Source organism: Lontra canadensis, unplaced genomic scaffold, assembly GCF_010015895.1.
Source record: "Lontra canadensis isolate GAN:19392208 unplaced genomic scaffold, GSC_riverotter_1.0 scaffold84, whole genome shotgun sequence".
Taxonomy (NCBI): domain Eukaryota; kingdom Metazoa; phylum Chordata; class Mammalia; order Carnivora; family Mustelidae; genus Lontra; species Lontra canadensis.
In genome coordinates, this window is record NW_022631078.1 from 6,433,494 (window position 1) to 6,573,753 (window position 140,260).

Here is a 140,260-nt window from a genome sequence, read left to right on the forward strand (position 1 = left end):
AAGGCAATGCAGGGGCTCTGTGGTCTGACCTGCCTGTGTCAATTCCAACTCTGCCCCTTCCTGGCTGCTCTGTGCCTCAGTTTCCTTATCTGCAAAACAAGGTAATTGCATCCACACGGGAGGGCTGTTGTAAGGATTAGGCGAGTTAATGTGGGTGAAGTGCTTAGAACGTGCGTGTGTCACTGCTGTTGCCAGACCGTTTCATCTCGAACTCTTTGGAGCGCTGGCAGGGACTCAGTGGGGCCCTGGAGCCCAAAACCTGGGTTCAGATTCCAGCTCTGCTATTTTCTAGCTGTGTGATCTCAGACAAATCTCTTAGCACCTCTGTGCATCCATTTCCTGCTCTGTATGATGGAGATGACAGTCCCTGCCTTGTAAGGTTGTTTGGAGGAGTGAATGGGGTTGCCCAGGGAAGGGGCCCAACTCCCTGGAGGCAGGCAGACCACTCAGCCCCTCCTCCCACCCCGATGGAGACACTGAGACTAGAGCCATTGGAGGACATACGTAGCTGAGAGCAGGCTGGGCCCCTAGTTTAGTGACCTGCGCTAGGCCATCATGCCAGGGCCTGAGAGTCAAGCCATTAGGGACAGGAGTGCCAAGTGTGCTGAGGGGTGATCTGCCCTGCGGCCAGGCTGTGGGGGGCCTCCAGCTGCTCAGTGTCTCCTCTAGTGTTTTCTCTCTGCTCGCCTGTGGGAAGAGTGAGCCGCCGCAACAGCAGCTGCCACTTGGGCAGGCCACAGTCTTCTGGGGGCAGGGTCTGAGAGCCCATCGCCTGCAAGCTGCCCAGTCTCCGGGGCTTGGACATGTCCCTAGTGGGGAAGGGCTGGTGCTGACCCCGCAGACCCTCTCCTATCTCATGCCTGATCTGCCTGCAGACTTTGTGACCCGCCAACTGTCTGCATCCATCCATCCTTCCATTGTTTACTGAGTGCTGGGAAGCGTGGTGGTTAAGAGTGCAGCCTGTAAAGACCCGGGTTCCAGTCCCAGCATGGCCTCTTCCAAGCCGTGTGACTTGGGACAAGTTAAATTCTCGGTGCCTCTCTGTAATGGCGGGGGTGGTTAACAGTCTCAGCCAACCTCATCAGGTTGCCACAAACCCACAGTGCCCATTCCCAGTAAGCTTGGATCCCTCGGGTCTGTATCGGGATTCCTACTGTTATCATTTTTATGGATAGGATGCCCTGCCCTGCTCAGGATGTCTCTGCCCTGCGGATACTCACAGCCCCGCGGGAGAGGAGGATACAGTCCCGCACAGCCCTGTGTCACCACTGGGAGCTGAGGAGGGAGCCACAGTTTTGATCCTGGAAGGGTGGGGTGGAGGGCAGGGTGGGCCTCCTAAGCAGCGGTCCCTGTGAGACCCTGTGAAACAAATTCATGTGAAGAAGCATGTCAGTGTAGCATCCCACCCCGCCCCCCTCTGCAACCTCAGCTCTCCTTCCCCTGTGTGTGTGTGCTGGGCACAGCCTTCCTGAGAACAGCAGGCAGCTGCATGCACACACGAGTGTTGATATCCCTGACTCCCTCTAGAGCCTTCCCTATTCCCTTAACCTTAGAGCCTGCCCTGCTGTTGCCCCGAAAGGACTTATTGTGAGCCCCTGTGCTCCCTCCATCAGGACTCACGGCCTAGCCCACAGCTAAGTGCTCTGTGTGGAAGGAAGGCATGTCCACAAAGGATCTGGCCACCCCTGCTGTTTGTGCCTGGCCTGGGACAGGCCTCACAGGAGGCTGTGGTGGGGGTTCCTCACTCTGTTAACCAGAGGCTTTTGTAAGTGGTCTCCTGGAGGACGGCGAGCAGGCATTCCAGGCCTCCCTCTTGGTGTGTTAGAGTTAGCAGGAGGCAACTCCAGAGAGGAAGGGGAGCTGGGACCCGGTGAAGGATAAAGGTGAGGGCTGTGCACGTGCTTCTGAGAGCCAGAGAGGGAGAGAAAGGCCATCCGCCTGCCACTGAAGGCACTGACACCCCGGCTCACTTCGCACAAGTCACTGATCTGCCGAGCAGGCCAGGCTCCTCAATCAATCCGTGCTGACAGATGGTAGCGGAATCAGTGACCTAGAGGCAGAAGGCTCCATTTGTAATCCTGGAGTGGCCCAGGCGCCTGGAGGAGGGCAGAGGAGTTTGTAATAAAGGGAGTGACACAGGGTTTCCAAAAGCCATCTCTGCGCCGGAGGAGGAGGGAAAGGATTAATTTTGCTTCTGGAATTGAAACCACTGATTCAGTTCAATAAGTATTTTTTCAGTAGACTAGGTTAGGAGAGGAAAAAAACCAAAAACCAAAAAACAGATCTACTGTCCCTTCCTTAAAGTGGTAGGAAAAACAAGATTCTCGCAGATGAGACAAGAGAACAATGGAGGAACTCTAATGTGATCAAAGAGGACTTCCCCAGTTGAGCTCCGGCCACTGTGGAATCTTGGGCGGTAACTTGCCCTCTCCGAGCCTCCGTCTGCTCGTGTGTCCTGTTGTGGCCATCTCGTGGAACTGTAGCTGTTGTTAATATGTGCCTGGTATTGTACTGAATTCTTTATGCAGATCTCTTTAGGCTCCCATGATACCTTATTATCCCCTTTTACTGCTCAGGAAACCAGAGCTCAGAGAGGTGAAGTGATTTGTCCGGCCACACAGCCCAAGAGTAACCCAGATCTGTCTGTTGGCCATAATGCCCACACATTCTTTTTCCAAGTGGTACTGAAAGGAAAAGTGACTCCAGGCCACCAGGGGTGAAGAGATCCAGGCTGGCCTGGCCCAGGGACTGGGGAAGTTTCCAGGTAGAGGTTGGCTGGGCAATGTCCTGGCAGGGTCCAAAGGGGTTGGGAGAGAGGGGGCTATAGAATCAGTCCCAGGACCGGAGGCAGGAGCAGATGAGATCCTGGACTCAAGTTCTCTATCTGCATTCTTTCCTTTTTGAATGAGGCTCTCTGCACAGTTTGTGACCATTCATTTCACGTTTCAGTCCCTCCGTCTGAGACCTGAGTGAACTGAGGAAGAGGGGAAAGGAAGGAAGGATGGGGCAGGAGACTACGGAAAAGGGCTTCCTTTCATGAGTTCTCTCAAGAAATTGAGGGTGCCCCCAACCACTCTGTGCTTAGAAAGCTCTCCTGCATCCTTCTAAGTTTGTCCAGAAAACATGCATGTGTGCTGAGAGTACCCCCATCCTTTCGCTCTGCAGCCCTGACCCAAGCAGAAACCAGCACTGGTCTTTTAAAAGTCTTAGTGCCAAAGAATTTGAAAATGAAACTCACAGAACAATGGAACAGTCAGAGGGCAGGGCCTAGCAGCCTCTTCAGCTCTGCCCCGGAAGAGCCCGGCACCCGGTTTGGCATGCAGGAGGTGTTGGGGAATCAAGTCTCCAAGAATAGCCCTGACCCACATTGGAGCCAGCCCCCACTTTGTGAAATTGGACAGGAGCCAGGAGAAATCACTGCCTTCCTCAACCACATCCTCCTGAGTGCCAGGACCAACTGAGGCCCTGCCTCGGATTCCTTTACTTGGGGGAGGTGTTGCCTGGCCAGGACCCTCCTTGGGTGGGCTGAGGCAAGGTAAAGCATTTCTGTCTCTGGCTAGGTGAGGCTAGAGGTGAAAGGGTAGACCCAGGCCCAGGGGAGCTTTGTACCTCAAATGGACTGAAATCGGTCCCAGGCCACACCTGGCTCCTGTCAACTTCCACCTGCTGCCCAAAGCACTCTTCCAGTTCCAAATGACTTTCAAGTTGGGTTGCTTCAGGAAAGGAAGCCACATACTCCCCTAACATCTAGGGCAGATGGGGGCCTAATTTAGAATCAGCAATGTTAGCCAACATTAGGAGCACCTAGTTCAAACTCCCCTCATTACATACCAGTCGGAAACTGAGGCCCAGACCGGGGAGAGAATTTGGCCAGATCCCTATGTGAGCCAGAATTAGGATCACAAACACTCCCAACACATCCCACCCCCACGGGCCTTCTCCCTTTTGATAGTAGTGGATCACAGGGAACAAACATCCCAGTGGTGGTTCTACAACTGAGATTTTCTCCCCCCCCCCCCCCCGCCAAAAAGCCATTCCTTTGCTCCATAAAACATACATGAGGTTTGCAAAAGAAGGCTGGGAACGGCCTGAGGCCTTGGCACTGCAAATCCTCCACCTTATCTCCAAATTAATTCTGGACCCTGGGTCCAGTCAGCCAGGCGCTGCAGCGTTTTAATGCCGCCGCGGGCCAAGGCAACTGGCTTTCGGTGAGTATCTATTTTACATGCGAGGGTGGTGGGCCTCCCAGCTCCTCGCTTTTATTGCGGAGGAAACTGAGGAAGTTATCTGTTATCTAGAGAGCCTAAGTCATTCATCCAAGGACACGCGGCTCTAAGGGGCAGAGGAGGGAAGGGAACCAGGCCCTCTGCGCCGGACGAAGGGCGCTTGGCGGTCAGAAGCTGCCCCCATGCCCGGCCCCACTCAGCAGGTTCCCCGGGGGAGGCCAGGCCCTAGCCCGCGGGTTCCCCAGGATGCCAGAGGCGCGATTCTGGCGTTGGAGGCTCCAGGGAACTCCAGAAATCCCAGGGAGAGATTCCGGGCCACCAACTCCCCAGAAAGTTGGCTCGCGGCCACTCCCAGGACGGCCCGGAGCCGCCGGCCAAAATGGCACTGTGCGGGCGGCCAGCCGCACGCGCGTCGCCGGGCAGCTGCCTAGGGGAGCCCCGCGCGACCCCGGCCGCCGGACGGAGGGTCTCCGCCGCCTCCGCCCCGCGGAGCGCAGGCCTCGGCGCCACACGCGGGTGGGCACGCGCGCCCCCGCCGGCCCCGCCCCCTGCCGCCCCGCCCCCGCCGCGCGCACCGCCCCGCCGCGCGCCCTCCCGCCCGCCCGCGCGCCGCGGCCCGGAGCCTCCCCATTGGCCGCGCGCCGTCACCTGACGCTCTGTTATTTCCTGTGTGTTGGGAGAATGGAGAGAAAAAACCCCGAGCCGAGCCGCTTTCGGCCCCTGCGAGGCGGCCGCGGCCTCCGCCGGGGGAGCCCGCCCTGAGGCGCGCCTGACCGGGGAGCGAGCGCGCGGGCCGGAGCGAGGCTCGAGGGGCCACGGCCCCGGCCCGCCCCGCCGCCGGCCGGGGCGCCGGAGCTGGAGGCGGCAGAGGCTCCCCCACCCCCACCTCGCGCCGCGCCGCCCGCGGCTGCCGCCGCCGCCGCTCCCTCCCCTCCCGCCCCCGGCCGAGGCCGAGGGACCGGGCGGGGGGCCCCTGCAGGTAACCGCCGCCCGGGCCTGAGGGGGAGGGGCAGGGGTCAGAGCTAAGCGGCTGGGGCCGGGCCGGGGTGTTCGGCCTCGGGGGCCGGGGGCAGAGGTCCTAGCCCGGCCGACCTGAAGTGCTGAGCCCCCTGGACTCCGAGGCCAGGGAACCGGGTGCTGAGGGGAAGGTCCCTGCCTGGCCCGACCCAGGAGTGCAGAGAGGAGCGGCCTGGCCTGGGGGTGCGGAGGGGAAGGGGCCCGGCCTGGCGTTAGGGCGCTGAGGGGTCTGAGGGGTCTGGCCTGGGAGTCCGGTAGGGCTTCGGCACCAGTCCTAGCCTTAGGGTGTCGGCGGAAGGTACCTGCTTGTCGCGGCCTCGGGTGCAAAGGCGGCGGGTGTGAGCGGGCGGCGCCCAGGGGTCCGCGGGGTCAGTGCCACCCACCCCGGGACCCCGGGCAGCCCCCGGCGTCCCGCGGCGCTCGCCTCTTGGTGGCGGCTGGGGGCGAGGCCGGCGGGCGAAGGCTGGGCTTGGGGCGGGAGCGGCGCTGGCAGCCGGGAGTCGGAGCGCGCCCTGCCGCGGGAGGGACGGGGGCCCGTTTATTGCCATGTGAACACCTGAAGCCATGTGGACGCGGCAGCTTCTCGCCTGTTGGGGGCGGAGGACAGGTACCGACTGGCGGGGCGCAAGGTCCTGACGCGGGGGGGCGGGGAGCGGAGCGCGGGACACACTTCCTGCGTGCGGTTTTCTCCTCTCCCCCCCCCCCCCGCCGCGGTGAGCGGGGCGGGTGTTGGATCCCGTGGTCCCGGGTGCGAGCGAGCGCCCGTTTAGGGGCCTGAGGTTGAAGCTCCTGTCTCCTTCGGGGCGGGGGGAGTGGTTGAAGGAGAGCGGCCCCTCTGGGCCAGCTCGCTTGGAAGCGGCTGGAGGTGGAATGCCTCCCGTGCGCTGCGATGGGAGTGGAATTCGGTGTGTTTTGGGGGGGAGCGCAGAGCGGTCTCTTTCCTGGGCCTGTGGGTGGGGATTATTGTCTGTTTTTGTGGTTGTGGATGCTAGAGCTGTCTGCCGGTCTGTAGGCATCCCTTTCGTTTGCCCTTAGGGGACAGATAAAAATTAGGACTTTTTCCTCCTTTTCTCTTTGCTCCCCCCCCCCCCGCCCCGAGATTAGATGACTCTGGTAACTGCTGTAAAATGGATGGAATTTTCAAGCTATTATCTAACAGGCAGATCTCTGAATGATAATTGGACCCTTATGTTAACAGCTTCAGTGAAGAATTTTATGAAACATTTTACATGGGGTGGCAGGGGTAGATCTTACGTGGGTAGAGTGGGAAACTGCTGTGAGGTCCAACCTGGGAGACCAGGAATTGACTTCCAGGTTTGCCCCCAAATAAACTGTAACCCCCGCCAAGTTACCTACCCTCTCAAGCCTCCCAGTTTCCTTTTCTATTAAATGAGGACTCCCTTCTAGGTCAAACACTGCAGGGCTTGTGGGTAGGTTTTCTCGTTTGTTTTGGTTTTTTAATGTTTGTTTGTTTGTTTTTGGTCTACTACCTTGTGCTTTTGTACAGAGGCAGACTTCTTGAGAAATGCAGGATGTTTCTCCGCTGGCTTTTAAGATCCTGTCCCACTTTTTAGTATCCAGCCTTTTCCTTCTTCAACTTGGTTAGCATAGTTTTTCCTCAAATCCCAGATACTGTTCTGTGCTTCGCAGAAAGTGTACTGTATTATAATCTGTGTTGAGTATGTCTTATGTTTTTTTGTCTTTGTACAAAAAAGTTATCAGGAGAAAGATTTCAGAGAACATTTGACTGTTTGGAAGTGTGGACAATGTAAGTGTATTGGGGTCTGTGTGTGTTGGTTGGCTGCAAAGAATTCCAAGGTCTTTTTATGCAGGGAATTGTGGAGGGACCTTATTTAAAATTCGTTGAAGGGATATTTGGCATTTGGCTAATTTTTGAAATTTCCAACTTCAGTATTCTCAAGAGTAGGGATAAAGTGGAATTCCATAATATCTCCTGTGAAATGGTATGCTGGTGGAATTAACTGTCACCTCAGGGTGCACTAATTGTTTGCATCCCCAGTTTATTCCATAATGGTGGCCAATGCTTCCTCTCAGATGCTGCAGAACCCCAATTAGTTTCACTGATTTTATGGTGTGTGAGAGCCTTAGGCCATGCTATTGACTGGTTAGTCCTTCTAGACCAGCCTCAGCTCTGGTCTTGTCTGTCTTAAATTTCTGGTCCTGTTGATGCTTGGAGGGCGTGTGCCTAATGTAGTGTAATGTGTCTTCTGCCACTTTTTTAATTCAGTCTGTACAGTTTCAGAAAGGGTCTCAGCAAGGGGATGTGTGCTCATAGTGTTGACTTTGGAGATGGATTGGTGTAATTTTTCTCATATGTTAACATGGGGCCTGTCACATAGGCAGACACTTTAATATGGCTACACAGAGTAATAATTGGGAGTTTCTCAGAATAAGTAATTTATTCTGTGTGGGTATATCGAATTATGACCTAGTGTTTGGTGTGGGATTTTAAAAATCCTGGTTATTTAAGTTGTAAGTCGTTCTCATACTCACATATGTTTGTATTTGTGTTACAACATAACGAGGAAAAGATGATTATAAAACTTAGAGGTGATTCGTGTGTGCACATGAGAGAAGGTTACTAAGGTAGTAAGATGTTAGGAGACATGGGTTTTAGGTTCCCTAATCTCTTAGTGGCATACTTTTTTCTTTAATTTCATAAAATGGAATGGAGTGTAGTTTAAATCACATCCATTTAGACCAAGAAATTAAAGTTGGACGTCTGGTGAGTCCAGCTTTTTTCTTCATATGGATAGGAAAGAATGCTAATATTTGTGCTGGCTTTTTATGGTTGTTTTTTAAATCCATTATGCTAGGTTCTGTCCCAGTTGTTTAATTTGTCTTATCGAATCTACCCAGCAGACCTGAGAGGTGTAAGTGATCTCTCCTTTTCTTGAGAGGTCCAAGAGCTAGTGAGGGTCAGAGATTGGCCATCCTTCCCGAGGCTGCAAAGCCTGACTAGATCCGTTATAGCTCACTGCCTGCGCACCGCACAGATCATCGGGTGGTAGATTGGCCTTGGAGTCTGTACTTCCTGCTGTGCCCTATTTTTTTTTTTTTTAAGTTAATAGTGAAATGGAAATCTGGACTTGGGCAAAATACTGGAAAGCATGGTTTTTGCAGCTATGCCACCAAACCAGACTCTGGTTTAGTGACCCCTGGGACCTCTATACACTTTCACTTTCCCTATAACTAGCCAGTTTTGCTAGTATACCTGAGATATAATCTAAAAAATTTCTCCTTCATTCCCAATTCTGCCATTCTGTCTTTGAGCCAGAAACTTCTTGTATCAGCTCAGAGAATGGTATCATATGAGGGGCTGTCTCTCTTCCAGTCTGTGCTGCCACACAGGTTTGCACTGCATGGTCTGTGTTTGACCAGATGGGACTGAAAAGATACATTTCCAGAAGACAGTCCCTTGTGTGGCTTAAGTTCTCTTCCTCAAGGTTGCTTGTGTTCAAGGCACCTTAGTGCTCATTAGATCTGTCTGAGGTTTCTGACTCTGCTACCTTCATTTTCTTTTTGTGGAGGTAAAAGTAACAAAATGAAGCAAAACTGTAAAACCCTGTTTATGTTGGAGTATAACTGTACATCAAAGTTACACATTTGAAATATAATGAAGTCTTGGCTTTCATAGCGCGTAATTTGGGCACATTGCACTTAGACTGGATAGCTTTTTTTATTATTAGTTAGGCTGCTTAAAAATCCTCTTAATACCTGTGATGTGTGCAGTGTGGGTGAAAAGGTTCTCATGGTGACAAACACAATCAGTACTTTTCGCGTTAGAGCTATGTTTGCTTTGTAGGTAATGCGCACAACCCAGCAGGAAGATGAACTAGAAGGTGACTTATTGGTGTATCTGTGGCTTGTTATCTGATGCTTCATTGTGGGGAAGTTAAGAAAGAGAAAACGTTAGCTGTAGGGGGAAATATCCTTATTGTAGTGTGCACGTGTAAGCTGTTCTGTAGGGAAGGGCGGAAGATCGTTGGAACACTTGAGTGCCACAGCGCCTGATGGGAAGGTGGTTTCCATGTTTGCACATCACATCCCTGAATGGGGACGGAGGCCCTCTGTGCGTGTTCTGGTTTTCATTAACAGGTGTTTATAGACGGTTTTCTAGGCATGGGTGATGCAGTTGTGGGCAAGGGAGAAAAGGAACCTGCCCTGGAGATGGGCTGTAAACAGTAAGTAAATAAGAATATCAGGTAGTGATAACTATGAGATGAGAATAGAAAGACAATATGGTAGTGACTTGGGATGCTGTGTGAGAGTAGATGTTCCATCTTCTGATGCCTTTGCTGCCAGCAGGGCAGTCAGACTTGGTCTGTGGGATGGATGAAAATGGCATTAAACAAAGTAAGTAATTTGCTTTAGCCCTGAGCATCTTGGGAAGTTAATCCAAAGAATAGAAGTAGGTTGGTTGAAGCCTTTCCTCTGTTTATATCTTCATGCTTTGTGATTGGGGACCTGGCTCAAAGGAGCTGAGAGGGTAAGAGAAAAAAACGATTACCCCCTTGTAAAGGGTAGTTCTGATTTAAAAAAAAAAAAAAAAAAGTAGAGATGTGTTATAATATTGGTGAGTGCTGGGCATTATTAGAAACATTCTTCAGTTGTGTTTGTGTGTCTTTGTTGTAATCATCGTACTTGGTTAAAGCTTCAGGTGAAACCAACAAATATTAGTAACATCTGTGTGCAGGGCGCTCTGCTAGGCATTGCGTCAAACAGAGGATCCCGAGCGACTGAGTGGAACTGTGGGGGCTGTTGCGGGAAGCAAGGATAGCTCGGGAGTCAGGGGGCTCTGGCAGGGAGAGAAACAGTGCAGGTCAGATGGGTAGTTTAATCATAGCCCGGAGGGTTCATCCTCCCAGCCTTTTCCAGCCATCCTCCTGGATCCCGCATCCCTTTACTCACCGTGTCCGTGCTCTCTGGTTATAGAGTTCTGTAGAGAGCTGAAAGAAATCTTAGAAATCAGCTAGTGTAGCTGGCCCTTTGGCTTTACAACTCAGGGGAGATGCTGAGGAAAGTGGTGACTTCCAGATTCATGCAGCTTTATGCTGACGGCGTCAAGGCCAAGACTCCGCTCTTTGCCAGCGAGGCGGGTTTTCTTTCCACCGTAGCCCATGCTGTCACCAGAAGATTGACAATTAATAGTTGCTCCTGAGTGGAAAACGAAAGGAAGTCTCTGAGTACTAATGTACCCACTCAGTTTGAAAAAGCCCATGTATTTCGAGTCTGAAGAAGTCAGGGCATGGGCATCTGGGTGGCTCAGCCGGCTAAGCGTCTGACTCATGATTTCAGCTCAGGTCATGATCTCAGGGTTGTGAGATCGAGCCCTGTGTCCAGCTCCACTCTGGGTGTGGGGCCTGCTTGAGATTCCCCCCCTCCCCCACCTCACATTCTCTCTCCTTGCTCTCTCAAAAAAAAGAAGAAGAAGAAGAAGTAGTAGTAGTAGTAGTAGTTAGAGCAGAGGCAGCACGTTAATCTGAAAATCAGAGTATGGAAAAGAATATTATACCATTGTTACTTTTCACACAGATCTGTAGTGTTGGTTTCTCAGGCCCCATGAAGACATAATCCCGTCCTGATCATGTCTGGGTCTGGAACACGTGCCGCTTTCAGCATTAGTTGTGAAGTTAGAGTAAGGCCCTTTAGGTGCAGGGGGAGATTTCTGAAATGGGGCTGAGTTCTAAAATTCAAGAGTTAAGCCCTAAGAGTCCCGTGTTTTCACCTCCAGACCTTGGTTTCGTGGAAGATTTCTCTTCTGCCTTCTGAAGCAGCCTAAGTACGAAACGTCACTTGGGGAGTCTGGAGACAGTTCATTGTGGCAAGAGCAAGGAGTCCTGGCGAGCAGAGCTGCGTCCCGGGGCTTTTCCCTGACTTAGAGCTCTGGTGGGCCACTGACCTGGGGACAGCTTTCATATGTCTTTGGCAGGACTGTGAGAGGACAGTCCTGCTGTGAAGAAGCCACATGACGGGCACTTCATGGAGGCAGCAGAGCGTGTGTGAAGGAGGATGTCTGGCCACAGTCTGGCTCTGTCACTTTGGCAGTGACATTTTGCCTGAGCCACAGTTTCCTCATCTGTAAAATGGAAGCGCACTTTCCTTGGGGCCGTTCGGAAGAGGAACTAACATAGGAAAAGTATACAGTGGGGTGCATTACCTCTAGGGGACACTCAGTAAATGGTACTTGTCCAGGACATTAGCATTCAACACTGTGTGCTCTGTACCAAGATCCTGGACTAGACCGGGGTGGGTTCCTGCCAAGTGTGTTGGTTTGAGTACACTCGGGGGTCTTACATACCTGCCCAGTAGAGAAGGGCACATAAACAGGGTGTCAGAAGTGCTCTGATGAGGGAGTACAAGGTGCTCTACCACGATGTGGAACCCTAACTGGAAAGGTCATATGGGGTACCCAGGTGGCCCAGTCAGTTCAGCGTCTGACTCTTGATTTCAGCTCAGGTCATGATCTCAGGGTGGTGAGATGGAGCCCTACGTTGGGCTCTGCACTTGGCGGGGAGTCTGCTTGAGAGTCTCTCTCTCCCTCTGCCCCTCCCCCGACTCATGCTCAGTCACCCTCTCTCTCTAATAATAAATTTTTAAAATCTTAAAAGAAAAAGGCAGGTCACAAGCGTCTTCTCAGAGGCGGATCATTTACTTTCTCTTCGACCCGCTTGTCCCCCAGCTCTCCCTTCCCACCTCTGCAGCTCACTCCACTCCGGCTGGACCGTAGGTGTTGCCTGGACCCTCGTATTGTCGTGTACTCTCTCCCCGGTGCTCTCGGATACCCCCAGGCTTTCGTGACTATCTGTGAGCTGACGAGCCCCACACTGGTAACTTCAGCCGGATCTCTCCGGCTCCCCCGGCTCCGGCGTGACACCACCGCGTGCATCCGTCACCAATAGCTTGAGCTTCGTGAGTCCAAAACTGAATAGATATTCCTTGAAAGTTCTTTCTCCTTCATCTGTCCCCTTCTCCGTGAGTGGTTTTACTAGCTAGGAAGCTTCCCAGATTAGCATCCTCCCTCTCTGTCCCCTTCCTCTACATGTCATCCATCACCAAGTCATTGTCAGTGCCGTTTCTGTGCTGTGACTGGAGTCTGCCCATTCTCCTGCCACTGCCCTCTGCGCCACCATCATCTCATACCTGGCACATGGTGATTGCCTCTCAGCATGGCCTCTCCATTTCTCCTCCTGTCTGTCTCTCCTCTGCTTCACCCGGAGTGGCCAAGGGTTGCCTGTCTCTCCTCCACTTAAAATCTTTTTCTGGTTTCTCATAGTGCTTGGAAGACAATCGTTTCTCAGGCCCTCAGGACCCTGGGCCCTGCCCGCCTCTCTGACTGCCCTTCCTGCTGCCTTTGCTTACCGTCCTCCAGCCACATTCCCTTTCTCGAAAGTCTCCTGAAGGCACCCAGCTCTTTCCCACCTCAGGGACTTCTTCTTATGCTACTTCCTCTGCCTTGAGCACTCTGGCCAGCCCAGCCTTTTTCTTATCCTTCAGGATATTTGTTGAATGAATGAGTAGCATGAGACAGGCAGCAAAGAAGATGATGGGGTAAGGAGGGAAAGTGTCCGTAGAGTCCATCTACAAAGATGCAAATGATGTAAAGTGTAAAACGATGCTACCGCTTTGGAAAACTGGAAGTTTCTTCAAGAGCTGAATGAATGGGGTGCCTGGGTGGTGCAGTTGGTTAGGGGTGTGACTGTTGGTTTCGGCTTAGGCCACGGTCTCAGGGTCATGGGATCGAGCCCTCTGTCAGGCTCCACGCTGAGAGTGGAGTCTGCTTGGATTCTGTCTCACTCTCCCACCCTCCCTCTCTCCCTCTCTCTCAAACAAATAAATAAATCTTTTTTTTTTTTAAAGATTTTATTTATTTATTTGACAGACAGAGATCACAAGTAGGCAGAGAGAGAGAGAGAGAGAGGAGGAAGCAGGCTCCCCGCCGAGCAGAGAACCCGATGTGGGGCTCGATCCCAGGACTCTGAGACCATCACCCGAGCGGAAGGCAGAGGCTTTAACCCTCTGAGCCACCCAGGCGCCCAAATAAATAAATCTTAAAAAAAAAAAAAAAAAGCTGAATGTCTGTCTACCCTGTGACCCAGCAGTTCTGTTTCTAGGTATCTGTCCAAGAGGAATGAAAATACACGTTCACAAATAAGCCTTATACCAGAATGTTCATAGCAGCTTCATTCACGGTAGCCAGAAACTCTAAATAGTCCAGATGTCCTCAGTGAGAGAATGGATAAACAGATGCATTCATGCAGCGGAAGACCGCTCAGCAATACAAAGGAGAGAACTACTGATACACGTAGTAAGATTGACTCTCCCAGGTATTAATGCCGGATGAAAAACCAGACACAAGAAAGTACATAATGGATGATCCCACTTACAAGAGCTGGAGTAGGCAAAAGTGGTCTACGATACCAGAAATTGAATCAGTGGTTGCTTCTGGAGTGGAAGGGGATTGACAGGGCGGGGACATGAGAGAACTTTCTAGAGTGAGGAAATACTCTGTCTTGATAGGCAGTCATCAAATCTGATTGCATCGTAGACTACATGTAATTTTACTGTCTGTACGTACAAATAACCTAGGAATTGTCCTAGATTCCTTTCTTTCCTCCCTCACTTTCAACTTTTAATCTCCCAGCAAGTTCACTTGATGTCCTTAACCTATCCTGAATTTGTTTCTCCCTTCTCAGGCACCGTCCCCTCTTATCCGGACTGTACTGTATTCTCCTGACTGGTGTTCCAACCCCCTATTTTTGGTCTCCTCCCAAACCATTTCTTCCACTTATCGGCTAAAGTGACCTTTAAAAATTCAGATTGGGTTATGTCAGTTGTCTTCCCACAGTCCTCGAGTAGCTTTCCATTGCTTTCATGGTGGCCGGCTAGAGCCTGCCTGCCCTGTTTTCCTCTGAGCCCATCTGCCCCGGCCTCCTCCTCATTCCACACACTTTTTAGCCTTGTTGACTGTCCCCCTGTTCTTTGAATACCTGAAGTTGAATTCTGCCTTAGGACCTTTACACTTGGCTCCTCCCGCTCCCAGGAGCACTCCACTTCCCGGATCTGTGTGAGACTTGTTTGTGGTTCAGGTTCAGTTTTAAATGCTTAGTTTTCTGGGAGGTTCTCTCTGACCCTCTGTCTAAAGTAATGCCCCATCACATCACCCAGCTTTATTTTATTCATAACTTTGATCAAATCTGAAATTGTCTTGGCCTTTTCTTTGTTTTCCTGTCTCCTCCCTCTCATATTTTTTTTTTTTTTAAGATTTTATTTATTTGACTGAGAGCGAGAGAGGAAACACAAGCAGGGGGAATGAGAGAGAGAGAGAAGCAGGCCTCCCGCTGAGCAGGGAGCCTGATGCGGGGCTCGATCACAGGACCTGAGATCATAACCTGAGCTGAAGGCAGACAGTTAATGACTGAGCCCCCCAGGCGCCCCTCCTCCCTCTCAGATTGAGCTTGACTTGTTCATTGCTGTATTCCTAGTGTCTGCAGTAGCATTTGGCCCATACGGGACCATACTTGACTGAGTGAAGGCGTCGGGCATGGTGGCGACCTGAGGAGCCTGCTCAGGAGGTCCCCCTGTGAGGCAGAAGGGGCCAAGGAGAGTAAGGACTTCGGGCTTGGGAACTAGGTCATGGTGGTGCCATTCATTGAAATAGAAAGTGGTGGAGAAAAAGTGATTGGGCTGGGGTATAAAGTGATGAATTTCATTTTGGACTAAAGTTTGGGGAAGGCATTAAGGGTTTGAGGCACAAATGTGACACTTAGGAGAAGGAACTGGGCTGTAGACTCAGACTCGGAGGTTAGCACATGTGGTCCGGCCTAGAAATAGATCAGGTTTTTCTCGGGAGTGGACAAGGATGTGCCTATGGAGAGGGAGAGAAGTGGTTGCTTTTTCCCTGCCTGAGTGCTGAGCGCCTCCCACCAGCATTGACAGTTTCAGAGTTCAGCCCTTACTGGGGAGGTTTTGTAGTTTTAAACCCTCCCCTCGTTATTGTTGCTGATAATGACAGTGACTCGGAGGGGAGGACAAGACCGAGGAATACGAACATTTGAGGGAGCAGGGCAGTGTTTCAGGAGCAGGGGTGCAGCCCAACGGGTTTGGAGGAAAACCCAGAGTGCATGGCACGAGGACAGAAAGTGTTCCAAGTCAGAGGCCATGGCCAAGTGTCCAAGTGTCCGTGGGGAGGGCAGGGGAGGGGATGGGATAGGTGAAGCCGACTTGTGGTATGTTCATGAGAAAGTGAGGTGGAGACAGTAGGTTTGGGATCAAGTCTGCCTGAAGTTTGGCTGTTAAAGGAGAGTAAAAAATAGCTGCAGGGAAAATCTGGGGTCAAGAGAAGACTATTTTTTTTATTTTATTTTTTAAAGATTTTTATTTTATGTGTTTGCAAGAGAGATCACAGAAGGAGAGGGAGAAGCAGACTCATTGCTGTGCAGGGAGCCGGACACAGGGCTTGATCCCAGGACCCTGAGATCATGACCTGAGCCAAAGGCAGATGCTTAACCGACTGAGCCACCCAGGCGCCGCGAGAAGACATTTTTTAAAATGTGTGAGAACCTTGAACATGTGTAAAGGGAAGTGGGAAGGAGCAGTAAGGGACCGTGTTGAAGTTGCAGAGCGTGCGGGCGGGGAGGCCTTCCGCTAGACCGCAGGGCCCGCTGTGATCAGGGGCGTTGGTCCAGACGGTTGAGAATACTCCTCTGGGAGGAAAGCAGGTGTGTGGGTGGAAAGCATAGGCCTGAGGGCGGGCAGGTAAGCAGTACTTTTCTGTGTGTTCTGTGAAGATCCTGCTGAGGGACAAGAGTGAGGTGGGGAGTTGGAGGCTTGAAGAACGCAAGAAAGACCCGAGGAAACTGCTGTGGCAAGCAGGTAGAGCTGCTAAGGAAACAGGAATTATGGAGGGGGTAGAAAGTGGTTAGGATGAGCTTTCCATCTCTGGGGTTTTTCAAGAAACTGATCAGACCTTTACAGTTCTTTGTCTAGTGTCTAGATTCCAGTGATTTGGACTCAGCTTTTCCTGCCTTAAGTCTGGCGATTCCACTCCTTCTCCAGATGCCTCTGCCGTTCCCATTGATTAGACCAGTAACTTTTTTTTTTTTTTCCACAGGCAGAGATCACAAGTAGGCAGAGAGGCAGGCAGAGAGAGAGAGAGGAGGAAGCAGGCTCCCCACTGAGCTGAGAGCCTGATGTGGGGCTTGATCCCAGGACCCTGGGATCATGACCTAAGCTAAAGGCAGAGGCTTTAACCCACTGAGCCACCCAGGCACCCCCTCTCATCTCTTTCTTAGCTTTTGGGTATAAGTGTAAAATTTTTGCTGGAAAAACTGCAAAATGTTTTCGAACACCACTGTACTAGGTGGTAAGATCCTTGCAGTCGAGGCTGTGTTTTGTTTTATTTTATGGCCCCGGCATCTGGCATTTTGCCTGTCAGTGCACTGCGAGTAAATGCCGGCTTTGCCTGTGAGGCTGTGCTCTGGAATGCCCATCTTCCTCCTCTGTCTTTACCCACATGTTACACAGTTACGTATGTCGTACATTGCGGTTGATAGAGCGTGTGTCTTTCTCACCACAGAATTGTGTATTTTTAGGTGGCCTGCATGTCTTGTTAATCTTAATTCTTGATCTCTTTCACGTGGTAGGTATTAAAAGTAATGTCAGATTTGGGGACGCTTGGGTGGCTCAGTCAGTTAAGCGAGACTCTTGATTTCGGCTCAGGTCGTGAAATCGAGCCCCGTGTCAGGGCTCCGTGGCTCCAGATTTCTCTCCCTCACCCTCAGCACCTCCTCCCAAGCATGCACGTATCTACACGGGCTCTCTTTCTCAAATAAGTAGATAAGTCTTTTAAAAAAGAGTAATGTTAAATTTGGATTTGTTGTAAAAACAAAAACAAAAAACATGCAGAGTGTTCCTAAGAATAATGAAAATGGTTTAAGAATGGGGAAAAATTTCAGAGAAAATATCAGCCAAAGAACTGAGTTAATTTAACCTGATGAAGTATTGTACACAGTAAGTTACCAAGGGTCTTAGCATGTGTTGGAGAGTGACGGCCAGCTCTTTCTCAACCCGGAGAAGGAAAACAACAGCAGACGAGCCGGGGGGGGGGGGGGGGGGGGGGGGGGGGGGGGGGGGGGGGGGGGGGGGTTGGGGTGGGTAGTGGCTTAGGGGAACAAACCCAGTAACCGCCTGCTGCGTGAGGACGGCCAGCAGTTTCTCCTGGGGCGTTGTAGAGCCTGGAACGGACCCGCTTGTGTTCAGTAATCCCTACTCGATGGCAGAGGCCTAAAGAACCTGCCGTCAGGATTCCCGCCAAACGACAGCGCCAAGCACAGCGCGCCCGTGTCGGTGAACCTGCCGCACGGGAGGGTCTTGCAGCCTGCGGCATTTATTCAGTGTTTGTTTTTTTATAAAAAACGCAAATATTTTTACATTGGCTAGCAAGGGGCTGTCTCTGAAGATAAGGGGCACAAGGCTAAAGGAGGCCTATAGGAATGAAGTATCAGAGAAAATGAACATTCCCATTTCACCTCAGCCGAGGTTGCGGACTTCGTGTGGCGCTAGGAACCAGAAACGCGGAACACCTAAGACCCCGCCCTTTCGCCGGAGTGCGGTGCTGTAAAAGAGTCGGACAGGGAAGATTCCCGTTCGTAAACTCTCCGTGGGGTCTGTAAGGCTAAAATAGGGGTAGCCTGAGTTCCAGGAGAGAATTGGGGGCGGGGCTTTACTTCCGCTTAAGTGTGGGAAGAGTAGTGGAGGGCACCGAGGGAGGGCCAGACACGCGAGCCCCACCGGGGAGGATGGCTGGGAGAGAGCTAAGTGGCCGAGTCGGGGAGGAGCACGCCAAGGGAAGGTCCTTCAAGAACCAAGGCCCGCAACTATGTGGCATATTAAAGGGAAAAGTTGGGGCTATTCAGGGGGCCTGGAAATGACAAGGAAGGGATGTCAGAAGGGGCTGTGGGTGAAGAGTGAGCCTTGGATCTGGGCCAGAGCACTGGATTCTCATAAACGGAACAAGATTTTGGGGAAGAGAGGCGTGATATTGAGAGACTAGTTGCGGGGAGTGGGGGGGAGGGCTGGTGAACTGATCATCTGTGCCTCTTCCTCGTCAAGACTCCAGTCTGCACGAGAAAGATCTGCAAAATTTAGCAGCTGGTTGAAATAAATGGATTTATAGGAAATTTTGGCATCAACCCACTTGATTCTAAAACAGGCGAGGATCTTTTATTTATCAAAACCTAGAATAAATAGGACTAAATAATAGGTAATAAAATTATATAAATAATAATTCTAAGTGCCAGATATTGTTCCAAACACTTGAAGAATAGTAACTTCCTTAATTCTTTTTTTTTTTTTTTTGATTTGACGGAGAGAGATCACAAGTAGACAGAGAGGCAGGCAGAGAGAGAGAGAGAGGGAAGCAGGCTCCCCGCTGAGCAGAGAGCCCGATGCGGGACTCGATCCCAGGACCCTGAGATCACGACCTGAGCCGAAGGCAGCGGCTTAACCCACTGAGCCACCCAGGCGCCCAGTAACTTCCTTAATTCTTAAAAAATCCTATGAGGTAGTACTATTATCTCCATTTTTATTTTACTTATTTATTTTTTAAGATTTTATTTATTCATTTGAGAGGGGTGGAGGGGGAGAGAGAGGGGAGAAAGCATGAGCGGAGAGGAGAGGCAGAGGGAAAAGCAGACTCTCTGCTGAGCTGGGAGCCCACCGTGGTGCTAGATCCCAGGACCTAGAGATCACAACCTGAACTGAAGGCAGATGCTTAACCCTCTGAGACCCCCAGGCAGCCCTATTTCCTCCATTTGTTTAGATGAAGACACTGTAACAGAGAGGTTGAGCAACTTACCCAAGGTCTCATCTAAAAAGCAGCAGAGCCAGGATTTGGTATCAGGCATCCTGACTGCAGACCCTGTGCCCTTAATCTGTACACAGTGCAGTTCTGGGTTTAATTTAAATGAACGGGGTGGTAACTCTTGCAGAATAAATCTGGGACCCGTCTGAAGGGAAGGAGTTTGGGTTTGGATTGTAGGAGCAGAGTGGAGCCCAGGAATTGCCTGGACCTACTCGTTAGAACACCATTGGTGTGTGAGGGCAGGGACTTTCTGTTCCTCATCATCTCCCCAGTGCCTAGAAGAGTGCGTGGCACATAGTTAGTGCTTAGCAAATAGTTTTTGTGTGTTTAATAAATGAATTTTGCTGCCAGTTCTCAAGAGAACATGCCGTGGAAGCCTTAGTTCCTTTTTTCCCTTGGACTCTGTTCATGATCCCTTTCTGAATTAATGAGTCCTGTGAGTTTATCTCTTGCTTGTTCTCATTGAACTTACCTTGCTGGGCTTTCAAAGGATGCCAGCTCAGTCTGCTGGTTTAGTGATTTAAAAAAAAAACCCAGTGACTTATTTTCAGAATCAAAATATTAGGTTTTAAGATTTCAGCAGTCTTTTAATGTAAATATGATTTCTTTTGTTGGTGCTCTTTTGGCTTTTCGTATGCCTGTGTTGAAGACATAAACCTTAAAAATGTTACTAAGGAGGGGCGCCTGGGTGGCTCAGTGGGTTAAGCCGCTGCCTTCGGCTCAGGTCATGATCTCAGAGTCCTGGGATCGAGTCCCGAATCGGGCTCTCTGCTCAGCAGGGAGCCTGCTTCCCCCCGCCCTTCCTCTCTCTCTGCCTGCCTCTCTGCCTACTTGTGATCTCTCTCTGTCAAATAAATAAATAAAAATCTAAAAAAAAAAATGTTACTAAGGAGAATTGGATGTATTGTACATGTGAAACTAATATGACACTGTGTTAACTAACTGGAATTAAAAATAAAAACTTTTAGGGACCCCCTGGGTGTCTCAGTCCGTGGAGCATCTGCCTTTGGCTCAGATTGTGATCCTAGGGTCGTGGGATCAAGCCCCCTCATGGGGTTCCCTGCTCAGCAGAGAACAGAGCCTGCTTCTCCCTCTCCTCCCACTCGTGTCCCCCCCGTCTCTCTCTCTGTCGAATGAATAAAATCTTTTAAAAACATAAAATAACTTAAAAACCAACCAAAAAAAAAAACCCACTTATCTAGAAAGAGGGAGAATTGGAAGTGACTTCCAACGATTGTAGCTGGGATTACATATTTATGGAATCCTTCTCAACAGACCAAGCATCATCTCTACTTACCTTTTTTTGCCAATATTCTTAATATTTGATACCAGTCCACATGCATCTGCTGCAGAAGCTTCCTCAGTGAGTGAGTGGTTAGGAAATCTCTTCCAGGCGCCCAGTGGTGGCACAGCTCGAGAGCTGTCTCTGCTAATGGAAAGCCACAGCATCAGCCCTGTAGAAGGCATATATCTGATTTCATTAGCAAATTACTAGGTCATATAGGCTCCTAAGGAGGAGCAGACTAATGTTTTCTCTCTGTTTTAGTTCATTCTAAATTAAATCATTTGAGAATAGGAGAATAGGAAATTTTGTCTCCGTTCATCTATAAATATTCAGACTTAGGTCCGTAAGCCAATATATTCTTTCTTTTGCTGACCTGATTCAGCTTAACATTCTATGAAAATATATACCTCATAATATTTTATTTTCTCTTAAGAATAAGGTTTGAGTCTTACCAGTTAGAAATTTGAAAAAATCCTACCACTCTTAGAGATGAAATGGTCATACGAAAATAGTTTTTTGTTTTTCTTTTTAATTTGAGAGAGAGAGAGCATGAGAGGGGAGAAGGTCAGAGGGAGAAGCAGACTCCTTGTGGAGCTGGGAGCCCAATGCGCTACTCGATCTCGGGACTCCGGCATCATGACTCAAGCCGAAGGCAGTGGCCCAACCAACTAAGCCACCCAGGCGCCTGAAAATAGTTATTTTTGTTGAAGTAGTTACACAGAGAATTATGTATGTTAGAGAAAAACAAGTCAAGAAAGTTAGCATTGTGTTTTAGTTTAACTTTTATAACTGTCTTTTATTGACATGTCTTTTTATTATGAAATTAGTATGTGCTTACTGTATAAAACAGTACAGAGGTGTATAATACCATTCTCCAGAGATAACTTTTTACAGTTCAGTACATATTTTTCTGCACTTTAAAAAAAATTGCCTTTATTTTTAAATTTTTTTTACTTTTTAAAGATATTCTGTATTTATTAGAGAGAGAGCATGGGCACAAGTGGCAGGGTGGGGGACAGAGGGAGAGGGAGACACAGACTCTCTGCTGAGCGAGGCTTCCCTACGCTGGCTCAGTGACTCAGTCCTAGAACCGGGAGATCAACACCAGAGCTGGTCAGACGCTAATCCAATCGAGCCACCCAGGCACCCCACCTTTATTTTTTTTTTTAAATTTTTTTTTTTTTTTTTTTTTTTAAGATTTTATTTATTTATTTGACAGAGAGAGATCACAAGTAGATGGAGAGGCAGGCAGAGAGAGAGAGAGAGGGAAACAGGCTCCCTGCTGAGCAGAGAGCCCGATGTGGGACTCGATCCCAGGACCCTGAGATCATGACCTGAGCTGAAGGCAGCGGCTTAACCCACTGAGCCACCCAGGTGCCCCCCCACCTTTATTTTTTAGAGTGGTTTTAGGTTTCAGCAAAATTGAGAGCAAAGGTACGGAGACGTCCCACACACCTCCTGCCTCGACACACGTGCAGCCTGTGCAGCCTCCCGACTGTCAGTATCACCCTCCAGCGAGGTGCATTGTCACAACTGATAACTCTGCATTGACACATCGTTGTCACCCAAAGCCCATAGTTTATATTACAGTTTACTTTTGAAGCTGTGTTGTTCTGTGGTTTTAGAGAATCGGAGAAAGATGTGTACCCGTTACAGTATTACAAAGAGTAGTGTCACTGCCCCAAGGCTGTCTGTGTTCACCTGCTCTTCCCCCCACCACCCTTCGCAGCCACTCATCTTTTTACTGTCTTATGGTTTTGCCTTTTTCAGAATGTCATAGAGTTGGAATCATGCAGTATGTAGTGTTGTCAGTTGGCTTTTTTGACTCAGTTATATGCATTTAAGTTTCTTTCGTGTCTTTTTGTGATTTGGTAGCTCATTTTTTGTCACTGAATAATAGAACTGCATTTTTTAAAAATAAATACCTCTTTTTTTTTAAGATTTTATTTAATTATTTATTTGGCAGAGAGAGAGAGAGAGAGAGATTGACATGGTGAGAGAGGGAACACAAGCAGGGGGAGTGAGAGTGGGAGAAGCAGGCTTCCTATTGAGGAGGGAGCCTGATGCGGGACTCGATCCCAGGAACCTGGGATCATGACCTGAGCCAAAGGCAGCCGCTTAACGACTGAGCCACCCAGGCGCCCCTAGAACTGCATTTTTATGTGTAGATGAAGGTGGTTCTTAATACTCTTTAACAAAATATTGCCAGGTGTGTTTTGTTGTTGTTGTTTTAAGATTTTGTCCATATATTTATTTTAAGAGAGAGACTTTGAGGGGGGCAGGAGGAACAGAGGGAGAGGTGACAAGCAGATGCAGCACTGAGCAGCACTAAGCATGGACCCCAACTTGGGCCAGTCCCTGGACTCTGAGATCATGACCTGAGCCCAAATCCAGAGTTGGCCACTCAACCTGCTGAGCCGCCCAGGCACCCCAGTTCCCAGGTTTCTGTTATCGCTGGTTCATCTCCCAAAAATTTACTTGTTTTAGACAGTTTATGGCAAATATAGCAGCAAGATAATTTATGTGTATAAAAACCACTGATCTAACGGCTAACATTTATATATCTTTTATTAAGTGCACAGTATTTATATTCTGTAAGGTCAGTACTTTACCTGTAAAATGGAGATAAAGAGATTCAGGAGAGATTAAGTCATTTGCAAGAGGTCACTCAGCCATTGATAGAATCCAGTCTTGAACCCAGCTCTTTGTGGCTCCAAAACCTCCTTCTCTCTTATAATGTAAAATGTGCACCTTCTAGAAATGCATACTGCCTGTCTCCTTCCTTCCCCACCCACCCGAGCTCAGACAGCCCCCGTGTTCGCACTTGCTCTCTGCCTCACTCTCTCCCTTCACAGCATTTATCTGACATGTTGTCTTTTATCTCTTTCTTCCACTTAAGTGTAAGCTCCATGTGGTAGACCCGGGCCCCTTCCCCTGTCCATCCCTGTTGCCTAGCACTGTACATGGGACCCAGTAGGGGCTCACATATTTGGTGTGGAGAGTCTGTGCCATAGGTCCTATCAGTCTGTACGATGTGCCTCTAATCACTTTTGTAGGACAGACTCTTAAATTATTTTCCTTTTTAGTTAGTGATTTAAGCAAAGGAGTTCAAAGATGCGTCCCTAGAGGAGATGCTGAGGAGCAGCTGAGCAGGAGACGAGGCTGCTGTGGAGAGGAGAGCTGGGAAGTGGTTCGAGTGAGGGAGTGGGAGACCTGCCTGCGCTGCTGTCATGTGTCCCGAAGGGTGACTCTTCCTTATTCCCCAGTCCAGCTTCTAACCACTGCAGGATAGCGTCTGAAGCATAGCTCTTGTCATGTCCCTCTCAGTTGTGTGCCGGCTTAAATGTGGAGGCCTTGCCTTGCTCAGGGCTCTGGAGGAGGCCGCTCCCCTGACCATCCCTGCCTTTCCCGGCCCATCTCCTGGTTTCCCTACACGCGTGCTCTCCTGCGGCTTCCGTGTCCTCAGTCCCGTGCCCGTGCCCCCTGCCTGCGCTCCATCTCTGGAGATGTGGGCTTTCAAGGCCTTTTTTATTTGCTCCTTCTTCCATGAAATCTAACATCCCCTTAACTGGGTGTTTCTCTCATGGAATTTTGTAATTTTCTTATGTATGTTTAATCTTTGCTTTGTATTATACTCTTCTGAACGCGTTCTTGCCCTCCTTCCCCAGTCCTCTCGGAAGGCAAAGACTGTAGTGTCAACATCCTTACATCCTCTGTGGTGCACTGACTATGTGAGCGGACTGTGAATCGTTCTTGAAGTGGAGAAGAACAAAGGTAGACGAAAGACAGAATTAATGGCATTTAGTTTTGGCACAGGACAAGGATTATTTTGGTGGTCAGGAATGTTTCTGAAGAGAAGCTGAGTTTGGGCGCAGGGGCGGGGAGGGGGTCAGTAAAGCATGAAGTCCAGTGGGTCTCCTCTTCTGCGGGAGGAGGCGGGGAGCCAGATGGAGAGATGACTAGAGGAGGAGCAGTTGATTTTCAGAGTTCTGGGATGAGTCCCAGGACTTGCCCTCAGGGTGTCAGCAGTATAGTGAGGGAAACGGACGTGTTAGAACAGTATGAACCTTATGAAAATTTAGCCATGAAGAAGGGAAGACCCTAGAAGACAACGTGTGATTCTGGAAAAGGGGTTGGGGTAAGAGCCAATGACCTTAGCAAGATCAAGGTCCCAAGGTGATGGGCAGAAGGGTTGGCATCGCGCAGCGGGAAGCAGCCTTCGGGTCAAAACTTAGTTGTTCTGTCCCTCTTAAATGAGCGTTACAGAAGGTATCCAGAGATATTTTAGGACGATGATGGTGAAAGGTTAGCTTTTAGTGTTTGAGCTCAGATCTTACAGGAGAAGTAGGTCGGTATTAAACAATAGTGAATTCCGTGTTTGAAACTTTCATAGCGGCTTGTTCAGTATCTCCAAGGTCTGCAGGGCTGGAGACTGAAATTCGTGGGAGGGAGCCAGGACGCATGACGAGGAGCGGGAGAGACCAAGTGATAAAATTGCTCACTCTTGGGTGTCCTGGGTTCTTTTAGACTGAGATGCATCCTTGGGTTTTGTTTTGTGTGTGTGTGTGTTTAAGATTTTAAGGTTTTATTGTTAAGTAATTTCTACACCCAACATGGGGCTTGAACCTACAACCCTGAGATCAAGAGTCACACACTCCATCAACTGAGCCAGCCAGGTCTTCGTTTAATTAATGTGAAGTTCACAAAACACAAAAGTAACCATTTTTAATATAATATATTATTAACTGTAGTAACCATGCTGTACATGAAGTTTCCAGAATTTTCATCTTACAACTGTGAATTCAGTACCCTTTGTCCAAAATAAACCATTTTATTATTTTTAAAATTAATTAATTTGTTTATTTTTGAGAAGTGTGGGGGGAGCAAGTGAGGGAGGGGAGGAGCAGAGGGAGAGAGAATCCCAAGCAGGCTCTATGCCCAGCGTGTGAGCCCGACACGGGGCTTGATCTCACGACCCTGAGATCATGACCTGAGCTGAAACCAAGAGTCACATGCTTAACTGACTGAGCCACCCAGGCACCCCAGAATTAACCATTTTCAAGTGAATAGTTCAACAGGTCAGTGGCATGTAGTCCATTCACAGCGTTGTGCATGTACAATCTCGGTTTCAAAAGATTTTTATGACTCCCAAAGGAAACTCCATGTCCCATAAGCAGCTAATGCCCTCCCCGCCATCCCCGGCCCCTGCCTGGCAACTAGCAATCTGCTGTCTGTCCGTGGGTTGACCTGCTGTGACGACGTCATGTGAATGGAATCATAGGATATGTGACTTTTTTACCCCGCTTTCACTCAGCAAGTTTTTGAGTTCATCCACATTGTAGCATATATCCTGACTTTGTTTGAATACCTGTTTCAGTTCTTAATAGTAAGTTAATAAGGAAGTATCAGTATCTGTTCAGTTACACTAAATGTACCCCACTAATCCCACTGCTGTGAGATGTTTCTAGTTACTCGCATTGCTAGTTAGTGTGGTGCATTTGCTAGAGTTGATGAACCGATATTGATATCTTATTGTTGACTAAAATCCATGGCTCTTTTTAGGCTCGCTCTTTGTTGTATGTTCTGTGGATGTTGATGAGGACATAATGTCCTATATCCACCATTACAGTATACATCATCATACAGAATGCTCTCACTGTCTTAGAAGTTTGTTCTGACCCACCTGTTCATCCCTTCCCTCCCCTTGGGCCCCTGACAACCACTGATTTTTTTTTTTTTTTTAAGGATTTTATTTATTTATTTGACAGAGAGATCACAAGCAGGCAGAGAGGCAGGCAGAGAGAGGGGGGGAAGTAGGCTCCCCGCTGAGCAGAGAGCCCCACGTGGGACTCGATCCCAGGACCCTGAGATCATGACCTGAGCCAAAGCAGAGGTTTAACCCACTGAGCCACCCAGGCGCCCTGATTCTTTTTTTTTTTTTAAGATTAGACACAGCAGGAGAGGGAATATAAGCAGGGAGAGTGAGAGAGGGAGACACAGGCTTCCCGCTGAACAGGGAGCCTGATGGGGGTCTCGATCCAAGGACCCCGGGATCATGAGCCAAAGGCAGACACCCAAGGACTGAGCCATCCAGGCGCCCCCAACCACTAACCTTTTTACCGTCTCTGGTTTTGTCTTTTTCAGCATGTCAAGTAGTTGGAATCATCTGGTTATGTAGCCTCTTCAGACCCGCTTTTCACTCAGCCATGTGCACTTAGGTTAGTTTGTGTCTTTGTGTGTCTCGGTAACTCCTGTTTTTTATCACTGAATAGTATTCCATTGTATGGGTGTACCACAGCTTATATCCATTTACCTTTTGAAGGACGATTCTATTGCTTACGGGTTTTGGCGATTATAAACAAAGCTGCTGTCAGCATTAATGTGCAGGTGTTTGTGTTTACAGAAATTTCAACTCATTTGGGTAAACATCTAGGAGCACAGGTGCTGGATTGTGTGATAAGAATTTTTTTTTTTTAAGATTTTATTTATTTATTTGACAGAGAGACAGCAAGAGAAGGAACACAAGCAGGGGGAGTGAGAGAGAGGGAGAAGCAGACTCCTCACTGAGCAGGGAGCCCGATGCGGGGCTCCATCCCAGGAGCCCTCTGAGGGACTCGATCCCAGGACCCTGGGATCAAGACCCAAGCCGAAGGCAGAGGCTTCACAACTGAGCCACCCAGGCGCCCCCTTGATTAAAATATTTTAGTTTTGTAAGAAACTGTCAAATGATCTTCCAAAATGACTATTAACTTTTTTTTTAGTTGCAGGAAAAGTTGCAATTTTAACCCATTTTTCAGTGTATATTTCACTAGCATTGATTACTCACAGTGTTGTGAAACTGTCACCACCGTCTGTTTCCAAAACCTTTTCATCCCCCAAACAGAAACTGTGCACCTGTTGTACAATAACTACTCATTCCCTCTTCCCCCTGGCCGCAGGCTGTGGTACCTCTAATCTTCCTGTCTCTGTTGAATTTGTCTGTTCTAGGTATCTCGTGTAAGTGGAATCATCCAGTATTTGTCCTTTTGTGTCTGGACACAAAGCTTAATGTTTTCAGAGGTCATCCATGTTGTAGCAGCTGTCAGAGCTTTGTTCCTTTTCATGGTTGACTAATACTTCATTGTGTATATGTCACATTTGACTCATGCATTCATCTGATGGGCACTTGGATTGTTTTTACCTTTTGCCTGGTTTGAATAATGCTGTGGTAAACATTGGCATTCAGGCATCTTTTGTATCTTTGTTTTCAGTTCTTCGGGGTGCATACCTGGAATGGAATTGCTGGGTTGTATGGGTAGTAACTCTGTGTATAAACATTTGAGGAACTGCTAGACTGGCTTCCAGAGGGGCTGCACCATTTTACGTTCACGTCCGCACGCGTGAGGGTCCCAGTTTCTCCACATCCTGTAACACTCGTAATTTCCTGGCTCTTGATCACAGTCCTAGAAGTGGGTGTGACGTGGGATCTCACTGTGGTTTTGATTTGCATTTTCCTAATAATGTTGAGCATCTTTTCACGCGCTTATTGATCATTTCCGTATCATTTCGGGAGAATTATCTGTGGAAGTCCTTTGCTTATTTTTTAATGGTGGTGTCTCATTAGTGTTGAGTTGTAAGAGTTCTTTATATATTCTGGAAACTGGATCTTTATCGGACATCAGATAGGCAGTTTTTCATTGTCTGGGAATTTGGAGTTCTTTTCTTCTAGTATCATTTGAATAAGTTACTTTAGATACATTGGCTTAGATATGAATAAGCCTGTGTGCAGGTTCGAACAATAGTGGGATCCCAGAAATAGAAGCAGTTTTGAATGATTTTGAAATTTGATGCCTGTATTATTATTTACTCACTGTATTTTTTTTTGCCGATATCTTGGAAGCCTATACAGCTCACAAGACCCAGGAGACGTGAAGAAACCAAGCTCGGAAAGCGGTCCCAGCATACGTAAAATACTGTAAACCACTTTATTCCTAAGACAGAGACATTGAGGGTTATGTGTTGAATCATGTCATATTAATTGACAGTCATACTCTAAACACAGAATGATGGGAGCACTGCCAGTGATAGACAGCCTGTCCAGAAACTTCACTAGAACTTTGCTTCAGAAAGGATTCCTCTCGTTTTGTCAACACGTTGGTATATGTATCACCTGCTTCTTTGCAGGTCAGCTTTCCACCTTGGGAGCAGGGTTTTCTACTTACCTTCCAGCCGGTTCCACTCCTACTTGAGTCCCTACGTGGGCATGTGCTGTGTTCTAGAAGCTGTGTCCGTCTCTTTTACCTTCTTGGAGGAGAGGGTTCATTTAGCAATTTGAGCTTAATAGAAGGCAGAGATCCTTGGACTTTTTTTTTTTTTTTTAAGATTTTATTCATTTATTTGACAGACAGAGATCACAAGTAGAGAGGCAGGCAGGGAGAGAGAGAGAGAGAGAGGAGGAAGCAGGCTCCCCCCCGAGCGGAGAGCCCAATGTGGACTCGATCCCAGGACCCTGAGATCATGCCTTGAGCCGAAGGCAGAGGCTTTAACCCACCAAGCCACCTAGGCGCCCCCAGATTTATCATTTTTAAAAATCCCTTATTAGGTATAGGGTTAAGGGGATAATATGAGGAGAAGATTCTTCTTTGAGTTTCTCATGCCAAGGATTTTCAGTCAGATTGTGAGGGACGCTTGACCAGAACTGTAAAAAGAATGGAAATAGCTTCTAGGCCTGGACCATTGGAGAACGTTGGATCCTCTGTATTGTTTCTCCTTCAGTGCCTTTTCGTTTCATTGCTTTTTAGGTTCATTGGTTTTTCCTTTTAAATACTTCTAGCATTTTCTTCTTGCCTTTTCCCTTTCTCCCCCCTATTTTTGGTAGCATGTGAGGTGGAGTGCGTTAGGTTGTGATGATTTAACAGCTGTCTTCTAGGTACTTGACTTTGAACTCCTCACATGCTGGGCACGCTCTGCCTTTCTATTCCCCGTGTGCAGCCCCTAGTAGGACTGCAGTAGGATCTGGGTTAACGAGCTGCAGCACTATGCTTAGAGAGTGGGCCGTGCCATTTTTAGAAGACACTCTAGATTTCTTGAGTCTGTGGCTGGTGTCTCTTCCCTGTTCCGGAGAATTCCCAGCCGTTCTTTTCCATGTCGCTTTGCCCCCATTCTTTTCTCATTCCAAGGCTCCAATTACATGGATGTGTCAGACCTCCTCTTTGTGTCCTTTTCGTCACTTACCCTGTCTCCTGTATTTTTGCCCCTCTCCGTTTTTCTTTCTGGGTAGTTAATTTTGACCTGTCTTGCATTTAACCAGGTCACTCTTTGACCCATCTGTGCTTAGTTGAAATTAAGAACTCAGTGGATGGGTTTATTACCTTTTTTAGTTTGGGTTCTTTTCAAATCTGCTATGTTGCTTTTTTATGGAGTCTTGTACCCTGCTAAATTTCTCAAGCTTGGCTTTTTTAAAAACAGGAAATAGAGTTGTTCTATAATCTCTCAATTCCATTATCTGGAGTTCCTTTGGGTCTGTGACTGTTTTTGATGGTTCTTACTCATGGTGTTTTGTCTGTTCTTATGTTTGTATGTTGAACATAGTATTTGAAACATTATTTATAGAAATAATTAGAGGCCTTCAATGTCTTTTTCCAAGGAGGATTTTTATTTGCTTTTCCAGGTGCTTAAGGGTTCTAGCAAACCCATTAGTCCAAGTGGAGAGTTTTAGATTTTCTGGCCTAACCAGGTGATTTGAAGCTGAATCCATGGGGAGGTGGACTTACTTCCATTTCACTCTTACTCTTGGGATGCTGCCCTTTAGGGCCTCAGTCCACTGATCGGTGCGGGGCAGCCGACAGAGTATCTCCCTATGCAGGGCCCTGGACCTCTTTGGCCACCACTGGCAGATCAGCAGTTGCCCCGGGTCTTAACATCTTTGGATCTCTGTTCTTTTACAGCAATTTCTCACTCCCTGTTACTTTTTTGTTACTTTAAAAAGATACATGCGTATGTTATCCAGTTTCTGTGTCACATTACTTAGTCCATCATTTTTGGTTGCAGAATATGAGACCTTATTTTCTTGGGCTCGTGTTATCCTAACATTCACCTAGAAACAAGTGACCATAAGGTGAGAGACACGACACCGTAGTATTGTTTACACCTCAGTGTGACGCTGAGTGAGTAGGAGATGGCAGAACTGATTGGGAAATCCACGAAGGGTTTGTGGGAGGGTTCTCCAAGAACCGTATCTCGAGTAAGCCAACTGCATGACTTTTGAATCCCACCTCTACCACTCATTAGCAGTATGCTCTTTTTTTTTTTTTAAATTTTTAGCAGTTTGATCTTAATCAAGTAACTGCTCTGTGCCTTTGTTTTCTTGTCCAAAAATGGAAATATTAATTGTACTTCCCTGTAGTTGTACTGATTCAAGTAGTTAATCATGAAAACTTTTATGATATTGCCTGTCTCACAGTAATCACTAGATAAATTTTACCTGTTATTATTAACAATCTAGAAAATTTGTTAGTATCTGATAATTCAGAAAACATTCATGTCATTTGGCTTTTATTGTCAAAATTTGGGATCGCAGGCAATGATGCCTTCTCATCGGCTGCCTGTTCTCTGTGGGCTTATTTCAGTCACTGAAGTTGGTGTTTGCTCATTTCATGCCAGTGGGTCAGGGGAGGGCGAGGCACTCTCTCCTGTACTTCAGAGACCCCGTGGGTCTCCAGCAGTCAGGCCACTGTCCCTCAGTGGGGAGGTAGGTGTGGGGATTGGTCCTGTGGCTGTGGCTCTTGCCTATGGCGTAAGAATGTGCCCTGCTGGCATTTTGATTGTGAATTAGGAGGACTGGTGAGGATTTAACCCTGCTGTGATTTTTATGAATGGGCTGTAGATCCCAGGGTGTGGGAGCTTTCTTAATTAGAGAATGACATAGGAATTAGCTGTCATAGAGTGGTTTTCTATCAGTCAGAGCAGTTTTTTGGCTTTTTTTAGGGTTTCGTTATATTTCATTTGTTTGCTCGACGGACAGCTAGTGCCTCTTCCAGGTTTTTCCCTTGTCGCTTTTCTTTTGCCTGTTTTTTCGTTGGTTCAGACATTTGCCTGGGAGAGTCAGAGAGGATGGTGAGACTAATAATGATCATTTTAATTTATGTGGTACTTAACAGTTACCCGTTTGTTGTGGAACATTGCTGTGTGGCAGTAAGGTGGGTTAACCGCCATTTTTGCAAATGAGTAAAGTGGGACTGGCAGGTTATATAACTTGCCCAAGTCACAGAACAAGTGGCAAAAACCAGGAAGTATTTAAATATAAGCTTCCTGATTCTAAATCTAGCATTTTTCCAATGCATCACTCAGGAGACTATTGAAAACAAGTTTGATAGGGAAAGCAATTGTATCTTGCTAAAATAAAGTTGTGTTTTTGCTCATTTTGCCTGGTGAAGTGAAATTCTATTTTCGAAACATATTTTTCTTGGTATCTTTCTTCCAGACATTGAGTTTGACTGTCAGTGAGAGAGCAGTGCTTGATGCTCTCGTGGTCCTGGAAGTGGTTGGGAGAGGTGGCTGGACGGTTGTGTGTTGGCTGGAGCACAACCTCTGGCTCCTCTCTCTGATACAGCCCATTGAACGAGGCCCCAGTTGAGGAAGGTTTTATGGCTGTTGCTTCTCAGATCTCTTGGGAAAGAGCAAACAGTTTGTAGGAGCAGTTTCTTTTGTCTCTCAGCGCCTGTTACATGTGTACTTGACACCCTCCTTTTTACAATTATGTCCCACTCCCCCCAGTCTCCCTGCATTTTGAAATGAAATGAAAACCTGAAATACAGTCTAGAGCTAAAGCCATTTGCAAAGATCTTAAGGTACTGAAATGATGTCTTTTTATTTCTTAAAGATCCTCCAGCCCCAGATTAATTTGCTGATTTCTTTTTTTAAGAATTAATAAAAATATTTTATTTATTGGGATGCCGGGGTGACTCAGTTGGCTAAGTGGCTGACTTCGGCTCAGGTCATGATCCCACGGTCCTGGGATTGAGACCCGCATCAGGCTCCTTGCTCAGCGAGGAGTCTGCTTCTCCCTCTCCCTCTGCCTGCCGCTCCCCCGCTTGTGCTCGCTCTCTCTGTCAAATAAATAAATAAAATCTTTAAAAAAATAATTAAGAAAAAGATTTTGTTTATTTGAGATAGGGAGAGAGAGCGCACAACCAGGGGGCAGAGGGAGAGGCAGATTCCAAACTGAGCAGGGAACCCAGTGCGGGGCTCCATCCCAGGACCCCAGGATTATGACCTGAGCAAAAGGCAGATGCTTAACTGCCTGAGCCACCCAGTATCCCCCAAGGTTTATTTATCTTAGAGAGTATGAGCATGTGGGGGGTGGGGGCGGGAGGAGAGGGAGAGCGAGTCTCAAGCAGATCTCTCACTGAGCACGGAGCCTGATTTGGGGCTCTGTCTTAGGACCCTGAGATCATGAATTGAGCGGAAACGAAGAGTCTATTGCTTAACCATCCAAGCAACCTAGGTGCTCCTAATTTACTAATCTCTTAAACCACTTCTTTGGAGACTTAGAAGTGACTCTTTAGTTTGGGAGTTGCAGTTTTGAAGTTTGTACCATGTTTGAAACAATCCTCTGAGCTATTTATAGGTGTGGGATTTTCTTGGGTTTTTTGTTTGTTTTTCTGGTTTTTTTTTTTTTTTTAAGATTTTATTTATTTATTTGACAGAGAGAGGGAGATCACAAGCAGGCAGAGAGAGATGGGGAAGCAGGGTCCCTGCCGAGCAGAGAGCCTGATGTGGGGCTCGACCCCAGGATCCTGAGACCATGACCTGAGCTGAAGGCAAAGGGTCAACCCACTGAGCCACCCAGGCGGCCCTGTTTTTCTGTTTTTAAGCAGAAACCTTAATAACCTTTAGAAGGATACTTAATTTATAGATGCGTTTAACAAGAACTAACACACTGCTTCTCAGGATTTTGGAGTTGTGGTCCGTTGGAGGCAGCAGTGCGAGTCGTGGAGTGTGTCAACTCAGCTCAGCTCCTCTTGTGCTCTTCCACGGGAATGAATCATCCAGACGGTGGTCCTCCTGTGCCTGCGTCCCCAGCCACACAGAGAGGACCCTAGAAACTGTAAAAAGGTCCATTGGCTTTTATCTGGAGTGGACTCTCCACATAGAACTCAATCTGGCCTTTTGCTTCATTTGACAGGTTGACCTATGGTGTTGGTACTTCCCATAAAATCAAGTCTTCCTGCTTTGGTCGAGTGCGTTTCTCATTGCTTTGCCCAAGCAGGCCAAGGACACGTGAAAATCTGTTTGTCCCATCCTGTATTTCCTTTCTAGGATTGTTGAGTTATTACTTTTGTTTTCTAATATGTTGATTGGACTCAACTACTGTTCATAATTTCAGATGTGGTCAGTTGGTGTTGAAAGACCTTTTTGCATTTTAGTCACATCTGATTCACTAGCTCATGTGTCTCTGTGTATATGTGAAGTATCTTAATATTTTTGCATTTCTTTGCGCTGAACTTAAAAAGTGCTTTCTTTTGGCACCTGGGTGGCTCTTGTCGGCTAAGCGTCTGCCTTGAGCTCAGGTCATGATCCCTGGGATCCAGCCCGCCATCAGGCTCCCTGATCAATGGGGAGCCTACGTCTCCCTCTGCCCCTCTTCCCTGCCCGTGCTCTTGCTCTTTCTCTCAAATAAATAAATAAAATCTTTTTTTTTTTTTAAGTGCTTTCTTTCAAAGGTGAGAACTTTTGGGAAAAGGTAGCAAATTTTCAAAGCCCTTTAAAACATTTTTTAAAACCTTTTTGATTTATGTTATTTAGTAGTAAGTTGTTTTTATTTATCCGAAATGGTAGCTCTTGTGTTCAGCCACTTCGTGGAAAAGGTATAGATCAGCCTCCCTCCCCTCACGCGTCAACGAGAGGTGGGGCTCAAAGCAGGGAGTGAGGGAGCCGTTGTAGAAACCGTTCTCAGGATCAACCTCCCTCGCAGGTGAAAACTTGCCGTCTCCATCTGTTACCTTAGCTTTTGTCAGAAGGAGAATTTGTATTGCCAGCCTGATTCACCCGGCGTTTGTATGCTTGCTGTGTGCGTGGCAGTAGGAGAGCCGGAGTCCCAAGCAGTGGGGCAAGGAGAGGGTGAAGAGTTGTCAGATAATGCTGACCGAGGCGCGCGCCGCAGGGAGGAGGTGGGGAACGTGGGATTTGCGCTAGACTTTCAAGGTCGGTGGTATGTCAGCAAAACTAGTATTACGCAGGCAGAAGAACCAGCTGGAATGAAGGAAAGGCTGCAGAAGGTGCGTGCGGGGTGGGGTGGGGCCTGGAGAACACAGAACATGACTAAGAACAGGAGAGGTAAAGGGCACGTTCTTTATGAGACCCGGGCTTACATCGCAGCGTTTCTTCTTCACTAATAAGCTGCGTAGCCCTGTGAGAGTTAAGCTTTCTGAGCCTCATTTTCCTCATCTGCACAGTGGCTAATGACTACGTCATGGACTTATTAAAATTAAACGAGACTGTAGGAAATGTCTGCTCTTGATTTTGGCTCAGGTCATGATCCCCAGGGTTGTGAGTTCGAGCCCCGCATCAGGCTCTGAGCTGGGCGTGGAACCTGCTTAGGGTTCTCTCTCCCTCTCTCCCTCTGCCCCTCCCCCCTGCTGGCGTGTGTGCGCTCTCTCTTCTCTCTCTCAAAAAAAAGAATAAAAACTGTATTATATGGCCTGGCATGTAGTGTAAGCCCTCAGTCAAAGTAACTGCAATTGTCAAATTTCTTTGCTATTTAAATGGTATTTCTTGTTTTAAAGTTAATATGCTCATTAAACCACTTCCTAGAAGGTGACTGTCCCCCACAATCCCACCCCAGGGACAGCCACTGTCAAGGGTTTGGTGGCTGTCTCCTTACCTTAGTCTCTGTGCACCTTTTCATCGTGTACACGCATCCCTCGGAGTTACGGTGGGTTTGCTTCCAGACCACCGTGGTAAAGTGAGCCACACATTTTTGTTTCTCAGTGCATATGAAGGTCACGTTCCTGCTGTGCTGTAGTGTGTTAAGTGGACAGTAGCAGGATGTCGGAAAAATAAACAAGGTGCACAGCTTAGTTTAAACAATACTTGCAGCCGGGGGCGCCTGGTGGCGCAGTCGGTGGGCGTCTGCCTTCGGCTCAGATCGTGATCCCAGGGTCCTGGGATCGAGCCCCACATCCGGCTCTCTGCTCGGCAGGAAGCCTGCTTCTCCCTCTCCCACGCCCCCTGCTTGTGTTCCCGCTCTTTCTGTGTCTTCTATCAAATAAAATAAAATCTTAAAAAAAAAAAAAAAAAAACCTTGCTGCTAAAAAACGCTATAAGCAGCACCGGAGCTCAGCCAGTCGTCATCTTTTGGCTGGTGGAGGAGGGTCTTGCCTCCTGGCGCGTGGCTTCTGACTGATGAGGGCAGGGGGTTGCTGAAGGTGGGGTGGCTGTGGTGGTTTCTTTGTGGCGTGTGATGCTGTTTGATAGCATTATACTCACTGTAGAACTTTTTCAGAATTGGAGTCCGTCCTCTCAGACTCTGCCACTGCTTGGGCAGCTGCATGTGTGTCTTGTTCTAAATCCTTTGTCGTCATCTCAGCAGTCTTCACAGCAGCTTCACCAGGACCTTCCGTCTCAGGAAACGACGTTCTTTGCTTCTCATTAGTCTGACGGTGATGCGGCAGCAGTTCCGTCCCGGCCTCAGGCCCCGCTTCGGACTGTAGTTCTCTCGCGGCGTCCGCCGCATCTGCATGATCTCTCCGCTAAGTCTTGAACCACTCAGAGCCCTCCGTGATCGTGGGTTGGAATCAGCATCTTCCAAACTGCTGTTCATGTCGCTATTTTGACCTCTTCCCATGAATCATGAATGTGCTTAAGGGCATCTAGAATAGTGAATTCTTTCTAGAAGGTTTTCCATTTACTTTGCCTCAGTCCATCAGAGGGATCACTGTCTATGGCAGTTAGAGCCTCACGATACGCGTTAAATAGTAAGACTCGAAAGTTGAAATGACTCTCGATCCCTGGGGTTCGGCATGGATGCTGTGCTAGCAGCATCGTGAGCAACATTCGTCTCGTAGTACCTCTGCATCAGAGCTCTTGGGTGACCAGAGGTACATGGTCAACGAGCGGTGATACCTTGAACGGAATCCTTTTTCTCTGAGCAGTAGTTCTCGACAGTGAGCTTCCGATATTCAGCAAACCGAGTCGTAAATAGGTGTGTGACGTCCAGGCTTTGTTGTTCCATTTAGAAAGCCCAGGCAGAGTAGACCTAGCATAATTCTTAAGGGTTCTAGGATTTTCAGACTGGGGAATGAGCCTGGGCTTCAGCCTGAAGGCACCAGCCGCATTAGCCCCTCACAAGAGAGTCGGCCTGCCCTTCGAAACTTTGAAGCCACGCATTGACTTTCCCTCTCCAGCTGTGGCCGTCCTAGATGGCATCTTCTTCCAAAGTAAGGCTGTTTGGTCTACATGGAGAACCTGTTGTTCGCTGTGGCCACACTCATTATTTCAGCTCCGCCACCTGGAGAACTTTCTGCAGCTTCCGCATGCCCACTTGCCTCACCTTGCTTGCACTCTGCTGTTGCGAAGAACAGCTTCTTTCCCTAAATCACACGAACCCACCTGTGCTGGCTTCAGACTTCTGTGGCTCCCTCCCCTCTCTCAGCCTGCCCAGAATGGAGAGTTTTGCTCTAGATTAGGCTTTGGCTTAAGGGAATGTTGTGGCTGGTTTGATCTTCTACACAGACTGCTAAAACTTCTCCCCTGTCAGCAGGAAGGCTCCTTCACTTTCTCATCCATGTGTTCACTGGAGTAGCACTTCTAATTTCCTTCAAGAACGTTTCCTTTGCACGCACAACTTGGCTGTTTGGCGCAAGAGGCCTAGCTTTCAGCCTGTCTTGGCTTTTGACATGCCTTCCTCACTAAGCCTAATCATTTCTAGCTTTTGATTGGAAGTGAGAGATGTGTGACTCTTCCTTTCACTTGAACACCGAAGGCCATTGTAGGGTTATTAATTGGCCTGATTTCAATATGGTTATGTTTCAGGGAGTAGGGAGGCCTGAGGAGAGGAGGAGAAGGGCGAGAGAAGGAAGGAGGAATACGCAGAAGACACACATTTATTGATTAGGTTTTAGTTTGCCACCATATATGGCCATGGTTTGTGGCTCCCCAGAACAATTACAGTAGTAACATCAAAGATCAGTGGTCACAGATCCCCATAACACATATAATAATGACGAAAAAATTGGAAATATTGTGAGAATTGCTGAAATGTGGCACAGACCTGACGTGTCAAATGCTGCTGAAAAAACGGCCAGGTTGACACCAGCTCACCATAAACCTTCAGTCTGCATAAAAAAGAAAAAATTGAAATTCAGTGCCTGGAAGTGCAACGAAATGAGGTATACCTGTGTTTGCTTTGATAGCCACTGTTCCAGCTTTAGGGTGTTGGGGGTTTGGGAGGCAGGGAAAGGAAGGGCTGCATGGCATGTCTGAGAGGACAGGACCGGGCTGTATGTGTAGTTTGCTGGTAATTAGGAGCCAGTGAAGGTTTTAGAGGCCGAAGTGACTCGGTCGGACCTATTTCAGTAGCAGTGCTGAGATGGAAGTTGGATGGAAGTCTTGTAGGGTGGGGAAGCAAGTATTTGTTTGGCTGTTAGAGCGCCTTGTCCATGTCAGACACCTTTGCTACACGCCTTCAACATGTGTGTCCTAGTTGCAGAAATGAGCTCACACGAGGGAGGGAAGTAAGGACAAGGCAGCGACCAGGCACCGGAGATGGTGTGTGAACGAGAAATGCTGTAGCTCTTCAGGAAGGGCAAGGTCCCAGAGCGGAGCATGGCTCGAAGGCTTCCGTGAAGAGGTCAGACCCAAGCCAGGCCTAGGAGAGTGACTTAGATTTAGGGAACACTTTTGGGAGGAGCAAAGCACAAGTCAAGAGGTAGGAGTACAGGTACTGAATGTGCAGTCTGGCCAGAGTGGTGGGTGTGGGCCGGCCAGTAGTGAGCAGTGTGGTTGGAGAGGAAAATGGCAGTGACCCGCTCTGCCTCGCGGCCCTGATGTCACTGTCCTGCAGTTGCCTTCCTCCTCTCCCTCAGTCTTAGTCATCCCTGTACTCCCAGGCCTGGTGAGGAGCCCGGCACAGAGTAGACACTAAAGGAGACTCGAACAAGTGGATATTTGTGCTTTGTGGAAATGACACACTGGATAGCCTGCTGTCCCCTCACACTCAGGGTCTAGAAGAAAGTCCTAATCTTCATTGTCTCCACTCTCCCTTCCACTCTGCTCCCAGCCAGCAGGCCTTCAAGAGGTCACCTTCCCCGCGCTCCCACAGTGCTGCGTGTTTCCTCCCTGTCCCGTAATTACTTCTGGACACCTGTTTCGGGTCACTCTGCGTGACCCTCCCCAGCCCACCCCCGTCCAGCATGTCACACTCACTCAGCCCTGGGGGCCCCACATTGCCTTTCTCTCACCCCCACTAGCTGCTTTTTTCCCTTAACTCTCCTTCTGTAGCTCTTTCCCTCTTTCACAACCTCTAAGTGCTAGAGTGACTCAAAGATCGATCCTGTACAGAATCCCTGGACCCACATGTGGCTTAAACCTTTTTTTTGACCAAACCAAATGCCAGCCTGGTATACACGCCCTGCCCTCGCCAGTGCACACAGACACAACTGAAACAGGAGTCTCTCAGAACAGTTCCTCATCTCACTCTGGCCCATGGACTCTGTTATTTTCCATTTTAAGTGCTGTTCACGACCCACTAAATTGATTTCACAACCTTCGGTTTGAAAAACCGCTCTGGATGATCTCATCTACTCCTTTGGCTTTAAATACGGTCTTTGCGCTGAGGATGTTACCATTCGTATCTCCATCCCCACCTTTCCCTGAGGTCTAGATGTGCCAGCTGTCTACCTGACATCCCCACTTGCATGTCCACCAGGAACCGCATAAGGAACCTGACCAGCAGAGCACCCTTGATTCCCGCCCCCCTTGATTCCCTTGATTGACCCCGTTGCGTCCCGCTCCAGCCACGGCGCGGGGTTCACAGTGGCTCCGTCGAGGACGGTGCTGGAATATAGGCTCCGGGGCCCGCTGCCAGGGCTCAGACCCAGGCGGCCGTCGGACAAGCTGGGAGGCCTTGGGCAGTTCCGGAAGTGCTGTCTGCCTCCTGGTCTTCATTTTAATACGGCGGCCTTGCTGGCTGTCCCCTCCCGGTGGGACTGAAGTTCTACCTGCAGAGGCCGTGGGGCGCGCTGGCACGTGCCGGCGCTCAGGGGTGGCGGTTGCTGCTGTTTGTGGTCGTTGTCGTGTCCCTCCTGCTCACTTCTGGTCCATTCACAGTTTCCTGTGGCTCCAGCTTCAGAACCTGCCCTTTCTTTGGCCACATATCAGCATCTCCATCAGCGCCGCATGCATCTGGGCGGCCGGCGTCCCTCCTCCAGACGACTCGAGTAGCCTCTTAACCAGCTCCCCGCGCCTGCCCTTGCCCCTCCCAGAGCCTGTTTTCCACAGAGCGGAGTGGCCATTCGAGAATTGAAACCAGAGTATGTCCTAATAAAATCCCAAGTTCTTGCACGGCTTGCGGGGCCCCTTGTCAGTACTTTCCAAACTGTGGCGGGCACGTGCCTTGCTGCGCAGCTCATTACGTGCAGATTCCGACCGGCTCGGCCCTCAGGACCTGAGCCTCTGCCTCTCCAGCGAACACCCCCTCCACAGTGGGCCCCATGTAGCAAGGCCTGTGCTCGGGCCCCTTTCTCTGGCTGCCTCTCCCTCTGAGCTTTGGCTTTTTTTTTTTTTTTTTTAAGATTTTACTTACTTATTTGACAGAGACAGAGAGCACAAGCAGTGAGCAGAAGTGGAGGCAGAGGGAGAAGCAGGCTTCCTGAGGATCAGGGAGCCTGATGCGGGGCTCAATCCCAGGACTCCGGGATCATGACCTAAGCTGAAGGCAGAGGCTTAACCAGCTGAGCCACCCAGGCGCCCCTGAGCTTGGCTTTTGCCACTTGGTTTTTCTCCCCAGCTCGCTCTGCCTCTGGCCTTGTGCTCACCTTGGGGTCTTTGTGTGGCCTCTCCCTGAGCTCGTCAGATCCCTGCCACACCTCCCGTCCTTTCCTTTCCATCCTTCTCTCCGTCCCTTCGACCTCCCTTATTTCCCTCTTAGCTTCTCCCGGTCCCTGGCTTACACGTGTCTGTTGGTTGTTTCGTCTCTGCTTGAGTGCAGTTTTCAGAGAGGGGTTGGGACTTTGCCTCTTCTTTAAAGCCTCATCCTTAGAACCTAGAATTGGTGCCTGCGATGTAGTATTTGATCAGGTGTGTATCGAATGATGGACATTCCTATGTGTAAATGTTTCCCCTGTTAGACATGGGCTCTTTGAGGACAGGGACTGTCCTTACGCTTTCTCTTTCCCCCCTTCTTAGGTCTTTATCTTGAATCCTCGCTCTGGTCCTCTCTCCTTCACGCTCAGAGCTTCAGCTTCAGTGTTAAATGACACATGACTATAGTCTGTCTCTCTTTTTAAGTCCCTACCTTAGTTAATGTTTTGGTATGTATCCTTTCTAGCTATTTTCTGCCCTTGTTGGTTTTGTGTTTGGTTTTTGTTTTTTTTTTAAGATTTTATTTATTTATTTGACAGACAGAGATCACAAGTAGGCAGAGAAGCAGGAAGAGAGAGGAGAAAGCAGGCTCCCTGCTGAACAGAGAGCCCGATGCAGGGCTCGATCCCAAGACCCTGAGATCACGACGTGAGCTGAAGGCAGAGGGTTTAACCCACTGAGCCACCCAGGCGCCCTGCCCTTGTTGTTTTGAAATTTATCAGTAATGAAAGAAAAGATGGAGCTTGCTTCCGGTATCAGGAGAACTCTTGGCAGAATAATGCAATGAATTGTTCGCCTTACAAAGGGCAAACTCCTGGGCTGTTTCTTTTCTACAGTTGAGGAAACTGAGGCTTTAAGAAGTGAGTATTTTGCTCAAGCTCTCACTAGCAGTGAGCTACAAAACGAGGTTCAGAACCTGACCTGTCTCGGTTCAGAGTCCGTGCTGCCAGGAGAAGGCAGCTTCTGGAGAATGGACATGTGAGCGGGTCTTCACAGGAGTCTGGGTAGGCAGGTAGTGGAAGTGGGTAGGGTCCCAGCATTCCACACATGGGTCACCGCTTGGGCAAGGACCTGGGGGTCTGAAGCACACATGGGGAAATGGAGAGAAGTCCAGTGGCCCTGGAAGTAGTGTGCAAAGGGAGGTCACGAGAGATGAAGCTGGAAATTCTGTTGGTGTCAGAAACACTAAAGGATCTTTAGGGATCATGAGCTCTGTGGTACATTTTCAAACTGGTCAGATGGGAACCAGAATTTTACTTGCAAAATATGTCAAACATAGAAAAGCATCTAGACTAATAATGGTGCTTGTGTACTCATCACCCAGCCCTCCCTCCACTTAGATCCATGCTCCCAAACACCAGGCCTTTTTCGCGTCTGTTGTTGCTAAAATTTATCAATATTGGGCGCCTGGGTGTTTCAGTGGCTTAAGTGTCTTCCTTCAGCTCAGGTCATGATCCCAGGGTCCTGGGATCAAGTCCCACATCGGGTTCCCTGCTCAGCAGGGAGCCTGCTTCTCCCTCTGCCTGCTGCTGCCCCTGCTTGTGTGCACTCTCTCTCTGTCGAATAAATAAATAAAATCTTTAGAAAAAAATACCTAAAATTTATCAATATTCACACACACAGTTGTAGGAGCTAATTTGGAAAAATTCCATTGTTAATTTATCTAATATAATAAAAGAAAAAACAGCTCAGTTCTACAAAATCTCAGGTTACCCCCTCAGGCTTCTTTGACATGTTTCCTTTAGACCGGAAGCATGTCCCAGCTTTCTGGCACACTCAAGCAGTGTAGGCGTACACCTCGTACTTGGCCTGCCCCTTGGAATATCAGCCATTTTCCCAAGAAGCCTTAGTTTCATTTAGTGAAGAATGACATTTAGAAACCCAAAACTGAATGTCAGCTTGGTTCCTTAGGATTATTAGTGTTTTCTTCCAAAAACAACCATGCCTGTGTGTGTGTGTGTGTGTGTGTGTGTGTGTGTGTGTGAGAGAGAGAGAGAGATTTAGCTTTTTCATTCCCCTGGGGCTTGTTTTTTATGAATATTGTGAAATGAGGTCTAACAATTCCTTTTCTCCCAAAAAGGTAGCATGTTCTCCCAATAGCCTTGAATTTATTTTAATTATAATTTAGAAAAAGTTATGATACACAGCAGAGCAAATATCTCCTGACTTTTCAGTTTTCCACGTTTTCTTGACTACCTTTGCACATTTTCCTTTTCCAAGCTGTAGAATTTATTTATCAAAACCTGTGGGGGCACTGCCGTGCAGAGGCAGTGGGCGGTCCCATTCCTGAGGAGATGCCGGTGCAGGGGTATGAAGGGCGGGGCTGCAGAGTTTGGGAGATTCCATTTCTTACATTGCAGAAGCGTAAATTGATGAAGCAGGTACGTAGGTGTATCTCGAGGACAATGGGAGCCAAGTTTCTGTCTGAGGAGGGAGTCACACACATGGGAAGGTGGAAGGTTAGGAAGGACTCTGAGGGTGTTGGATCAGGATCGGAGGCATCGGAGGCATCAAGATGAACTGCTGCCTCTTCATGGTCTCACCGTGTCAACAGAAGTAGTCATAGGTGCGGGTGTTGATGTACATAATATTTTCTAGCTGGAAACAAGGACATCCCAGTAGCAATGTGTTTATTCACCACAATACTGGCCCCCAGTTCTTTGTTTCTAAATATTCTCCTCCTCCAAAAGGAATCTGGTGTCCTTGGAGAAATGGCTCGTTGCAGGGCTTGGGCAGGGAAAACATAAGATGAGCCCAAGACGTCCCGTGCCAGGAAGTAAGGGAACGTTCAAAGAATGGAATGAGTCAAAAGGGAACAGAGGCCAGTCTGAGGAGGTTTCCACTGGTCAAATCTGGGACAGTTGGAGCATCAAACGATGAACGCATAAATGGCTGAGGAGGGAAATGCCCGCTAATGATGAATAGAGAATCACCGTCTGGCACCCATCGGAGAGGTGGGTTGATTCACATAGGAGTCATTGAGGGTGGTGGTTTGACAAAGAACAAAATACTGGCAAAATCTCAGGATTTCTTTCACTATACACTTATGGGTTACAAAGAGTACGGTAGTGGCTTTGCAGTGGAGAAACCTGGCAGAGATGGATTTTGACCAGGTGACAGTGGTTGGCTCGCCTTGTGTGTCTCCTGCTGTGGTCGATAGCCAGAGCAGCACCGTTTCTCTGGTCTTGCCGCGGGGAGCGTGAGAGCAGAGTCTGGACATTCAGGGTGAGGGCCATCCTATGCGATGGGAGGGGCGTGGAAGTCAGGAAAACACTGAGAAACCATTCCAGGTCAACAGGACACGATGAGACATGACAACTTGTGTTCCTGGAGGGGATCTTGGATCAGAAAGAAAAAAGAAATACTGTTTGGACAGTTTACCAGATTAGATTTGCGGTGTTGATTTCCTGATATGGAGAGTTAGGTGCTGGTTACATGCAAGAGTGGCCTTGTTTTTTAAAATATGCATACTGGAATATTTAGGGTTGACAGGGCTTTATGTCTTCAGCCTGCTCTCAGAAAGGTCAGGAAAAAGCTGATGGGTGTGGGTGGGTAGGTGTGTGTCGGGGGGGTGGATATATTATAGGTAATGAGCGTGTGTCGTTACTAGAGCCAATGACCTAAAACATGAGTTGGGGAATCTTACTGAAGGGAGTGTGTGAACACGGTACTGTTCTTGTACTTTTCTGTACACTTGAAATTATTTCAAAATTGTTTTTTAATATATTACTGAGATTTTGACTGGAACTCTTAGTTTTATGACCTAATCTGGAGACTTGATCTTGGTAAAATGGGTCTCTTTTTGTCTAGATACATTGTGCATTCTGGTTTGTCTAATTCATTGTGTTTCCAGCTCTCCTTTTTTTGGGTCCTTCAGTAAAGTTTGTAATTTTCATCATCTAGCTTTTGCCCATTTCTCCTTTGGATTAGCCCACTGGTATCTTTTTAATGTTGTTGCTATTATAAAATGAGACACTTTTTGCCTCTGAGTAGCAACGCTGATTGCTTTTTTTGACCCTTTTGTCTGGGAAGGTTTAGAAATTATGTACTCAAACAGTCTTTAAATGGGAGGAAAATTCAGTAACATCTTCAAAAGCCCTCAAGCTGGGCAGTTAGGAGAAATCCACTGGGAACCCCGGCTAGCCCCTCACCCTGCTCCTGCCCCTTTCCAAGAACTCTTGGCCATCCTGGCCACAGATGCGATCATCTGAATTGATCTTGGGATGCCCCTGTGAAGATGATGGTAGCCATCAGGTGGGGATGGGACGCAGCCTCTTTTGGCCTAGCCAGGAGCAAATTGATGGCATTTCTGTACAGTCACAGAAGCGTACAGTTGATAGGATGCTACAACCTCGTGGCTGTTTGAGATTGTATCTAAAAATAGGCCTGCCCACTGTGGAGTGGAATTCAGCTGTTTTTAGGCCTGATTCTGAAAAATAGCTCCAAGCTGGTTATTTTTGTGCGCACACTTGCTTGGGCACCACAGCTCTGCGGTGCGCCCGCGGTGTTGGCGCCAGGCTTCCTGGAGCAGAAATGCTGCCTGGCAGGTGCCTCTGCCTCCAACCTGCTCTGGACTTGTGGGCTCTCCTGTGCCTTCCTTTCCTCCCCGTGGCCAGGATAGGGCTTTGCTGTCAGTAGGAACAGATAGAGCAAAGGTGTTTTTGAAATAGGGTGAGGGGTAAATTTTTTAAATGAGGTTAATTAAATTTTAAAGTGATTATTTTCTACACAGACATTAATGTAAATAGAAATGGAAGAGAAGAAAATACATACCACAGTTCTGCCACCCTGAATAGTCACAAGGTTTTAATTTTCATACTGTTCTCTTTGGCTGTGGACCAGATGATGTCTGATTTCGAGAGCGCTATGACCATAATACAGGTGCGCGCCTACAGGCGTCCTTGTTTTACCGAGTCCCCTTTACTGCCCTCCGCAGATTCGTGGCAGATACCGTAGTGGTTTTGTTTTTTTGTTTTTGTTTTTTTACAAATGGAAGGTTCGTGGCAACCCTGCACCAAGCCAGTTAATCAGGGCTATTTTTCCAACAGTGTTTGTTTTAGGATGTGTCTCTGTGTCACATTTTGGTAATTCTTGCAATATTTTGTACATTTTCAGTATTATTATTATGTTTGTTATGGTGATCTGTGATCAAGATTATGACTTGCTGAAAGTTCAGAGGATGGTTAGCATTTTTTTAAGAAGATTTTATTTATTTATTTGACAGAGAGATCAAGTAGGTCGAGAGGCAGGCAGAGAGAGAGAGGAGGAAGCAGGCTCCCTGCCAAGCAGAGCCCCCAACTCGGGACTCAATCCCAGGACCCTGAGATCGTGACCTGAGCTGAAGGCAGAGGCCTAACCCACTGAGCCACCCAGGCACCCCTGGTTAGCATTTTTTAAGAGTATTTTTTATTAAGGTACATACATTGTTTTATTTTTATTTTTTAAAGATTTATTTATTTGAGAGCGGGCAAGAGCCCTGGGGCAGGGGCAGAGGGAGAGGGAAAACGAGAGAAGCACACTCCACACCGAGCACGGATCCCGACACAGGGCTCGACCTCACAACCCCGAGATCATGACCTGAGCCGAAACCAAGAGTCGGACGCCTGACCGACTGCGCTGCCCAGGTGCCCTGGACGTTGTTTCTTCAGACACAGCGCTGTTGCGCACTTCAGACTACAGTCGAGTATGGCCATCACTTTCACGCGCGCTGGGTCAAGCATTCACTGGACTCGCTTTATTGGAACCCAAACCGCAGCATGTCCGAGGTGTGCCTGTGCTCGCTGCTCTTCCGCCCTGGACTGTGGACGGTGCGCGCGTCCGCACAGTTGTTTCGAACCAGTGTGTGCTGTTCTGTTAAGTGGATTTACCGTACTTTGCTTTAGTAATTTTCAAATGATAAAGAATTCGGTTCTTGCCAGAATTTAGGTTGTCCAAAGGACAAAGGAGTGTGGCCCCCAGTGGGCGGTCTCAGCCGGCCTCTGTGGCTGCAGCGTGGGAGCCCGGAGAGCGGGGTTTTTCTCTTCACTCTCCCGCTGCCTTTTTTCTTTTTAGAGAGATCACTGGAGTCAATAGGTTGGTACTTTGGTTTTTGCTTGTTTGTTTTGAGATTTCCCTAGGATAAAAATCTAGTAAACAGAATTACTTAGGTCAAAAATACCAATATTTCTATTACCCAAATGGCTTTTTTAAAAAGTTGTAGTAACGTACACTGCTTTTGTGGCTGTACCAGCTTCATCCACATCTCACCAGATGGGGTATCATCTCTTAATTTTGGGGGGAAAATTGATAAACGTAAGTTTTTGCCTCTAGTTTTTGCTGGCATTCATTTGGTCACGGTCGAAGGTAAATATTTTATCTCAACGTGTTTATTATAATACAGGTTTGGACCCTCAGAGAGCAAACTTTTTTGATCTGTAGCACTCTGGTGGGTTTCCTTTCCTCTGGATAACTGCCTTGCACATTCTGATGAGTCGGTTCCGTAAGCTGCTCTCTGGGCTTCTCGGCCAGGGAGCTGGTCAGCAAGTACTGCTGGCGCCTCCTCGTAGTCTGAAGGCCTGATTGTACTGAGATCTGTCGGCCACTGAGAAAAATCCAGACTCTGCAACTCTGCAAAAAGGACATAGAATTTGAAATATCCAGTCACTGGGCAAGTCTTTGTGCCGGATTGGTCTCCTTAGGAGGATCCCACGTTTGCACGTCACCTAAAACAGCACGGAGAGATCCAAATTGTGAACTCCGAGCAAATTTCAAGATTTCTTTTTAAAATGCTTTCCAGTTTGTGAGTGTCTTGCTGCTGGGTCAAGGCAGGCTTCTGCCAGAATACAGACGGGGTTTTAGGGGTGAGCATTCCATATCTCACCTCTGCGTTTACAATGAATGTGTCACTTGTTCTCATCTCGAGCCTCAGTTTACAGGAAGGACCAGTAATGCTTCTCAGCACGTGGCGAGGGTGAACTGCCTTAACGTGTGTGCAGGGCCGCCTGGGTGGCTCAGTGGGTTAAGTAAGCCTCTGCCTTCGGCTCAGGTCATGATCTCGGGGTCCTGGGATCAGGCCCCGCATCAGGCTATCTGCTCAGCAGGGAGCCTGCGTCTCCTTCTCTCCCTGCCTACTTGTGATCTCGATCTCTATCAAAGAAATAAAATCTTTTTTAAAAAGTAAATGAGAATCAGTTTTACTAAAAACAAAACATGTGTGTGCAGTGCCTGGACCAGTATGGGGCTTGTGTCAAGTCTTCAGTGAACAGGACAGAGCTGTGCAGTGTCGTAAATCTGGCACAAGTGTTTGTCAGGTTTTTAAAAAACCCGGATTTGGGTGCTCCTTGCTGAATTTGTGCTGCAGTGAAAGAAAGAATTTGGGCTTCAGAACTGAGCTGTAGCCTTTCCGTTCCAGTTTATTCCAGAAGAGTGACCTCTGGCAAAATCTGTCATTTATCTGTTTTTTGTTTCCTCATCTGTGAGAAGTTGAAATATACGTAAAGCCACACAGCGGGTGACACATAGGATCAATGGTAGCTGTTATCACATAGTAGCACGTACCTTAGGCTGTGATTAAAGGCAAATATACTTTACTACGTGTGTTTTCACTGAGCAGAGAAAAGCCAGAGAATTCTCTGTTTTTAAGGAAGAGTTGTAGAGAAGATCACGTTTCTGGAGCTCTTAAGGTTCCGAGAGCCATGTGACTGACAAAGGGGAAGGAATTTATGGACCTGGGGATGCTTCAGAGAAGGCTTTGTGGTGAGAAGGGCAGGCGGCCTGGAGGGGACTGAGCAGTCTGTGGGAGCCGGTAGAGAGGAGCAGAAGTTGGGTTGGGAAGATGCCAGAGGGCTTCAGGGCGTGTGGGGAGGGGAACACTGTCAAGACTTGGGTGAAGAAAAGCCGTCCCGTCCTGGGTGACTGGTGCCTGGAAAGAGAACTTGCGGAGCTGTGACTCCCCAGAAAGATGAAAGCTGTGGTGACAAGGGCTGGGGCCGTGAAGCGCCAATGCAGGATGTGGAGAAGTGGCAGGATTAGGTGACATCTTAAAGGGTTACAGGAGGAGATGAGTTTGGGATTATTCTAAAGCTTCTTGCTTGGGACAGCTGAGAGCTGATTGTGGTTTTCCTGGAGGATGGGAAGTTAGGTCAGTTGAGGAAAGAACATTTTTGTCACTGAAAATGAGTTGGTGACAGCCTAAGAATAAATACATTTTGTCATCTTTGTAGAAATTATTCTAGCCACAAGTGACTGTTCTGTCCCCCCACTACTACCTAAAGAGGGCTGGAGGCCTTGTCTTCTGGCTCCGCACGGGCCGTAGAACCACAGCCACGTGGTTGGTAGTGCCGCGGACACCCCCACCCCATCCCTGGCGGCCAGAGCCCAGCACCTGCTTGCCTCTCTGTTTCTGGTATCCCATCCAGTTTTGAACCCTGGGCATTTCTTACTGGCAGCTTGGCTGTGTGTTTTTTTCTGACATTTCTAGGTGTTTTGTTTTTTAGTTCCTCTGGTATGCCATATTGCATGAAATAGAAGTCTCTCACTCTCTGAGTGATAATATCCTACTCTGAAATCCCAGGACTAAGAGAAGAACTATATTAGTCAGGGTCCTGTAGGAAGCAGATGGCACACTCAAAACAGGGTAATTTGAGGAGCATTTAATTGTATCATTCAGGAGAAAGGAGGCTTTCTGTTCCAGGTATGAAGAGTTTTGATAGAGGAATTAAGGGTTTATCCCACTGTCAGAAGAACAGGGGGTTGAGAAGGTCAGGGAACCTGTGCCCGACCAGCACAGGCTTCGGGACCACAGTGAGTGGTTCTCAGGAGCTTGTGGGGAAGCCGCCAAGCATCTGCGTCTGCTGGTGCAGCTCCCTCTGGGGCTACCAGTCTCTCCTTTTTCTTCTGTTGTTCAAATCTCTCTTATGCTCTCTGCATCTGTGCTAGAAAGAAGTTTATGGCAAGTAGCTCCCAGCTTCTGATCTGCGGAGGGGGGCTTAGAAGGAGGGTCGTCAGGACGCCAAGCTGACAGCGGTTCAGAATTGGGTTCAGAATTGCGACTTTTCACAAAGGGGTGAGCAGGGGTGGAGGCCCCAGTGGGGAAGGCAGGGCCTCCTGGGTCAGCGGCAGCAGTTGTTACTACCTCCGGCCTGAAAGGCAAGAAGAGGAGGAAGCAGTTCCTAAGAACGGGGAGAAATTCCTGGTGCAAGTGGCTGTTCGATTTGCCCAAAGGGGGCGTGGCCATTGGTGGACCATCTCGGCCAGGCTAGCCAGGCCAGCAGCAGCAACTGCAGGGTTGGAGCTCAGACAGCACAAACCGCCCCCCACCTCCGACTCTCTTCCTGCCTTTTCCCCCACTCTTCCCAACCAGGCTGGGACAGAAGCCAGGGGCACTGGAGCCTCTTAGGGTCCTTACTGTGGCCCCTCCCGGGACATAGAGCAGGGCGGAGATAGGTGAGGAGGGAGGCTGGAGGGCAAACAGGAATAATCCACCAGGCAGAGGCCGTAACTAGACGCATAGAGCGTGTTTTTATCTTGGGAGGTGAAGCATTTTTTCAAGAAGGGGAAGGAGAAGCAACAGAAAAACAGTGGTTAAGCCTGAACTTAAAGAGGAGACAGGTGCTTAAAAAGATCGTGGAGGGGAACCTGTATTGAGGACAGTTTGTAGAACTTGTAGAGAAGAGTGGACTGGGGAGTGGGATGGTGTTGGGCAGGTGAAGGAAGGAGGACAACGGGAGCCGCTCTTGCCTTCTGTAAGGTGGCATGGTCGTGGGCCTTGTGATGGGGTGGAGAGCAGGCCACGGGCAGACGCTGTGGTCGCCGCGAGGTCAGTGTGGACCCAGGCTGTGAACATAAAGGCAGTAAGTTTGGGACCTTGCTAGTCATCTCCATAGCCCTCTGAAACCATTCAGAAAGCTAGGAAAACAGAAGAAAATCGAAAAAGGGGAAGTCAGGGAAAGGGAGAGTTGGGGAGGGAGGTGCATTGGGAAAGCTCCCTTCAGAGCACGCACACAAATTCCTCATGGGTGACTGACTTCCTTTGGAGCATCAAACTTTCTTCAGCCATGTCTGTATTCTTTCAAACAAGGAAATTCAGGCGCTTGTCATTATTAATCACGATGCTTCAAAACTAATATATTTACTTCTTTAAAATGATAGGCTAGTATACTGGAATGATCTCTATTAGTAGCTTATTTTATAATGCTAATACTAAAATTACAGATACTCTGGGCTGACATTTTCCGTTACTGGTATACTTGGTTTTCCTGATTGCTTTATGTGGAACTTCTCAAACAGATGAACTTGCGTTCACTTTCTTGCGACCGGATCCTTCCTATATACTAAGAATATTTAGCGTGACCTGTACCTTGTGGGAGGTACTTGGCTGGGAATTTCTTCTTTTTCGTCCGGTCCATGAACCAGAACTATAAAAGGGAGAGGGGCATCCGGCAGGACAGGGAACCTCCAGAGAAGGGCTGAGCACAGGCTTCTGAGACCCAAATGTCTCTGCTGTGCCGCTAGGGTTTCCCAGGGACCAGGCGGCATGCGGTGGGACTGGCTGGTGGAAAACTGCTCTTCAGCTCTTAGAAGCTCCTGCTAAGGAAAAATTTGGAGCAAGTGACGTTTATACACACAGATTTTCAGTAGCCTGATTTTATTTACAGAAGGCTTTAATTAAACAACATGTAAAATATTTATTTGTGGAGAGGTTATCTCTTGAGAAAGCTTTTAGTTTCACTAAAACTTCCAGATTTAGTCTTTTTGTCCCCCATAACCCATCTCAACCGCTTTCCATCATGCAGAGGAGGCCACCGGCCCCGAGAGCCAGAATAGAGGCACACCACAAACAGGGGACACACCTGTGCGGACACACTGTTTCTGGAAGGTCCTGGTGAAGGGGGAGCAGAGAAGGGACACGCCGAGCACTGTTGGTAGCCGCCCACTTTCAAGGCCGACCTCTGATGGGCCCGCTGGTCGCTGGTGCTGACCGCATCCCGGATCCTCCGGGCAGTGTAGCATTGGGAACAGGACCCGAGGGGCCTGCTGCTCAACAGCCTGGCGAGCTCCGTGCTTTGGTCTCATCATCCGTAAAGCGAGGACGTCCGTGCTGTGAGGGCCAGTGATCGCGCGTGGGAAGGGCGGCTGCCGTACCGGGCGGGCTGTCCGTGAGCCGCCGTCTTTGCCCGGCACAGTCACTGGGGCACGGAGAAGAGCAGTCAGGTCTGTCGCGGAGCCATTCTGAGGACAGGAGAAGCGGTTTCCTTTAGCTCCTGAGATTATTTGTACTGGAATGTTGAAAGATGATTTGGGGTCATGTGATTATGTAATCAAACTTAATATCAAAGCAGTAGACTCTGGTCTAGCTCTTTTAGACTGAAGGTATTTCAGGACGAAGTGGGGCAGCGCTCTGAGTTAGGAGTTCACGGACCGTCTTCGGCCATGACCCACGTTTCCTCTCTAAAGCCTCTTCAGGGCTCTCCTGTAGATTCGAGTTGGGCTTTTTCCCTTGGAACTGGGCCTGGAGGATTTTTCAGGCAGGGCGTTAGCATCCTCCAGCTCTGCTTTTAGATCGATCATGTTCTATTTTCTCTCGCGCAGCTCTCTCATCTCCCCACCACACCACCACCTCTGAGTAGGTACGTTCTAGCCTAGTTCTCTCAAGCCCAGTTCTTAGGCCATTTGCGGGTTCACCGAATGCCTGCCGTGCGCTCTTTGCCATTCTGGTGACATGAGGGTTACAGCAAGGCACAAGGTCTCCGGCCTTCAGGAAGCTGACATTCTGGTGGGGGTGGGGAGACGGACAGAACGCAAGTAGCCCATCTGTGTCCGTCGGGCCCAGTGCTGAGGAGGGAGATGGGGAGAGCCGTGTGGAGGGAGCTGTTGTGGATAGGGTGGCCAGGGGAGCCCTTCCCAGTCCGTTGACATTTGCCCAGCGACGAGAGAAGGAAGGGGGCAAGCCATGCTGCTGCCAGGAAGCACGTCGTGGGCTGGAGCAGGAGTCCTGTAGAAATGCCCCTGGCGCTCCCGGGAGCAGGACGCGGCAGGACTAGAGCAGAGCGAGCCGGGCAGGAGGTCAGAGAGGTAATGGGCTGGAGACAGGGCGCCCGAAAGCAGCTTCACGTGAATGAGAGGGGGAGCCCCCAGTGGGGTTGGAGATAAGGAATTCATCTTACCTTTTCAAAGGGTCACTGACTTTCCTGCCAGCAAGTTTACGCTAGCTCAGTAAGCCATTGTAGTAAAACTCTGTCCTAACTTACCCTAACCCATAGGTATTTCACAGCTTTTTTTTGGTGGGGGGTGGGGGAGGGGGAGGGAGAGGGGTAGAGAGACTCTTAAGCAGGCTCCATACCCAGCCTGGAGCCCAACATGGGGCTCGACCTCACAGCCCTGAGATGATGACCTGAACCGAAGCTAAGAGTCAAGCGCTTAACTGACTGAACCACATAGGCACTTCTCGCCACTTCTTTTTTAAATAATTGATTTTAAGGACTTTTATAGCAGTTTGGCCATGTTCTACTCAGCTGACTCTGAGAAGGAGATAGGCCCAGGCCAAAGGCAAAATAAAATTATCTCTTGATTTGTTTTCTAAGAGGAGTGGTACATTATATGCTAATTACATTAGCAAAGGTAATCCATAGTGTTGACCCAATCAAATGGCTTTGGGAAGCGTCTAGGTCCTAGCCTGATGAATTTTTCTTTTCCTCCGTATCTCGTACTATCCTCCAAAGCGACCGTTACAATTCCGTCTTTCACAGTAATGGCCAATAATAACTCTGCGAATACTAGATTGGCAGATAAAACACGATGTGGGCGTTAGAGGTGCTGGAACTTCTTGCACCCTCCAGAAAAATCTGGAAGAACGGTCACTGCTGCGTTAGCTTATGCTGCTTAGTCCTTTGTCCCTGGGAGTTAAGGATAGATGGCTGCCTTGCACACAGTTACGGGTCAGGAGAGAGATTAAGCCCTAGGTCTGTGCGGATTGCTGCAGCCGTGAGCAATCCAGGTAGTGAGAAGACTTGAGTGTCCTGGGGTCGCCAGTCCTCACAGGTAGTAGGTAATTACAGGAAATCTGCACTAAGGTGCATTTGGACATGAGAGACTGATTTCTGTTCCCCGGGCGAGTTCTGTTTCTCAAAGTCGGGGAGGGCGGGGACAGCCAGTGGAGGGATTTGCCTCGTCATTATTTAAGACCTTAGTCCAGCGATCAGGCTAATACAAGAAAGCCAATAGATGAAAGTGTTTTTTTCTTTCAACCTTCCCTGCGTAACTGGAAGATTGACTTAAAAATTATTGTTGTTTTTTTTTTAATTAACAGTAATAGCACAGCCCCATATTTTAGCCCAGTTGGATGTTGGGGGCTCATTTATTTAATAATGAGGTGGGGCGGTTTTTTTTCTTTTCTGTACCAAATTTGTATTTACTCAGAATGTTTCTTTTCATACTCCCATAGACTTCTGCCTCACCATTGAGGCCATTTCTCTGCTTATTGGCACTTTCAGAAATGGACAGGACAAGAAATGAAAGGAAATTCAAACCGGTTCCCCTTCATCTGGGCATCTGAATTATTGTATCCCCTCCATCGCCCAGACTTGATTTCCTTTGTGCGGAGGAGATGCGTGTCTGATATTTTTCTCTCTCCTCTTGCATTTCCAGGAGGGCTGTTGGCCTGCTGCCGTGCTGCTGAACAGTATGCAGTCCTTCCGGGAGCAAAGCAGTTACCACGGAGACCAGCAGAGCTACCCGCAGGAGGTACACAGCTCATCCCGGATAGAAGAGTTCAGCCCGCGTCAGGCCCAGATGTTCCAGAATTTTGGGGGTGCAGGCAGCGGCGGCGGCAGCAGCAGCAGCAGCAGCGGCGGTGGGCGACGAGGCTCGGCGGCTGCGGCAGCGATGGCTAGCGAAACCTCTGGCCACCAGGGCTACCAGGGCTTCAGGAAAGAGGCTGGAGACTTCTACTACATGGCAGGCAGCAAAGACCCCGTGACAGCAGGAACCCCGCAGCCGCCGCAGCGAAGGCCTTCGGGGCCCGTGCAGAGCTACGGACCGCCCCAGGGGAGCAGCTTTGGCAATCAGTATGGGAGCGAGGGGCACGTGGGCCAGTTTCAAGCCCAGCACTCGGCCCTCAGTGGGGTGTCCCACTATCAGCAGGATTACACGGGGCCTTTCTCTCCAGGGAGCGCTCAGTACCAGCAGCAAGCTTCCAGCCAGCAGCAGCAGCAGCAGGTGCAGCAGCTGAGACAGCAGCTCTACCAGTCCCACCAGCCTCTGCCACAGGCCACCGGCCAGCCGGCGTCCGCGTCGTCCCATCTGCAGCCGATGCAGCGGCCCTCCGCTCTGCCGTCGTCCGCTTCCGGGTACCAGCTGCGGGTCGGCCAGTTTGGCCAGCACTACCAGTCCTCCGCCGCCTCCTCGTCCTCCTCCTTCCCTTCGCCGCAGCGTTTCAGCCAGTCCGGCCAGAGCTACGATGGCAGCTACAGCGTGAATGCGGGCTCCCAGTACGAGGGACACGGCGTGGGTTCTAACGCGCAGGCGTACGGCACGCAGTCCAACTACAGCTATCAGCCTCAGTCTGTGAAGGGCTTCGAGCCGGCCAAGGTTCCCCAGGGGACGCAGCAGGGGCAGGCGCCCGCGCAGCCGCCGCAGCCCCCGCCGCAGCACGTGATGCAGTACACGAACACCGCCACCAAGCTGCCCCTGCAGGCCCAGGTGGGGCAGTACAGCCAGCCCGAGGTTCCGGTGCGGTCCCCGATGCAGTTCCACCAGAACTTCAGCCCCATCTCCAACCCTTCCCCCGCGGCCTCTGTGGTGCAGTCTCCAAGCTGCAGCTCCACCCCGTCCCCCCTGATGCAGAGCGGGGAGAACCTGCAGTGTGGGCAGGGCAGTGTGCCCATGGGTTCCAGAAACCGAATTTTACAGCTAATGCCCCAGCTGAGCCCGACGCCCTCCATGATGCCCAGTCCTAACTCGCACGCCGCAGGCTTCAAAGGGTTTGGCCTAGAAGGAGTGCCGGAAAAGCGGCTGACAGACCCCGGCCTGAGTAGTTTGAGCGCCCTGAGTACGCAGGTGGCCAATCTTCCTAACACCGTTCAGCACATGCTACTTTCCGATGCCCTGACACCTCAGAAGAAGACCTCCAAGAGGCCCTCCTCCTCTTCGAAGAAAGCGGACAGCTGCACAAACTCCGAAGGCTCCTCCCAGCCTGAGGAGCAGCTCAAGTCCCCTATGGCCGAGTCGCTGGACGGAGGCTGCTCGAGCAGCTCCGAGGACCAAGGCGAGCGGGTGAGGCAGCTCAGTGGCCAGAGCACCAGCTCGGACACCACCTACAAGGGCGGGGCCTCCGAGAAAGCGGGCTCTTCCCCGGCGCAGGGCGCTCAGAGCGAGGCCCCCAGACTCAGTGCCAGTCCCGCGGCCAGAGAAGAGGCCGCCTCGCCTGGGGCTAAGGACACACCGCTGTCGTCCGAGGGCAACCCCAAAGTCAACGAGAAGACGGTTGGGGTGATTGTCTCCCGGGAAGCCATGACAGGACGGGTCGAAAAACCTGGTGCACAAGATAAAGGCTCCCAGGAGGAGGATCCCACAGCCACGCAGAGGCCACCCAGCGCTGGAGGGCCAAAGGAGACCAGTCACCCGTCGGTCCCACAGCCAGAGCCCCCGGGGGGAGGGAGCAAAGGAAACAAGAATGTAGATAATAACTCCAACCACAATGGAGAGGGAAACGGCCAGGGCGGGCACTCGGCGGTGGGCCCCGGTTTTACAGGCAGGAGCGAGGCCGGCAAATCTCCCGGCAGCCTGCGCTATAGTTACAAAGACAGTTTCGGGTCAGCCGCGCCGAGAAACGTCAGTAGCTTTCCTCAGTACCCTACAGGACAAGATAAGGGGGACTTCGCTGGCCACGGGGAGCGCAAGGGGAGGAACGAGAAGTTCCCCAGCCTGCTACAGGAAGTGCTTCAGGGCTACCATCACCACCCGGACAGGAGGTACTCCAGGAGCGCGCAGGAGCATCAGGGCATGGCGGGGGGCCTGGAAGCAGCCACGAGGCCTAATGTCTTAGTCAGTCAAACCAATGAGTTAGCTAGCAGGGGCCTCTTGAACAAGAGCATCGGGTCCCTATTAGAAAACCCGCACTGGGGCCCTTGGGAGAGGAAGTCAAGCGGCACGGCTCCCGAAATGAAACAGATCAATTTGGCTGACTATCCGATTCCCAGAAAGTTTGAAATAGAGCCTCAGTCATCGGCCCATGAGCCCGGGGGTTCCCTCTCTGAAAGAAGATCCGTGATCTGTGACATTTCTCCACTAAGACAGATTGTCAGGGACCCGGGGGCGCACTCACTGGGACACATGGGTACCGACACCAGACTTGGGAGGAGTGATCGGCTCAATCCAAGTTTAAGTCAGTCGGTCATTCTTCCCGGTGGGTTGGTATCCATGGAAGCGAAGCTGAAATCCCAGAGCGGGCAGATAAAAGAGGAAGACTTTGAACAGTCCAAATCTCAAGCTAGCTTCAACAACAAGAAATCCGGAGACCACTGCCACCCTGCCAGCATCAAGCACGAGTCTTACCGAGGCAACGCCAGTCCTGGAGCCGCTCACGATTCCATCTCAGACTATGGCCCCCAAGACAGCAGACCCACGCCGATGCGGCGGGTTCCTGGCAGAGTCAGTGGCCGGGAGGGCATGAGGGGTCGGTCCCCTTCGCAGTATCATGACTTCTCAGAAAAACTGAAGATGTCTCCTGGGAGGAGCAGAGGCCCAGGGGGAGACCCTCATCACATGAACCCACACATGACCTTTTCGGAGCGGGCCAACCGGAGTTCTTTACACGCTCCCTTCTCTCCCAACTCAGAAAGCCTGGCCTCTGCTTACCACGCCAACACTCGGGCTCATGCTTATGGGGACCCCAACGCAGGTTTGAATTCTCAGCTCCATTATAAGAGACAGATGTACCAACAGCAGCAAGACGAGTACAAAGACTGGAGCAGCAGCTCTGCTCAGGGAGTGATCGCCGCCGCGCAGCACAGGCAGGAGGGACCACGGAAGAGCCCGAGGCAGCAGCAGTTTCTTGACAGAGTGCGGAGCCCTCTGAAAAACGACAAAGATGGTATGATGTATGGCCCACCAATGGGGACTTACCATGACCCCAGTGGTCAGGAAGGGGGGCGCTGCCTCATGTCTGCCGATGGTCTGTCTAACAAAGGCATCGAGTTGAAGCATGGCTCCCAGAAGTTACAACAAGAATCTTGTTGGGATCTTTCCCGGCAGACTTCTCCAGCCAAAAGCAGCGGTCCTGCGGGGATGTCCAATCAGAAGAGGTACGGGCCACCCCACGAGGCCGACGGACACGGGCTCGCCGACACGCCGCAGTCGTCCAAACCCAGTAATGTTATGCTCAGGCTCCCCGGCCAAGAGGATCATTCTTCTCAAAACCCTTTAATCATGCGGAGGCGGGTGCGTTCCTTTATCTCTCCCATTCCCAGCAAGAGGCAGTCACAGGATGTGAAAAACAGTAACACGGAAGATAAAGGGCGCCTCCTTCACCCACCGAAAGAAGGCCCCGACCGAGCGTTCAATTCCTATGCGCATCTCTCTCACAGCCAGGATGTCAGATCCATCCCGAAGAGAGAATCCTCCAAGGACCTTCCAAGTCCAGATAGCAGAAACTGCCCCGCGGTTACCCTCACAAGTCCTGCTAAGACCAAAATACTGCCCCCTCGGAAAGGCCGGGGCTTGAAATTGGAAGCTATAGTTCAGAAGATCACGTCCCCAAACATCAGGAGGAGCGCATCCTCGAACAGCGCGGAGGCCGGGGGAGACACGGTCACTCTCGATGACATTCTGTCTTTGAAGAGTGGCCCTCCCGAAGGTGGCAGTGTTGCTGTTCAGGATGCCGAGATGGAGAAGAGAAAAGGTGAGCTGGTGTCTGACCTGGTCTGTCCGACAAGCCAGGACCTGAACATCGAAAAGCCCCTGCCAAGGGCTTCAGAGGAGTGGCGTGGCGGGGGGGATGACAAAGTGAAGACCGAGACGCACCCGGAGACAGTCACTGCTGGAAAGGACCCCCCTGGCGCCATGACATCCGCGACCTCACAGAAGCCTGGGGGTAACCAGGGGAGACCAGATGGTTCCCTTGGTGGGACTGCACCCTTAATCTTCTCGGACTCAAAGAATGTACCTCCAGCGGGCGTGTCGGCCCCTGAGGCAAACCCCAAGGCTGAGGAGAAAGAGAACGATACAGTGACGATTTCCCCCAAACAAGAGGGTTTCCCCCCGAAGGGGTACTTCCCATCAGGAAAGAAGAAGGGAAGACCCATCGGTAGTGTGAACAAGCAAAAGAAACAGCAGCCACCACCTCCGCCCCCTCAGCCCCCTCAGATACCAGAAGCTTCTGCGGATGGAGAGCCAAAGCCAAAAAAGCAGAGGCAAAGGCGGGAGAGGAGGAAGCCTGGGGCGCAGCCAAGGAAGCGGAAAACCAAACAAGCGGTTCCCATCGTGGAGCCCCAGGAACCCGAGATCAAACTAAAGTATGCCACCCAGCCACTGGATAAAACCGATGCCAGGAACAAGTCTTTTTTCCCTTACATCCATGTAGTGAGTAAGCGTGACCTTGGGGCCGTGTGTACAATCATCAATGCGGAGGAGGAGGAGCAAACCAAACTGGTGAGGGGCCGGAGGGGCCAGAGGTCGCGGACGCCGCCGCCCAGCAGCGCAGAGAGCAAGGCACTGCCGGCCTCGTCCTTCATGCTGCAGGGCCCCGTGGTGACCGAGTCTTCTGTCGTGGGGCACCTGGTGTGCTGTCTGTGTGGCAAGTGGGCCAGTTACCGCAACATGGGCGACCTCTTTGGACCCTTTTACCCGCAAGATTATGCCGCCACTCTCCCGAAGAACCCGCCCCCGAAGCGGGCCGCGGAGACGCAGAGCAGAGTCAAAGTGCGGCACAAAAGCGCTTCGAATGGCTCCAAGACGGACACTGAGGAGGAGGAGGAGCAGCAGCAGAAGGAGCAGAGGAGCCTGGCCGCGCACCCCAGGTTCAAGCGGCGACACCGCTCGGAAGACTGCGGCGGCGGCGGCGGCCCTCGCTCCCTGGCCCGGGGGCTCCCCTGTAAGAAGGCCACCGCCGAGGGCAGCAGCGACAAGACTGCTTTGGACTCGAAGCCCTCCGTGCCCACCACTTCGGAAGGGGGCCCCGAGCTGGAGTTACAAATTCCTGAACTACCTCTTGACAGCAATGAATTTTGGGTCCACGAGGGTTGTATTCTCTGGGCCAATGGAATCTACCTGGTCTGCGGCCGGCTCTACGGCCTGCAGGAGGCGCTGGAAATAGCCAGAGAGATGGTGAGTGTGCCCCCCCCACCCCCAAATCCAGGGGGCGGGAAGCTCGCCCTGCCTCTTCCCGCCTTCTGCTCCCCTCTTTCCCTCCTGCACTCGGCCCGGCCCCGCCAATCCGGCTGGTCGGTCCCCCAGGTTGGAGCCCCTAAGCCCACAGGAGGGGCAGAAAATGAAGTGATTTGGAAGATTTGTTTAACTTCTGTTTTTATGGGTTGGGTAGTGTGGACCCAAGGTGGCAGAGTCCTCCCCGGGCAGCCCCTCGCGGCAGAGCGAGCGTCCCCGCCCCCCCTCCACCCGCCTTGAACCCGCCCGCCCAGTGCTCTGCCGCCTTCTTCTGTTTCTGCACCATAAGCTTTTGCTGCTAGTTGTTTTATTTATTGGTCCTTTTCTCCCATTTTTCAACATCTGCCTCTGTAATACTTAACAGAGTACGCTGTGATTCTCTTTCCTTTCCTCCCAAACTCTTCCCTTCTCTGGAATTACTCATTCACGTTAGGCTTCTCTTGGACCACATTGCTCTAATCCAAACTTGACAACAGGATGTTCATTCTTTAGGTCGGTTTCGTAACTGTTATCCTGGGGTGTTCGTCGTCATTGTCACTCCCTTCTTTCTTCCAGCGAATGCCTTTCTTAGTCTTTGCCTGTCTTTGCCTTTCTTAGTCTGCGCCCTCATTTAACGCCGCGCATTGTCCCTGGGGAGTTTCCTGAGATGGGTGCGTGGGAGGAAAAATACTTGGAGACTTGTCTTGGGTGAGAAGATGTCTCTGTCCCATCCTCATGTTTGCTTGAGGGTTGGGTATGGAATTCTAGATTTGAAATCATTTTCTCTCCCTGTCTTAGAGTCCTGGCTCCCGACTTGGCCTTGAGCTTCTGGTGCTGCAGTCGCGGGGTCGGGGGCTGTTGGTTTTCAGTCCTTGGTGTGAGCGTGTGGACTGCCTTTCTCCTTTGGAGCGTTTGAGGATCTTCTCGGTTTCCCTTGGGGTGGGTCTTTTCATTCTCTGTGCTCCCCCCACTGGGAGATCTTGCCATCTGTAAACTCCTGTGTCCCACTTGGGGAAGTTTGTCCTGTGTTGTTTCTTGGATAATTTCCTTCCATCTGTTTTCTTGGTTCTTTCTGGAATCCTGCGAATTAGGTACCTCCTGGATTGATCCTCTGGCTTTACCTTTTCTCCTGGGTTTTCTCTCTCTCTCTCTCTGCCTTTTTGTTCTCATTTCTCCACGCTCTCTCCAGCTGTACCATCTAACTTTTTATTTATTTATCTTTGTTTCTCATACTCTCAAAACATCTTTCTCCTCTGAACATCTCTGTCGCGGGGACCTGCTTGAATTGGGCTGGGTTAGGGACCTAACTCCTCTTAAAATTTTGAGCCAACGACCTGGTTTCTGGCCCCACTTTCTGAGACGCCTGCTTCCCCGGCTCTGTGCCCCTCAGTGGCTGGTGTTCTAGTGGCCCTTCCACTGCGCTCGCTCGTTCCTCTCCCTGCCTTTCAGACTGCTGGGTCGTGCCCTCCTTGTCTGATTTCCAGCGTCCGGAAATGGGGACATCTCTCGTGTGTGTTCCGTTTCTCGTTCTTGGAGTCCTCATGAAGTTGCTGTATAAGTTCATCCCTTTATCTTTGTGGGAAGGGAAAAGATGTGAAAATGGACGTTCAGTCTATGATGCTTAGTGACATGAGATTTTTGTGTTAATTCGTATTTAAAGTTTACCATACTTGACAAATACACTGATGATTTTCAGTCATAGTGAAGAAGGGTCGTATCAGCCAGGATCCATAGTATTTTGGGGTACTTTATACTATTCTTTTGCTCGCCCCCTACACTTCACCTGAAGCACTCTATTTTATCATTGCATTGTTGCCAGAATTTACCACAATGTCTGATAAAAAGGAAGTCAAAGCTATAAACTATAGTAAAAAATGTTATTTAATATGAAGTTTATATACTTTTTATATTAGAACATTCTAATTCAGTCACATGAGGAGCTTGCTTTCTCTCCAAGACCCTCCCCCACCACGAGAGGTTTTTTCCCTCCTTCCTTCCCTCTCCATCCCCATAGTCACTCCCAATCCCCAGGTTTGAAATAGATTGGCTTCTTAGACACTGTGACATTTCATAATGCAAAAGCCTTAAAGGGACATGGCATTTAAGACCCTAAAGTACAGAATTCTTTAAATAGTCAGTTCTGGGTACTCCCTAATCCATCAGTCATTGTCTCGACCTAGTTGGTGGCCTGCCTGCCATATTTAGTGGTTTGTTTTGTTTTGTTTATTTGTTATTTTAGGTGTGTGTCCCTGCCCATCTGCCAGTGTTTTCTTTATTTCAACAGAGAATATTATTAATATCTCTCAGAGTAACTTCTGTGTGTAAACGGTTGAACATTCTGTAGCAGTAATTGGTAACTGGTGATCAGCAGGCTGACTCCTGCCCACCAGATCCTTAAATCCTGTGTCTCAGTCTAGGTCTAGTTGATAGAAAGTAGGGACACCTGAGAATGCTGTGACCACCCTAACCACAGGTGGCCCCTCTGTCCCAGAAAGGTTGGTGACCCACAGGCCTGCCTTTTAAAATTACTCATCAGGAATCTGTGTCCTCAGAAAGTGGCAGTTCAGCTTACTACTTGTCAGCTTTGATCCCAAAGTAAAATCTGGCATGTTATAATTAGACTAGATATATTGAATATGAATAAATCATTCTCTCTTGCCCACCGCCACCCCCCCCCCCGCATTGTCAGCTGGGTGGTTAAGATGACATGAAGCAATTTAGGTAGAGAATATTGAAGGTGTTTTTTGTTTTTTAAAATATTAATTCCAGCCTCTGCCACTTCAAAAGTACTTCAAATTACATGTTTTAAGGGATAAAAAGTTGGGGCACTTCATTTAAAGGTTAAAGATACAAAAGCAGGTATTTTTTGGGCACCGGGGTGGCTCAGTGGGTTAAGCCTCTGCCTTCGGCTCAGCTCATGATCTCAGGGTCCTGGGATCGAGCCCCACATCGGGCTCTCTGCTTGGCAGGGAGCCTACTTCTCCTCCCTCTCTGCCTGCCTCTCTGCCTACTTGTGGTCTCTCTCTGTCCAAAAAAAAAAAAAAAAGCAGGTGTTTTTGTGCTTAGGCTGCTCCTATATAGTAGAGGCTCTGAACTAGATTTTTGGGTTCTCTGGTAGCCCCCCCAGGGCTCACACGCTGCCACCTCTTTTAATAACATGTTTTAGAACCCAAACAGTTGACCAGTCTTTTTTCTTTTAAGTTGAGATGTAATTGACATATAACATTGTATTTGTTCCATGACAAATCTTAGATAAATCTCTGTACTGTAGCTTTACGATTATTTCCTTACATTGTACTCACATGATGCCAGGCCCTTTAAAAATACTAAACTTTCTCTTCCCTCGATTCTGTTCTGTTTATGTAACATCCCCATTTTAGAATAGAATGCTAGCTTTGTATATTGAATTTAATTTCTCAGTACACTCGCACATCTGTTTTACTCCCACAAGCCACCCAGTGAGATGGGAAGGGAGAAGAGAGAGACAGTACCATCCCGTTACCCTCAAAATAAAAGATGACTTGGCTTTAGTGACACACGCTCAGGTGGTATATAGCCCAGGGATGCCTTGATTTTAAAAATGGCTAAAAAAGAATGCTGCTTTGCCTTTCTGAGCTGACTGATGTTCCACTATGACTACAAGATCTTTTTCTGTTTTATTTGCCCTAGGTTTATATTCTCCTTTTCCTGATGTACTTGAGAACAAATTAAAATTACACTAACTTGCCTTCTCTTATTTAATTTGATAGATGCTGTTTCAATTTGTCAGGGCCACTCTGAGTCTAGTTTTATCTTAGGTTTTAGCGGATGCTTTCAATTTCAGTCCGCTTAACAGGCCTGCCCAATCCTATCATGTTGAGATAAGGCCACATATATTTCATTAGAGATCCATTTTGGCCCATGTATTTATCAGGTGTTTTGACAAGCATGATATTATAACAAAATAATATGAAGTCCTCGAGAGACAGTAGCTCCCTCCCTATAGGTGTCATACTGTGAAAATTGTGGAAACCTAGAACATTCCTGTTCAAGCAGATGGCCTTTGCTATCCTTCCTTTTCTGAGTGTGGGACTTCATTCATTCATTTCTGCATAGTCGTCTTTGGTTTTGTCTGACTTTGATTTCTGCTCGTTGATCTTGGTCTGATTATATATGTGAGCCCACGGTGACCTCTGATCTGGTGTGGATGGCGTGATAGAGGCACTTGCCTCTTAAACAGACGTACATAGGACTTGGTATGTAGAAGTCATGTTTGGTACATTTAGGAATGTGAAGGCCTTCAAGGTTCAGGGTTGTGTTGCCAGGAGAACTGACCTGTGTTTATCCCTTCCCTTCCTTCCCCCACCGCCTGGGCTGACAGCTCCCCTTCTGAACAGATTCTTAAACAACCTCCATGGGAATTTGTGTATGTTAACTGGATCTGGGTTAATTTCTTTTTTTTTTTTTTTAAGATTTTATTTATTTATTTGACAGACAGAGATCACAAGTAGGCAGAGAGGCAGGCAGAGAGAGGCGGGGGGAAAGCAGGCTCCCCACTGAGCAGAGAGCCCACGTGGGGCTCGATCCCAGGACCCTGAGATCATGACCTGAGCCGAAGGCAGAGGCTTTAACCCACTGAGCCACCCAGGCGCCCTGGTTAATTTTCTTTGGATCAGTATGTTAAAGATTATATTTAAAGTTTTTTTTTTTTTTTCAAGTTTTATTTATTTAATCCCTACACCCAATGTGGGGCTCAAACTCACAACCCTGAGATCAGGGGTTGCATGCTGTTTCTGACTGAGCCAGCCAGGGGCCCCTGAAGTTTATTTTTAATACAAGTTTAAATAGATCATCCTCCATTTCTAATTTACTGTATACTTTGACCCCCCCAAAAAAAACTGATTTGACAAGTGTAAAATATTAATAGATCGATGACATTATGAAAATATAACCGCATGTTAAAACATCAAAAACAGATCAGTTAGCCTCTCTGGTGATGTGTGAAATAAAGGCATTATCCTTTATGCTCCCTGAATTTCCATATGTGCTCCCTAAGTTAGTAGTGGGCCGCCCCCCGCTGAGGTCCTGCTGAAGCCTTCCCACGGAAACTCCTGGTCTCTGCTTTTGACTCACCAGCCACACGCGCCCCACAGTGACTGACCCTCCCCTGTACCCTCTCCTCATCCTTCCTCCCCTTCGCCCTCCCCTGGCTTCCTTACACGTTTCCTTTCCTCTCTAGTCCCCTCTAGAGGCTGTCCCTTGATCTGTGTTGCCACAGCTCACACTGCTGTCCCAGCCTGACTGTGTTAACACGTTGAGGTACCTGGGTTCATTCATCCCTCCATTCCTGTGACTTTCGGCAAGTAGCACAACGTTGTATGATATCTTATTACCTGTTTTTCTTAACACTACCTGTGTGTGCTCTTACATCACTACGCGATGACCTTGAGACTAAACCTCCAGAGAAAAGGGTCATTTTCTCTCAGGATTTGGTTTTTCTGCATTCTAAGCAATATCATGAAATTTGCAGTTTGGGAATTTTCTTGCTTCTATAACGTTACAGAATAAATTGTGACAAATTGAAAGAGTTTTCCTATAGTCTATTTCCTTATTTCTTTTAGGGGTGGAAGGATGATGAGAGAAGCTTTATATCTGATTTTAAAGTAAAACTTACAGGATCGCCTGGGTGGTGGAGTCGGTTAAGTGTCCGAGTCTCGGTTTTGGCTCGGGTCATGATCTCAGGGTCTGAGGTCTCACGATCTCATGCTGGGCTGGATGGAGCCTGCTTAAGATTCTCTCTCCCTCTCTCTCCCTCTGCACCTCTTCCTTCCCCCTCCCCCATGCTCTCTCTCAAATAAATAAATAAATAAATAAATGAAACTGAAAATGGGTGGACTGTTTGAAAATGCTACAGGTAAAGGGCCATAAAGAAGAATATTGATAGGTTACTATATAGTATATACTAGACCAAATAATTCATCTCTGAGATGTTACACTAGTTACTGCTAATGTGTTGAAAGAGCTAACACGATCAGATAGCATGCAGAAGTAGGTGTTCATTTCAGTTCAGCAGCTAGCCGAGTCCTTGCTAGGAAACCAATGCAAATCTGAAGTTAGAATGTTCTAAGGGCCCTTAGCTCCCTTCACGGTTTGGGAGGCCTTGCCCCGCCCCCCCCCGTCCCACGGCTGGTGTGTGCTGAGCAGCACTTGGCAGCAAGGCTCCTGGACCTTGTCAGGAGGGTTTATGTGATTCATGCAGAAAGTGACACCTTGCCACACAGTTCCTGCACAAGAGTTTGAATTTTCCGGGATGCGCAGCTTCCTTTATTTCAGACTCTTAAGAAAAATGGAGCTTCCCCCTCGCTGCCCCCGGCCTAACCTCTTGCCCCAATCCAAGGCCAATTTTATAGGACCCTGAAGGCCACCAGCTGCAGGCCAGCTTCTTCCCTCCTTCCCATTTTTTGAAAAGAAGTCCGACAGGGGAAAATCCATTTAGCTTAATCGTGCCCTCAGAGATCCGCCTCAGCTTTCTGGCTTGGCCCTTCCGCTCACCAGCTGAGGAGGCGGGGATCGGTGAGAGTCCCTCAGTCCCCCTGCTCCGTGTGAAATGAGCATTTCCTAGCTGGTCACTTGCTCAAGGCGCTTAGCCTGTGTGCTTCACCTTCTTAATCTATAAAGTATGGAAACGGCTAGTGCCCACTGTAAAGAAGGCCGTTAGAAACATAAGGGACTCTTCGGAAGCTTGGTAGAGGAATGTTGGGCAAGTGCTGTGGGCCAGCGTCTGCCCTCGGGTCGTGTCCTTACGTGTCCTAGTTCAGGTGTGTGTTCCGGTTCGCTTGCTGAGCGGGCGTGGCTCACGGATCCTTCCAGACCCGCACAACTAGCGCTTCTTCCCGGCAAGGGAAGTTATCCCGCACAGGAGACCACCATTGTCTTTTCATTTTTACTCTTGTGGGAAACTCAGGTTCGTGGGGAGCAGGGTGTGTGATATTTAGGGTGCAGTGTTAATTAGTGTCTTATGAGCTGGCGGCAGCCCGCACAGACATTCTCAGGAGTTAGGGCGTTTAGAGGAGAGGAGGCAGGAGAAGGGAATAAACTCTACCTGGCACATTAAGTAAAAGCATTAATGTTCTTGTGAGTTGGTCATTTTTCGATAATGAGTACCTAAGGCCAAGGTAAAGAGTGTACGTAGTAATGCAGTTATTTTTTAAATAAACATTTTTGATGGGTCAGCACTATAAGGGAGATCCAAAATAATTAAGAATTCATAGAATGGTTCAGAACAACCACACTCCACCTCCCGCCCCACTCCCCCCAAAATAGCTAATACGTACAGGAGGACTGGAGAGGGCTCTGTTGTAGTCTGAGGATTGAGCCTTTGATTTATGGGCGGTGGGAAACCACCAGCAGTGCTGAGTGTGTAATATCACACAATCAGGTTTGTGGCTTACACAGGCAACACAGGAGAGACGCAGGGAGAGGAAAGAAGCAGGCCCAGTGGTTGAGAGGCTGTGGCATTGATCTCTCTAGAGATGATAAGGGCTAAAGAAGGAGCAGAGGAGGGATTTATTGGAAGGAGCATACAGATAGTAGGATCGTTTTGGAATTTAAAGTCGATAGAATCCAGAAACGGATTAGATGTGGCAGGTAAAGGGAGGTGAGGAATAAACCCGAGGCTTCCCCTTTAGCAGGCAGGTTGGCCGATGGAGTGGGCTGGGTAAGACCCCAGTAATAGCAAAGCGGGGGGATCGAGGAAGAGAAGGGAGACCTTAGTTTTGTAGCTAATGTGTAGCGGGCAAAAGAGACTACTGGGTGTGGAATGCCCAGCCGAATCTGCACGTTCAGGTCGTCAGCACTCTGGGTCTCTAGTACAGTGCTTTTCATAAGCACTGGCTGGTTTTTATTTAGCTTTTTGCATAAACGTAAAACGAGGAAGCTTAATCCGCGTTGCAACAAAGTGGGAGGAAATAGAAAATCATGAGATCTGTCTTTTTTTTTTTTTTAATTCCATATAGAGAACTCTGAAAAGCTATCAGAGACATTAAGCTACCATTTGAATTATTGCCTGTAATACGGTTGGGAATGGGAGGGGTCACAGAAGAAGTCATTTGCTATTTTTGGTTTTCTTTTCTTTTTTTTTTTTTTTTTTAAGATTTTATTTATTTATTTGACACAGAGAGAGAGAGAGAGATCACAAGTAGGCAGAGAGGCAGGCAGCGAGAGAGGGGGAAGCAGGTTCCCCGCTGAGCAGAGAGCCTGATGTGGGGCTTGATCCCAGAACCATGAGACCATGACCTGAGCTGAAGGCAGAGGCTTAACCCTCTGAGCCACCCAGCCACCCCTATTTTTGGTTTTCTAATAATTTTTCAAGACATTCACATTATTGACAACACAGTGGAATGCCAAATTGCGTTTAGTTATGGTGAGAAAATGCTGATAAGAAACATTACTTTTGGGGGCCTGGAAAAAGCTCTGTTGTGCACGGTAGCTCCCCATTTTCTGAGAGTCCTAGGATGTAGCCCAGGCCTCTCTGTGTTGAACTGAGACTAGACAAGGTGCACTTCACTTTGAGGTCACATGGGTTCAGAGGTTCAGATAGTCATTATGCACGGATACTTATTTTCGGAGGGTCTGGGACAGTTCCACTCACAGGAAGCAACAGGAAACCAGGAAAGGACAGAAGAGCAGACTTAACAGACCGGCCACAGGGTTTAGAGGGGGCGCTGGGTACATCCGTGGCTTGAGGCTCAGACTTAACTCCTGAGGCCTGGAAAGATAAAATTTTTTTTTTTTAAGATTTTATTTATTTATTTGACAGATCACAAGTAGGCAGAGAGGCAGGCAGAGAGAGAGAGGGGGGAAGCAGGCTCCCCGCTGAGCAGAGAGCCCGATGCTGGGCCTGATCCCAGGACCCTGGGATCATGCTCTGAGCTGAAGGCGGAGGCTTTAACCCACTGAGCCACCCAGACGCCCCAATAAAATACTTTTTATGAGGGAATTACATAGTATTCACATAAGAGTAAATGTTAACAATGTTATTCATACTGTAAAACTACTAGAACTGTAGGTAAGAGAAGGCCACAATCCTGATAACCCAGTAAATTAGCCTCTTTTTTAGATTCTGTCCGTGTGCTTGTTTTACTAGATTTAGTAATAGCGCACTAACAACTGCTGACATGGGTTGAGTGCTTTCCAAGTGCGCTGTGCATGAATTCTCACATTTAAACCTCAAAGCAACCCTCTGAGGTGGGCTTTCTCCTGGACAAAATGGGGGTCCAGGATCCACATCCAGAGAGTCTCTGCCATTAACTAGACATACGAGGCAGCACCGCGTTTTTCACTTACTTTTGTAATTTTAACTTATGTAGTAACTTACGGTATTTTGTTTTAATATGTACGTAATGTATCTTCACGAGGTACTCCGCTGTTGGACACCGAGGCCTTTGGTTACTTACTGTTTCTGATGTAGCAGTAGACATTTCTATTCACGGAGTCATAGTTGAGGGGAAATCCTCAGATGTTAAACTGCTAAGTCAAAAAGTGCAACTATTTTATGGGTTCTGATTGTGGGTTAACCAAAAAGGGTCATGCTGAGCCACGGCCACGGCGATCATCCAGAGTTAGACACCAGCCCACCAGGACCTCAGTGCTGGGTATTTTTAAATTTTTAATTTCTTCCTTTAAATTTTGTTTCTTGTATTGGTGATATCGCTGCATTTCCCTATTAATTTTAATGTTTTACATCCATGGGTCATTAATTTGGAATTTTAAAGTTTTCTCTTCAGTCTGTCACTTCTCTGCGCATAATTTCCTGAGTCTGAGTAGCTCCCTTATCTGGCAACTGGACGGGAGCCCTTTCTTCAGGAGTGCCACGAAATGAGGCGTTTGGAGAGCTCTTAGACAAAGTTTTCTCATCTATAAATAGGACGGTGACAGAGGACTGTTGGGGGCAAAATGAACTTTGCCGGAGATCAGGTAGCTTGCTTGGGCACCAAACAATTCCTAGAGGCTTTGAGCTGAGGTGGTTTTAAAGGACGTACGTGCTGTGAGCTGGGGTCAGTTCTGGAAGGTGTCCTCACGTGTGGTTTTAGTGGAGACAGGTCCCTGTCATTAAGCTTACTGGGTGGAAATCAAGTCGAGGAGAAAGAACTCGGCCCGGCGTGACCCTGCCCCAGTCAGCCAGGTACTGGGGATTGATTTGGGCTGTGTGCGCTTCGGGGCTGACACTTTATCTGAGTATGTTGGCAGCACGCTGCTGTCAAGGAATGTGCCGTGTGAGAATAGAACCCACGAGCTGCCACATAAGCAGATGCAAGGGACCAAGGTCAACACAGTGACACGTTTCCGTCTGAAAGAACAAACTTCGGGATGGGAGTGGGACCCAGCTGCGGTGACATCAGCTTTGGAGGCGTTTCATTTCTTACATGTTTTCACTAAGCGGCCGGTGGAAGAGTTTCTAGTAAAATGTCTATGTTCATTTAACTCGCAGGCGTACTCCTTGTGACTCGCTCTGTGGCGTCGCCAGCTGGTTCTAGACTTGGAGGCTTGTGCCTGTGAAGTTCAGATCTTGGTGGAGACGGAGGTCAGGCATAGGGCTTTGCTTCTCTTGCAAGTTGCTTTCGTCGTTGTCCAAAAACTACTTAAAGCTGAGTTGGTGGGATAATAGCTCATTGACTGAAGCAACAGGAGCGTTGCCAGTTGGTTCTGCTTGCTTGTTTCCTAAGTAGAGTTCCCTCTGGAAGAAATCAAAAGATATTAATGTTTTGAAAAGGCAGCCCCTTCAAAAACAATGTATTTGTTTGCCAAAACACGGCTCTGTACCTCCCGGCAGGCCTGGGCATTTTAAAACACTGCTGTTCATGAAAAGCGCATTTGAAAAAAACCAGCTTACCTGCCACCTGGTTCCCCAGACAGCGAGTGCCCAGCACTCCCTCTACACCCATTGTGCCACTTAGCACCATGTATTGTGACAGTTTTCCCCGCCGAGCCCACCGTAGTGACTGCCGCATGGCTGCTCGGTGCCGTGTGGGGTGAACCTGGGACCAGCAGGCTCACTCAAGCCACATGTAACGAGCAACAGATGCTTCGTGGTAGGAGGTGGGCCTTCGGAAACCACTTAAAGTACTTGTTTGAAAACATATACTTGAAAATCAGGAAAATACTGGTTAGGATTTTAGTCTTTGCTTGAGAGAATTGAAGAGAGGAGTGAAAGGGTGTTTTGTTAATGAGACAGTGACAGCTTTTTTCCATCTGCCACTTCTTCATTTCCGGGAAAACATGAATGGGCGAGAGATGGACGACCATTCTGAATTGCCTACCCCAGTAGTTCCTTGTGGGGTGCAGCGAGCTGGGAACCATTGCCACGGGTTCTGCCCCCCATTAAGGGCATCTGTTCCAGGTTCTGTTGTGCCTGTGTCTCCGTGTGCGCCTTCTGAGACAGACACAGACATGCAGAGGGCAGTCACCTCAGGGTCCTGGCACTGGTGTTGATTATCCAGCCCGACCGTCTAAAGGACAGCCTCCCCTTTGACTCCGAAGGGAGAACAATTTCTGAATGCGAACCTCACCTAACGGCGCTTAGAACTCAGGTTTGAGAGCTGTCTAGGCACCTGCCAGAGTCCTCACGCTAAACCAGAACACGCAGACTCCAGTGTCCCCTATGTGGTTCTGTGCCACCCTCTGCCCCAAACCAAAACCTTGGAGCCATCCTAGACTCCCCTCTTCCCTCCTCCCCTCCCCTGTTACTCCTGTCCAGGCACTCACTCTACCCTGTTGTTTTCATTAGCCAAATAATTCAAATCTCTCTCATATCTTCCTTGTCACCACCTCCCTCCCCCAAGTCCAGACCATCATCTTTTCTCATCACAGTAGCATCATGATTGGTCCTGCTGCCCTTTGCTTTGAGGCCCTTTAGTCTGTCCTTTGCTCTGAAATGCTAGTTCTAAAACCCAAGTGGGGCCGTGCCAGCGCGAGCTTCCAGTCCTAGTTTACTAATGCCCTGCCCTTGTCCGTTCAGCCGGTGTATGTTGGCACCTGTCACGTGACAGGAACAAATCCACGTGCATAATTAAAATAAGACAGTGTGAGAGACAGTGACGGGTAGCTGCTTTGTCATTATTATTATTATTATTGCTATTTTAGAGAGAGAACGAGTGCGTGGAGGGGGAGGGGCAGAGGGAGGGGGAGAGAAAGAATCTTAAACAGGTTCCACACCCAGCCTGGAGCCCCACATGGGACTCAATCTCGCGACCCTGAGATCATGACCTGAGCCAAAATCAGGAGTCGGACGCTTCCCCCACTAAGCCACCCAGCCCCCTGGGGAGCTGCATTGGATTGGGGGTCCAGGGAAATTGCCCTGAGGGGTTAGGGTGGGAGTGGCCTGTCCAGCCAGCCTTTGAGATCAGAGGGCATTTTAGAGCGTCCAGGGGCTGCAGCGGGGGAGCTGAGCTTGGTGGATGTGAGGAACAGAAAAAGCAGTGTGGGGAGGCAGTACCGGATGCAGAGAGAGGGTAATGAGGTTGGAGAGGTCAGCAGGAGCAAATTCCTCTGGCGTGTGTGAGTAGGGGCGGCAGCAGAGCAAGGGACGATTGGGGTGCCCTTGCTTGAAACTGGGAAGCCTGGAGGAGGAGCAGGTTTGGTGGGGAAAATCCGGTGTGTTTTGTTCCCGTCAAGTCTGAGATGCCTCTTAGACATCCCAGTGAAGTAGGACCATTTCAGAATTAAGGAGGACTCAGGACGGCTTCTTGCAGCTAAGAGCGGCCCAGGCTTTGCTTAGGTCAGCACTTGCATCACGTGCTGTGAGGCTGTGGGTGCGGGGACCACGCAGGCACCGGGAAGCCGCACCTGACTTGGGGCGGGAAGGCTCAGGGTCTGCTCAGACCTGCCAAGAGGTCAGATGACTTGGGGAGTTTGAAGAGTGAGTGGGAGAGAAACAGGCACATGGCAAGATCCACGCCTTCCTCCTTTCTCAGGACCTTCACTCGTGCCCTCGGAAACCCGCGGTCCACCGGGAGCGCACACTTCATTCTCTGCTCTGAGCACCTCTGGCTCTCCGCGTGCTCCTGCCCCTCATCCCTCTTAGGTGGCTGCAAGCAGTCATTAGGATTTAGCACCCTCGCTGTGGGCCAGGCACTGTCCAAGAGCAGACTTTCTTCTCCGTGGGGAGAGGTCAGGCCAAGTCGCGTGCCAAGCATGCACAGTAGTGGTGGAGGAGCACTGTGCAAGGCAGCCATGTGGGTGTGGGGCAGCTATTGCTTCCACTTCGCCTCCTGGACAAGGCTTTACAGTGCTGCAGGCCCCTTTCTTCGAGAGAGCGACTCGCTTCCAGGGGTCTTCTCTCTCCAGCAAGGGAATTCCATTTTCCTGGACCCAATGCACCCCACACCCTCCTTTGGAAACAAGAGCTCCATTTATAGTGACTGTGCCAATATGATTTTGTGAGTGACTTTTTGGAGACTCTACATTCAGAATTAATTTCCAGATTAACTCTAGGGAACGCCAGGAAATCACATACACACACGCGCACACACACACACACACACACACGCACGCACGCACACACCTGGGCCCTCAAAGGCTCTGAGACCACTAGCAAACACCAGTTATTGCCTTTAGCTCTTTAATTTGACTCGGGAATTCTGAAATGCCATGGTCATTGATAGATTTTCAGACAGTTTAAATAATTTTGCCAACGCCATCCTGTGTGTGTTGCCTTTGTAATCTTAGTCATGAAGGAGGAGAACCCATGTGCTGGAGCTCCCTTTGATTGCATAACCACCACACACTGACCGGGCTGCCCAGGGCAGAGGGACCGCAGGGAGAGCAAGCGGGGCTCTTGCGCTTACCCAGGAGAAGGTCTCTGAAAAGGGTCATGATTACCAGCTCTTGCAGGTTTCATTTTATCCTTGAATTATTCATAAAGATTGGCTACTTGGAAAATTGTAATGGTAGACAAGTCATTGAGCCTCTCATGGCCCAATTTTTTAACCCTTAAGATGGAGATAATAACTAGACTACTCTTTCAGGTTGTCTTAAGGGATAAAATGAGATCGGTCTTCACAGTCAGTTGTCATTTAAAAATTGGAGGTGGAGGGGCACCTGGGTGGCTCAGTGGGTGAAGCCTCTGACTTCGGCTCAGGTCGTGATCTCAGGGTCCTGGGATCGAGCCCCACATGGGGCTCTCTGCTCAACAGGGAGCCTGCTTCCCCTTCTCTCTCTGCCTACTTGTGATCTCTCTCTTAGTCAAATAAATTAATAAAATATTAAAAAAATTGGAGGTGGAGGAGGTATTTGTTGAATTTAGTAAAGATCTCTCTCTGATCTTGGTCATGTCCGTTACAAGTTTCCATTGTCTTCCTCTGTTGAAGTTAAGATTAGCCTTTTGCCAAGTATCTTAAACTCTGGGATTAAGCTTCTAAACTAGAAAATAAAGAAGAAAATGTCATGTCCATGAAGCTGGGTTAGTCAGTGGTACCTAAACTTCCCTGGGGATACTAAACACCTGGGATGCTGCAAATTCAGTCTTTCCGGGGCATGGCTGTGGTCTGCGTTGTTAGCACATGCTTCAGGTGCTGGACTAAAAGCGACTCTGAGAACTCTTGAGTTTTAAACTGGTCCACTAGAGCTAGGTCAAGAGCTAGTCAGTTAATTCTGGTAGCAGTTTCCACACTAGGTTTGGACCAACTTTTTCCTTCTGGCGTAAGGTTTCTGGGAAGAAAGTCATGAGAGTTGAGACCTGAAGGGAGGTGTCTCACTCATGATCACCTCCTGAACTGGCCCCATAAAGGCCCCGGAGATGGTTGTCAGGATCTGGCGGCTGGCCTTAGGGTGTGGGGACCGGCAGCCCTGTGGAGAGTTGTACTGGAGGGAGTTTAAATATGCCATGACATCCTGGTTTTTTCAGGTTCCTTTTTGCTGGATCTCTGATCCTGTGTAAAAGTCCCTTCCCTGTCCCTGCCTTTGAAGAACTTGCCGTGTCGGGAGTAGGGTGGCTTTGCGGAAAGGACCGTGACTTATAACTGCTTAGTTGTTCAGTTGAGAAGACACTGGTGAGGACTGGCGAGGTGTCGGTAGATCTGGGCAGGAAAGGAGAAGACAAACCAAGAGGGAAGAGAGGCAGTAAGAACAGGAAGACGACCTCCAGGGCCAGGAGTTCGGAACTTCTGCCAAGATGGAAGTTCCCGTGTGGGCCGCGAGGATTTGAGATCCTGTTAAGGGGGGCCTGTTGTGACAGCACATTTGTCATCTCTGCCACTGAAATCTCCAACAGTTAAATGTGAGCATTTTGTGAACGAGCAGCTCCCTGTAACTGGCTTTCTGGAAGCATAGACCCAACTCCTATGATGAACCATGGAGGGGAGGAGGATTATACAGAGAATTGCTTTCCTGCCGGGCAGTTTCTTTAAAAAGATGCCTTTCTACACACAAAAGGTAATCATTTCTCCTTCTAATCCAATCCAGTGTTTGAGCAAAGGGGAAAATAAAATTAAGCTAGTATGTAGTCTTGTGCAACTTTAATTTCAGTGTTTCCAACTCTGTCCATAAGCATTTATCTCTGTACTTCTAGAAAAGACTATTCTCTTTCTTCTCGCTCCTGCTGGGTGCAGCCTTTTTTCAGGTTCTCAGCTGCTGTTCGGAGCTAGCCTGCTAATTACTGCTTTAAAAACCTCCCCCCAACCTAAGCCCCTCCTTTCTGATTTCTTAAAGGGCACAAATCTCTTATCTTTTTGAAAGATTTGTCTGAAAATTCCCCTCAACAAAATATGTAATGTTTTATCAAAGTCACAGCTGTCTTCTTCTTTGGCTATAAAAGAAACCCTCTGATTAGAATTATTTTAATATACTTGCAGGTAAAATAAAATGCAGACTCTCTATAGGATAAGACTGCAAAGTGGGGGAAACCAAGGTCTAGTTAGCCCAAAGAAACAACCTTAGCAAAACCTGTGCAGACTTTTTGTTAAGTGGCATTATGAAGAATATATATTAATACACATTTTGTGTAAGAGAAAAACAAAACCTTCTTCCATAACACTTTTGTATTCTAGAAAGGGGAGGGGATGAAGATTGGTTTTAACTTAAATGGTGGCAAATGGATGCATTTTATTAGGGAAATTGCTTTGTTTTGCCTGTATATTATTACTGGAGCTGAAGACTGTAGACTCAGGAGAATTAGGGAACCATAGAACATGTAAAACCCACGGCAGGTGGCCCGTGTCCGCACCTGCCACAACCACAGGTGGAGTTCCATAGCCCCATGTGGTCATTATAAACAGTCTCAGCTTTGTGCGCTTCTGGTAGAAGTAATCACGAGCGGCTGTACTGGTGTCAGTCCGTGTTTAGAGAACAGTATCATCAGTAAAGTGTTTCTATTAAGACGTATAGTTGAGGGTGGGAATAAAGAGGGGGCAAATACTGTGCCTGACCTGTTAAAAATGTTCCAATAAAAAAATGAAATGTTCAGAGCAAGTGCACATGAGTAGCAACTTCGCTGTCTTGAAGTGTAACGGCTAGTGGCGGGGATCGTTCTAGGAGCCCGCCCTTCCTGGATGTCTGTGCTGCTGCCCACCTCCAGCTTCCCACACACAGGAGCCCGGGAGACTCTGGTTGCTCAGGGGGCCAGCCACTCCATGTGGGATCCCTGCTGGGACTTTTTTCCTTCTGTTTTTCTACAGGGTGTCTCAGGAGTACCCTACATGTCATTTCAAAAATACTCTTTCCTTCATTGTCAAACACATTCAGGGTTTTGTTTGGTTTAGGGACCCCCCCCCATCAGTTTTCTTAAAAGATTCTCCATCCCCTTCCGCTTTTCCCATGGGGGGTTTTATCCTCGATTTACTGTTGTGAAATTGAGGCTTAAATGAATGATCTAGGCCAAGCTCATTTGGCCGGTGAGAGTCCAGGCTAGGGGTTGGTCTCCCTTCCACTGCAGCCCCCACCGTGGTGAAGAACTCTGAGGGTCTTTTCTCCAGCCCGGCTTTCTCTCCATTTTTCTCATGTCCCATCTTCATTTCTTTTTAGACTTGCCCGTATTTGAGGCAGGAACCGCGATTCCCCACTGAGTACAGGGAGGGCAGACTGAGGAGATGTGCACTAACAACCCGAGCAGGCCTTCAGCTGCGTGTTTTTGTTCTCATCTCCACTTTAAAATAAACAAGAAAATGATGAGGAGAAAAGCTTGCTAGCAGAGATTTATTTATTTATTTATTTTTACTATTTTGTAAAGATTTAATTTATTTGATAGCGTGAGCACAAGCAGGGAGAGTGGCAGGCAGAAGGAGAGGCAGACTGTCTGCTGAGCAGGGAGTCCAGCGTGGGGCTCAATCCCAGGACCCTGGGATCATGACCTGAGCTGAAGGCAGACCCTTTACTGACTGAGCCACCCAGGGTCCCGCAGATATTTATTTAAAATTTTTTTCTTTATTTATTTGACAGAAATCATAATTAGGCGGAGAGGCAGGCAGAGAGAGAGAGAGGAAGAAGCAGGCTCCCTGCCAAGCAGAGAGCCCAATGTGGGGCTCGATCTTAGGACCCTGAGATCATGACCTGAGCCAAAGGCAGAGGCTTAACCCACTGAGCCACCCAGGCGCCCCAAGATACTTATTTTTAAAAAGCAGGTTTTAAGTTCTGTCTTGGGATCACTTTGATAAAGCCTAGTCTTTACCTAGTGTCTTCCAAGAATATTCCTAATCATGGAATCATCACTCTGTGGCAATAGAGAATAATCAGTTTGATTCAGAACATGTAGACTGATGGGTTCCAGAAAATGTCTTTTGAAATTAAACCCATTCCTGATCATTCTAGTTGAGATTTTGCTCTAGGTCCAAAACATTCTATTCTGTAAATGGAACGTTTTAAAGAGTAAATAGGTTTTAGACCTGGGGCCATGTGTGTCCTCTGCTCCTCAGAATCTTGCTGCGCATTGATGCCCGAAGGGTCCCCCCTTCCGCTGTGCCCACCAGTGAGGTGCCCACCACCACACACCGAGACACGCCTCACAGACCCGCTGTCTGTAGCTCATCACCACACCCTACCTGTTTTCTTTCTAAAGTGTCTCTAAGTGCATCCTCTTGTATGCCTTTCCACATCCTCCCACACACACTTCCAGGGCATCCCTAAGCTGGCAGTGACGTTGTCGGCCCCACCTTCCTGCTCTGCTCTGCCCCTCCCTTCAGACTCAAGCTCCCCCACATGCGCCCTTGACACCCTGAGCCCTCGTTCCTACAAGGCGGTTTGTTCTCCGCTCTGGAAGACTCCCCTGCCCCCTTGCCCAAGTGGTTCCTACTCCTTCACAACTGCTCAACAATACTCCCTCAAGCGTACTTTCCTAGGGGCGCCTGGGTGGCTCAGTGAATTAAAGCCTCTGCCTTTGGCTCAGATCATGGTCCCAGGGTCCTGGGATCGAGCCCCAAGTCGGGCTCTCTGCTCAGCAGGGAGCCTGCTTCCTCAGCTCTCTCTCTCTCTCTCTCTCTCTCTCTCTGCCTGCCTCTCACCTACTTGTGATCTCTGTCCATCAAATAAATAAATAAAATCTTTTTAAAAAAAGAATGCTTTCCTGACCGTAAAGAGGCTGACATGCTACCACTAACCTCTAGGATCCTGCTGATGTCATATATAACCCATCACAGACTGTTCTGGAAGTTCCCTGAGGACAGACACTACCTGGACTTTGGGTCCTCAGTTTGGGGCCCCTTTGCCTTGCCCATAGGCATGCTATAAAAATGTATTGAGTGAGCAATGAAGAGGAACAATCTTCACATTTCTGAAGGCGATACCATTTAAGAAAACTGAGATACCAAGCAAAGTCTGCTGAGAATCAGAGGCCCCTGGATCACAGGGTCTCTTTCAGCCTTTAGAGACACGAGTATGGTTATGTTTGAGGGAGGGGAGGGAGCAGAGAAAACAGCGCGTAGAGACCAAACGGATCTGGTGGTTCCTCATTTTCCTCCAGCCCTCGTTTCCAGTTTCTGGACTTGGCAGTTTTGTGCCACAGACTCAGAGTCAACATGCTAATGAGGCAAATTAAAGTCCCAAGAACAGCTTGTCAGGAAATCAGATCCTTTCTTCATATTCAGTAGAATAACTCGCGTTTTGTGATTCTGTAAAGAAGCACCAGCCTGACTCACCTGCTCGCCCCTAGTTACCGTTCCAGCTGATGGAGAGAAACAGATGGACCTTGTTTCCAGCACATGGACCTGGGGGAATCTGGATTTACCAAAGAGCATCCACAAAAAAGGTCTATGCGATACCAGAGTCTTGCAGAGAAAAGACACCCTTGCCCAGTTGCATATGAGACCTAATTTTACATTATTCATTTGCTGTATGATAGAATGAACAAATCCATTGTATAGAGGCATGTGTACGCTAAGTATATTTTCCGTGTGCTCAAGGTTGTAGCTAAATCCTGGCCTCCTCTGTTTGGCAGATGAAGTGCAGAAAGACAGGGAAGGACATTGTTAATGAAGAGAAAAGAGTCCTTTAATCACGAGCCCTCTGGCCTAATTCAAAGCATCATAACTTTACTGTAAATCCATCTGCGGGTACAAAGGCAGGAGGAAGGGTATTCAGGGAACAGACTCTCCTCGTGGATCAGGGTATAACTCGGAGACTGCCAGAGGACGGCTGCACATTGACTTTGACCTTGGTGCTGCTGTCCTGCATTTTGTTCCACCTCCAGGGCCAGCCTCCCCTCAACCCTGACACAGCCACAGAGACACTTAGTGGAGGTTTTTAGTGTGGTTTGAAAAGCTTTCCCAAAGAAACGTGATAATTTCAGGGTCGGCAACAGAATCACTTTTTGATCGGGGACTTTTTGATGGGATGGAAGTGGGGGGGGTCTAAAAGCATACTTCTCATTCTTTATGTATCTGAAAGATAATGATCAGATTAGGGAAGATTGGACGTGTGTGTTTTTTCTCCTGGTTTTGGTGGGAAGCAGATGACCGTTCCAGGGGACAGAGGTGAACTGTTAGGCTCTAGAAGTGTGGGGAGGGGCAGTACCACCTGCTAGGCCTCAGCCTCTTATGGCAGCAGGAGATCCAGAAGCAGCGGGAGAAATCATTCTAGATCATTCTAATGTAGGTGAGTGGGGTTGCATAACAAGGGTGGGGATAGGCTGGGAGAACCCAGGCTAGGAGCAAGTGACACTGGTGCAGGCAGCCAGAGCCTGCCGTCCACGGAACAGGCCAAAGAGGGAAGGAGCGGCTGACGCAGCCGACCAGCCTGCCGGGCACTTGTCCTCCTCCCAGTTGTGCTCATGTGCCGCTTTTGGGATAGTTTTCAATGCTTCTGACCTCCTGCAAGTGTTTAATTAGGACTTGACGGTGCGTAGTTTCATTTCTCCTTGTTTATTTAGTACCTTCCAGTGCAAAAGTGCTTCCCCAAACCCTAAGAATAATTGCCGTTATTTATAGCCAAAAGCTGAGCTCACACACCCTCGGAAGTTGCAGTGGGACCGTGTGACAGATGTTCAGGCCCCCCTGGGGGCTGCTTGTTTCAGGCAGGATTCCAAGGGGGAAATTTTCAAAAGATCATTGTTTAACCCAGTTCGTCCTAATTTAATAGACTCTACTTGGTTTATGTTCAGTCTAATTTTGACATCAGTAACTGCCAAAAATAGGACATATTATAGATGGAGAGATGTTTTATATGTTTTTATAAGTCCTAATAATTACATAACTCTGTAAGACATTGCAGTTACTTCACACAACAACCTCATGAGGAAGGCAAAGCAAATATTGTTGTCCCCATTTTACAGATGATAAAATTGATGTGCTGACTTTCTTGGCCTTCATACAAGAGCTGACAGCCTCAGGTTCTCTTTCCACTGGCCCTTGCACTGCTCCAGACCTGGACAGTACTGAGATGAGGCCATCCACATTTCTTCCAAAAAGCCACATCCAACCTGAAACTTTGTTTTCTTGTACACGCATCCATTTAACACTGACGGACGGGCATTTGCCCTGGTATCGTAATTTATTAAGAGGTGCATTTAATGGATTCAGTTTCTGAAATCGAGGAGTTTCCTAGAAAAGCTACGGGACACAAATGCACTTTTCAGACCCATTCACTACTCCTCCCCATAGTGCCAGAGAACTTTCTGGCCCTTCAGGGTTGGCTGTGAAACCTTGGTGCTCTGGGCTGTGGTGTGGGTTCCAGAGTCTGTTGCCAAACCCGGCTCTGGAGTCTGAGCACGGCAGGCAACAGCAGAATGCTCTGGCTGGTCTCATGGGCTTTCTTGAGGGAACATAAGGAGATTATCTAGCTCTGAGGAAGCAAGGACCCAAAACATACAGGGTTTTATATGGATTGCTTTGGCCGACACCTCGAAGTGCTCTTGAAAGAAAATTGGTAGGATGCAGAGTTGCATCAAAGAAAGATGCTTGGAGGACCTTAGAGGGTAGCTCCTTGTATGGGAACCTTGTCACTGCCACGTAGCTAGGGTAGGTTGCTCTGGTGGCAGAGGCTTCTGTCCTAGATATAGGAGGTGTAATTAAAAGGCGGGGAGCTCTGACCAAAAATGAGCCCATACCTTGTTTCGCATTCTCCAGGCTCTGCCAGGCTCGGCTGCGTACTCCCTGTTGAAGAGTGGCCTCGTTCGTCTTCTCGGGCGCTCAGATTGGTTAGACGTTGCGTTCACTCCATCGGGCCACGTTTACGGTCCCTATGCGGTGCTGGGCCCTGGGGACACAAGAGTGAGTCTCCCGGTTCAGGGGAGGCGGACAAACATGAATAAGTAAATAACGTGACCATGAGCAGAAGTGTGCGCGGTGCTAGGTGAAAGCTACCTCGGGCCTGGTGGGGGCAAGGCGCGGGATCATCTAGCCTCGAACAGAACCGATCGCCAGCTCTAACGACACTCTGACCTAGATGCTTTGGCGCTCTGAGGCTGCTTCGAGATGCTCATTAAACAGAGTGAAGATTCAGGTCGCCGTTACATCTCCTAGGAAGGAGCCTTTCTGTGAATGAAGAGGCAAGCAAAATTCTCCCTCAGAGCTCCTGTCAGATGCAGATTAAACTGCTCTTAGGTGATTTAGCGTCTGGTCACCTGCAGTCAGGTAGCCCTACCCCTGCGACAGTAACAAGGGCTGGTGAAGGGATGAGGGTGGGTGTTTGGCCACTCTGTTGTTCAAACGTGTCCCAAAACTAAGGATACATTTTATAGCCGATTTCCCAAGATGACAGTGTCAGAAATGTCAAGATTTCTTTCTTATTTTATCAAAGGTTTTATTTATTTGTCAGAGAACAAGCAGGAGGAGTTGCAGGCAGAGGGAGAAGCAGGCTCCCCGCTGAGCAAGGAGCCCGATGCGGGACTCGATCCCAGGACCCCGGGATCATGACCCGAGCCAAAGACAGATGCTTTTTTTTTTTTTTTTTTTTAAGATTTTATTTATTTATTTGACAGACAGAGATCATAAGCAGGCAGAGAGAGAGGAGGAAGCAGGCTCCCCGCTGAGCAGAGAGCCTGATGCGGGGCTCGATCCCAGGACCCTGAGATCATGACCCGAGCTGAAGGCAGCGGCTTAACCCACTGAGCCACCCAGGCGCCCCCCAAAGACAGATGCTTAACGACTGAGCTACCCAGTGTCCCAAATGTCAGATATCTAAAAAATAACTATATTCCTTTCAGTAATACGTGAAAATTTTGCTATTTGGAAGACCGGGCTGTTGCTTGTTTGAAGAACATACCTTGATTTAGAAACCGTGATTGAAGCCCCACTGTGTCTCGTGTTGCGGGGGGAGCAGTATTATGTGGACTTCTCCGCCACTAACGGCAGCGCAGTCAAAAACAAAGGACATTAAGCTGCGCAGTGACTTTATTCTATCATTTGCATTATAAGAGAATGGTAGTGTAGTTTCTTCAGGTAAAAGGTAAAACAAAAAACAATTAGAAATGGTATTAGCCTGGGTACTGATTTGGGGGTTGGAAGGGGAGAATAGAAACAGAGGACACTGTAGAGATAAGTTTTTCTATTCTGTCTTTGGCACCTGGCATGTCGAAAGTACTTTCCGACTGTTGGATAATTGTGTGAATGAGGGGGACCAGCAGGCCGTGTGGTACGATACGGAGAAGGTCAAGGTTGGGGTGTGTCGAAGTTGTGGGTACTTCTAGTCACCTGATCTCCAGCAGGCCACGTTGCTTCTGGCTGTTTCTTGAACGAGAAACAAGGGCACTAACGACAGACCCAGTGTCCCTTCTAGTTCTGGTGTCACTAATGGTGCCATGACTTGCCCAATAAAATGGGAGTGAAATTGTGGGTATTTCTGTGAGGGAGAAATGTGTTACATTGAAGAATATAATTTACATTGAAGAATGTAAAAGGAAAATGTGAGATTTTCACAGGAAATCCCCCCCTGACTAGTCTCCTGTCGCTGCTGTAACACACGACTACAAACTCAGCCTTCCAGTTCTGTCGGTCTCGGGTCTGGCACAGGTCTCCCTAGGCTCAGGCTGAGGTGTCAGCGGGACTGAGTTCCTTTCTGGAGGCTCCAAGGAAGAAATTCGTTTTCTTGTCTCATCCAGCTTTTGAAGGCCGTCCCCATTCTTGGCTCGTGGCCCCTTCTTCCGTCCTCAGAACCAGCAGCATCTCTGACCCTGCTCCCATCACCCCATCACCCTAAAGCCCTCAACTCTCACTGCCTCCGGGGGGGCTTCTTTGCCTACGTGGGCCCGTGTGACTAGATGGGAGCCCCCCGGATAACCTGGCGTACTCTCTCCATCCCAGGGTTCTCAACGTAGTCGTGTCTGCAGACTTCCTTTACCGTGTGCGGTGGCCGGTCCTGGGGATGAGCTTGGACATCTTGGACATGTCGTGGGGCTGCTCTGCCTGTCATGCCCCGTGGTTTGCATCGGTCAGTAGGGGCAGAAGTATGGGGAAGCAAGCAGTAAATCTCCCCCAGGACACCTGAAATCCTTACTCATCCGGTTGTCATGTCTCTCTGGGTCGTTGTTTTCCTCACCGAAAAAGCTGGGGACTTGACATTGAACCAGTGGCTTCTCAAATTGTGTCCTGCGTCAGAATTGCCTGGACACCTGCCCCAGCACGGACTGAGATGGGCCTTGAGGACTTGCATTTCAGCCATCAGCCACCGTCCTTCTCCAGAACTCTTTCATCTAGCAAAACTGAGACTGTACCCATGAGACGCTCCCCATTTCCTACACCCCGCCCCAGGGCAGCCACCCTTACGCTTTCTCTGTTTTAACTGTTTGAAGGATCTCATGTAAGTGGCTCATCCAGTATATGTCTTTTTCGTACTGGCTTCATTCACTAGCACAATGGCCTCCGCAAAAGGTTCCCTGCTCGTAGCAGCTGGCAGAATTTCCTTCTCTTAAAGGTCGAATGATAGTCCGTTGAACATATGTACCGCGTTTTGTTTATCTCTTCATCCGTCAGCGGACATCTGAGTTGCTTCCACATTTTAGCTTTTGTGACTAATGCTGCCGTGAACACAGGTGTGCAGGCGAGACCTGCTTTCACTTCTGGGGATCTGTAACATTCTAAGGAGCTGCCATCCTGTTACCCGCGGTGGCTTTGCATTTTACATTCATACCAGCAGTGCCCAAGGATTCCAATTTCTCCACATCCTTACCACACTTGTTTTGGGTGGGTTTTTGTTTTGTTTTGTTTTGTTTTGTTTTTGTTTGTTTGTTTGTTTGTTTTGTAGTAGGTGTTCTTTTGGGTATGAGGTGGTATCTCCTCTTCTTGATTTCCATTTCCCTGATCATGAGTGACGCCGAGCTTCCGGCTTCATGCACTCATTGGCCGTTTGTATGTTGTGAGAAATACCTATTCAGGGCTTGTTTTGTTGTTTTGTTGTTGTTGAGTTTTATTTATTTACTTATTCTGTGTAAGATTTGCAAATATCTTCTCCCATTCCGTAAATCACCCTTCTACTCTGTCAGTGGTATCTTCTGATGTATATAATATTTTAATTTTCATGAAGTCCTGTTTGTCTCTTTTTTCTTTTGTTTTGTGGACCTTGGGTGTCAAAACCCAAAAATTGCTGCCATACCCAGAGTTGTGAAGCCCATGTTTTCTTCTAAGAGTTCTGTTGTTTGGTCTTATGTTTAGGTTCTCAATCCATTTTAAGTTAATTTTTGTATACGGTGTTAGGAAGGATTCAACTTCATTCTTTTGTGTGTGGATGTCTGGTTATCCTGGCGACGTTTGTTGAAGAGACTGTCCTTTTCCCCATTGAAGAATGGTCTTGGCACCCTTGTCAAAATCATTTGACCAGGGGCGCCTGGGTGGCTCAGTGGGTTAAAGTCTCTGCCTTCGGCTCGGGTCGTGATCTCAGGGTCCTGGGATCGAGCCCTGCATCGGGCTCTCTGCTCAGTGGGGAGCCTGCTTCCTCCTCTCTCTCTCTCTCTCTGCCTGTCTCTCTGTCTACTTGTGATCTCTGTCAAATAAATAAATCTTTTTTTTTTTTTTAAGATTTTTAAAGTTTATTTATTTGACAGACAGAGATCACAAGTAGGCAGGGAGGCAGGCTGACAGAGAAAGGGAAGCAGGCTCCCCGATGAGCAGAGAGTCTGATGCAGGGCTCGATCCCAGGACCCTGAGATCACGACCCAAGCCGAAGACAGAGGCTTTAACCCACTGAGCCACCCAGCACCCCTAAATAAATAAAATCTTTAAAAAAAAATCATTTGACTCTATATGCAAGAGACACTCTATTCTGTTCTCTCAGTCTGTATCGCTTTTTTATGCCGGGACTACACTGTTGATTATTGTAGCTTTGTAGTAAGTTTTGAAATCAGGTAGCATGAGTCTTCCAGTTTTTCTTCTTTTCCAAGATTATTTTGGCTCTTCGTGGTCCATTCATTCACCCAAATGAGTATCAGGAAGGGTGTTTCTATTTCTGTGAGGGAAAAAAGTTATTGGGGTTTTGATAGCGATTGCATTAAATATGTAGATCACTTTGCATAGTATTCGTACTTGAGTAATACTGTCTTCTAATCCATGAGAATGGGATGGGTTTCCATTTATTCATATCTTCTTTAATTTCTTTCAGCAGTGTTTTATAGTTTTCATTGTACAAGTCTTTCACTTCCTTAGTTAATTCCTAAATATTTATGTATTGTTTTAAGATTTTTATTTTATTTATTTGACAGCGATCACAGAGACAGAGAGCCCGATGTGGGGCTCGATCCCAGGACCCTGGGATCATGAACTGAGCTGAGGGCAGAGGCTTTAACCCACTGAGCTACCCAGGCGCCCCTGCTTTTATTTTTGATGCCATTGAAAATCAAAAGCATTTGTCTAATTTCCTTTTCAGATTGTTCATTGTTTGTTTGTAGAAGTGCAATTGATGTTTTGTCTACTGATCTTATATCTTGCTACTTTGCCAAATTTACTTATTAGTTCTAACAGGTTTTTGGTGGGCTTGAGGGTTTTCTATATATAAGGTCATAACATTTACAAACAGAGTTTTACTTCTTCCTTTCCAGTTTGAACACCTTGTTTCTTTTTTCTTTCCTAATTGTTCTGGTTAGAACTTCCTGTATTATGTTAAGTAATGGTGAAAATGGTTAAATCTGGTGAAAGCCAGCATCCTTACCTTGTTCCTCATCTTAGAAGAACAGCTTTCACCTTTCACCGTTAGGTATGATAATCCCTCTAGGTTTTTCTATGTTTCTTGTTATGTTGAGGTAGTTCCCTTCCATTCCTAGTTTGTTGAATGTTTTTATCATAAAAAGAGTGTTGAATTTTGTTGGAACCTTTTTCTGCCCCAGTTGAGATGGCGACCTGATTATTTCCTTCATATTGTTCATGTATTACACTGAGCATTTTTCTTGTGTTGAACCATCCTTGCATTCCAGGAATAAATCCCACTTGGCCCTTGAGTGTAATCCTTTTAATATGCTGAAGAATTCCGTTGGCTAGTATTTACGTTAAGGACTCTTATATAATTATTCATAAAGAATATTTGTAGTTTGTTTTTTCTTGTAGTGTATTTGTCTGACTTTGGTTTCAAGTAATGCTGGCCTCAGAATAATATTGAAAATATTCCTCTAATTTGGGGGGGAAGGGTCACAAGAATTGGTATTACTTCAGATAGTTCAGTCAGTGTTCAGATACTTCATATGTTTGGTAGAATTCACCAGTGAAGCCATCGGGTTCAGGGCTTTTCTTTTGAGGGCAGATTTTTTTTTTTTTTTTTTTAAAGATTTTATTTATTTATTTGACAGAGATCACAAGCAGGCAGAGAGAGAGGAGAAAGCAGGCTCCCTGCTGAGCAGAGAGCCCAATGTGGGGCTCGATCCCAGGACCCTGGGATCATGACCTGAGCCGAAGGCAGAGGCTTTAACCCACTGAGCCACCCAGGCGCCCCAGATTTTTTTATTACTGATTCAAATTCCTTAGTAATTATAGGTGTATTCAGATATTTTATTTCTTCATGATTTAATCTTGGTAGGTTTTTGTGTTTCTGCAAATTGGTCCATGTCCTCTAGATCATTCAATTTGTTGGTGTACAGTTTCTCATAGTACTCTCTTATAATCCCTTTTGTTTTTCTTGTTTTAAAAAAGATCTTATTTATTTGAGAGGTACCTCTGTTCCTCTCCTGCTTGCCCCCTCTCTCTCTCCCTCTAGCTCTCTCAAGTAAATAAATAATTTTTTTTTTTAATTTTTTTGAGAGAGAGGGAGAAAGAGAATGAGTGCATGAGCAGGGGGAGGGGTAGAGGGAGACAGAGAAGCAAACGCCCCCATGAGCAGGGAGCCCAAGGCAGGGCTCAATCCCAGGACCCTAAGATCATGACCTGAGCCAGAGGCAGACATTTAACCAACTGAGCCACCCAGGAGTCCCAGACTCTTTTATTCTGTAGAATCAGTAGTAATGCCCCATTTTCATTTCTGTTCTAGGAATTTGAGACTTCTTTCTTTCTTTCTTTCTTTCTTTTTTTTTTTTTTTTAAGATTTTATCTATTTATTTAACACAGAGAGAGATCACAGGTAGGCAGAGAGGCAGGCAGAGAGAGAGAGGGGGAAGCAGGCTTCCTGCCGAGCAGAAAGCCCGATGTGGGGCTCGATCCCAGGACCCCGAGATCATGACCTGAGCCGAAGGCAGAGGCTTAACCCACTGAGCCACCCAGGCGCCCCTTTTTTTTCTTTTTTTCATCCAGCTAAAGTGTTGTCTATTTTGTTAACTTTGCAAAGAAGCAACTTTTGGGTTCACTGGTTTTTCTCTACTCTGCGCCTATTCTCTGTTTCAGTTATCTCCACTCAGATCCTTTTTATTCCTTTTTCCTCTAGCTTTGGGTTTAGTTTGTTCTTCTTTCTGTAGTTACCTAAGTATTTAAGTCAGGTTGTTGCTTTGAGATCCTTCTTATTTCTAATGCTTATATTTCTAATATAAGCATTTATAGCTATAAATTTACCTCTTAGCACAAATTTTATTGCATCCCAAAAGTTTTGGATGGTTGTGGTTTTCTTTCCATTCTTTCCATTCATCTCTGAATATTTTTATTTCCCTTGTGATTTCTTCTTTGATCCATTTTTTGTTTCACAGTATGTTGTTTAGGGACATGGCACTGCATGGCGCTGTTAGTTAAGCATCTGACTCTTGGTTTCAGCTCAGGTCATGATCTCAGGGTTGTGAGATTGAGCCCTGCATCTGGCTCCGTGCTCAGTGCAGAGTCTGCTTGAATCTCTCTCTCTCTTCCCCTCTGCGTGCACATGCGTGCGTGTGTGCATCCTCTCTCTCTCTCTTTCTCTCTAAAATGAATAAATAAATAAATCTTTTAAAAAAAGAAGTATGTTGTTTAGGTGCACCTGGATGACTCAGCCATTTGCTGGGTGGAGAGTCTCCTTGGGATTCTCTCTATCCCTCTGTCCCTCCCCCACACTCGTGCACACACTCTCTCAAATAAATAAATCTTTTTTTCTTTTAAGATGTTTAATTTTCACAATTTTGTGAATTTTCCATTTTCCTTTGGTTACTCATTTCTAACTTTATCTCATTGTGGTCAAAGAAGATACTTTGTAGGATATCTTTTTAAATCATCTTAATTGTGGCCTAACATGTGCTGTATCCTGGAAGATGTTCCATGTACACCTGAAAGAATGTGTACTCTGGTGCTGGGTGGTATGTTCTGTATATGTCTGTTAGACGAGTTGCTTTATTAGTGTGAAGCTCTATTTCCTTCTGGTTTTTGTTTGTTTGTTTGTTTGTTTTTTAAGATTTTATTTATTTATTTGACAGACATCACAAGTAGGCGGAGAGGCAGGCAGAGAGAGGGGGGAAGCAGGCTCCCTGCTGAGCAGAGAGCCCAATGCGGGGCTCGATCCCAGGACCCTGAGATCATGACCTGAGCCAAAGGCAGAGGCTTAACCCACTGAGCCACCCAGGCGCCCTATTTCCTTCTGTTTTTTTTTTAATCCGTAAAGTCTATTTTGTCTGATATTAAGATAGCCACTCCTCCCTTCTGATTACTGTTTGCATAGAGTATCTCTTTCTGTCCTTTCACTTTGTCTATTTGTATCTAATGTAACTCTCTTTTATATAACGTATAGCTGAATCATAAGTTTGTATCCATTCTGGCAGTCTCCATTTTTTGATTGGAGAGTTTAATCCATTTACATTTAAAGTAATTATGATAATAGGCACCTTCTGTCGTTTCGCTATTTTGTTTCTAGATGTCTTGTAGTTTTCTGTCCCTCATTTCCTGCATTACTGTCTTTTTCTATGTTCAGTTTTTATAGTGAAAAGTTTAAATTTCTTTCTCATTTTTTTTTCTATATATTTTTTTAAAGATTTTATTTATTTATTTGACAGAGAGAGGGATCACAAGTAGACAGAGAGGCATGGGTGCGGGGAAATGCAGGCCCCCTGCTGACCAGAGAGCCTGATGCAGGGCTCGATCCCTGAGATCATGACCTGAGCCGAAGGCAGAGGCTTAACCCACTTAGCCAGCCAGGGGTCCCTTTTTCTATATATTTAATAGTGATTTTCTTTAAAGTCACAATGGGGGTTGTATGTAACATCTTAACACTTATTAACACTTTAATTTGAATTTATACCAACTTAATTTCAATGACACAAAAATTCTGCTCCTTTGCAGCTCTAATCTTTTCAGGTGTTGATGTCACAAAATTACGTCTTTATATGTTGTATACCCCAAAACATAAACTAATAATGTTTTAAAGGTAGTGTTCTCTTAAATTATGTAGAAAACAAGATTTGTAGTCACAAACCAAAGTTACAATAATACTAGCTTTTACACTGATAATTTTTTTTATTTAACTGTTTTAATCTCTTAAATCATGTAGGAAAAAAATGCATTTATGAGCCTTTGCTGCAGTAGCACTTGGCTTTTCTAATTGCCCATGTGTTTACCTGTATTAAGATTTTTATTTCTCTGTACAGCTTCACCTGCAGACCCCCTTGAGCACATCTTACAGAGGAAGGCTAGCGGTCGTGAACACCCTCGGCTTTTGTTTATTTGGCAATGTCCTGATTTCTCCTTCATTCTTGAAGGACGGCTTTGTCAGGTATAGGATTCTTGGTTGATAGTTTTTTTTTTTCTTTTAGCCCTTTGAATACATCAGCCCACTGCTGTCCTCAACGTTTCTGGTAAGAAACCTGCAAATAATCTTATAGAGAGGATTGTAACAATTCACTTCTCCCAACGTTCTCTCTTTGGCTTTTGAAAATTTGAGTATAATTTGTCTCACTGCAAATCTCTGTGTTCATCTTTCTTGGAGTTCATTGAACTTCTTGGTTGTTTATATTCATATCTTTCATCGAATTCAGGAATTTTGCAGTAATTCCAAAATTGTCTCTGCCCCTTCCTCTGTCTTCTCTTTCTGGGACTCCCCTAGTACATATGTTGGTCTGCTTAATGGTTTCACTTAGGCTTTGTTCACTTTTCTTTGGCCCTTTTTTCTTCCTCCCCCTGTTCCTCAGACTCCGTAATTTCCATTGTCCTGTCTTCAGGTTCGTTGATTCTTTTTCCAGCCTGATCCAGTCTGCCTTTGAATCCCTTTAATGAATTTTTAAATTTCAGTTATTACAGTTATCAGCTTTAAGAAGAATTTATTTTGGTATCTTTAGGTTTTCTTTCCTGGTATTTTTATTTGTTCACACATTGTGTTCTTGGCTATTTCCGTCTCTAAGTTTTTTTTTTTTTTTTTAAAGATTTTATTTATTTATTTGACAGATCACAAGCAGGCAGAGAGGCAGGCAGAGAGAGAAGAGGAAGCAGGCTCCCCGCTGAGCAGAGAGCCCGATGCGGGGCTTGATCCCAGGACCCTGAGATCATGACCTGAGCCAAAGGCAGAGGTTTAACCCACTGAGCCACCCAGGCGCCCCAACATCTCTCTTTAATTCTTTGAGCATTTCTAAGACAGTTCTCTCCAAGTATTTGTCTAGTGTACCTGCCCTTGCGTCTTTTTCAGGGAAGGTTTCTGTTAATTTATTTATTTCCTTTGAATAGGCCATACTTTCCTGTCTCTGCGTATGCCTTACGAGTATTTCTTAAACACTGGAAATTTGAATTTAATAATGTGATAACTCTGGGGGCCCCTTGGGTGGCTCAGTCAGTTAAGTGTCTGACTCTTGGTTCTGGCTCAAGTCATGATCTCAGAGTCCTGAGATCAAGTCCCATGTCAGGCTCAGTGTGAAGTCTGAGATTCTCTCCCTCCCTCTGTTCCTGTGTACTCGCTCTCGTGAATGAATAAATAAATAAAATAATGTGATAACTCTGAAAGTCAGATGCTCTCCCTTCCCCAAGCATTGCTTTTTCGGAGGTTGTTACTTGTTTTGGGTTTGGTGGTGTTGTGTTTTTTGGATTTGTTTTTGTTTTTACTTTTTATGCTATCTGTGCCTAGGATCAGCCTGAGGTGTCAACTTACAGTCTCGGGTCTTTTCTGAGCCTTTCCCCAGGAACACATGGGTCGCTTTCTAATTGTACCCATATATGTAGTTGTTTTTTTATACATCCTACTCTTTAATGTCTAGCTCTCGAAAGGGAAGAAAGCAAAAAATGATGGGGAGAGGGTGCCAGTCTTTTCAATCCCCCGGAAGTCGTTTCAGCTTGAGGGGGAGGGGCTTGCAGCAGTAGCTGCCCTCCTATGTTTGCACCTCCGTGATCAGAAGCGATCATCAGCAGTCAGAGCAGGGATCCCTCCTGATACCTGGAAGACAGGGTTCTCTCTGCCCGCCTTCCCCCTGCTGCTCCCACAAGCTGTGTGCAAGCTGCTCCAAGATCGTGTGCACAGCTGCCTGCCACTTGGCCGGGAGTAGGAGATGGATAGCTGCCACTGTGCTCCTAGGAATTGACATTGACCAAAATTAGCTGCCGTTTACCACCCAAGTCTTCCCCCGGAAGCTGCACGCCTACAACAGACTTCAGAGTTCCAGAATAGTTGTATCAGACAGATTCAGCCAATGCAGTTGTTGTCCAGGAGGGAGAGAGAGATTCCTGGTGCTGCCTACTCCCCCATCTTCCCAGAATCCCAAAATTTCCATTTCTAACAAGTTCCAGGCTGATGCTGATGTTGCTGATCCAAGGCTTACACTGTAGCCACTGAACCGAATTCTTTAATGTCCTTTCCCCAAGGCCCGAGTATACCATACAGGGTCTTTCTCCTCTGGATGCAATGTAGTGAATTAATTGTGCTTTTTACCTGAAAGAAGCAAGCGTCATTTTATTGATGTAATTTCTTGGTGAGGGGTGAGTTTGCTTTCATTTTGCAAAAGATGGGCACTGTGGCCTATGGGCTGGTTCAGGGCCGGGAGCAGTCAGATGCCCTGCAGGGGACAGAGACCTGTGCTGAGCTGAGGTAGGAAGGAGATGGACCTTGTTCAGCCCGGAGCTTGGTTGTTTTTCCTTCCTGTCCGGGAACTCAGGTGATGACAAGGCCAGCTCTGCAGGTTGCTTCTCACCGGTGGTCTGTGTCACTCACATTTACCGATGCTTTTGATCCAGACGCTGTCTTCAGCCTGGATTCACACGCTAACCCTTCCAGCTCTGTGGGGTGGATAGTACTGTTAGGTAGGTTCGTGTTTGTGGTTTAAGGAAGCGGAGGTTAGGAATTGGCCAGGAGCACATAGAGGCGGCAGTGGGAACATTTGCCAGCGGGTTGCTCAGGTTCCACAGCCTGCACATGTGACCTTCTGCGGCCATGCTTCGGATATTAGTCCCTTCCAGTATCAGTGATGACTGTATGTTACAGAATTTAAAAGTGACTTTTTTTTTTAAGTGTCCTCTCCTTTAGCAGTCTGGAGATGGGATGGTTCTGGACCTGGTTAATAAAGTCGTCAGCAGCGTCACAGAGGGTCCAGGTTCCCTCTGTCCTGTCTCTCTGCTGTCCTCAACAGCTTGGGCTTTGTCTTAAGAGCTGTCCCTTCATGGTGATAACGGGATTTCAACAGATCTCTTCATCCCACTAACCGGCGGAGTGAGCGACCTATTCCTGCCTCTTGTCCCGGTTTAAGAGAGGTGAAACTCCCAGAAGTTCCTTAACCTGCGGCTTCCCTACCAGGAACGCTTGCTACACCCATTTGTAAATGGCCACCCCTGACTGGGGTTCACCCCCGTCCCTCGGGGCAGGGAGGGCCTGGAGCAGAAGTGTGGGGAGCTGATCCGGCTTCTTCTGTCAGAAGGGCCTCCAGCGGAAACTGCTGCGGGGGGGCGACTGACGGATGAGCCACAGTCGTCCCCTCCAGTTAGCAGGGAGACCTCGCTTCTGAATGTCCTCTGTGGAACTGACAGGTACAGTCGAGGGCTGTTCAGAATGCTGCCCGCGGTCCTTGGTTTACTCCAGCCATGGAGTAATCTTTTGTTTCCGGGCAAAGTAAATGTTTCTGGATCCTCAGCACCCAGGACGTTGGTCTTCTGAGAGGAAGGCAGAGCTCGTGGAGGGCATGGCTTACGGCCCTCTTCCTGCCCCCTTGTCTTTGGAGGATGCCGGGGCTGGTCATTTTGGATCGGCTCTGACCTGGAGCAAGAAATTCCGCTCCGGGTGCCTCGGGCACCTCATCGTGGAAGGGGGAAGCTTCCAGGACTGAATGACTGGGTTTATGCCTCTGGCACACGGCGACACCCATGGCATGGCGAGGCCCCGAGATGGTGCCGTGGCTGGCACTGGTGTGGGTTTAGCGTCGATCTGCGTTGGGGGAACTTGGTCCGGGTGAGCTTTACTCCCACTGGAGCCACACTGACTCCTGGGCCCCCAGCTGGGCTCTGCCTTCGCATGAGAAAAGGGGGAGAAGGGCACCCTTTGGGCTTATTGCCCCCCGGGAGGGTGCCGGCCCCTGTGGGGAGGCATTCTCCACAAGCACACGGCTGAGGGAGCACTTCCGTGTTATTTTTCCTAGAATCAGGAGCAAGTGTCTGTATCACTCATGTGGCCTCATCTGGGTGTGCCTCTGCCACCAGAAGGATTTGCAGCCTCCCTCAGTGGGGCCGATTTGGCTGAATTTTACAAATAATGATTATTGTTGCTAGGTCACATTTCGTATGCCGACAGGACTGAGCGATCACAGGGATGATAGAGATGTGCCCCACTTTAAGAAAACCTGCCCATATAAGGAGGAACATCTCAATTACGGAATAATGTCTCACTTAGCCAGAAATTTGTGGCAGGTTTCCTAGTGCATTTAAAATAGGATTTGTGTATAAAAATACCATTTGCACACAGGAGCCCATCTTTTCTGAAGAGCGAAATATACTTGTATTGGGCATTTGGGATAAGTAGAATAAAAATAAAATCTTACAAATACAAGAACTAGAAACCAAATTCCACTTTTAATTCTAAAAGGTTTATATATAACTCTACTATCTTACCCTCTCCTCCCACCCCAGACTTCCACAGCAGAAATAAATAGGCAAGATCTGGCATTTTAAGAAGCGGGAGGAATGAGGAAAGGACGGGCAAGCGTGTGTGTGGGCGGGCGGACAACAGGAGCACCAGGGACCAGTCTGGGTGCCCCACCCAACCCCATCGCCTTGTTCTCTTTGATCTATTTGTGGCCATTTACGAGGCCTGGCCTAGCGCGTCTCTGCTGGATCCTTTCCACGGTGAGGTCAGTGAGTGGCGGTTAGCAACTGACCGGCCCAGCCTCCCACCGCCGACCTGTAACCACAGAGACGAGCTGGGGTGTGACAGACGGGGCTTAGGGAGGGCCTGGAGGAGAGGGGTGAATTCTGGGATGCTGACATGCCGCACTTCTTTCTTTTCAGAAATGTTCCCACTGCCAGGAGGCAGGTGCCACCTTGGGCTGTTACAACAAAGGCTGTTCCTTCCGATACCACTACCCATGTGCCATTGACGCAGGTAAGATGGGACCACGGCCCTTGTCCAGAGCGTCCGAAGGCTGGGACGGTCACTTTGACTCTCTCTGCCTTCTTTCCTTATCATTCTTTTGTGTCTCTTCTGACCCCGTTCTATTTGTGGATTCTACAGGAATGCAGAGAGGATAATAAAAAAAGAAGTGAAACAGGGTCCTAATAACAGTTTTATTTGTGTAATTCACACGTGATTCACTCTTTAGGTGTACAGTCCAGTGGGTTTGAGTTAGTACACTCAGAGTCGTGCACCCGTCATCACAATTTTAGGACATTTTCGTCACCTCGTAAATTCCTACCCATTAGTGGCCACTCCCCCTCCACCCACCCTAGCCTCTGGCAACCGCGGACTTACTTCATATCTTGATGGATTTGCCTGTTCCGGGCACTTCGTGTAAGTGGGATCGCACAGTAGGTGTTCCTTAGGACGCCGGCATCTGTGGCTTCACGTCGCGCTTTACCAGGTTTGTCCACGTTGCAGCAGACATCAGGCTTCATTTTTATTGCCCACTAGTGTCACGGACACGCCATATGGTACGGACCACTCATCAGTCCATGCATGTTGAGATTGTTTTCCACTTTTTGATTATTATGAATAATGCTGCAGTGCACACTCACAAGTCTTTCTGTAGATGTAATGTTTTCACTTCCTTTGGGTTTAAACCTGGGAGTGGAATTACTGGGTCGTATGGTAACTCTGTGGCAGGACGGTCAGACTTTCGCCACGTGGCTAAGTCCTTTCCCGTCCTTCCAGCGGTGTAGGAGGGCTTCGGTCTCTCCACATCCTCACCACGCTTGCCGTTACCTGCCTCTTGTGTCCCCGCCATCCCAGCATCTCATTGTGATTGGAGCATTTCCCTGGTGGCTCATGACGGCTGGCATCTGCGTGAAGTTGAGTTAATCCATTTTTTTCTTTTATTGTTTTTGCTTTTCATGACCTGTTCCTTTCTCTTACATCTAAGAAGCTGTTGCCTAATCCAGAAAATCACAAAGATTTATGCCTGTGTTTTTCCTCTCAGAATTTGTTTCTTACGTGGGTCTTTGATCCACTTTGAGTTAATTTTTGGTATGAAATAGGACTCCAGTTCACTCTTTCTTTTTTTTTTAAGACTTTATTTGACAGAGACAAAGAGAGCGGAAGCAAGGGGAAGCAGCAGGCAGAGGGAAAGGGAGGAGCAAGCTTCCCGCTGAGCAGGGAGCCTGATGTGGGACGCAATCCCAGGGTGCTGGTGGGATCATGACCTGAGCTGAAGGCAGACACTTAACCCGCTGAGCCTCCCAGGCACCCACTTCACTCTTTTGCACGTGGATTCCAGTGTCTTAGCGCCATTTGTCGAAAAGATTACTTTTTCCTCATTGAATGATCTCGGCACCTTTGTCGAAAACCAGTGGACCATAGATGTGTGGGCTTATTTCTGAACTTTGTCCAGCCCCACACTGTCTTGATTGCTGGAACTCTGTAGTAGATTCTGAAATTGGAAAGTATGAGTATTCTGAATATTCCTTTTGTCGAGATTGTTTTGGCTGTTCTGGGTCCTTGGCTACTTCATATGAATTTTAAGATCAACTGGTCTATTTCTATTTAAAAAAAAAAAAACAGCCATTAAACTCCAGCGGTTGCACTGAATCTGCGGGTGCGGCTGGGCAGTCTTAGCATCATAACAGCAGTCTTCCAGCCCATGGCCAGGCAGCGTCTCTGCCTTTGTCTCATTCTGGAATTTCGATCAACAGTGTTTTGTAGTTTTCAGAGTGTAAGTTTTGTGCCTGTTCATTAAATTTACTCTGAAGTATTTTATTATTTTTAGTGTGATTGTAAATGCGGTTGTTTTCCTAATTTAGTTTTCAGATGGTTCATTGTGAACATATAGAAAAGCAGTTGATTTCGTGTATTGATCTTGTATCCTGCAGCTTTGCTCAACTCATTGATTAGTTCTAATAGTTTTTTAATGGATTTCTATGTACAAGATATGTCATCTGCAAATGGGTAGTTTCACTTCTTCTTTTCCAGTTAGATGCCTTTTATTTATTTTTCTTGCCTAATTGTCTTGGCTAGAACTTCTAACGTAATGCTGGGTAGCAGCGGCGAGAGCTGACATCCTTGCCTTGTTTCTGACCTAGTAAGTGTGACAATAGCTGGGGGGGTTTTCACAGATGTTCTTGACGCAGCTGAGGAAGTTCCCTGTCTTCCTGGTTTGTTGAGTGTTTTTCTCTCTCAACCACGGCTTTTGCATCTTACCATCTTTTCCATGTCTGTTGAGATGATCAGAGTAGTGTTTCGCAGTATCATGACTGTTGAAAGAAGGGGAAACTCTTGTCCATGAAGTTCCATCCAGTGAATGAATGATGCGGAACCCTTAAATTTTGACTTTGAGCTTTAGCCTGAGAAAGTCCTCTCTCTCCATCTAGAGTCCTTACCCTTTCAGTGGACGTTTTCACCAGTTACTTTCTGAGCACATGTCTCCCCTCACCAGCCCTCCTAGTACTTTCATTCAGGAAGGAGGGGGAGAAGGATAGGGAACATCAGCGAGGGTCCAGCCAGTGGCAGGTGCCAGTTATCTCTAAGTGCTTGAGAGGGAGGAGGCGAGGGCTTGGCCGTCCAGGTGTGGGAAGCAGGTACAGCGGCGTAAGCTCAGAGTGGGATCTGACAGGTGTGGGGAGGGGAGTCCGAGTTCATCTGGACCACCCTTCATTCCCGGGAAGTTATTTGAGCTACATGCCTCTGGTCCTTCTTGTTTCTCCTTTCCCTCCCTTTCTTTTTGTCTTTCCAAGTTTCCATAGGAGGCACAGCTGAAGAACTAGAAAAATACAGAAAGATAACGCTTATTACGCCACAGTTCGATTCTCACAAAAGTGTGTGTTTGCACTTGCTGAAGGGTGGCCGGTGGCCAGGGCACTGTATGGCCAGAGGGAGTAAGAAGAGAGCCTTGAAATGTCAGTTCAGGGAGTTTGGGTTTTAGTCTGTCCCTTTCCGTTCTCTTTCTTCCCCCACATGTTTCTGTGCTGCGTCTGAGCTGTAATTCACCCTGAGTCGTGGTCTGGCACATTCCATCATACAGTCGCTCTGTCCTCTCTCTCACGCTCTCTTCCTCACTCTCAACAGCCAGCCGTTGCCATTTCTCTTTTTCATGGCATTGCTCCTGAATTCTTTTTTCTAGTTTAAGCTTCATGATTTTTTTGTTAAGATTTTATTTATTTACTTGATAGACAGAGATCACAAGTAAGCAGGGAAGCAGGCGGGGGGTGGGGGAAGCAGGCTCCCTGCTGATCCCAGGACCGTGGGATCATGACCTGAGCCAAAGGCAGAGGCTTTAACCCACTGAGCCACCCAGGCGCCCCTAAGCTTCATGATTTTTAAATGATGATGTTTAAATATTAAGTTTGTAGCAGTTATTTATAATTTTATGCAAGGCTTGGCTCTCTCTATCAGTGGCCTGATAAGAGGTGGTCTGCACTGAGGCTTTGCTCAGAAACATCCGCTGAGCGGCAGGCAGGTAACCTCGTCTCGTCCGCTGCCCCCTACCCCCTGTGTGAGTGCACCCCTGTCTGCATAATGGGGCATCAGCCAATTTAGGGACCAGGCTCCTGGCAGTTTCTTGAGGGATTCAGCAGAGCTGCTCAGGAGGAGCCTCTGCCGTGACAGGAGTGTTCAGGGTCTGCGCGCTCCAGCACAGTCGCCACAAGCCTTGTGCACCACTGAGTGCTTCAAGTGTGGCTCTTTGGGAACGAGGGACTGAATTTTTGTTTGACTTCATTGCATTTAAACTTAATTATCTGTCCGAGTGTGGCTAGGAGCTGGAAAGCACGGGCTTAGCCCCACCTTGGTCAAGCTCAGGCCGTGGGGATGGGGTTCTCGGGGGAATGCACGGGGCTCTGCCTCCCCTCCAGAGAGAGCTTGCTCAGTCAGCCGCTTACCAGTGAGGGTTAGTAAGTAAGCCATGTTGGTCACTCTCTGTCCGCGCCTGTCTTGTGTGGCCTGCCCAAGTGGTGGGTCACCTGTGTATTTGGCAGGAGTTGGTGGCCAAGTATCTAGTGAGAGGAAGGCTGCCTGGGTCGGAGGGGTGGGGGCTCAGGCAGGCCCTTGGCCCCCCGGCTTTGCTGCCCCAGCGGCCGCCTGCTCTGCTGCTCCATCTAGAAATACAGGACCAAGGAAGTAGCACTCTAAGGTGACCGTGTCTTGGGCATTTATCAATCTTTTTGATGCCCGGAGTCCCAGTGACCCAGAAGCCTGAACTGCTCTGTGGGATGGATGCTTATGTTTGGGGTCTTCTCGGGAGTTCTCTTCTCGATACCATAGATCTTCTGTGCAGGAAGGGCATTCATTGATTGACATCCTAAATAAATAAATGAGTCCCTGAGTTTGAGAGCTCCTCCTCTCCGCGTGGAGTAAGGAACAGATTAAATGTCCATCTTTGCTTTGCTGCTAACCGCCCAAACCTCAAGGAGCTGTTCAAGTCTCAGGGGGAACTCTAACTGCTGGGGCAGCTCCATGGAAACAGGATTGTTTTCCGCTGAGGGTCTGTGGCTGCTGCAGCCCCCCCGACCCCCCGGCCTGTTCCTGCATTCATGACGTCACGGTCAGCCGCCCCGTGCTGCTCAGGTCGCAGGGGCAGACTGTGGCTTGGGGAAATGCAGTGACAGGAACGTGAGCCCTGGTTTTTAAAAAGTGATGTATTGATGCAACGAGCCACAGCAATTAAGACCAAAGGAAAAAAGAGCTGTAGCCACTAAGTACTGTGCACGAGGAATGTAGCCTGGAGGGAGTTTCTCTTAACCCTCAGGAGGAGGCCCAGCGGGGACATGCTCTCTGCAACCACCCCTGCTGCTCACCGCAGACTCTGATCTGGTCGTGGTGGGTTCAGGCCCCCTGGGGTTATAAAAGGACTGGTGTCCGCCCCTTCCCCGGAGAGGCCCCCGCTCTGCTTGCCCGGCTCTGATAGTCCCCTCGCCGGGCCCAGGAGCCCCTCGACAAGGTGGGTGCAGCTGGCAGGTCCCTAAATCCCAGGGTCATCAGGCCAATCTAAGCACCAACCATAGCTCTGGGAGAGTTTGGAGACGAGCTGGAGATGGCGTCTGGGGGCTGGCAGGTCCGAGCGCCAGCAGCCCTCCCCTCTCCCATCTCCCCCGCCTTGAGCTTAGTGCCGCCGGCCCAGGGAGGATGTGGCCGCACGTGGGTGCAGGTAGCTCCGAGTCGCTTGTTGTGAGGAGAGCGGTGAGGTCCACTGTGCATTTAAGCCAAGTGCAGAGAGGAAAGCGGCATCCTCCGCTGGGTGCTGTGTTTGTGTCTGGGAGCCATCTTGTTGACAAGACAACCCTGTGAGTCTTTTCCAGCATGTGTGATGCTCCAGCACGCCGTTTCCTTGACTGCACTGTGTGGAAGTGCTGACCAGCCCTCCGGCCAGTGTGGGGTATGGCCAGAGGCTTGAGGAAAACCAAGCACCAGGCTGGCCGGCCGTGTAGGGCAGGCGCCTGTTCAGCAACCTCGAGTGGAGCCCCACCGAGCCTCTCACCGCTCTTCTGCTCCTCGAAGCAAGGCCTGGGTCAGGGCAGCCAAGAAGGGGCTCCCTGGGCCCTTGCGGGTGGCTAAGCTCTCTGGCCACGATTCTCGCCCTGCCCGGAGCGTGCATTGCAGTTCCTGATGGCCTGCGGACGTGATGAGGACGGATGGGAGCCCTGGTCTGCAGACTTCGGCTGGAGGCCTTGTCCAAGGTGGATGTGGTCTCTGGCAGATTTGTTTAGGAGACTCCCCTTTCCAGAAGTGCCTGACGTTAGTTCCAGTTGCCTTCAGTGCACACTTACGTTGTCTTATTTCTTTTCTGCTTTTTAACTTGGAGCATGTCTCCTAACTTCAGACATGTTTCACTAATGGTCTGTCACAGCGGGCCGCTCCTCCGTGGCTGGGAGGGGAACTGAGCCGCCGCTGCCTTTCCCATAGCACCTTTTCCAGCTAATACGGTCCCCCCTTCTCATTTCTCTGAACCCTTGTGGCATAAAGGTGGCCGCGCCCCATGGGGGCGCTGCGGTTTCTCTGGCCCAGACTAGAGACTGCCAGCAAGCCGTGCCGCCAAAGCCCAGGTAAGGAGCGGGCGCTTCCTGCGCTCCGGTCGCCTGTCCCCTGCTGTTCATAAGCTCTCCGGCAGATTGGAGCAGCAGGGGCCTTGGTCACGCCGTGTACTTGTGGGTTTTAAATTAACACATTTCATTTACTGCCATGCTGTTTGCTTGTGGGGGGGAGGGCTCGGGGGTTAGCCGGCCTTGCTGGGCTCCTGTGCCTGGAAGCCAGCCCCGGGGGCAGGGGAGGCTGCCTTCCCACTGCTGGGTATTCAGGGGCTCCAGAGGGAGGCTGTGACGGGACAGGCCCAGCCCAGTTATGAAAGGGTCTTTTTCCATTTGTTTAAGATACAAAGGACCTCAGAAGTTTCCGTTTGTGTGTTCCCTTGCTTATTCCTCTATCCTGTGAAATCTGCGGATACACAGGCTGCTAATCCGGACCTCAGTTTAAACCGGAGTTAAATCGTACATTTAACAAGGCTAAGTGCCATGGCTGCTTCCCGCCACGGTGCCCGGGAGCTCTCTGAGAATGTGTGATCAATATTTATTAACATTCTGCCACCCCATCTTGCACCAGTGACCTGGCTGTCGGTCTCCGGGAGCTGCGGTGTGCAGAGTGAATTCATTAATTAGATTTCCTCGCCCTGCTCCACACACCACCCTTGTGCCACAGAGCTCAGCACACCTGGAGGCGGACGCGTGTCCTTGCTGTCACCACGTTAAAAGTTGAAATGAATCATTTTCCTTCAAGGATTAGTAACCCCCTCGTGGGATTTCATTTTCCCCTGAAGCATTTAGTGTGGATTATGTGGCTCGTGTCGGGAACTTCTCCCGTGTCTCCATGGGTCGTCCGGCAAAGGTGGCAGCTGGGCTCTGGATGGAGAAGAGAGGTGCCCCCAGGTGTGCGGTGTTGCCATGAGAAAGCTTTGACTCGGGCCTGCTGGAATGGGCTTAGCCGAGAATCAGGGATTTTAAAAATAACATTTATTGGAGATGGTTTCTGACTGTTAGTATAATTGTGGAAATACATTAAAAAATAATAATAATAAAGTCACTTATAGTCTTGCTAGCCAAAGAGAACCACTGGGTAAGTTTCCTTTGTTTTGTTTTTCGTGCACATAACACAAATTTGGTAAAATTAGGACAGTACTTCTAAATTTACATAAACTGGTTTTCAAGCCATTCTGTGTCCTGAGTGTTTCCCCGTACCATTAACTGTTGTGAAGCATTAAAATGTTAAGGGACTGACACTCCCATCATGTTGCAGTGCCACAGTTCCTTTGGGGGCGTCTCTGATGTTTCAGAAATCACAGTGTGGGGGGCCTCTTACCTCCCTGTCTGACACTGTCAGTCCTGGCTAGTGTGGCCCCTCTCACCCCGGGCCGTACCACCCGCCGGCTCGGTCTGACTGTGTCTTTCTGTCTTGTAGATTGTTTGCTCCATGAGGAGAACTTCTCGGTGAGGTGCCCCAAGCACAAGGTGAGTCAGTGCATGTGGCCCCCACAGGCCTGGGGCGGGGGTGTCCCTCACGGTCTGTAGACCATACACGGGAGGCTGCCACCTGCTCTTGGCCCTGAGAGAGTGGAGAGGCCCGGTGCTGGAGGGAGCCCTGCACCCTACGGTGGCCCCCACGTGCTGTGGTGGGAGGCTGGGAGAACAGTGGGGGAGCGGAAGGTATTTGTGGATTGTTAAGAGAAATTCAAAGAGCAAACTCAAAACATGCTGATTTCCATTTTAGTTTAGTGGACCCCCAGTTCCCAGGTTGGCACGAGGTAAGCCTGTAGGCCTTGATACATAATCAGAGGCATTTTCCCCGACTAAAAGAAATAAGAATTGACCCCACAGTTCTTGGAGGGGAAACTCGGTCTTTTCTAGGCTTGACCTCAGCAGAAGTGACCGGTGGTGCAGCTGGTGGGGGCTACTGCCTGATTTCCCCAGTAATTCAAGAGGTGGTCTGTTGGTGTGACCCTTTCTATGAAAGGATGGAAGATAAGTGGAGCCTGGGCTGTCGCCGACCTAGCACGTGGGGCAGGGAGGGCCTGAGGAGGAGGCCCCGCCAGGGGTTGGGGCCGCCCAGCCGGTCTGGCGCCACCTGGCGTTTACTGTGGCGGTTGCGCTCGTCTGGCTGAGGTCACACTGACACCTGGTGGTCACGGGTCGCTCGCAGGCTCCGGGCTCCGACTGGGACCAAACATGAACCTGAAAAGCAGTCCCCCTGACGGGTCTGCCCCCAAAACACGTCGGAAAGATGCTCGCTTATGCTTTTCTTTAAAAATTATTTTCAGAGCTGGACCACAGGATCTTACAGTATTCTCTTTCAATTTACATGTTTTTAGTTTTAAAACTTCTCTTTTTTAATGGTCACATTTTGCCTTGGAAAACCCTGTCTGAATATCTCCTGTTTGTCATTCAATACTGACTCTCTGCTTTTTCTTTCCTTTTCTGTGTGCCATTCCTCTCCTCGCCTCTGCCTCCCTGACCCCTGCACTGTTCTTCTTTCCCTCCTGTCTTGTCTCCTTGGCTTTGCCGGCGGCAGCCTCCCCTCCCGTTCCCCCTCCCCGCCTTGCAGAACAAGACAGCGAAAGGCAGCCTCAGCACAGAGCAGTCGGAGCGGGGGTGAGGGGGGCAGTGTGCTCGTGGGAGTGGAAAGTACAGCAAGCACAGGTGAGTCGGGGCCGCACCCCTGCCAGAGTCCCAGTGGGTGTCATGGCCTCTGCCCTCCTGCTTGCCCCAGGCCAGGCTGCGCCACCCCCTTTAAGCGCGTGAATTGCCGAAACCAGGTGGATTAAGTGTTTCTCCGACTGTCATTTAGCTCCCTGGAATGTCCGTGGAGACATGTTTGAGGCTTTAAAACTGTCCCATTGCCCGTCAGAGTTCACAGTGACTGAGCGGAGGTCAGGCTTGTGTGTGGCGCTCTCGAAGGCTTCTGGGACAGAGCCCACCAGCAGCCCACCCTCTGTCCCCGGCTCAGAAATGCTTCTAGCCAGTGGGCTGTCCTTTCCAATTTACTCCCTATCTGTAAAGCTTGTGGTGGCTCTTCCTTTGAAAAACAAAATATTCCTCAGTTTTGTTCTTTGAAATCTTTTCCCCCAAGTACTGTGAAGGACTCCTTTGCACAGAAGCACAAAAGGAAGGGAAATCCCCTCAAAGATTTAGGGGACTTTACCATCTGATTTAATTTTACTCTTAAAAACTCTCAAGAGATTGAGCTGTGCTTTTTGTGAGTGTGTCTGGGCTTGTGGTCAGGGCGGCGGCAGCGCGCGTCTGTGGAAGCAGGATTAGTGGACTGACGTCCCCAGAGGCAGCGCGCCTCCCCTGCTCCCTGCTTGCTCGCCACCTGCCCCCCCCAACAGAGTCATGAGGGTGAAGAAAATAGACCATAAAGAGAAGAAAAAAAGAGAGAGAGAGAGAGAGAAGGAAAAGAAAAGCCAAGATGTAACTTGAAGCACTTGGTCCTCGGGGATGGGGAGGGGGGACCAGTTGTCTCAGAAACGTTCATTAAGGGATTATTTCTCTTCAAATGAAGGGCTTCTGTGTTTACTCCAGGCGCCCGAGAGCCACACACAGATGTGCTAGAGTCCACGGCACGTTCCCTCCCCGTGACAACCGGCAGGTTCCACCTTGCTCCACAATACCTACCAGTCACTTGAGGAGAAACTAATTCCTCTCAGACGGTGGCACTTTTTCTCCTTTGAGAAGTCCTCGGTTTCTTCGGAGGGTCCCAGTGCCGAATTCCAGAGAAGCCCCCTGTGCTCTGCTGTGTGAGGCCGCGGGGCTGGAGAGAGGCCTGTCCGGCTTTCTCAAGGGGGGCTGTCGAGTAAGGCCTCTGAGGTCGTGCCTTTTCTCTCTTCCTCTTCCAAAACAGGGGTTGGGAGTGGAAGGGCAGGTGGTCGGGTCCTAGGAGTCAAATGAGCAAACTTGCAGCAGCAGCGGCCACTGGATTTCTGGAACACACCGGGGCCCACCGGCTCCTGCATGCCTTTCCCCTGAGCAGCCCTCAGCGCACGACAGCAGTCTGGACGGTTCTCCAGCTTGTTTCTCTTGGCCTTTGTTCCGTGCCGGGGCTCTGCCTTCTTCCCGTCAATTCCTCTGGCTGATGGGTAGAGCCGTGTGCTGTGGGGGCCACAAGGAACATTCCTGACAGTGTCCTGGCGACCCAGTAAGGGAAGGAACCATTTGTTGTCACGTGCCGTTGTTTTCGTCCTGGCATTCCAGCCCGTGTTTGGCGGGGGGAGACTGAGCCATGGGCCTGGTGGGCAGATCTCTGGCTGGGAATTTTAATTTCATTCATCCTCTCCTTCCTCTCCACCCAGCCTTGGGCGCTGCCAGCTGCCAGCCCTCAGCCCCCAAGCGGAGCAGTGAGCTTCGTCGTTCAGATCTCAGTCAGTGTGGGCAGGAGTCCCCGCGCGGACAGGAGACCCTGCCTCGCCGAGCGGTCAGGCGGCCGACCCATCGGTGTGGGGTGGTTTCTCGTCTGTTGAGGTCCGACCGTCCACCTCTTGGAGGGAAAGGGTGGACATAGGCTGCATCCAGTCGTGTCCACCTGAAAGGATTTTCTCCGTGTGCCATCCCCAGGGCGGGACCCTTGTCCTGTTTCTCAGTTCAGCTGTCCCATTGTGAGTGGTGGCCCTCGGCAGACTGTACGGGAGCCCCGGGGATTGGGACGGAGAACATTCCATTTTGGGGTCTGTTCTAGGGACAGAGAGCTACTGTCATTGGGTGCCCTGAAATGGCAGGGAGGGGACATGAGTACCTGGGTCCTGCTTCTTGGGGCCCTGTTTTCTCATACAGTAAGAGCTGTGTAACCGGGGGCACTTCCTGTTTCTACTTCTGTTTCTTCGGTAAAGAGAGGAACAGCGGTGGCCAGCCTAGTGAGGATTCAGTTAAGAAATGTCTCCAAGGTGTCCGTGTGGCCTAGTGTGGGGTGCAGCTTGTGCAGGTCCTGGGGCGCTACAGGAGCCAGAGGGGTCAAGGCTGCGGGCTGGACCCTGCTGCCGCCCTGTCTGGTGGAAAACTGGGGGCTGGGAGATGGGAGATTGAATCCCCCTCAGCCTCCAGCAGCATATGAGGTCCCTGCACTTGGCCCTCAGCAGACCAGCAGTGCCAGAGAGGAAAAGTCTTTGGGCCGCCATCCACACAGCAGGCTGCCGCTTGCCCGTTTCTGGGCGTGAGGAAGCAGCGGGAGGCCTGTGGGCGCCCACCTTCTCCCTGTGCTGACTGCTGATGCCTCCGCCAGGGCCTGTGGGCGTGTCTGGCGAGCTGCTCAGAGGTGGGACTTCTCCCTGTGGGCTCTGGCACATGCCATTCCCTGGGCCTGGGTCCCCTGCCTCCCATCTTCTGTGACAGGCTCCCTCTCCTCTCTGGGTCTCAGCTGCAGAGGCCTTCCCTTCTGGGGACCTGTCGGGCTCCTTTGCACACCGCAGCTCTCCTGTGCCAGTTTGGAATCGTTCATCCGTTTGCTTATGTGCGTCTCCACTAGCCTGTGCACGCAGTGAAGACAGGAACCGTGTCTGGCTCCGGCTTCTCTGCTCTAACCTGGAGCGCACACGTGGCGGGGCAGGCCGAGTGCGCGGGAGAGGGCGTGCCCCGCAGAGCAGCATGTGCTCGTCACCCTGTCTGTGCCTGGATAGGTACGGACGGCGGCGCCACCGCACAGCCCCATCCCTGCAGGCGGGAACCGGCCGGGCGGGGAGGACGTGGTGGGTTCTTGCTGCGCTGGGGGAAGGCTGGAGGACGCCCCGCCAGGTTCGGGCCGTGGAGGGGCCGCTGAAAGTGGGAGCGTGACAAAGGTGAGCGAGTCCTGGAGGCTGTGGCCCCAGGTGAAACTCTCCTCACCGGCATCTGGACATCGAGTTGCCTTTTAAAGAGAGTGTGGAAAAGCCGCCGGCACAGAGCGGCTGCCCGCTCGCGGCTCTCTCGCCGGCTGCAGCTGGCCCGCGCCCGTCAGCCGAGTCCCACGCAGTCGAACAGGACCACACCTGCCTGAGGCTTGAAGGCAGAGTCCTGGGGGCCCGGGCAGAGGGCTTGCTGGGCGGGAGCCCCAGTCCCACCGCTCAGCCACCCCGGGGCTTTGGGTCCCTCCGCTTCAGCTTTGTCCTCTCTGAGACCGGGGGCAGGGGAGGGCGGTGTCAGGCCTCGGGTGTCATCATGAGAGAACTTCTTTGAAACTCCTAGCATAGAGCCTGGCACACGGATTTCCTTCCTGAGCTCCCTGCTGAAGGAACAGTGTTTGAGAAGTAACTCTGAGAAGTTAGGGTCCGCTGACCTTGAAGGTGTGTGACGTCAGACCCTGGGGAAAGGTCCCCTTAGGAAGGCTGGAAGACAGAGCCACAGCGGGGGCGGCTGTCAAGACCGGAGCTGCCCAGGCTACCGGACGCACCCATGGCCCGAGGTTGGCAGCCCACAGAGCGCCCCCAGCCGGGCAGGCCCGGGGTGCCAAATGTGCTCCGTTCCCAGGTTGGGGCCAGGTTGGGCCTGCTCTCCTGAGTGCCTAGCGGGCCAGGGCTACAGGCCCAATACTGGCAAGCCTGGGGGAGGGCAAACCCTGCCCTGTTGCCCACTCCACAAGCAGAGCCTTCCAAGGTGTGCCTGGACATCTGTCCTCTGTCCTCTGTTCACACGTGGTCCCACATCCCCAGCAAGATGTGGCCCCCCGGGTTGTTGCTTGAGGCTTCCTGTTGGCTCCGCCCTCATTCTCGCATCTCGAGGGCTTTTGGTTGCTGGGGTAACATGGGGAGGCTGCTTCTGTCCCCTCTCCTGGCAAGCAGCTTTAACCCTAGGACAACCAGAGGGCAGGACGGGCAAGCCTCCCTGGGCTGGAGGCAGACCAGAGCGTGGGCCAGCAGGGCTGGGGCGACTTCCAGGGTCCAGAGCCACCTTCGGAACAGGGAAGCCAGGCTGTCACCATGGACATCCTGAGCATGGGGACAGTGTCCTGCTATCTCTGCAGGTCTCCCTGTGTGGTTGTGTTTTCCCCTGAGCAGTTAATGCGCTTCTTTGGTCCGGGCAGGTATACCTATGTGGGTGCTTTCAAATAGAAGGTTCGTAGCCCCTGCACACAGACCAGCCTTCTGAGCGATTTTGCCCATTAGTAAGTTGTGTGAACTCAGGAAAGGGATGGTGCCGCCTGAGTTTTCCCCAAGGATTATTCCCGAGGGCACCAGAAGGGGTCTGAGGAAGGAGGGAGTGATCTGACTGGCAGGGAGCAGGTCTGGGGAGGCCGCCGCCCCTGCTTCTGCTCTGATTGTTCTGCCCCGATCCTGGCCAACCTCTGTGTCCCTCGGAGACCCCTGCATGCATAGTGAGCCATGACGGACTCCGAGGAGGCCTGTGGTCCAACCCCACTGCCCCACTGGGTCATCGGGATCGCCTTTCTGAGCGCGGAGCCTGGGCTGGAAGAGGAGCGAGTGCAGGGGACGCCTGGGGAGCCCTGGAGGAGGGCCCTGCCATCCAGTCGGAGCTGGCTGGAGAGTGTTCTTTGCGCAGTGTGAAGGATGCACTCTTGTCACCGCGAGCAGCTGTGGCGGGTCCTGAGCTGGTTTTCCCACAGACCGCCTGCGTGCTCAGCCGCCTCTGTGAGGACCGCTCCAGGCCACCAAAGTGCCGAGCCCCACGGGAGGCCCCCGGTGGGTCACCCCGGGAGCTGGAGGGTCAGGGAGCTCCTTCGTGGTCTCCGTTCCTGCGCGCACTGGGGAGACTGCCATGCCGTGAGGGGCCCGGGGTCCATTCGCAGCACCGTGGGCCACGTCACTGCCACCCTTCACCGTGCTCCAGGGCCACGTGGTCTGGGCTACACGGTGGCTCCGCCACTGGTCCCGGGCGTCTGCAGCTGCTGGACCCCCAGAGGAGGGGCTGTCAGCCACGGGGCCGCACAGGATTCCCAGCACCCAGTGTCGGTTCTGTCTTGCAGGTGAGACTGTGGAGATGAGAGGTGGTGGACACTCGCGATGGAAGGAACCGTCCTGCTGTGCGGCCCTGCCCTGCCCCGCCCGCCCCGCCAGCACCTCCTCCCCAAGTCCTTACATCACACCCAAACCGTGACACCACAGGAAAGAAAGACCCAAGAAGTTGGAATGGCTGTTTCCATGGACACAATCTCCATAGTGACAATGTGGGGGGAGGGGGGAGGGGTGGGATGATGGGAAGGGGGGGTGCAAAGGGTGGGATAAAAATATATATATATAAATCTATTTTTAGTCTGGAAAGACTTTGTTTAAATGAAAGGTGCGCTATCCCTTTTGATTCTATTTTAAAAATTCTCTAGTTAAAGAACTCCAAATTTGTTCCAATAACAGTGAAATTTAAGTGTGAAATTGAACAAGCTGGTCTCATAAGAGGCAGGGCGTGGCTTTGATCTTTAGCCCGTCTCACACCGGTTCAGAGAGCTGCAGACCCAGGGCTGGAAGAGCAGACAAACCACACCAGAACCATCCTTTGTCATTAAGTTGTCTCAAAAGTGGGAAGGTTTGGGGCGGGGGGGAGGGGGGATATGGGGGACGGTCTGTGTTTTCAAGAGTGGGGGAATGATGTTTAAACACAAAAATAAATTTTTTTCATTTCCAGAAACACTATTTATTTATTATTTTTAAAATTTTTATCTTTTTGAGGGGTGAAATTGGCAGATGTCCCGAGGTCACAGCTGTGTCCTGGATCACTGTGGCCAGTGAGAACCTCAAGCGCCCCACTAAGTGCACGTGGCAGGCAGGGTCGGGGGTGGCCCGCCACCGGGCGCGTTCCTGGCAGCTGTGCCCTGCCCACCCCCACCCCCCACCCCCCGCCGCAGCAGGGCCTGGAACCAGTCAAAACCCTGGGGCTCCTCCCTGCAGCTCCACCCAGGGCGGGTGGAACTCAACCAGTGTGTGGGGACAGTCAGATTTACTCAAGTTGGTATGACGACATATTTCCAATCAACATTAATTTTAAAGGTTATAAAAAAATAATGCGATGTTAATGGACTTTTTTCGAGAACAGAAATACTGGAAGGAATGTTGTGAAGTAGAAATAAGCAATTATAAATGAGTTCTTGTGTGCTCATCAATTTGGGGCTGCAGAAATGGCAGATTAATTCTGTTTTAATGGCTCCATCAAGCAGTGAGGCCCATTTCTCATCTCGCTCACCAGGATGGAGGCGTGGGCGGGTGTGCTGCGCGGGCCCTAGCACCTGCGTAGAAGTAGCTGGGTGGCTTTCCGTCCAGTCTTGACCGGGCATTAACACAGTTCAAATGAAGTTGATAGATTTCAGGTGTCAGGGGCTAAACCACAAAATTTGAAAAATACGTATCTTGAGGAAATATTTTCCCGACAGCAAATGATTCTTTGTCATTTTGCTTTTCTTCTCCTGTCGCCTTTTGACTTGCTGATGATCCTTGAGCAAGGCACTTGTGATGATTCTAGGTCTTTCCCCAAACTGGCTGGTGACCTGCCCGTTGATGGGTGTGGCCGTGCTCCACGCGCCCCTCCTGGCTCCAGCTTTCCCCCTTCTGCAGGAAGCCTCGACTCGTGTGCATTTCAGCTTCTGCAGCTTTTAAGTTCTATGGATTTTTTTTTTCCATAGACTTTTTTAGAGCAAGTTCAAGTTCATAGCAGTATGGAGCAGAAGTTACAGAATGTTCCCATGTACCCCCTGCACCCCAGACACGGCCTTCCCCAGCAGACCGCTACATTTGTGGCAGCCACTTGTCCTCCTGCGCCAACATATCCTCGTCCCCCGAAGCCCACAGTTAACATTAGGGTTCCTTCTTGGTGTTGCACATTCTGTGGGTTCAAACAGTCTGGTGACGTGTATCCACCGTTCAGTGTTGCCCAGAGTCGTCTCACTGCCCTAGAAGTCCTCTGTGTTCTGCCTGTCCTCCCCCCCTCCTCCCAGCCCCTGCGCTTTTTACTGTCTCTGTAGTTTTGCCTTTTCCAGAATGTGCTGTGGTTGGAATCCTACCGTATGCAGCCCTGTCACGCTGGCTTCCTTCGCTCAGTGATAATGCATTTAAGGTTCCTCCACGTCTGTTCGGGGCTTGGTAGCTCATTTCTTTGTAGTACTGAAGATTGTTCCATTGTCCAGATATGCTACTGCTTACCCACCTACCAAAAGACATCTTGGTTGCTTCCGAGTTTGGGCAATGATGAATAAAGCTGCTATAAATACCCATGTGCAGGTTTCTGTGTAGACATCGGTTCACAGCTCTGGGGGGTCAATACCAAGGAGCTTGCTGGATCTCGTGGTAAGAAGCTCTTGTTGTGTAAGGGGCCACAGAACTGGCTTACGCATCGGCTGTCCCTTGTTGCGTCCCCACCAGGCAGTGTGTGAAAGGTGCACGCTCCACAGCCTTGCCAGGCTCTGGCGGTGTCAGTGTTCTGGATTTTGACTGTTCTAATAGGTATGCAATGGTGATTTTCATATATGACTTTTTAAGTTGTGGTTAAAAATATAACATTTACTGTCTTAACCAGCGTGCAGTTTATTAGTGTTAATTATACTCACATGGTCGAGCACAGGATCTCTAGAACCTTTCATGCGCCCAGCAGAAGCCCTGCACCCTTAAAACACGCCAGGGGGCGGGCCCTGCGCCGCCACCACCCCTGGCAAGCTGGATGCCGGTTGCTTTTCCTTTCTGCCTCCAGGAAGGAGCGGGAATTGGGGGGCTTACTCTGGGCTCTGCTATGCCTCGGGAGGAGGCGGGGGCAAGGCGAGCCGCAGGCCGCGCATGTGCCCAGCGCCCTCTGCTGGGTGCCCGGCTCCTACCTACTCTCTAGAGTCCTGGTGCCACATGGGGGGGGTGGGGCCCTGGGCGAGAGCTTCCCAGCCCACCGTGTTGCTGGTATCCCTCCCCGGCAGAGGACCCACCCCTGCGCAGGTGAACATACCCGTACCCGTGACCGTGACCAGGGGTGGCCCCAGGATTCCTTCCCTCCGCTTCACCAGAGCAGTTTCACCACCCGCGGAGGTGGGCCCGGTGTGTTTCTAAACCTCAGTAATGTGCTGGCCTCTGAAGAAGTTCACGTCCAAACTGTATACATAACTCGGAGCGTGCATTTGGCGTGACCGCTGATACCGCTCTAGGATTCTGACCTCCTGACGTGACCTGAGATTCTGTCTCCTCAGTGCTTGGGGATCGCGAAGCTGAATTGCCCAGTGATGGCAAAAGGCCACAGGCCTCGAGATGGCAGGTTCCCTCATGGCCTCCCCATCCTGGACAGCAGGCCCCCAGGACGGGGAGGCCACCGCCCTTCATGACGTATTCGGGTGACCGCTTGGGGAAGGCCACCAAGAGGATGGGCAGATACAGGTGGTGTATCCAGGGCCGGCAGGCAACGACGCCCTTGGCCGTCCTGCCCACTGTGCTGCTCTCCGGGATGGTCAGCTGAGACAGATGAGAGGCCCCAGTGTACCCTTGGGTCTCGCCCTCCTGGTCTGTTGAGTGGCCTCCAAAGTGGGCTCTCTGCCTCCCGGAAGCCCAGGGACTCCGGTTTCCCAGTCGAGTCCTCAGCCTGGCTTGCAAAGGCCCCGTCACGCGGCCCCACACCCACCGCGCACGGGGCCTTGTGGGGCTTTGGTCCCACTGCCAGGTCACCTTGGCTTGTGGTTCAAGCCAGCCAAAATCTCCATGAAGTGTTGCCAGCACGTCCTGTCCCAGCCCAGGGGCAGTGTCCCCGTGACCCTGCAAGCGGTCCCCATACTGCCGCTCTCTGACTCGCCACACCTCCTCTGGGCCCTGGATGTTGGAGCAGTCTCACCGTGCTCTCCTCCTGCGTTGCCATACTTAGCCCAACAGCCGGCATAGGGCACCTCTGGCGGGGGGGTGCGGGGGGTGACGGAGTTCAAGCCCACCCAGTGCTTGGCCAAGGCAAGGTTTGGGGAAGGCCCGGCTGGGCCCCAGCACGCTAGGCCTTGTGGCCCTGAGTCTGGCGGGAGAGTAGGGATGCGGCATTCGGGAAGGAAGCAGCGCTCACAAGTCAAGCAGGACTTGCAGACTTTGGAAAGCCATTGCCAAGAGGCCACGTACCCCTGGGCTGCCGTGTCTGAGCGGCATCTCGGAGTCAGGAGTATTAGGCGCCCCAGGAAGATCCTGGTTCTCCTACCGCTGGGGAGGGAGAGAGAACAGGGTGGCGGTATGGGAGGGCGGTGGGGAATGCCTCCTCCTCCAGGCCCTTCGTCAGCCTGGGAGAGAGTAATCCAACTGTTTCTAGAACGGAGTGCCTCATACACCCCTGGGATGGGGGAGGGGGCCCGACACCTACCCAGGAAATGCTCTTCCCCACCCTCTGGGTTCTTGGACCTTCTCATTTGAACGGGTTTTGGCCTCAGTTCCCTTCAGCCTCGATTTAACAACTCAGCCTCAAATCAGCCCTCTCATTGTTGAAGAAGGAGCCTGAGGTCTGGCACCACGTGGTCAACCCCCCAGAGGAGGGGCAGAGAGTCTGGGCAAGAGGAAGGATCTGGTAGGCACCACCGTGCGGGTGGTACGGAGGTTCATCTCTTTTCCAGAGTCCAACCCCAGAGTCGGGGTTGGAAGGGACGGGGCTGGGGCCAGGGGGAGGGGGCCTGGGGGAGAGAGGAGCTGACACGGGCGGGCAGGGGGACCTGAGAATTCATTCCCTGTGGTCCTCAGCAGGGGACGCCTGCGAGGGCATAAAAAAATTGTGGCCTGTTTGATTTCCATCCCCTCGTCTTTCAGAATGAATTTGAGCAGCTGATGTTCAAGGACAAATGAGGAAGCAGGCCCACTCCTCAGAGGACAGAGACACATCTTCTCTAAGTGACCCTCATAGCCTGAGCTCAGCAGCAGCTCTGTCCAGAAGGGTAACTCCCCCGCCCCATTTCTCCAAGTCAGGAAAGTGGACAGGCCCAAGAAGATGCATCACGGGTGATGCTAGGAGGTCCCGGGACCAATATGTAAAGAGCCTAGGGAACAGTGTCCCGGCCATTGAACTGGCTGGTCTGGGCGACAAGGGAGCTCTTGTCAACTCAGCTGCCTCCCCAGCCCCAGAAGTGGACTCACTAGGCCAAGGTCAGGCCAGAACTGAGGAAGCTGGGCCAGCGGCCTACCTGGTGGGGGGCTTCAGTACCATTGCGGGTGGCCTTGGGGCAAGAGGCTGGGGTCCAGCCCAGGCAGCCACTGGAAACTAGGGAACTTGGTGCTGCGTCCAAGTGTGTGCATGCATGCGTGTGTGTGTGTGTGTGTGAGAGAGAGAGTGGTGCATGTGTGTACCATGTGTGTGGTTTTCCATGTGTGTGAGTGTGTAATGCATACCTGTGTGTGTCAGTGTGTGAACATGTGGGTAGTGTCTGTGAATGTGTGAGCAGTTGGTGATTGTGTGGTTCTGTGCATATTGAGTGAACTGGTGTGAAGTGAGGGGAAACCGAGAACTTCATTTCCACGCCGCCCCCCCACCCCCCTAGCCCCCGCACATGGTCCCTCTGATCATTGTGACCTCCCTACAGCACTGGGCAAGGGCCAGTAACAAACTTGGGAGGCGAAAACCAGTTGGGAGGAGGCAGGTGAGGGCAAGGACGTGTTCTGGGGACAAGGCTGCAACCATATTACAGGGTGTGATTCGTTTGATGGCTGGGTGGCAGGATCAAGTCCAGTGACCCCTGGTTTTTCCTGCAGTCAGGCTGAAGGGGGGTCTTCATCATCTCTCCCCTACCCCCACCTCACTAGCCGGGGGAAGCACCTGGAGAGGCCAGGAGGGACCGGTCTCCTGTGGTCACCCCTGCACCTGACCTTCCCTGGCCCCCCCCCCGTACCCTCTGGCAATGCAATCGCCCTGACATGCTGACTCAGGGCGGAGGGCAAAGGCCAGTCTCGCCTCCCTTTAGAAAGCGGGGCCAGGCTGGATGAGCTCGCTCAGTGTGGGAGAGCGCCCCTACTGGCTGGTCCTGGGTCCCTGGTGTGCTAAGGGACACCCGCGTGCCAGAGGAGGCCAGCGGGCACTGAGGCAACCATGGGGCTGCTGAGTGGGGTTACGCTGGGGCCCCTGGCCGTGGCGGTGGCCATCTTCCTGCTCCTGGTAGACCTGATTCACAGACGCAGATGCTGGGCTGCACGCTACCCGCCAGGCCCCATGCCGCTGCCCCTGCTGGGCAACCTGCTGCAGATGGACTTCCAGAACACGCTCTGCTACTTCGACAAGGTAACGAAGGTGGGGGTTGGGGAGGAGAGATCCTGGGACCTCACCTAGCAGCAGACAGCAGGTGGTGTGTGAAGCCCGGGCTGCATAAGGGCATGGGCTGAGAAGAGGAGGCAGGTTTGAAGGGCTGACCCGGGGAGGGCGTTGGTGCCTCAAGGACAGTTTGGATTTTCCAAACAAAGGTCAGAGAGAGCAAAGGCCTAGAGCGGGGTGTGGTCTTGGCAGTAGATTTGAGATCCAGCTGGACAGCACTTAAATCACGTGACCTGGTCCCTTCTGATTACATCAGGGGGCAGGAATCTGGACATGAGCCCCATTTAAATCAGGAAACAGGCTGACATCAGGAGAGGGACAGGTTCAGCTCTGGGTCTGCGGGTACTTGGGCCTCAGTGCTCACCTCTATGAACTTGAGTTTCTTCACCTGTGGGTTGGGATCCTAACAGCCTAGTGACAATATTGGTCACCTTTGCAAAGTCATAGCTAAGAGGTGTGATCCAGCATCAGCCCCCTCTCCAGAGAGAATGTGACCCCAGTGGTCACCAGGCCAAGCTTGCCTGGGCGCCATGAGACTGAGGCCGGCAGCCTGGTGGCCATCCGGCTTGACCAACGCCCTCCACCCTTGATCTGCAGCTGCGGCAGCGCTTCGGGAACGTGTTCACCCTGCACCTGGCCTGGACGCCCATGGTCGTGCTCAATGGCCTGGACGCCGTGCGCGAGGCCCTGGTGTACCACAGCGAGGACACAGCCGACCGGCCGCCGATGCCCATCTATGAGCACCTGGGGTTCAAGCCGCACTCCCAAGGCAAGCGGAGGAGGGGGGCCGACAGGGACTGGCCGGGACTGAGCCAGCAGTGACTCAAACCCCGGCAGGCCCACGCGGGGGCAGGGTCGTGGACGTCCAGTGCAGGGAAGAGGCAGCGAATTTGGAGGGGCGGCAGGGAGGATGGAGTTGGTGCGAAGTGCCTGGGTGGGACGTGGGAGGATAATGGCGGGGCCTGACCGAGGCCGCGTGGAACCCCGGCTCCGGGGAACAGGAACACGAGGTCAGAGTGGGCGGCAATGAGGAGGACAAAATCTGTGTGGGCGAGGCAGGGGGCGGGCCAGGACTTTCCCTGGCGGCGAGGGAGTCAAGTGAGCAGAGCACAGTGGGGCCAGCACCTGCCCCCAGCTGGCGAGCAGAGCGTGCAGGCAGAGCGACCTGTCCCAGCAGGAAGTGGGTGTCAAAGTGGGCGCTAGTGGGGGTGGGGAGTAAGTGTGGGTGTAGGGGGGCAGGGGGCGGGGCCTGTGTCAAGGGGGTGGGGCTGTGAACGGGGCAGGGGCCTCGTGAAAGGGCGGGGCGGGCACGCCATAGCTCCGCCCACCGCCCCGCCCCCAGGGGTTATCCTGGCGCGCTACGGGCGCGAGTGGCGGGAGCAGCGGCGCTTCTCCCTGTCCACCCTGCGCAACTTCGGCCTGGGCAAGAAGTCGCTGGAGCAGTGGGTGACCGAGGAGGCCTCGCGCCTCTGTGAAGCCTTCGCCGACTACGCCGGTGAGAGTTGCGGCCGAGGGACACCGGGGACAGGGGTGGACGGAGGGGCCGCGGAAGGGGCGGTGGAGGCGAGCCTCGGACCCGCACTGCCCCCTCCCAGGACGCCCCTTCAGCCCCGGCGCCCTCATGGATAAAGCGGTGAGCAACGTGATCTCCTCCCTCACCTACGGGCGCCGCTTCGAGTACGACGACCCGCGGCTCCTCAAGTTGCTGGACCGGCTGCACGCGGGCGTGGAGGAGGACCAGGGCGTCCTGCGCGAGGTGCGGGGCGAGGCGCCGGGGACAGGCCTCGCCCTAAACCGGGCCTCCGGGAGGAGGGCGTGGGGAGAGCGGGGTGCGGGAGAGAAGCCCTTCCAAGGCGGAAGGCCTGGAGGTGGGGAAGTCCCAGAGGAGGGAGACGGCGGAGGAGGGCCCAGGGTCGACGGGGCCGGGAGAAGGCTACGGAATCTTAGCACCTCCGTCACTGGAAGCCACTAGAGCCCATGAGATCGAGATTTTAGATTTATCCTACTGGGCCCCGGGCCAGTAAAAAGGATCAAGGCCGAAGTTAGGAAGGAACCATGTCAGTGGTGGGGACACTCCGGAGGCGGAGCGGACACCCTGGAGGCGGTGTCCTGACTAATCAAGAGAACACCTGGGCACAGGAAGGTCCCCGATCTGTGACCCGCACAGGTCCTGAACTCCTTCCCCGTGCTCCTGCACATCCCCGGGCTGGCTGGCAAGGTCTTCTCAGCACAGAAGGCCTTCATGACCCTGATAGATGAGCTAGTCCAGGAACACAGGACAACCCGGGACCCGACCCAGCCACCCCGAGACCTGACTGATGCCTTCCTGGATGAGGTGGAAAAGGTGAGGTGTCCGGGACGATGGTTGTGGGTTGAGGGCCCTGTGAATCAAGACCCAGGCAGGGGGGGCCCCTGTATCAGCCCGTGATCAGTCATTACTGCTGGCCGGGGGCTGGGAGGCCATTTGGGGGCTCCTTCCCTCTGCCCCAGAGCTCACCCTCTTGGCATGGCCCAGGCCAAGGGGAACCCCAAGAGCAGCTTCAATGACAAGAACCTGAGCATGGTGACATCTGACCTGTTTGCGGCTGGGATGGTGTCCACCTCAACCACGCTGACCTGGGCCCTGCTGCTCATGATCCTGCACCCGGACGTGCAGCGTAAGCCCACGCTGGGGGCCCGTGGGATGGACGAGGGAGGAGAGGGACAGGCTGGGGCCTCTTGAATATGATTTACAACCCCCGCCCCCCCGTCCCACCGAAGCCCCGAGCAGAGGCTGGGCTCTGGTCGGAGGTAGGAGCTGCGTATTCGTGAGCACAGCCCTCCTCGGGAGTCAGGCAGAGGTTGGAGTCCAGACCCCGGGGTTCTGACCGCTGTGGGGGTGCCTCTCTGTCCAGGACGTGTCCAACAGGAGATAGATGAGGTGATAGGGCAGGTGCGGCAACCGGAGATGGGGGACCAGGCCCACATGCCCTTCACCATGGCCGTGATCCATGAGGTGCAGCGTTTTGGGGACATCGTGCCACTGGGCGTGCCCCACATGACGACCCGAGACATCGAAGTGCAGGGCTTCCTCATCCCCAAGGTAGGCGTGCGAGGCTCCCCAGCGGAAGCTCAGCACCACCTCCGGCCTGGCAGCCCCAGCACAGCTGACATCCCAGGGAGGGGGGCGTCTGGACCCCCCAGTCTGCATTTCCGCAGACAGTGGGGGTGGGGGCGAGAGCCTCGGCAGGGCTGGCCCTGTCCCTACAGAGCCCCCAGTCCCATGGGGAAGACGAACTAAAATCTGCCACAGGGTGCTGGAGGAGCCTGGGACAGGGACGGTACAGTGTGGGCGCCCATGGGTCATGAGGCACTCAGCCCCGCCGGTGGGCACAGAGAGGGTGCCGAGAAGCTTCTCGGGCCAAGGGGTTACTTGGAAGAGTCTGGGCGTGTGCCGGGCAGAGTGTGCGCCCATCCGTGTTTGGTGGCGGGGTCTGGGCTAGGGACGCCCGGATCCCACTCAGGCCGGGTTCTCCTGCCAGGGGACAAGGCTTATCACCAACCTGTCGTCGGTGCTGAAGGACAAGGAGGCCTGGAAGAAGCCCTTCCGGTTCGACCCCGAGCACTTCCTGGACGCGGAGGGCCGCTTCGTCAAGCAGGCGGCCTTCATGCCCTTCTCCGCAGGTGCCGGGGCTGCCCGACTCGCCGACCCCTCGGGAGGGAGCCCGGGAGGGTGGGCCCCAAGCCCGCGGGCTCACGGCGCACCCCCGGACTCCCGCAGGCCGCCGCGCCTGCCTCGGGGAGCCCCTGGCCCGCATGGAGCTCTTCCTCTTCTTCAGCCGCCTCCTGCAGCGCTTCGTCTTCTCGGTGCCCCCCGGGCGGCGCCGGCCCAGCGACCGCGGCACCTTCTCCTTCCTGGTGACCCCCGCCCCCTACCAGCTCTGCGCCGTGCCTCGCTAGAGGGAGGAAGCTCCCCCACTGGCTTCTCAGCACCGCCCGCTGTGCCAATAAACCGGTTGGGTGGCTCCATCCTGGCTTCCGAGTCCCCTCCAGGGGCCCCTGACCGCCCCGCCCCGCCCCCCGCCGTGCCGGGGCCTCAGCAGCCTCCCCAGGGCCAGCCCCTGCCCCTGCCCGGGCCTGAGCCATCCTGACCTTGCACGTGATCCCATTTGAGAGATGGGGATGCTGAGGGCCAGTAGATCACAGCTTACCCCTAGTTACCCACGGGGACCCAATCCTGGCGACTTGGGATAGGGACGATGTCTGTCCTTAGGTCTTGGCTCATGCCAGGCAGAGCTAGAACGGGCTGCTGAGAGCCCTCAGCCAGGGCCTGGTGGGGGTGGACAGGGCCCCACTCAGCCCGGACACCCACCTCTCAGGTCCAGCGCCACCTACCACCCCACCCCATGGCCCAGCAGCTCCGCCAGCAGCACCAGCTCTTTTTTTTTTTTTTTTTTAAAGATTTTATTTATTTTTTGGCAGAGATCACAAGTAGGCAGAGCAGGGGGGAAGCAGGCTCCCTGTTGAGCAGAGAACCCGATGCGGGGCTTGATCCTAGGACCCTGAGATCATGGCCTGAGGCGAAGGCAAAGGCTTAACTCACTGAACCACCCAGGCGCCCCAGCACCAGCTCTTCTGTCCCCTTCATCTACGACGCCCTCAAAGGTGGGGAAACCCAGGGATGGCCATGAAGGGGGGTGCCAGGTTAACACCCAGGGCTCAGTCCACTGGTGCCAGAACTTTCCCTGGGAACCCTTTGGCAGTCCTGGAGTGAGCCACCTCCCTAAGCCTTTCAGTCACCCCAAGCTAGGTGAGACACCTTTCCCAGCTCCTCAGGGACGCCTGCGTCTAGGCACCTGCCAAAAAGTTACCATTCGTGGCCAGGCTGGAGCAGAAGGAGGACACTCATCGGGGCTCCAACCTAGGGCACGGTCCTCTGAGTGGCTGAGTCAAGCTAGGCTCTCAGGAGACTTGGCCAGGGGTAGGCAGTGAGACCTGGGGGCCCCAGGTACCCTAGGGACAGGGGTCAGCCTCGGACCCACGTGAGAGTGGAATGGCCAGAGGAGGCGGCGGCCATGTGGAGACTTTGGAGGAGGACACCCTGGATTTCAGTCTTGCTCTGCCGGGGTTCTCTGTGGCCCTGGGCCGGTTCCTGCCTGTCCTGGGCTTCTGTTTCCCCCTAACCCAACGGGATGATTGCACCAGATTAGCTGCTGGGTCCGGTGGTCCTGTTCTGACTTCCAGGGCCGTGACCCTGTTAGCCTGGAGCCCTGGCCGAGAGCAGGACTGCTGTCCTCCCCCTGTGCTCACGCCCACAACTGGCCGGTTCTGAACTGAGCGCCCGGGAGGCACCCGCTTAGCCAGGTCCTGAGCAGACCCCCTGGTGCCTTCAGGGAACTGTTTGCGGACCAGAGAGGTCAGGGTGTCTCTTTCGCCAGAGAACATCCCTCCGCCCCGTACCCAAAAGCACCCCTGACGGGGGACCCCCTGCACCTTCCGAGTGTGGTCACGCCATGGAGCTCCCCAGCTCTCCGCCCTCGGGGAACTTGCTCTGCCCTTTGGCACGGGGCCGGGGGCCTCTCCGCAGGACCAGCAGTTGTGGGGGCAGCTCGTCTGGGCAGGGAGTGTGGACCAGGCCTCACTGCGTTTAGACAAAGCCCCTGAAAGGAAGTGGCTGGGCCGGCAGAAGCAGCAAGTCTCCGGATTTATTGGACACTCGGTCACTCATGGTTCTGTGTCTTTGGGACGTCAGGGGCTGGGAACCAGTCCAGCCAGAGCTTCCACAGGCGCTGCGGGACCCAGCCCCCAGGCCTTTCCTCCTCGCTGTCCTCCTCAGACACTTCTACAAAGCACAAAGGGGCGTGCCCTGTGGGTCCCTTTGGGGCGGTGTGTCCCCAGGGCCGGGGCGCCCTCTGACGCTGGGGGAACAGGCCAGCGCTGACGGAAGGCCCAGGGCAAGGGGCCTCAGGTTCCTGCCGACCGGGTAGGAAGCAGGAGGCAGCGGAGACCTTCAGGCAGGACTGGGCATCTGGCTACCTGGGCCTCTTCCCTCCCCTCCTGGGTGCAGGGCTGGAGGCCTGAGAGAGGCCGGGCCCCCTGGGAGCTCTGCAGGGTCCCTGGACAGCCCAGCGGGTCTGCCGTCTTACCCGGAGGGTATGCCACAGTCTCCTGTCCGACATCTCTGCTCACCTGAGAGGAAGGATGGGGCACAGTGGTGGGACGAGACAGGAGCCACATTACATAGACTGGGAGGCCAGGGGAGGCGGGTCGAACCACTCCTCTGGGGCTGCTGCTGCTCCACCCCCTACGGCTCCTTCCTCCCTGGGCTGGCAGTTTGGGCACCCATCTCCCTCCCCAACACGGTCCTCCTCCCCACCCCCCCACCTGCATTCCCCTGCCCCAGCGCCTGGGGCTTCACAGAAGGGCCCACGCTGGGGATGTTCCTGTGGGGGCACCAGGCTTCCTCACCTCCCAGCCTAGGGTCCCCGCTGCCTCTTGCTCCTCGGCCACCTCCTTGGCCACGGGGCCCAGGCTGGCCGCTTCTTCCTTTGGGGGCCTCACCTCCCCCTCACGCTGAGACCAGAGCTCAGTCTCCTCCGTGGGGGCAGCACTGCTCAGTCCTCCCGTTGCCTTGGGGGTCATGGCCTGCAGGGAGGAGGTGGGGGGACACGGGCAGAAGGGCCCTCAGAGCGCCTTGCCCTCCTGCCCTGTCCTCCGCACCTTCCCAGGGGAGCCCTTCCCTTCTCAGCAAGCTGCAAGTTTCTGGGGGGGGGGCTGCCACCATCCCTGGGACTCCCCTGCCACCAGCAGGGGTGTCTCTGCGTCCCGTGGAGCTCTGACAGAAGGGAGCCTCGCCTACCTCAGAGGCTTGCTTCTTCCCGCTCTTGACTCTGCGTCTCTACAGGGGGAGACAGAAGTGACTCACGCCGGGAGGGGCCGGTCCTCCCACTGCACCTGCCCAGGAGGCCCACTCCAGGGGAAGTGGGGTTCCCCGGCCCTGACCTACCTGAGTGGTCACAGGGTAACACTTATCCATCGGCCCCCACACCGGCCTTAAGGTCTCCCCTTCAAGCTGTGTGACAAGGAGAGCAAGGAGGGAGGGAAGCCTGAGGTGACAGGCTAATTCACTGTCGATGCCCACACACACAGACACCAGACACCTAAAAACTACGTGTCCTTAGAAAGCTAAAACTTGGCATTCATGAAACAAGAATAGGCCCTAAAACAGAAACAGCCAAAAAGCCTCTAATTCTTGAAAACAAAAATATCAGAATAATAGGAATGAAAAATCCAATCAAAATGTAGGAGGTAAAGTTGAAAAAAAAATTTTTTTTTTCCCAGAAAGAACAAAGAGAAGAGACCAGGAGCTCCCACAGCTAATTCATAGATCTTTCTTTCTTTTTTTTTTTTTTTAATTATTTATTTATTTATTTGACAGAGATCACAAGCAGGCAGAGGCAGGCAGAGGGGGCGGGGGGCGGGCAGGGGGAAGCAGGCTCCCTGCTGAGCAGAGCGCCTGATTCGGGGCTCGATCCCAGGACCCTGAGATCATGACCTGAGCCAAAGGCAGAGGCTTAACCCACGGAGCCACCCAGGCGCCGCTCATAGATCTTTCTGCGAGGGAACAGCCAGCAGGCTGAGGGGACGGGGAGATGCCAGGTAAATACATCCCCGTGTCATCAAGACAATTTCCCAAACGTGAGGGACATGGATTTACAGAAGAGGAGGAGTCAGCAAGCATCCAGGACAATGGATGGCGGAGATGAGCCCCGGGTTTTGTCATCAATAAATCTCAGAACACCGAGGACCAGGAACCAAAAACTTCCAGAAATACAAAGAAAAAAGTCTGTTCTAGGAATTCAACTTTTCTCAGACCTTTCTTTGAAAGTCTTTGAAGCCAGAAGACAATGAGAATCTTCAGAATCTAGGAGAATATTTCTAGTCTAGAATCCTATACCTACCCGAACTCTCAGTCAAATATGGATTAAGACTGTTTCAGACACGTGATATCTCAAGACTACCCCCCAGGAAGCAGAGGTTCCCCTAGAGGTTGTGTTCCATCAAAATAAAGGGGTGACAGGGGCTCCCCAGAGCGATGAAGAAGGGAGGTCCCAGGACAGCTGAGCAGCAAACCTCCAGGACATCCTGTCAGTGTGGGGACAGCAGGAGGGCGGGCTCCGGGAGATATGGCTCTGCAGGGACCATCAGATAAAGCACCTAATTTGTCTAAATGTACTGCAAGGAGATTGACAGTTTTGGCGGAGAGCCTGGGTAAATTAATTGTAGGTAGAGAGAAAACTGAGAAAAAAAGAGACAAGACCCAAATCATACACCAAGAAGAGTAACCAGGGTACACGAGGTGACTCAGCTTGGAACACCGTTCTCACGGGGGCCAAATGTAAGCCCTCCATGCTGGTCTAATAGAAATGATGACAGACGACCGCGAATGGCCAAAAACCCATGGCGAGTGCTGGGGCAGATGTGGAACCACTGGAAGCTCGCCCTCGGGGCTGGTGACAGAGCAGAATGGGCCGTGACCCCTCTGAAAGTGCTGGGGTCTTACCAAACCAACCGGACGCCGACCCCATGACCCACCAGGCTCGCTGCCAGCACAAAGGGAAGGGAAAACCGATGTTGACACAAAACTTATAAATGAATATTGATAGTGGGGTTTTTATTTTTTTAAGATTTTATTTATTTATTTGACAGATAGAGATCACAAGTAGGCAGAGAGAGAGAGAGAGAGAGAGGGGAGGAAGCAGGCTCCCTGCAGAGCAGAGAGCCCGATGTGGGGCTCGATCCCAGGACCCTGGGATCATGACCTGAGCCAAAGGCAGAGGCTTTAACCCACTGAGCCACCCAGGCGCCCCATTATAGTGGGGTTTTTAAAAAGATTTTATTTGGGACGCCTGGGTGGCTCAGTTGGTTGGATGACTGCCTTCGGCTCAGGTCATGATCCCCGAGTCCCGCATTGGGCTCCCAGCTCCACGGGGGGGGTCTGCTTCTCCCTCTGACCTTCTTCTTGCTCATGATCTCTCTCACTCTCTCTCAAATAAATAAATAAAATCTTTAAAAAAAAAGATTTTATTTATTTTAGAGAAAGCATGAATGGGGGAGGGCCAAGGGGAGAGAGAATCTTGAAGCAGATTCCCTACTGGGCACGGAGCCTGATGCAGGGGCTCGATCCCATGACTCCAAGAGCATTACCTAAGCAGAAACCAAGAGTTGGACACTTAAACGGACTGAGCCACCCATCTATGACCCTTCGAGGCTTTATTTTTGATCATTCCCAACTAGAAACACCCAGATTTCTCTCAGGTGCCTTGCAGACAAACTGCAGCAGCCCGCCTCCGAAGGACACCTGCCCAGCGTGGAGGGGGAACCAACGAGCTGCGGCCGCCCACCTGCCGAGAGAGGCCTCACCTGCCCCAAAGTCAGTGAGAGACCAGACGACAGGCAGATGTCTCCACTTACAGGGCAATCTTGCAAAGGCCAAATTATCAGAACAGAAAACTGTTCTCGGGTTGTCGGGTTGGGGAAGGGCTGACTGCACCGTGAGTCCGGAGGAATTCTTGGAAGGGATGGAACTGCTGGGGTTACCCAGGTGCCAGCAATGAGCCCACTACAGTGGAGGGGGACTTAAAAGGCAACATGATAGAAAAATCACCCAAATGGCAACCATGTTACTTAAAAGATTTTAATGACTGAAAATGTCATTCCTCAGGTTAGAGATTTTATGATCCAAAAGCCCGGCTGTAGCCATACTGGAAGGCTGGAGGGAGGTGATGTGTGTGTTGAGGGGCAGCACACGGGCAGCACAGTTCCGAGAGCTCAGTCCTCCGCTCCCACTGTAGGAACTCACTGGCTGGGGCGCCTGGGTGGCTCAGTGGGTTAAGCCGCTGCCTTCGGCTCAGGTCATGATCTCGGGGTCCTGGGATCGAGCCCCACATCGGGCTCTCTGCTCAGCGAGGAGCCTGCTTCCCTCCCTCTCTCTCTCTCTCTGCCTCTCTGTCTACTTGTTATCTCTGTCTGTCAAGTAAATAAAATCTTTAAAAAAAGAAAAAAAGGAATTCACTGGCTACTGTTTAAATCTGAAAATTCAAGACAAAGCAGGATGAGCTTTGCTATTTAGAAACAGGAAAAATCAGGGCGCCTGGGTGGCTCAGTTGGTTGGGCGACTGCCTTCAGCTCGGGTCATGATCCCAGAGTCCTGGGATCGAGTCCCACGTCGGGGTCCCTGCTCCGCAGGGAGTCTGCTTCTCCCTCTGACCTTCTCCTCTCTTATGCTCTCTCACTGTCTCTCTCTCAAATAAATAAATAAAAATCTTAAACAACAACAACAACAAAAAACAGGAAAAATCAAAGGCTCCGGATGAAAAAGTTGGAGGCCGGGAAGATTCCCACCCTGGGGCGCGGGGATCGTGGGTGGGGCACAGGGCAACCATTTGTTGGTTTCAGGTCTTAAAACTTTGAAGAAGCAAACTGTGTACATGCCTACCTTTGATGACGTTGAAACTAAGTGGAAACGTGACCAGTTACTTTAAACAACAACAACAAAGGAAACAAGTGAAGTTGGACTCCGTGGCCTCCAAGGCACCTGCCAACACGGGCCTTCTTAGGGGCTCCCCGCCTCTGAATCGTCAGCCCCAAAAGGTGTAGCACATACTTCTCGGTGCTTCTGAGTCACCGACGCCCTTATCTCTATGGGAATCCCCTCTTCCCAACGGCACTGTGCAGAGAGCGGGAGGCCTCCAGAGATCAAGGATGTGGTTCTGGCATGTCACCTCGGGCAGCCTGGCTCATCACTGTCCCCTGGGGGCCTGCTTCCCGTCTACATGAAGTGTGAGCTGCTGGGCTCCTGTGAGGGTTACAATGACTGAGCACACGGACACGGTATGTAGTCCGGTATGCGGCCCTTGGTGGGCGGCACGCTGGACTCCAAGCAGGGGCTTCTGAACTGGGTTCTTAGCTCTGGGACATGGAGGAGAGTATGAACCCCTAGCAGGCGTCCTGCTCCCCGCCACCCCATCCACACATGAGCACTGAGCCACATTCCAGAGCTACTCACATGAATGAGGGACCATCTCCTCCTTTTGGCTTGTGGATGCCATGGCCAATGCCACAGCCACGGCCAAGGCCATGGCCGCAGAGCCCCCAGGTGACTATACAGCTGGCCCGCGAGGGATGGAGCCTCAGTTTGACACTTTGCCAGAAACACAGCCAATTTCTGCAGAGCCCTCACGTTCACACGCACACAGCTGGTTAACAGTTGAGGTCAAGGAGCGTGACCTCTACTCAGGCTACGGTGAGACCACCCTGGCCTCCACTGCACTCACCTGTGAGGGCTCCTCAGCCATGTCATGGTCAGGGGCTGTCTTCCCCACAGGCCCCTGAAAATAGTAGTACACCACACCTGCAGCAGTGGAGAAAGACTGAATGAAACATTTAAGAGCAAGACAATCACATGACGATGCCAGGATTTACAATGTGCCAGAAATCGCATCCTTTTAAATTGAACTGGAAACGAAAGACATTAGGTATTGAAGTATATGAGAGGATATGTGATTTCCCATTACTGGTGTGCAGGCCAGCGTTGAAGGTCACTGCTACAGGACATGAGGCTGTGCGGGTTCTGGTTCATGGGTTTTCTGGGGATGGGGGAGGATGGGTTTTCGAATCAAATGTGGGTTCAAATCCGTTTCACTAGGAAGGTACCGAGGAAGGAAGGGGACAGAGGGCAGCCCTGATTCTGAGCAGCACGGCAGGTCCCTGGGAGCCCGGGGGTAGGCAGCTGAAGAGGGGGCGACCTTGAGGTGAGAACCAGCACCCCCTATGCCCCCCCCCAACTCTCGCCATGACCCCCGTGCCCAGGCCCTTACCTGCAAGAATGAAGAGGTGTGCTATGTACAGGGGCTTGTAGAGCCTGGAAGGAAAGTGGAGTTGAGGGTAAAGCTGGGGCACCTCTGCCTTCACTGCAGGGCCGGGTGGGGGGCACCGGGTTCCTTCCACTCCAAACCCCACAGCCAACGCCACCTGTGCATGTCCTGACACTGCAGGTGAATAAATCCCTCAGCTGTAACTGGGATCCAGGGGGCTTCCCGCCTCCCGGGATGGTGTGGCGGGGACCAGGCTCTGTGCCTCCGCTGAGAGCCAGACTCAGAGCCTGGAGCACATCCCTCTCCTTTCCTTCCGCATTTGTCCCCTGGGTCCACCTCGCCTTCCCAGCCAGAAAGCAAGAACCTGGCGGTGGCTGGGTACTCAGTGCCCCATCAGCTCTTCCCCACCCCCCCAGGTCCTCCAAGGCCTCCCTGCTCTGGACTGACAGATCCCACAATTCCGATCAGAAACTGTATCCCCATGACTCCCCCAGCTCTTCTGGGCCCCCTCCCTTGGCACAACCAGAGCACCTCGACACTGCTGGGACAGTGGCTCCCTGTGTGCATGTGCACACACGCACACACGCATGCAGTGCACACATATACACACACGTGCATGCACATGCATGCACACGCACTGCACACATATACACACGCACACACGCACGGACGTGCACACATATACACACGCACACACATGCACACATATATACGCATGCACACACATATACACGCATGCGCACACACACACGCACATGCACACATATACATGCATGCACACACACACGCATGCACATGAACAGGCAGGTCCCAGCTGCCAGGACCAGGCCTTCCACCCCAACCCTGAGTCACAGAGCTACTGAAACAGTCAAGGAAAGGGGAATAGAAAACCCTATTTTCCCTCCCTCTTAGATCCAAGTGGGGGTCCCCCACCCTGGTCACTCAAGGCACTGTGGCAGGGCCCATGTAAACTTTACCTCTCTCTCTGGCAGCCCAGTCCAAACACCATTTTCAGTCTAAGAAGAAAAATGGGTCCACAGTCAGTGCATCGCGCAGGCCCGGGATCCCGTGTTCCTTTCCTGGGCAGCTTATAGGGAGTGTGATGGGCCAGACATGATTGGGGAAAGGCCAGGACCTCCACCCGCAGGGCTCAACCAGGGCCAAACTTAGGACAGACTGAGCTAGACCTGGGAGCTTGGGAATGCTCAGGAATTTCTCCCAAGACCTCAGAGTCCCAAACAAAAGCTAGTTTTCAATGCCCTCGGAGCTGGGAAGGTAGTTCTCAGAGAACTGGGTTGAGGAAAGGGACTTGGGTTAGGATGAAGGAAAAAGGCATCACTCTATTTAACATTTGGTGTAAAGTGACCCCAGATGTAGGTAGCTACTTATTTCAGAAATGCTGTGTAACAGGAAATATTTGAAAGTGTTCGTTTTTAATCATTATTATTTACTCTTGTAATTTGGGGAGTCCTGGGGGAGACCCCTAGTCTCTCATAAAGATCCTCTCCGTCTGATATCCCATCGGCAGGGTCGAACTCCATACAAGTCAAGGGCACAGTAAAGTCAAGGTCTCCAACGTGAGCCAGATCCCAACGTAGCCTGGGAAGCCTCCGCTTCCCAAGGGAGCTCCCTAGTCTCCCCGCGACAAGTTCAGAATCTCCCTTTAGCCCTGCACCCCCGCCGCCACCTGCTCCACTCTCAGCAGGAAACTCAGGCACCCCTAGACGGGAGTTCCTCCACCCTTTGCCGCCAAACCCACCCATTCTCTGCTCCCACCTCAGGGAGGCAGCTGCCCCCTGCTCTCTGGGCCACCCCACTCCGTGCTCCGTGCTTGGTTCCGTCTGATCCTCGCCCCGCCTGGGTGTTTGGGGGCCCGTATCTCCCACTGATGCATTCAGCCTTTCCTTCTCTTCAGGATCCTAATCAGCATTTCACACACAGCTCATCTCTCCCATTAAAAAAAATGCCTTCTCGGGGCGCCTGGGTGGCTCAGTGGGTTAAAGCCTCTGCCTTCAGCTCAGGTCATGATCCCAGGGGGTCCTGGGATCGAGCCTCCGTCGGGCTCTCTGCTCAGCAGGGAGCCTGCTTCCCCCTCTCTCTGCCTGCCTCTCTGCCTGCTTGTGATCTCTGTCAAATAAATGAATAATATCTTTTTTAAAAATTTTCTAAAAAAAAAAAAATGCCTTCTCCCTTGAACCAGATCCCTTCCCCAGCGACCACTGTAATGGCCCCCACCGTCCACCCCAGCCCTCCAGCTGTCTGTCCCGGGTGTCTTCACTCCTCTCGGCCTCCCCTCACCCCACAGCTGCCTCCATCTCTTCCCGGCCCTGCAGACCTCTCCCACCAAGGTCGCCAGTCCGCTCTGCGCCACACCAAACCCTGGGGGCCTTTGCCAGGCTTGGCTCGCTTCCCCTCTCTGCAGGGCCCTGCGCACCTCCCTTCTCCCTACCACCTTCTAGGAGAAACCCTCTGGCAACGTATTCGCCAGGAAGCTTTTTAGTCACTTATAATTTAGTGTGAGCAAAGTTATCAGGCTTTTCCTGAGAGGTGGTCTGGAGGAGGAGAGGAGAGTCAATGGGTCCCATGGGAGAGAAGAAGGGAAGGGGAGTGCCGGGTAGGAAGGGATGTGGCAAAGGGAAGCTGAGAGCTGTAAAGACAATTTTCACCTGCTTGGGAGCCTTACTGAGGACAGCCTTCGAGCCTGTTTGCCAAAGTTGCCAACCGGGATGATGTCAGCGGTCTGCAGAGCACCCAGCGACCATACCAGTGTCCAGGCAGTGTCCTCCTCGCCTCCCGTCTGGCTCTGGGACTGAGTCTGCGAAGGGCCCGGGAGCCCAGCTAAGTCTGGGAGTCCGGAGACCAGCCCCTCCCTTTTGCAAGGACAGTGGTGTCTGTGTGTGACATCACGTCTCAGGGGGCTTTGTGACAGGACAGCCCCTCCAACTGTGGCCAGAGCAGCTTGCCAGGTGCCCCGGGGCGGCCTAGAAGCCCCACCATTCGGAGGCAGCCCCTCCGTAGCCATCTCTCTAGTCCCATTCCGGGCCACCTGCGCTGCCCAAGCGCCTTCCGTGTGCCAAGCGACGTTCGAAGTCCTGTAGGGATACAAAGACATAAAGGGGTGTGACTCCAACCCATCACATGGCACAGTGAGGATATTTTCTGAGTCAAAAACAAGAACACAGTCTAACCATTTCTGAGCACCCCCAGCCGTTCAGCCCGTGTCTGCTCAGCTTTCATCTGGGGCCAGGAGAAAGGCTGAGGGGCGAGAAAGGCAAAAAGGACACAGAGCCTGCCTCTGAGAGGCAGACATCATCTGATTCAAGACAATAACCACCGACACCCTCCCCAAATTACTATGAATGTAACTAAATAATAATTACAAAACTATGGGGGCACCTGGGGGGCTCCGTCCGTTAGGTGTCTGACTCTTGGTTTCGGTTCAGGTCGTAATCTCGGGGTCTTGAGATCAAGCCCTGAGTCGGGCTCTGCACTCAGTGCAGAGTCTGCTCAAAACTCTCTCTCCCTGTCCCTCTCCATGCCCTTCCCCCAGCTCGCGTATGCATTCTCTCTCTCAAAAAATAAAATCTAAAAAAAAAAACAAAACAAAAAGTATGGATGCTTAAAACTGAGAAATGCTTAGTTTCATATATACATGAAATAGTTACCAAGACAGACCATATTCTAAACCACAAAACAAGCCTGAAAAAATTTAAAATACTAAAGTTATATCTAGCGGCTGCCTGGCTGGCTCAGTTGGTAGAACATTTGACTCCTGATCTCGGGGTTGTAAATTTGAGCCCCATATTGGGTGTGGAGCCTCTTAAAAAAAAATTTTCAAGTATATTCTTTGACTACAATGGAATTAAATTAGAAATCAGTAACAGTAAGACCCCTGGAAAATGCCCAAATATTTAGAAACTAAACAACATACATTTAAATAACACACGAGTGAAATGAAAAATCTAAAAGAAAGTTAGAAAGTATTTTTAAGATTATTTATTTATTTATTTGACAGACAGAGATCACGAGTAGGCAGAGAGGCAGGCAGAGAGAGAGAGGAGGAAGCAGGCTCCCCACTGAGCAGAGAGCCTGATTCAGGGCTCAATCTCAGGACCCTGGGATCATGACCTGAGCTGAAGGCAGAGGCTTTAAGCCACTGAGCCACCCAGGTGCCCCAGAAAGTATTTTTAACTGAATGAAAATGAAAAAATATCAGAATGGCAGGGATGCAGTTAAGCAGTACATAGAAGAAAAATCATAGCACTAGAAACAGCTATATTATAAAATAACAAATGTCTCAAATGAATTACCTCAGTTTCTACTTTAAGGAACTGGGAATGGACGAGCAAATAAAGCCCAAAGTAAGCATAAGAATTAAAATTAAAAAGATTAAAGTGAAAATAATTGAAATGGAAAACAGAAAAATAATAGAAAAAATCAATAAAACCAAAAGCTGGTTTTGTGAGGTCAACAAAATGACTAAATCTGTAAATAGACTAGACCAGAAAAAAATAAGATACTATAGAAAAAAGATAAGATCAATATCGAGAATGATGAAGGTAATAAAGACACAGACCCTATACATTGCAAAATGGTAGTAAGGGAAAATTATGAACACACCATACCAATAAATTGGACAATATAGAGGAAATGGACAAAATCTTTAAAAGACACAAAATACCAAAGTTCATGAAAGAAGAAATACATAACCTGATAACACAATATCTATTAGAGACATTAAATTTACTTAGCTTTCCCACAAAGAAAGCGCCAGATGGCTTCATTAGTGAATTCTACCAAATTTTTAAGGAAGAAATAGTACCAATTCTAGACACTCTTCCTGAAAAAGAGGAGAGAAAATTTTCCATCATATTGTACAAGGACACCATTATCTGACATCAAAACTGGACAAAGACAACTCAAGAAAACTATAGGATAACATCCCTCATAAACATAGAGGCAAATATTATTAAGAAAATCTTAACTTGAGGGATGCCTGGGTGCCTCAGTCGCTTAAGCATCTGACTTCAGCTCAGGTGGCTATTTCAGGGTCGTGGGATGGAGTCCTGCCTCAGGCTCCTTGCTCAGTGGGGAGTCTGCTTCTACCTCTCCCTCTGCCTGTCACTCCCCCTGCTTGTGCTTCTCTTTCTCTCTCTCTCTCTGGCAAATAAATAAAATCTTGAAAGAAAGAAAGAAAGAAGAAAGAAAAGAAAGAAAGAAAGAAAGAAAGAAAGAAAGAAAGAAAGAAAGAAAGAAAGAAAAAGAAAGGAAGAAAGAAAGAAAGAAAGAATCCTAACTTGGGGGGCACCTGGATGGCTCAGTCAGTTGAGTGTCTGCCTTTGGCTTAGGTCATGATTTCCCGGTCCTGGGATCAAACCCCATGTTGGGTTCTTCTTGCCAGCAGGGTGTCTGCTTCTCCCTCTTCCTTTGTGCTCTCTCTCAAGTAAAAAAAATCTTTAGAAAAATATGTTTGAAAAGAAAATCTTGACTTGAAACTAACATATAAAAAGGATAATACATAATACCAAAGGAGTTTATCCTCGGGAATGCAAGGTTGGTTCAACATTCAAAAGCCAATCAACATAATTCACCATATTAACAAACTAAAAAAGAAAAAGCTTATGAATATCTCAATAGATGCTTTAAAATTTTTGATAAAATCAACATCTGTTCTTGGGGAAAAAAACAAACCTCCCAGCAAACTAGGAGGAGTTGGGAACATCCTCAACCAGATGAAGGACATCCATGAAAAACTTAGTGCTTACAATATAGTCAGGGGCAAAATACCGAATGCTTTCCCCCTAAGTTCAGGAATAAGGCAAGGATGTCTGGCTTCATCCTTTCTACATGATATACTGCAAGTTTTAGACAATGAACTCAGTTGAAAGGAAGAAGTAATTGCCCCTTTTACCATTAGGAAACCTACCATATTCCTGAAAAGGGCAAAGATACTAACAATAAAGCATAATATTAAACTTCTCCCACCCTGACTAATCTAGTCCAATGACCAACCTAACATTTGAAAATCTGATTTATGACTACTTGTCAATTTTTTTTCCTGACATCAAACTGTATACTTTGAGTAACAGATCTCCAGAGTCAGAGCCTTATTACTGCAATGATTCAGCTATATACCAGAAATACATATCTTATATACTACTACTTGTGTCTATTGCATAAAAGACCTGTAACATTTTTCTCCATCAATTTCTGTGGCAAATTGCAAATGAGACAAAAGCCTTTCACTTGCAAATATGTCATAATGTTATTCATGGATTAAACTAATATTTTTCAAATTTGATAATCATAATCAGCCATTATAAAAGATGACCCCTCCCTTCAATGAGCTAAAAAATTTAACATACAAAGAAAGAGAGAATAGGAGAGACAGAGAAAGAGAAGTAAAAGTCAGCCAGACTGGAAAGGAATAAGTAAAACTGGCTTTATTTTGCAGAAAACATGATTGTGTATAAAATCCTACAAAATCATACAAAAAGCTACAATAGTTTAGCAAGGTTGAAGGATATAAGATCAATATATAAAAATAAAAAAATAAAATATATTTACTGTGAACAGAAAACTGCCTAAAAAATAAACCATATTTAAAGATTTTAAAAAGTTAGGGATGCCTGGGTGGCTCAGTAGGTTAAATGTCAGCCTCCAGCTCAGGTCATGATCCCAGGGTCCTGGGATCAAGTCCCACGTTGGGCTCCCTGCTCAGAGGGGAGCCTGATTCTCCCTCTGCCTGCTGTTCCCCCTGCTTATGCTCTCCCTCTCCCTGACAAATAAATAAATAAAATATTAAAAAATTTTAAAAGTCAATTATATTTCTGTATCATAGCAATGAACAATTGGGAATTGAAATATTTTAAGATATCATTTATAATAGCATCAAAAATATGAAATGTGCAGAAAAAATCTGACAAAAGTTGTGTGCGAGATCTGTACACTGAACACAGCAAAACACTGCTGAGAGAAATTAAAGAAGACCTACATAAGTGAAGAGATATACCATGGTCATGGATCAGAGGATTCAACATTGTTAAAATGTCAACTCCACCCTCAAATTGATCTATAAATTCAGTGTAATTGTAATAAAAATTCCAGCAAATTTTTTTAGTTGTTAAAACCAATATGCTGTATCTAAGGTTCATATGGAAATGTGAAGGACCTAAAATAACCAAACAATTTTGAAAAAACAAAGTTGCTCAGCAATCAAGACAATATGAAATTGTTGATGTCAAAAGAGATGAAACATGAGTCCAGAGGCAGAGCCTCGGTACTGCCAATCGATTTGAGGCAAAGGTGCAAACGTAATTCACTGGAGGAAAGTCTTTTCAATAAATTGTCCTGGAGAAACTGAGTATTCATAAGGAGAAAAGTGGACTTGGATTCATATTTCATACCATGTACAAAAAATAACTCAAAATTAATCATAGACCTAAATCTAAAACCAAAAACTATAAAATTTCTAGAAGAAAACATAGGAGAAAATCGTTGTGACCACGGATTAAGCAAAGATTTCTCAATATAACACCAAAATCGTGATCCATTATAGAAAAAAAAGCTAATATATTGGACTTCATCAAAATTTGTATCTTCTCTTCCAAAGATACTATTAAGAGAACAGAAAGATAAGCCTGAGACTAGGAAAAAAAATTGCAAATTATATATCTAATAAAGAGATCTGTCTAGAATATACAAAGAACTCTCAAACTCAATAATAAGAAAATGACTGATTTTTTTTTAAGATTTTACTTATTTATTTGACAGACAGAGATCACAAGCAGGCAGAGAGGCAGGCAGAGAGAGAGGAGGAAGCAGGCTCCCCACTGAGCAGAGATCCCCATGTGGGGCTCGATCCCAGGGCCCCGAGATCATGACCTGAGCCGAAGGCAGAGGCTTTAACCCACTGAGCCACCCAGGTGCCCCCAAAACAACTGATTTTTTAAATGGGAAAAAGATGGGGTGCCTGGGTGACTCGGTTGGGTGTCTGCCTTCGGCTCTGGTCATGATCTCAGGGTCCTGGGATGGAGGCCCTGTTGGGCTCCCTGCTCAGCAGCAATTCTGCTTCTCCCTCTGCCCCTCCCCCTGCTCATACTCTCTCTGTCTCTAACTCTGTCTCTCTCAAATAAATAAATAGAATCTTAAATAAAAAACTAAAATAAGGGACGCCTGGGTGGCTCAGTCAGTTGGACGTCTGCCTTTGGCTCAGGTCATGATCCTGGCATCCTGGGATCAAGTCCCATGTCGGGCTCCTTGCTTGGCGGAGGGGGCCTGCTTCTCCCTCTCCCACTCCCCCTGCTTGTGCTCGCTCTCTTGCTGTCTCTCTCTCTGTAAATAAATAAATAAATAAATAAATCTTAAAAAAAACAACTAAAATAAAATAGGCAAAAGGTTTAAACAGATATTTCACAAAAGAAGATAAACAGATGGTAAATAAGCACATGAAAATACTCTCAATACCACTGGTCACTAGGGAAAGAAAATGCAAATTAAAACCATAAGATAGGGGCGCCTGGGTGGTTCAGTGGGTTAGGGCCTCTGCCGTTGGCTTGGGTCATGGTCTCAGGGTCCTGGAATCGAGCCCCGCATCGGGTTCTCTGCTCGACGGGGAGCCTGCTTCCTCCTCTCTCTCTGCCTGCCTCTCTGCCTACTTGTGATCTCTCTCTGTCAAATAAATAAATAAATCTTTAAAAAAAATAAAACCATAAGATATCCTCCATACCTACTAAAGATGGCCTCAAATTAAAGAGACTGGCTGTTGATGAGAAGTGGAATGACTGAACCCTCAACCACTGCTGATAAGAATGTAAAATGATATGACTAGTTTTTGGAGTTCAGAAGTTTCTTTAAAAATAAGAACATAGGGACACCTGGGTGGCTCAGTGGGCTAAGCCTCTGCCTTCGGCTCAGGTCATGATCCCAAGGTCCTGGGATTGAGCCCGGCATTGGGCTCTCTGCTCAGCAGAGAGCCTGCTTCCCACCCCCCTCTCTACCTGCCTCTCTGCCTACTTGTGATCTCTCTCTGTCAAATAAATAAATAAAATATTAAAAAAAAAATAAAAACATACACCTGCCATGTTACCTGCCATCCCATTCTAGGTATTTACCCGAGAAAGTTGTATTCCATACAATGACATGTACACAAATATTCATAACAACTTTATTTGCAATAGCTCCATAGTGGAAACAACCTAAACATCCCTGAACAGGTGAATTAATAAATTTCAGCCTATCCATGTAACGGAATACACTCACCACTACAAGGAATGGACTGCTGATCCCCATCACAATAAGGAGGAATCCTAAAATAGTTTGGGCGAGTGCAAGAAACCGAAAAAGAAGGATACAGACTGTATGATTCCATTTATCTAAAATTTTACAAAATGCAAATATGTTTTCAAGACAGAAAGCAGATCAGTGGTTGTCTCGGATGGAGGTACAGAGAGGGAGAGGTGGGATGGAGGGATCACAAAGGCACACGAGGAAGCTTTTACAGGTGACAGATATGCTCACTCTCTTAATTGTGATGATGGTTTCACAAGTATATATTACCAAATACCAATATGCCAATTATATATCAACAAAGTTGGGTTTAAAAAGAGTCAATTTAGGGCCTGAGTGGCTCAGTTAGGTTAACCATCTGCCTTCGGCTCAGGTCACGATCCCAGGGTCTTAGGATCAAGCCCCCTTATCAGTCTCCCTGTTCAGCGGGGAGCCTGCTTCTCCTTCTCCCTCTGCTGCTCCCCCTACTAAGGTGCTCTCTCTTTTTCTCAAATAAAATAAACTCTTTTTAAAAAAGAGTAAAGTTAGGGCACCTGGGTGGCTCAGTGGGTTAAGCCACTGCCTTCGGCTCAGGTCATGATCTCAGGGTCCTGGGATCGAGTCCCGCATTGTGCTCTCTGCTCAGCAGGGAGACCGGTTCCCTCTCTCTCTGCCTGCCTCTCTGCCCACTTGTGGTCTCTCTCTGTCAAATAAATAAATAAAATCTTTTAAAAAAAAAAGAGTAAAGTTAAATGAACTGTTCTATTTTTTTCTTCCTCCAGACTTCAAACTCTGTAAACATTCTATTTTAAATAAAACAGGTACTCACATAATCTTCAAAAGAACCCACTCAACTCCTAACAGAACAAAGATAGATATTTCTTTGTAAGGATAAGAAACAGAAAAAAAGGACCTGTGAAAAGAAATGGCCAGGAGGAGGAATTCAGCATCATGACTCAGAGCAATCCATGGTCTCCTCTGCAATAGTTACCCTCCAAAACAGAAGAAACCTAGAAATGTCCTATTTTGTATTCTCAACAATATCCAATAAGACAGTGTATCTTTGAAACTGAAGCAGGCAGGAATAAAAATTTATCCTGATATAGGCCAATAGTTAAATTTGATTTTTTCAAAAAGATTTTATTTTTTAAGTAATCTCCACACCCAACATGGGGCTTGAACTCACAAACCCGAGATCAAGAGTTGCATGCTCCATCAGCTGAGCCAGCCAGTTGCCCCTAAATTTTAAGATATCATGGAAACTGTGAATAGTAGGTTGGATACTACAAAAAAAAAAAAAAAAGAAAAAGAAAAAAAAGAAAAGAAAAGAAAAGAAACAAAAGCAAAAACAAAACAAAACAACGACTGAGTAGATGCATTAAAAGACCATGAAGTTCTCCCAGAATCCAGAGGCAAAAGATAAAGAATAGAAACATTGAGAGAAAAGATGAGAGATATGGAAGACAAACCTAGAAGGTGGAATAGTCAAGTAAGTATAACAGGAGGAAGAGAGTTGAGTTAGAAACAATGAAATAAAAATGTTCCTCAAAGTAAAGGAAGCCTTGACTCTTAACCACACGCTTTTAGATTAACTCAATGAAGCAAAAGTAACACTAAGTATACATATTCTGGTAAGATTTTTTAACTTTAAGGATAAAGAAAACATTAAGAGGGCACCTGACTGGCTCAGCAAGTGGAACAAGCGAGGCTTGATCTCGGGGCTGTGAGTTCAAGCCCCACACTGGGTGTAGAGCTTACTTAAAAATAAAATCTTTATATAAGAGACTCTTAATGTCACAAAACAAACTGAGGGTGGTGGGGGGTAGGGAGATAGGGAGAGGGTGGTGGGGTTATGGACACTGGGGAGGGTATGTGCTATGGTGAGTGCTGTGAAGTGTGTAAACCTGTCGATTCACAGACCTGTACCCCTAGGGCTAATAATATATTATATGTTTATAAATTTTTTAAATTTTTAATAAATAAATAAATAAAATTATGTTGTATACACTTGAAAAAAAAAATTGAGATACCACCTTACACCAGTAAGAATGGCCAAAATCAACAAGACAGTAAACAACAAGTGTTGGAGAGATTGTGGAGACAGGGGAAGCCTCTTACACCGTTGGTGGAAATGCAAGTTGGTACAGCCATGTTGGAAAACAGTATAGAGATTCCTCAAAAAATTAAAAATAGAGCTACCTGATGACCCTGTAATTGCACTACTGGGTATTTACCCCAAAGATACAGATGTAGTGAAAAGAAGGGCCACCTGTACCCCAATGTTCATAGCAGCAATGGCCACGGTCTCCAAACTGGAAAGAACCAAGATGCCCTTCAACAGATGAATGGATAAGGAAGATGTGGTCCATATACACTATGGAGTATTATGCCTCCATCAGAAAGGATGAATACCCAACTTTTGTAGCAACATGGATGGGATCGGAGGAGATTATGCTGAGTGAAATAAGTTAAGCAGAGAGAGTCAATTATCATATGGTTTCACTTTCTTGTGGACAATAGGGATCAACATGGAGGACATTGGGAGATGGAGAGGAAAGTGAGTTGGGGGAAATCGGAGGGAGAGATGAACCATGAGAGACTGTGGACTCTGAGAAACAAACTGAGGGTTTTGGAGGGGAGATGGGTGAGCCTGGTGTTGGGTATTAAGGAAGGCACATATTGCATGGAGCACTGGGTGTGGCACACAAGCAATTAATTTTGCAACACTGAAAAAAATAAAATTTAATAAAATAAAATAAATAAAATAAAATCTTTTTTTTTAAAAAAGGAAAAAAAGAAAAGAAAACATTAAGGCAGAGGGGAAAAAACCGGATTGCCTAAAAAGAATAAAGACTCAGAAGAGTATCAGAATTGCCACAGGCAATACTGTCTGTCAGAGGAGAGTGGGGTAATGTTCTACAGAGTTTTGAGGGGAAATCATTGTGACTCAAGAATCTAGGTGAGCTGAGTCAGCCTTCAGTGTCAGGACAATAGGAAGGTTCTCAGTGGCCACTGGGCCCAGACACCAGCCTGCCACCTGCGCACAGCCTCTCGCTCCTACCTCACACCACAGAGGTAAAGAACGTAGATATAAAAATAAATCCATAATGGGACTGGAGGCCAAAGGGGATGCCTGTTACACTAGAAGCTATACGGAGTCCCTCAAAAGTGGAAGGCAGACAGGAGGAGGTTGGCAGAGGACACACAAGCCCAAAATACAGGCAGACAGCATCACCGTGGAAGGTGCAAGGTCTAGGGGGTCTCTGACTGCTCTTCAGAGTGCTAAGTCTGGGGAGCAGGACAGAGCCCGATCAGGATGACTGGCTGGGGACTCATGGGACGAAGAAAGGTGACGGACTTGTTTTCCCCAACCTGCGGTAAGCAGACAAATAGGGATGCATCAAACACCGGGTGAGAGCAACGTGGGTGAGGATTCTTGACCAGAGAAGGGCTCAGTGGCTGGTACCGAACACCCAGCAGGAATGGGGAGCCCCAGCGCCCTAAAGTCTAACCACAAATACACCCCGACTGGTGATGTGTTTTCATGACCCCTTATAGACAAACAGCACTCCACAATAGATAAAGCATTCAAAGAGTGTATTAAGGTATTTTTTTAAGATTTTATTTATTTGTCAGAGAGCAAAAGAGCGAGAACGTGCACACAAGCAGGCGGAGCAGCAGGCAGAGGGAGAAGCAGGCTCCCCGCTGAGCAGGGAGCCCAATGTGGGACTCGATCCCAGGACCCTGGGATCATGACCTGAGCCAAAGGCAACTGCTTAACCCACTGAGCCACCCAGGAATCCCTACTATTTTTTTAAAAGATTTTATTTATTCATTTGAGAGAGAGAGAGGCAGAT

The 140,260-nt window shown here is 49.8% G+C and overlaps 3 protein-coding genes and 1 pseudogene across 6 annotated transcripts; 2 read left to right on the forward strand and 2 right to left on the reverse strand.

Moving 5' to 3' along the window:
- Window positions 1-1,316: 1,316 nt before the first annotated feature.
- On the reverse strand, window positions 1,317-14,810 carry LOC116882517 (annotated as a pseudogene).
- On the forward strand, window positions 5,146-109,159 carry TCF20 (transcription factor 20). 3 transcript variants are annotated; one of them, XM_032882852.1, is made up of 6 exons: window positions 5,146-5,205; window positions 54,098-59,773; window positions 94,972-95,065; window positions 102,554-102,603; window positions 103,661-103,788; window positions 109,034-109,139. In XM_032882852.1, exons 2-5 carry the CDS (start codon window positions 54,134-54,136, stop codon window positions 103,742-103,744), a joined length of 5,868 nt encoding a protein of 1,955 aa, XP_032738743.1. In that variant the 5' UTR covers window positions 5,146-5,205; window positions 54,098-54,133; the 3' UTR covers window positions 103,745-103,788; window positions 109,034-109,139. The 3 variants fall into 3 exon arrangements, with proteins under 3 accessions (XP_032738743.1, XP_032738745.1, XP_032738744.1); XM_032882853.1 differs by lacking the exon at window positions 5,146-5,205 and adding an exon at window positions 5,828-5,850; XM_032882854.1 differs by lacking the exon at window positions 103,661-103,788 and having other exon boundaries at window positions 109,034-109,159.
- A 5,781-nt stretch (window positions 109,160-114,940) lies between these two features.
- On the forward strand, window positions 114,941-119,256 carry LOC116882447 (cytochrome P450 2D15). Of its 2 annotated transcripts, none has more exons than XM_032882857.1 (9): window positions 114,941-115,251; window positions 115,879-116,050; window positions 116,624-116,776; window positions 116,877-117,037; window positions 117,449-117,625; window positions 117,797-117,938; window positions 118,176-118,363; window positions 118,803-118,938; window positions 119,036-119,256. In XM_032882857.1, the coding sequence occupies exons 1-9, from the start codon at window positions 115,063-115,065 to the stop codon at window positions 119,218-119,220; spliced, it is 1,503 nt and encodes a 500-aa protein (XP_032738748.1). In that variant the 5' UTR covers window positions 114,941-115,062; the 3' UTR covers window positions 119,221-119,256. The 2 variants fall into 2 exon arrangements, with proteins under 2 accessions (XP_032738748.1, XP_032738746.1); XM_032882855.1 differs by having other exon boundaries at window positions 118,803-118,944; window positions 119,042-119,255.
- Window positions 119,257-120,766: 1,510 nt separating this feature from the next.
- On the reverse strand, window positions 120,767-129,890 carry LOC116882518. The gene is made up of 9 exons (XM_032882989.1): window positions 129,859-129,890; window positions 128,114-128,152; window positions 127,140-127,183; window positions 126,597-126,673; window positions 122,267-122,332; window positions 122,120-122,158; window positions 121,691-121,905; window positions 121,450-121,505; window positions 120,767-120,873 (listed from the first exon to the last, which is right to left on the reverse strand). The coding sequence occupies exons 2-9, from the start codon at window positions 128,143-128,145 to the stop codon at window positions 120,767-120,769; spliced, it is 636 nt and encodes a 211-aa protein (XP_032738880.1). The 5' UTR covers window positions 128,146-128,152; window positions 129,859-129,890.
- Window positions 129,891-140,260: the final 10,370 nt, after the last annotated feature.

What these genes read in the sequence shown, in the direction of transcription:
- TCF20 (XM_032882852.1), top strand. Translation starts at nt 54,134, where the DNA reads ATGCAGTCCTTCCGGGAGCAAAGCAGTTACCACGGAGACCAGCAGAGC. An exon ending in TGGAAATAGCCAGAGAGATG is followed by an intron (nt 59,774 to 94,971) that starts GTGAGTGTGCCC and finishes CTTTCTTTTCAG; the next exon opens with AAATGTTCCCACTGCCAGGA. An exon ending in CCCATGTGCCATTGACGCAG is followed by an intron (nt 95,066 to 102,553) that starts GTAAGATGGGAC and finishes TCTGTCTTGTAG; the next exon opens with ATTGTTTGCTCCATGAGGAG.
- LOC116882447 (XM_032882857.1), top strand. Translation starts at nt 115,063, where the DNA reads ATGGGGCTGCTGAGTGGGGTTACGCTGGGGCCCCTGGCCGTGGCGGTG. An exon ending in TCCTGGATGAGGTGGAAAAG is followed by an intron (nt 117,626 to 117,796) that starts GTGAGGTGTCCG and finishes GGCATGGCCCAG; the next exon opens with GCCAAGGGGAACCCCAAGAG. An exon ending in CCTGCACCCGGACGTGCAGC is followed by an intron (nt 117,939 to 118,175) that starts GTAAGCCCACGC and finishes CTCTCTGTCCAG; the next exon opens with GACGTGTCCAACAGGAGATA.
- LOC116882518 (XM_032882989.1), bottom strand. Translation starts at nt 128,145, where the DNA reads ATGGTGTTTGGACTGGGCTGCCAGAGAGAGAG. An exon ending in TGGCTGAGGAGCCCTCACAG is followed by an intron (nt 122,333 to 126,596) that starts GTGAGTGCAGTG and finishes CTTGTCACACAG; the next exon opens with CTTGAAGGGGAGACCTTAAG. An exon ending in GGAAGAAGCAAGCCTCTGAG is followed by an intron (nt 121,906 to 122,119) that starts GTAGGCGAGGCT and finishes TCCTCCCTGCAG; the next exon opens with GCCATGACCCCCAAGGCAAC.